Source organism: Brienomyrus brachyistius, chromosome 18, assembly GCF_023856365.1.
Source record: "Brienomyrus brachyistius isolate T26 chromosome 18, BBRACH_0.4, whole genome shotgun sequence".
Taxonomy (NCBI): domain Eukaryota; kingdom Metazoa; phylum Chordata; class Actinopteri; order Osteoglossiformes; family Mormyridae; genus Brienomyrus; species Brienomyrus brachyistius.
The window spans coordinates 907,765-1,046,847 of NC_064550.1; the positions used below are offsets into that span (position 1 = coordinate 907,765).

The window sequence follows — 139,083 nt, forward strand, 5'->3', positions numbered from 1 at the left end:
CCATCTCTCCGCAGATACCATCTCACCGCAGATACCATCTCACCGCAGGCAATGCTGCACATATGCAAAACAGAGCTGCTTTACATACATCCTTAAAGCAGACAGTGACCGTAAGATCCCTGCACATGCAGATCGCATGTCTTGCTCCCGAGTAAATGTACATGCGTGCCTGCTCTCCATTCTCCAGTCTAGCGGGGAGACACTCTGTAGACAATGGCTTTGTGTGGCAGAGGACAGGAAGGGTAGATAATCCCTGAAAATGATCTAGCTTCTGTTTTAGGTATAGAAGGTACAGAAGCCGAACGAAAATCCCATCAAAATGGCCGACATCCATTCTGAACGGCTACGTACGGCCAAATGTAACTTGGTGGCGGCCAGGAGATCTCCTGCTCAAAGCTCAAAGCAAGGCACACACGGGATGAGAGATTCCCAGGGTCAGCCTGGTCACGTTAGCGCGCATGAGAAAAGACACCAAAACAAACAGACGGTCATTAAGCTCAGTAATGATTAACAGGGTAACAGGCTTGGTCGCGGTGTGTGAGCAAGAGGTCAGTGAGCGACCCCAGATCCTGCCCCACCTTGCTTCTCTTCTCGTTGCTTGTCACGGTGGAGACGCTGTTTCCGCCGTCAGGAGAGTCCGGAAGCCTCGGAGGATGGGTATTGACCAGAACTGTGCGTGATGCTGGTCCTAACCCAACTCCCAGATGACCAACATGAACCCTGTGGTAATAAATATATTGCAGTGTTCAGGGTTAAAGAGTTATGGTCACCTTTGAAGAATCAGAGGACGGGCAGGTAAATTAAGGCTTTCTGAAAATGTCACCTGAGCCAAGTGAATAATAACAGATAAGCAGAAGCGGCACAAAGCAGATCTTTTCAAGAATGGAAATCGCATAAGGATGCTTTACTCTGGCTAAAAACACTAAACAAATTTACCCACCGTTAGGGAAGAAAAATGAACATATTTCAGTGTAATTGCTCATAGTGCTGTTTTGCAATGTAAATGATGGGGTGGCGGGGGGGGGGGGGGGGGGTGTCACGCCGTTGACGCACTGTGTACATCTGACATTGTTCCAATGAAACCCAGGGCAGGAGGTCAGAGGCCATCCTGGATACACCAGGAATAGCCTTCCTGTCATGCCTGCGGGCCATAATTCCCAGGAAAATGCTAGACAGATCAACGTGTGACAGCGCCTCCTGTAGACAGTTGTTCTGTCAAGATCACGCTGATCTCAAGTCAGTTATGGGGAGCTTAGGGTGTAATTAGAAGTAGCATCAGCACAGTGTAATGGCAGCACTCCCAGAAAGGCAGTATGTATGCACCTTGTGGATCAGCCTCATGAGAAAACCATACCCATCTGCATCATAAAATGGATGTTGGTGGCTGCGTCTGAATTCAGGGGCTGCATCCTTCTGAGGCTGCATTCGAAGGCCAAATGCATCACAGCGGTGCAGCAAGACCTCTTCAAATGCAGCCTAGAAATGCCTCCTTCATTTGCCATGTTCTGAAGGATCCGCCCATTGGATCCTTTGCAGCCCAACGTATCTCAAGATTCATTGTGCGGACCTTCCCAGAGGAGAGCCGAGACACTCCCAGAGGACAGAAAGGGACGTCCCGAGACGAGAGCCGAGACACTCCCAGAGGACAGAAAGGGACGTACCCAGAGGAGAGCCGAGACACTCCCAGAGGACAGAAAGGGACGTACCCAGACGAGAGCCGAGACACTCCAAGAGGACAGAAAGGGACGTCCCCAGAGGAGAGCCGAGACACTCCCCGAGGACAGAAAGGGACGTCCCCAGACGAGAGCCGAGACACTCCCAGAGGACAGAAAGGGACGTCCCCAGACGAGAGCCGAGACACTCCAAGAGGAAAGAAAGGGACGTCCCCAGACGAGAGCCGAGACACTCCCAGAGGACAGAAAGGGACGTACCCAGAGGAGAGCCGAGACACTCCCAGAGGACAGAAAGGGACGTCCCCAGAGGAGAGCCGAGACACTCCCAGAGGACAGAAAGGGACGTACCCAGACAAGAGCCGAGACACTCCCAGAGGACAGAAAGGGACGTCCCCAGACGAGAGCCGAGACACTCCCAGAGGACAGAAAGGGATGTACCCAGAGGAGAGCCGAGACACTCCCAGAGGACAGAAAGGGACGTCCCCAGAGGAGAGCCGAGACACTCCCAGAGGACAGAAAGGGACGTCCCCAGAGGAGAGCCGAGACACTCCCAGAGGACAGAAAGGGACGTACCCAGGAGAGCCGAGACACTCCCAGAGGACAGAAAGGGACGTCCCCAGGCGAGAGCCGAGACACTCCCAGAGGACAGAAAGGGACGTCCCCAGGCGAGAGCCGAGACACTCCCAGAGGACAGAAAGGGACGTCCCCAGAGGAGAGCCGAGACACTCCCAGAGGACAGAAAGGGACGTACCCAGGAGAGCCGAGACACTCCCAGAGGACAGAAAGGGACGTCCCCAGGCGAGAGCCGAGACACTCCCAGAGGACAGAAAGGGACGTCCCCAGGCGAGAGCCGAGACACTCCCAGAGGAAAGAAAGGGACGTCCCCAAAGGAGAGCCGAGACACTCCCAGAGGACAGAAAGGGACGTCCCCAGACGAGAGCAGAGACACTCCCAGAGGACAGAAAGGGACGTCCCCAGAGGAGAGCCGAGACACTCCCAGAGGACAGAAAGGGACGTCCCCAGACGAGAGCCGAGACACTCCCAGAGGACAGAAAGGGACGTCCCCAGAGGAGAGCCGAGACACTCCCAGAGGACAGAAAAGGACGTCCCCAGAGGAAAGCCGAGACACTCCCAGAGGACAGAAAGGGACGTACCCAGAGGAGAGCCGAGACACTCCAAGAGGACAGAAAGGGACGTCCCCAGACGAGAGCCGAGACACTCCCCGAGGACAGAAAGGGACGTACCCAGAGGAGAGCCGAGACACTCCCAGAGGACAGAAAGGGACGTCCCCAGAGGAGAGCCGAGACACTCCCAGAGGACAGAAAGGGACGTCCCGAGACGAGAGCCGAGACACTCCCAGAGGACAGAAAGGGACGTCCCCAGAGGAGAGCCGAGACACTCCCAGAGGACAGAAAGGGACGTCCCGAGACGAGAGCTGAGACACTCCCAGAGGACAGAAAGGGACGTCCCCAGAGGAGAGCCGAGACACTCCCAGAGGACAGAAAGGGACGTCCCGAGACGAGAGCCGAGACACTCCCCGAGGACAGAAAGGGACGTACCCAGAGGAGAGCCGAGACACTCCCAGAGGACAGAAAGGGACGTCCCCAGAGGAGAGCCGAGACACTCCCAGAGGACAGAAAGGGACGTCCCGAGACGAGAGCCGAGACACTCCCCGAGGACAGAAAGGGACGTACCCAGAGGAGAGCCGAGACACTCCCAGAGGACAGAAAGGGACGTCCCCAGAGGAGAGCCGAGACACTCCCAGAGGACAGAAAGGGACGTCCCGAGACGAGAGCCGAGACACTCCCAGAGGACAGAAAGGGACGTCCCCAGAGAAGAGCCGAGACACTCCCAGAGGACAGAAAGCCCCAGCACGCCGTAAACAGAGAACAAGCCTCTCTACACACTGCATGTTTTGGTAACATCATCACACAACCACTTTCCCTGCAACTGTCACCAGAAGACCCCAGCTCTCCCATACCCAGCGGTGCAGCACATATTCCAGGCCAAAGATGAGAGAAGCTTTACCAAGCCCATGGAGAAATTCCATTCTCCACACTACAAAACTCAAACCCACAACCACGGAGGTATTAAGCCCCGTGCTCTAACCAAATGAGCTAATCAGTCATGTCATTCATACAGTACGAGCAGGCGTGGAATAACATTGCCCTCGAAGCTTGCAGACATGGCCTTGGACGTCCTGCTGCCACTAAGGGATTCCTATCAGGGGTAAAGGACAAAAAAAGCGTGAAGGAATTTGTGATGTGATGAAGGAGCATGCGTCAGACATGACGCTACGCTGTCATATTTGTGTGATAACAGCCCAGGGACGAGTGACAACAGATCCCATCTACGATGTCCACCACAGCACTGTGTGGGCTGGCAAAACAAAAGCGACAGCCACACTATACAGTGAGCTGCACACGTGCGAAAACTGAAACACGAGAGCCTCGTTTACCACGACCCGCCGACACGCCCCCCTGATGTCAACCGTGTCACTTTGGACAGCATATCTGATGAGACCTGTCAGTGACCCAGCAGTTCCCGAGGTGAGGGAACAGGATACTGACAGCAGTGAACAAGTGTGACGTGTGGAAATTCACTCAGCACAGCAAAAACAGCAAATATGCAGAATCGGGCTAGAATTACTCAAACCACAATATAAGGACATTCCGGACTGCATTCATTTTTCAGATGTTCATACCTAGCATACGTCTACTGTAGTCTTCTCACTGCGTCCCAATTCAGGTGCTGCATCCTTTAAAGGACGTGATCTAGGTCGGCTTTGTAGTCTGTGTCCTTTCGAAGGTTTGTGCATTGAATCTTGGGATCTCAGCAAAGGAATAACATATTTCTAGAATGCATTTGAAGCAGTGCCGCAAAATGTTTTAAAACTTCTTGTGCTTTTAACTCATGACTATGCTCTAAATATGCTGTTTGAAATATTAAAGAAACGTGAGGCCTGACCACTGGCAGTAGATGTTTTGACCAGCGATGTTGCTGTGACGGGCACCATCTCCTTTACTTTCCTCAGTGCTGCTTGTTCACCCCAGTGGAGGGAAGGGGGGAAGGGGGGGGGGGGGGGCGCTGCTGACCGTCTATTTAGTAGTAGCCAGAGTGGTAGTAGCCTGTTGCTGAGTGGTGGGGCATCTATTTGCGGCAGGATGGAGGGAGCAAAAATGTTATCAGGTGCTCAAGGCAGAAAAAAAGAAAATGAGATGGCGTGCGAGGGGATGCGGCAAAAAATGCCGATGTGGGTGAAAGAGAGCAACAGGTATGAACTGTGATGGACACAAACGTCACTCATGTGCAAGCTTGTGCCCAGCGTCAGGGATTAGGCTATGAACTTCACAGATAACTAGGCTAGATGGTGCTGCTGCTGGCTGGCTTTCTTGAGTTAGGCAAGCTGAAATTGCATAGCGATTTCCTGCTGATGCACACAGGCTATAGGCAAGGATTTAGAAGCCGTTAGTTAAATTTGTGCACGTGCGTGCATCGTGAATGAAACGTATCGTTAACGTCGGTCGGACTGGCACCTGATCACATAATCCCCGTTCATGGATAGCTAGCCAACACATTAGCTTAAAAGGATGCAGCCCCTGAACTGGAACACAGACCTAGTAATAGATAGGACGTGCTGCAGTGCAGCATACCTGCTTGTGCGGGGAGCAGTTGAGTAGAGGTCAAGGTCTCGTACCTCTGAGGTGCATAACTCCCGGATGCCATAGCAGGAGAGCAGCAGGAGAGCAGCAGGAGAGGAGCAGGAGCACGTGACCGTTGCCACCCAGCCCCCTTAATTGGTATACAGATGATCAGGTGTCCCTCTGACAGGAGAGACTTTGCAGGCGGTGTTTAACACCACTCAGTCCACTCATTTGTGTGTACATCACTGTAGCTGGAAATCCATCGCAGCTGTTATGCAGGCAGGTAGAAGCCACACGGTGATTTTAAGAAACAGTATGTGTATAAATATAACTACCAGACAGTAACATTGTTTTTGTTTTATTAATATTTTACGAAACAATTGTATTTTCTCGGTACTTCCAGCATTAGGGTCATACTGCTTGCATATTTAGTGCAAAAACCTACAGAGCTGGTTCATAGTCATACATTTCTGCACATATTGATATTGGAATTCACTGGACAGTCAACCCAGAAACTCTGGCATTTAAGCTGCAGTCCTGCCAGCAGGGGATGGCAAACCATCACACTGAATGGAGTTTCACTCGAAATAGAAGAACCTAAACTAACATCCCCACGCTCACAGGACTACATTAAGGGCTACGGGACAAAGCAATCAAAGTACATGTATTTTCATGCGAAAAAACAAACATTGAAAGGTATCTGCTGTTAATACAAAATTATTTATTTCACATCAAGAAAGACATGGAGTGTTCTGCTGACTGAGGCTAGGTAGTTGTAAGATGTATGCATGTTACATACAAGCACTGGAAAATCTTGAGAAAGCAGCAGGGAGATTTGCTGGCCACACATTACAGTGGATGTAAGGCAATATTCCAGAAGCCCCGCCCACCAGAGGCCACACCCACCAGAGCTCTCACCAATATGGCCGAGGTTTCTGCAGACAGAAGGAACCGTACTTAATGTAAAGGCAACTCTGCAAGCAAAGAATTAGTAACAATTAAACTGAACATTTTCACATTTGACAGTGTATGTAAGTGGTGAGTTAAAAGTCTCACAGATTAACAGACAGATGAATGGGTGCAACTGCAATCCTGCCCTGGGTGAGTGGTCAGCAGGAGGATGGATACATGAATCCCTAAGACAATATTACACAGTGGACGTCACACCCCAAGCAGCTCACCAGTGAACTCACCAAGACGCATTTGGGGATGATAGCGTTCCAGCTGCCACTTGGTAAGCAGCTGACCTTCTGCGCCCCCTGCAGGCTAAAGTTCTTTCTACATTTGATCGTTATGGTGTGGCCAACAGCTACGCGGTTGGAAGAGAGTGTACCATTTTCTACTTTAATTTGGGGGCATTTTATCTCTGGAAAAAAGCAGAAAAGGAGAAGTTGTGCTACAAAAAGAAGCTGACGATTAACTTTACAGCTACTGTGTTAGCAAAATAAGCGACAGGCCAGACTCCACCACTGCTGCCGTGTTGGAACAACAGGGGCACGCATACACGCACACACACATGATTGTAATTATTTCATTTTTATGGGGAAAACTAAACTAATCACAGGATGGCGACCTTAACCCCTAACCGGGCCCTAACCTTAACCATGAGTAACCAAACGAAATACAAGACTTGGTCTTATTTGATTGCATTCACAGATCTTTGTGGGGACCTGAAAAATGGTCTCCACAATGTCAAAAAAAAAAAAAAACAGGTCTTCAACACATTGTGGGGGACATCTGGTCCAAAAGCTCCAAAAATATTTAAACGCGTTCGCAGCCAACCTGCAAATAACCGAACCTGCGAGTGTCAAGTTCGCAAACGCGAAGGGGCCGCTGTACTGCCTAATTTCCAATTATCTTGGACGATGTTGCCGTTTTTCCACTGCAGATTCTTTGTCCCATGTTTTTTGAAATCACACCTACTTTGCAAAGAGCTCCCCTACTTGCATTAGTATTTCTGTGGGCAGTCTATCCGGTCCAGGATCCTGGGTGTTTTTGTAATGTCTAACTGCTGAAAAGGACCTCTGGAAACCCGGTTCATCAGTCTGGATAACAGTAGACTGGGGAGACCCTCAGGTTAAAATGTTCTACCCAACGTTCCATGACTTGTTCCTTATCCTTCAGTAGTAGGTGTCCATTGGTCGACGATCTGCTTTTGTGGACAGTAATTTTATTGGCAAATTAAATACTGTATTATCAGTGTTTGCATACGTTTCAATTTCAGTGCCTTTTTTAGCCACCAATAATTACCTACAAGTTTCAGTTGCCTGTGTCTGTGCTCCTGTACTTTTCCATAAAGAAAGGAGTTCCTGGGAGTGATGGTTGGACAGAAGAGCTGCATGGATTGTGTGCTTCTGATGAAGTTGCTACATGACAATCAAAGTGTTATTAAACCAGTCCTGGTGGCAGGTCTAAGTATGGTCCAGAACTTGAGGTGGCTTCATACAATTTTGAGCTCAAGTCCATGGTTATCATCCTCTGAGCCAGAGAGAAATTATTGGAGCTTCGTGGAATGTTTGGCATGCAGTCCCAGGATTCCAGAGAACGACAGCTGCGTCCTTCCCATGGCTGCTACTTTTTGTGTGGCGAACACGGCTTCATCTTAAGCTGAGATCTACTTAATTAATGTGACCACAAGCTAAACACACAGGCACACACACACACGCGCACTCAGATACCCACTTGTGCACTTGGGCTGGGCTGGCTTCCACTTCCCATTGACATTGCATGTCACACTGCTGCTCCCCTCCAGGACGAAGCCCTTGAGGCACCGGAACGACACAGAGTCTCCGTACTTATAAATCATTTGAAAGCCACTGGTCTTCTCACCATTGCGCACATTGGGACTCGAACAGGTGATGTCTGTCAGAGACATAAAATTGATTCAAATCCTTTATCCCCCGGGAGGGGGGGGGGGTGGCTGCGGGGCCCCATTTGCATCAGTCCCAGTCTCTGGAGGGGGGCCTACCTTGGCACATTGGTGCTTTGGAGCTCCACCTGCCCTTGTGGGTGCAGTGAATCTGACTGTTCCCTATAAGCTGCCCTCGTAGGCACTGGTAGGTGACCACTGTCCTGTAAGGGAACATGTCTTCGATCGGTCCGGACCACTCCGCATCGACCACACTGGGCGGCTCGTCACACTGCACGGCTGGGAACGCACACAGACACATTTAGCTCCCCCAGCCGGCAGTTCTACAGGATATCCCCTGCCCCTCTGCCCCTAGCAGGGTCGAGAATGCAGCTCAATGGGATTCACCTTCACAAACAGGATCCCTGCCATCCCAGCCCATCTCCAGGCAATGCCTGTAAGGACGACCAATGAGCTCGTATCTGGGGAGAGAAGGGGAGGAGCATCACCTGCACTGGATACTGTGAGGGCTAGGGGTCAGAGTTCACGGGTTTAGGGGTTAGAGGTTACAGTTCAAGGTTTAGGTCATAGAGGATATGAGTAGGGGTTTAGGGGTCAAGAGTTAGAGGTTAGGGGTACAGGTCAGGGTTCAGGCAAGTAGGAGCTTAGAGAATTCAGCACAAATTCACCTGCTACGTAAATCATCTCCCCAAGGAGACTTTGTGAAACGTGACCTTCAACTGCATCTTAGAAAGCATGTGAAGCTCCTCGCTACATCAGCTACAAGTGTCTCCCAAACACTCCGATTTCTGGATCCGTGTACGACACCAAATCCAGGTCGAGCTTCCAGGATGCCCAATACAAGATAAAGACGCTGTCCGCGCACGCAGAGGTGACCTCTCTCCAAGAGAGAGGAGGATGCTTACCCCTGATTGCACACAGCTGTAGCCTTATCGCCAAACTCGACCCCCTCATAATTGTAGCGGCCGTTAAGGATCTCCCCTGCAGAGCCACAAACCTTCCCTGCCAGGGAAGCAAAACACAGAACAGGAACGAGTCTGTTTTAAAACATAATGGCAGCATTCAATGCAACACCCCCCCCCCCATTCTGCATATTGCATCAATTCACATCAGTTGTAATTCTGCTCCAAAACTCTCGCACAAGCACTGTACCTTCCAAAACCAGTAGAGGATGCAGTGACATTTCTGCTGTTGAAAATGCAAAACATCTAGAAGTGTGAATGATTAAGACTATAACATCTGCAAAAGCACTGGCTGGTTATATAAGACTAATATCAGTGTCCTGCATCACTGTCGAAACACGCTAGCAGCTGCATACATCGCCACTGCAAATGCAACTATGCATGTATACAAAATACATACTGAAAAGGGCACATTTCTTAGCCTGAGCTACATGACAGCGACGCAGGATGACCATGGTAACGACGTAGTTACACTGTCAGGTTTTGTAGTCATTTGCACTCTGTCCACGCGACAGGGTTTCTTACGCTGGCATTTCATGTAAATCCGTGTCCAGTGGCCGTCTTTGCACTCGCTGATGCGTGTGCCCAGGGTCCTCATGTACCCTATGGCGCACTGATAGGCCACGCGGGATTTCGGCGGGAACAGCCGCTGTGCTAAATCTATGCCGATGGGGTGCATGTTGGGGTAGGAAGCAGGAGGGCCACAGCCTTTTGAGACACGAGAGAAGCGGAGTTGTCAGTTAAAAAGCACCCCCATGACCACCCTGACCAAACCCCACGTGCTGGAACACTGCAACTGAAACTGCACTGTGAAGAAATTGCAAAAGCAGTTGCACCCAGCTACATAGAAAGACACGCAGCATAAAAGTAAACTTTTAGCAACAGCGACCTCTATCTGTGGAGGGCAGGCACTGCGGAGGCTGGGGGTCCCATTGCCCGTCCGGACCGCAGGCGATCTCTTTAGGTCCGGTCAGGTCAAAGCCATCCCTGCAGGCGAATCTCACAGAGTCTGTGGGTCTGTAGGAGGTGCCGTTTCCGCTAATCATCATCCCGTTAGCCACAGACGGGCTCAAGCAGTTTATCGCGGGATGCTCACCTGAAACGATATACCAGCATAAACTCGACACTTTCCAGCTTCACACAAATGTTACTCCATCCTGATTTATTTCATAAATCTGCATTTAAGGGGCACCGAAGGAGAACAGAAAGAACAGAATCCCCCAGTGTGATCGAAGGAGCCATTTAAGAAGCACGGAGGCAGACTGGACGCCCCTGCACACTGTGGTTGAGCGGCGTCCACAGCCTGTCTAAGCACCTCACGAACAGCAAGCCTGCGGTAGTAGTGTAACCTAAGCCGCAGTTGTAGAAGATCCGCTCGCCAAAGAAGTAGGAGCTCCGTGGCCGAGTGGACTTCTTGAGTACCGTGAGGTAATCCGGCGGTGGATCTAGGCACGACTTCGACGCTAGAGTTGCGTAAGGGCAGCGGGAATTAGACATTTTCGCGGCGCGTCTATTCTAAAACCTACTTCACTGCTTGATTAATACTACTACTGGCCCACCCACTACTACTACTACTAATAATAATAGACCTCGTAAATTATTTTTCACGTGTATTCACATACACGTATACATACATATAGTACAATAGACTACAGTTATACGCAGGACACCTAGCTCATTTTAATAGTATAATTTAATTCCGAAACCCGTTATCAGAAAGGACTTAAGTACAGAGCTTACTTTCGGCATACGCTATTAAAAGAGGTAGCAGCAGCAGGAGAAGGTGGCCTCCCTGATCGCTCGCCATCGCTGTTTTCTTCACGATTCTCTCTGATCCTGCGCTTTATACAGCAGCCGAGTGCGACGGTGTCCGAAATCCCAACAGCTAGCGGAAACGCCCCCTACGTGCTACATATGAGGGGATCCTGTTGTTTTAGTCTTTTGCTCCCAGATTACGTAACAATCTTCCACTGGCGCTGAGGTCGATGGAATAAATTTGTTGAAGTGTAAGCTCAAGAAACATTTGTTTAGGATGGTCTTTGTATAGCTTTGTCACACGTCATTTAATTATACTGTTGTTTTTTTTTCCTTCTTGACACGCGGGTGACAGAATTAACTAAAGTTCATTAAATATTCTCCAAGAGCGTCCACAACAGGCAGGCGCAGCAATTATTGTGTAAAACCACAGTGTTTTGTTCACAAATAGCGTCATGCCATTTTGCAACCATCACGAAAGATTACCGGTAACAAACATGTAACGCAGCCAATGTGAGGAAACAGGTGAGTCAAACACCTACATTCACGGATTTCAACAAGTTACACTTTATTCAAGCTGTAAAATTACTTACATTTTTCTAAGATTTACGTTGAACACGACATTCCACATTTTTCCCAGTAAAAATAAATTTACTAATAAATTTCACATGTTACCTCCACACACACAAAGGTGAGATTAAAACCCTCCGCGGGCGAGGCGAAGGTCATCATTTAACTAGTAATTAATGATTTAGTAGATATTTCAATCGTTATTGCATTTGTTTGACTATACAGCCGCGGAAAAAATGAAGAGACCGTTCTATATTTTTAAACAAATCTGCATTTTTAAATCCTAGTTTAATCGTGGTTTTGCTGGCGGAAGGCTACGCTGAGCAGCAGGTTGTTTTCAGGTTCAAAATTTCTAAGACAGCAGTACACAAACATAAGGTGAAGCAGGAGACACTGGGAATGACCAGAAACCAGCCAGGTAAAAGGCGGAAGCAACATTCTAAGGCCAGAGATGACCGTTAACTTATTTGACAGTTTCTCATGAATCGAAGGATGACATGAAGATACCTTAAAATGGAACGGGAAACATTAAGTGCAGGTGTGAGGAGCACTGCAAGGACAGGTCATATCAGGCTCCTATAAGCTGGACTGAAGTCCCATAAAGAAAGGAAGAAGCCCTTCATTAATGAGAAGCAGGGAAGAACCAGGCTACAGTTTGCAGAAATATAGATTTTATTCACAGACGCATGGCCATAAATTGAGAAGTGAGTGAAACAAAAAATGATACACGAAAGATTAATGTCGCGCTGACAGCACTGTGTGAGACATTGACATATAGGCCTAATTTAAATGCTGCCCTTGAGTATCACCCATAAACCATTTATTGTGTAAGACGTTGACTGTATGATTGAGCAGCATGTAGGCCTAATCGATAACACGATCCTATACTTCACACCTCTTGTCTTACTTTGTCCAAAATATCCATCCATCCATTTTCCAAGCCGCTTGTCCTACTGGGCCGCGGGTCAAAATATCCATCCATCCATCTATTTTCCAAACCACTTATCCTACTGGGTCGCGGGGGGCTCAGAGCCTATCCCGGAAGCAATGGGCACGAGGCAGGGAACATCCCAGGATGGGGGGCCAGCCCATCGCAGGGCACACTCACACACCAGTCACTCACACACGCATTCCTACGGGAAATTTAGCAAGTCCAATTAGCCTCAGCATGTTTTTGGATTGTGGGGAACCGGAGTAAGTGCAAAATATGTCCATTAAATAAATAAAAAAACTTCCCTTCACAGTATATTCCGGTACAGCTTGTGCCAATTATACAAAACCAGCATTACACAGCTGCTAGACTGGAAATCCACAATAGTCTATTAATAGATTTACATAAATGGCAGTGTGCCTAAAACAATCCCATGTCGGTTTGTAGCACAGAAACCATGCAGTAGGCTACTGCACTAGTTGGATTCGACTGTTATTCTTGCATCCAATGGCAAATGAGTCTTAATAAATATAATCTTCATTCTGACTTGAATCAAATAACAGCACGCCATACAATTCTCCTCTCAATACTCTAATATTACTTTTGCGTTAAGAATGATGATTCTCTTTAGCACAATATCTTTACGCGTGTTTCAAACTTAAAAATAATGTGTAGACTCATTTAAGATGCTTGTTGGTGACAAATACACACAAATGAAAACATTTGTTGTATTTGGGATAAAGGAGGGTCCTGCGTGGCTTGTGAGAAATGCATCATAAATGCGTATCTCATTCCTGTCGGGGTGCCGGCTAGTTTAAGACAGGCCTGAATCTCGCTGGAAAGGAATAATGAGCGCAAATCATCACACCATGAAATGAAAAGCAAAGACCTATACAGAAATTCTTCGACGGCAGCCAGGTGCCACCCATACGATATCTGGAAACAGAACATTCTGTTTTTTATTTGTTATATTTGTTATCTGCCCCACTGATGGCTATTTATAATAATTATTATAATCTGTCCATGTTCAAGCATAACATCCGCCTACATTGTACAAGACAAAGACACTGCCTCTGATAGTGCACATGTAATCGCTGTTGTTTGTCGCGCTGATCCCACGCTGTCTGGTGGGTCATAGCCCGCAGCGTGCGGTTAAACCGGGTGGTACCCGAGGGCGAACCCTGCATTTACGGAGCACGGGCGTTTTGCCAGCCGCCTACTTTTTCCTCACGACTTTTGCGTAACACTGACCACAGGGCTCATACAACAATATCCATAATCCCACTTCCGCCAAACGGAAAAAAACTTAAAAACAACGAAACCCAGCAGACGCTGCCCAGCCCATAAGACAATGACTTAGCTTCAGAGACATAATAAAAAAAAAAACCAAAACCGTTTCCTGTGTGACCGGTTAGAAGCAGAAGACGCGATCCCGTAAAGAGGCAGCCTTTCTTGTCACCCCTTCTCGGGGACAGCTGGATGAGGTGCCGCTGGACACGCCGGCCTGCTTCGGGAACACCCTCCTTTCCAGACATGAGGCAGCGTCTCCCGTGCTGGCAGGCTCCTCCGGCTGTGCTCTGTAAATGGCGAGAGGGAGAGACAGGTCGTCAGCGGCATTTAATTGCCGAACAATCAGGCCTCTACATGCTCGCCAGAGCACTTAATGCCGATGGCCACGTGCAGCGCTGCACTGCTCCCATCTGTCTATGGCGATTTCACTGAATCCACATGGACACACTCAGGCTCACACTCTGGGTTTTCGGCCTCAGTTGCACCTGTGTCACCCTTGTGTGTCTCAGGGGGTTAGGATGCTGTGCCGACCATCAGGCTGTTGGTTCAGATCCCAGAAGCAGCAAAATGATCTCACCACTGAGCACTTCTGCGTTGCTTTAGATTAAAGTGTCTGGCAAGTAAATTGTACTGTAATACAAGCATTATTCTATACTAGGACTGACCAACAACAGAGGTGGTATTTTAATTAGGGGGTGCAAAGAGCAAGTGGAACAAAAAAAGAATCAAAAACATCTGTTGCTACATTCAATGAGAGCCATTTACACCAGATTTAATATTTACTTTTCTTGTAAAAGAGATGCCAGCTAGCTAGTTAGCAGCCAGATGGTCTGTGCTACTGAAGTGTTTTAATATAAAAACTGGCAAAATATGTTTTCTTCTGCCCTGGGGGTGGGGGGCCTCTCAGAAATCAAGTGGCCCAAGGGCCTCTGTCCACACCCACCCTGGGGTGATGTTCACCACCACTCATAGCACGCATTTGCACGGGGTCCCCTGTTGGCACAGATAGTCATTGCACTAAAAATTTTAGCAAAAAACATGTTCCAGAAGATCATTGCTAGCTAGCTGGTTAAAAACAGGGGAGCCATAAGTGGGCGGGGGGCAGGGGGAGTGGTAGGATGATTCCAAGGTCCCTGAATGTTCCAAAAAATTTGGAACACAATTGGATTGGCGTGGGCTGGGAGCCCAACATGATATTCTTTCAATGGGGGGGGGGACCAGAGTCCCACCCCCGGGAGTAGAAACTATCTTCCACGGAAATTTCATGCTCTCATGTAGAACTTCAGAGCTACTACCACTTGGAAAGCCCACTTTGTACCATTTAAAGACATTTCAAACAGACTTTAGTGGAGTAAATGCAGTCAGGATACTGAACCTAAAAAGAAAATCCAACCAATGTACACATCACATACATATCACAGATGTACAGTGTATGTACGTATATATACACATACACACACATTCTTATTTGTTTTGCTTGTACAAATTGGGTAGCTAAAATATCATTTTATGTTTACATGTACCAGAAATCTCAACAGGATCAGTCACTGCCTTGCCCCTTTCCGCTCTCCCATTTGGCCAGCAGGCATCACTGGTCATCCTGTTTGTTATTTTGTGTTTTGGCACCTTTCTTGGTTCCTATTGTTGTCCCATTGGGGGGGGGGGGGGTGAGAACTATTGCTTACCTTCAGTCCTGGACTCAATAATATTCAACATTTTGCTTGAGCCCCTTGTTATATTAACTTGTATTTGTGTTTCTGTGTCTTGGTTCTTAGTTATCCATACTCAGTTATGTGCCGTTCGCTTACATCAGTGGTTCTCAAAGTCGGTCCTCAGGCCCCACTGCTCTGCTTGTTTTCCTGCAATCCCTGCCCCACACACAAGTCCCAGCTGTCTTTCAGCTTCTGATTGACTGAACACACCCGATCCAGGTAAGCAGCAGTATGTAAGGCAGGGATAGCTGGAAAACAAGCAGGGCAATGGGTTCCAAGGACCGAGTTTGAAAACCACTGGCTTACATGCTTTGTACCTCCTAGTGTTTGATTTCTGAGTCCTTAGTGCCTGTTAACAACCATCACCTGTTCCCTGTAGTACCTAGTTGGTTGTATGTAATTGGTAATAGCCCACACCTGTTCCTTGCTGCAACCTCTTCATATTAAGTGCCTATGTCCTGTTCCTGTGTTGGTCACGCTGCTGTGTGTTTGTTCCCGTGTGTTATCCTGTGATTCCTTATGCTTTAGTTCTAGCCTTGGTTTAATTCTTTTTACCTTCCCACCTGTGATTAATCTCATCATGGACCCTTTTGTTTCTGGTTTACTTCTGAGTTTAATTTATAATAAATATCCCTTTACTGTCAGCAAGCTGCACTGGGATCATCATTCAGCATCATTTCAGATCTTTGTTTGCCAAATACATACCAAGGATGTACAAAGGATACACAAAGCGTGCTGCATTTAATTGTGTAACTTTTAACTCTAAATGACGTGTAGGAAGACAGGCTGCGTGCATATGGAACATCACTTTTGTGGCTGATACCCCGAACCATCCCAAACAGGATGGACAGCGATCAGCTGAAATGCCACCAATATGCTGTAACCACCAACAACACTTGGCGAGATCTTTGCCAAGTACCAGCTGTCTGTGGAGGGGCAGGGCTTCCGGTCGTGGCAGACATGTGACCAAGAAGTGAGGGTGAGTGAGGATTATGGCCTGGGGATTCTCCTCAGAATCTCCCCTGCCGCACACAGACACACGTGTACCAGAAACGCTTTAGCTGTGGCACACAGACTCACTCATACAGGAAATGCTATGAGCTGCGTCACACTGACACAGTGGAACATCTACGGCAGGATTGGGGAGGCAGGCCCAGGAGACCAGGTGGCGTCAGGAACGGAAGGGCGGATAAAACCACAGCCAGCATGGGAGATAAAGGCCCTGGGGACCTTATGCTGCACTGGGGCCTAGGTCCCCAGGCTGGGGGCACTGACGGGCGTCCAACGATGTGCCCGCTTGTAGTAAGGAGCAGGAGCCGCCTGTGTGCAAACACCGCAGCATTAAACGGATGCGTGTTTGGGAGGTGGCAGACAGCCATTCTGAGAGGCGGTACAGGCAGATTGCACAGTCTGCTGGTGTCTAGCAGAAGAGCAGTGTGGAAGAAGGAGTGGCGATGGACTCCGTGTCTATGGAATCCCTCAGAGACACGCTCAGACCACAGACATAGAAAGATGGGTGATTCCCGGCACTGAAAGGGGAAAAGGAGGGACAGGGAAGGAAGCAGAAAAAACAACACACAAAGCAGATAGCTCTAATGGACTGCCAGTAGCCAGGGGCCAAACCAGCTAAATCAAGTTCAGTAGTTTTATAACAGCACTTCAGATAAACAATGATCATCACAATGGTGTAATAACTGGAGATGACACGGATATGGAAGCCATGAGTAGTCAAAGCAAACCTGTTACCAAGATACTGAGGAGGCGACACAGATATTATAAAAAGAGCCAGTCTGACATTCCATTTCTGATGGATTTATAAGTGGGGCAGGGGTTGATGGTGGGGGGGACGTTAGGCATGTGGTGGGGAGACCAGCACTGCGTTACAGTTAGAGTGATCACAAGCCAGCGCTGTCCCCAGCAACACTAACTTGGCTTTCTGGAATTGCTGCCCCCTCTGGCGACTCGGACAACTGCAGGGCCCCCGGAGAGGGGGTGAGGGGCAGCCCCGACTGGCTGTCAGTGTTGCAGCGGGGGCGCTTGGCCTGCTCGTGACTGGACAGGGGGGTGAAACTAATCCGCCGGGGGAGGCCAGGTAGGCAGTTCCTCTGGGCCAAGTCCTGATTAAAGGAGAGAGACAAGGAACATTAAAAGAGATGGAACAGATGCAGGTGAGTGAGTCCATGCAAGCAAGCTGAGAGGCAGCTCTACCAGGAGAGGGCGCTGGACTTTCAGCCTGACTGACACAGCTGGATGCTTGCAGGTAAAGGATGCCAAAGGCACAGCAGCTCAGGTCAGGCAAGCGAGGAATAGGCTGGCAGAAACATCACAGGGGTCACAGGGGTCACAAGGGTCAAAAAGCATTACACAAAGTCACAGACTGGTTGGGATTCGTTAAGCTGGCACATTGTGAGATGGCCAAAGAGCGGGCACACTGCGGGACAGCGGGCACACTGCGGGACAGCGGGCACACTGCGGGACAGCGGGCACACTGCGGGACGGCCAAAGAGCCCAACATTGGCCCCTGAGAGAGACAGTACTCTGGTACATAACAGTACGTCTTGGACCACTTTGTATTGCCATGTTTCTGCCTTTATGGGACACTGTGTGTCTTGGAGTCACATGGCCAGGTGGACGTAGCAAAGACGACCGGCAGGCCTTACTGTCAGACGGTCCCGCTGGGTGCTCACAGCCTCCACCTTCAGGTCGAACCTGTCCACTTTGCAACCTGCATGATAGGGTAGGATGATGATGTCTGTGTCTGCCCCCCCCCCCAGAGGCCGGACACCTTCCTGGTCTCTTACCATAAGCCACTGGGGTGAGTTTGAGGACCTCATGGAGAGGGCAGTTCAGGTAAGGCAGCTCGTCTGTGGAGGCAGACGGTGAGGTCAGTGCCCCGCATGACTGACGGCGAAAGCTACGGCACCACAGACAGCTCAGAAACTGGAAAAAAGAGCTAAAGTAACATGACTGATGTTTGAACAAGAACATAAAAACAGGAAGCAATCTCCTTTTCCGCTAGCAGATGGATGTCTGCAGGGCACTAAAAGCAGCAGCCACACCCCCTCCCCCCCATCCAGACTGAAAACAAACTATGCTCATCCCTGAGAAACACAGCACTTATGTTTATTATCTGGGCCGCCAGCTCAAAAGGAGAGTGAGCAGGGAGTGAGAGGGCAGTGAAGAGTGAGAGGGGAATGAGGGGGGAATGAAGACTATAGTGAAAGGGGAGTGTCAGAGGAGAGCGAGGGGGTATCAATCAATCAGACTTTGATTAAATAGACTTTTCCTGCAAACTCAATGCAAAACAATATCAACCAACAGGAACTCACTCCAAGAGAGGAGTGAGAGGGGAGTGAGAGAGAAAGAGTAAAGAGAGAGAAGTGAGAAGGGAATGAAAGGAGTAGGAGATGAATGAATAGGGAGTGAGCGGAGAGTGAGGTAGGACTCATAGTCTGTGTATCTGAAAAGAGGAAATGGGAAGAGTCTGAGGGGCTCTCAGCAGCGCCCCTAAGGGTCGGGGGTGGTAACGGCCTCACGGTGCCCCCTGTGTCACCAGCGGACGTGTCCCCCAGCAAACCTGCACTTTTGTCCAGGAAGTAGGCCAGCAGGCAGCGCATGGCGGCCTGGTGGCAGATCACCAGCACGTTGCCCTGTCTCTCTAGCTCCATGATCACGGGTTCAAGCCTCTGCACCAGGTCCTGGTAGGACTGCAGACAAACAGCGGCTGTGTGTGAGGCCTCGCAGCACAGGCGGGGCACGATCAGGGCAGGCCAGCGTCAGGTCACCCACCTCTCCGCCTGGGTAACGGTAGTGGTACTTGTCCTGGTTCCTGAGCGCAAACTCTTCTGGGTAGGAATCCTCGATCATCTCATAGGTCATCTCCTCACAAACCCCCTGAGAGTATGAAACACAGGAGGGACTTTCTCAGTAAGGTGGGATTTTGTTTCAACCAACCAGCTGAACATAAAGTGTCACAGTCACATAGTGTTCAACTGGTTGGTTGAAACAAAATCCCGATCTGGACTTTTACTCCCTGGACCTGAATTACCCAACTCTGCCTGTGCTAGAGTTACCATACAGCCATGCTAGGTGCTACCATATATCCTTGCTAGGAGTTACAGTAACTGAGCACAGGTATACAGTAACCCCTGGCATAGATATGCAGTAACCCCTGGCATAGATATACAGTAACCCCTGGCATAGATATACAGTGACTTCTAGCATGGATATACAGTCACTGAAGCATTAAGCGCCTGCAGTCAGCCTTAGTGAAATGTCACACAGCGCGGGGACGGGGGAGGAGGGGGCTCTGACCGCGTCAATCTCGTTGAGGATCTTCCACTGCTCGTAGGGCACGCCCAGCTCCTCGGCCGTCTGGATGGTTCTCCTCAGTTGACTGGTCCAGACCTTCAGGTCTGGGAGGCTCTGCTCCTCAATGAAATCCCGCAGAGCATGGGAGAACTACGGGGGGAGGGGGCTGGTCAGCATTCTGGAAGATGGAGATGGAGAGGCGGCATGGGGGCAGCGGAGGAGGGGGCCGTACCTGCCTCCCGCGCGGGGAGAGCGCGGAGTCACCGCCGATGCGGCCCTGCACGTTGTGCTCGCTCTCGCCGTGCCGGCACAGGTAGATGGAGTGCGAATGCACGTGGATGTTCATGAGGTAGTAGACGATGCGACTCTGGATGTAGTCCTGCACTTGGTTGACGAGGAAGCGCTGGCCCACATTGATCACCTTGATGAAGGACTTGTCCCTGACACGGAGGGGGAGAAAGGGGGACAGTATGTCAGGCTGAATGGAGAGCGGAGCACAAGCTCAGTCCACAGCGATCCCTCCACTGAGCAGTTTGCTGCTGCTTCCTCTCATTTTCAAACCAGGACTTTCAGTTGACGTGATGATTTTCTCCATGTGATATTTTTCAGCCAAAGAATACGCTAAAAATGCTACAAATAGTGATTTTTCAGCATCTCAGTTCGTGACACATTGTATTACACAGCACTTTCCTCAGCACACTGAACAAATACAGTAAAACCTAATTACATTAAATTTTATTGAATAAAAATGTTCTTTGTTACATGTGTAACTGTTTTGTGTTGTTCTCAAGATGTTTGGGGAAAATCGCTTATTGTTTTTAGGTTTTCCTAATTAAAATAACAGAAAAAACGTTTTTGGTTTATGTTTTCCATAAACTAATTAGTAATGTAAATCAACAGAAGGCTGTACAGATGTGGCCAAAAGATATGAGAATGACAAGTATCGGTTTTTACAAAGTTTGCTGCTTCAGTGTTTGTAGATCTTTTGTCATATGTGTCTATAGTATAATTCCAAGCATTTAAAAAGTGTCAAAGGCTTTTATTGACGATTATATTAAGTTACATCCCACCAGGGTGTCAATTATATTAAGCAGCCTCTGCACTGGTGGTGCCCCGACCCTGCAGCTGAATCAACTTTAGGAGACAGTCCTGGCGCCTGCTGGACTTTCTTGGGAGCCTTGAAACCTTCTTCACAACAATTCAACACAACAATTCTCCTTGGAGTTCTTGATGATACGATAAATGGTTGATTTAGGTACAATCTAACTAGCAGCAATATCCTCGCCTGTGAAGCCCTTTTTGTGCAAAGCAATGATGACTGCATGCGTTTCCTTGCAGGTAACCATGGTTAACAGAGTAAGAACAATGATTTCAAGCATCACCCTCTTTTTAAAGCATCCAGTCTGCTATTCTAACTCAGTCAGTAAGACAGAGTGATCTCCAGCCTCGTCCTCATCAACACTGTCACCTGTGTTAACGAGAGAATCACTGAAACGATGTCGGCAGGCCCTTTTGTGGCAGGGCTGAAATGCAGTGGAAATGGGTTTTTTGGGATTAAGTTCACGTTCAGGGACATTGTAATTAATAGCAATTAATCTGATCACTCTTCATAACATTTTGGAATATATGCAAATTGCCATCGTAAAAACTGAGGCAGCAAACCATGAACTGATCAGTGCTCTCATGGTACATCACTGACTCCACCTAGTGTACTATTCATTGTATTGCATCAAAATAATTCCTTATTAGACCTGCTCCATCTTCCACGACCATCAATCCAAGACTGAGTCAAAATAATAATTAACTAATAATAAGCAACCAAACGAAATAGAAGACTTTTGACATTTTTCCTTTTTTGATTGTATTCACAGATTTTCATGAAATTGAGGTTTTCCAAATGGGGACCTGAAAAATGTCCCCAAAAGTAAAAATGTTTCAGGTTTTGTTCCCCAAATGTGATCTATGCAGACACCCACACATACAGACACCCACAAATTATCAGGCTATCCACAAAATAGAGACATTAATTCATCTAAACATGTTTTTGGACTGTGTAACGAATCCCAAGTGGACATGGGAACTTGCAGACAGAGCAGAGCAGGAATTGAACCCTACAGATGAAGCCAGAGCCTACAAGCAGCCATCTGCATCAAAGAAATAATGTTAAGATAAGCAAATAGATGATGCTTTAAGGGAACGATCAGCATATAAAAAAACATACCTATCGTATTCATCTGGATCCAGAGCTTGGTAGGTGACCTTGTAGCATTCGATCCTCTTGAGGAAGTCATCCATAACTCGCTCCCTGTCTCTCTCTGGGTAATCTGGGCTGGACACCTTCACATCCTGGGGAAAAAAGAGCCACCACAGCTAAAGTGACATGCTGACCTTTCATCTAAGAACCCAGAAGGACGTCAGGTCAGGTCCCATGGAACTTACCAAGATATTGGCTGCAATCACCTCTGGGTCATTACACACTGACTCCACGAAAAACACCTGGGGAGAAACATCAGGAATATCACACATCATGGCCCTCGTCTCCAGGTGGGACATTCAGCCCTTGAACAAATCTTTCGGCAAAGTCCCCCGCTTTTGTATAAGTCACAGGATTTATAAAAAGCTGGCTTTGGAAACCAACAAAAAATGATAACTAGTTAAAGCAGACAGACTTTAACAGAGAGGATCAGTAATGAGTGTGTTTCTGTGCGCTTGGTAGAGCTGGGCGACAGTATGAGAGAGAGAGAGAGAGAGAGAGAGAGCTGGGCGACAGTATGAGAGAGAGAGAGAGAGAGAGAGCGCGAGTCGGGCGACAGTATGAGAGAGAGAGAGAGAGCGCGAGTCGGGCGACAGTATGAGAGAGAGAGAGAGAGAGAGAGAGAGAGAGAGAGAGAGAGAGAGAGAGAGAGCTGGGCGACAGTATGAGAGAGAGAGAGAGAGCGAGAGAGAGAGAGAGAGAGAGAGCTGGGCGACAGTATGAGAGAGAGAGAGCGCGAGTCGGGCGACAGTATGAGAGAGAGAGAGAGAGAGCTGGGCGACAGTATGAGAGAGAGAGAGAGAGCTGGGCGACCGTATGAGAGAGAGAGAGAGAGCTGGGCGACCGTATGAGAGAGAGAGAGAGAGCTGGGCGACCGTATGAGAGAGAGAGAGAGAGAGAGAGAGAGAGAGAGAGAGAGAGAGAGAGAGCGCGAGTCGGGCGACAGTATGAGAGAGAGAGAGAGAGAGAGCGCGAGTCGGGCGACAGTATGAGAGAGAGAGAGAGAGAGAGCGCGAGTCGGGCGACAGTATGAGAGAGAGAGAGAGAGAGAGAGAGAGAGCTGGGCGACAGTATGAGAGAGAGAGAGAGAGCTGGGCGACCGTATGAGAGAGAGAGAGAGAGCTGGGCGACCGTATGAGAGAGAGAGAGAGAGAGAGAGAGAGAGAGAGCTGGGCGACAGTATGAGAGAGAGAGAGAGAGAGCGCGAGTCGGGCGACAGTATGAGAGAGAGAGAGAGAGAGAGAGAGCGCGAGTCGGGCGACAGTATGAGAGAGAGAGCCGGGTGACCATATGGGAGAGAGAGAGAGAGAGAGCGAGCCGGGCGACCATATGAGAGAGAGAGGGAAGGCTTAGTTTAGGGACCCAACAGATATATCATTTTGCTGATCCTGGGAATGGAATTAGGCACAATGTTCTAACCCACTGAGAGACACCCCAACCCACATGTTCACATTTAGTGTCTTCTCTGTGCACGTTTCCCTTAGGCATGTTTTCTATGTATTACCTTAAGTGCATTTTCAATGCGTGTGTTCTCAAAGTGGGTTTACCTTAAGTCTGTTCACCATAAGCATGCTTTCTATGCATGTTACCTTAAATGCATTCTCCTTTGCAAAATCCAGGATGAGGTCTCTTCTTTCCCTGGTGGTGTTAGTGGCATCAAATACCTGAAACATGCCCAGCATCACCAGACTGACTCATTAAACCCCCAGAGAAACGAATCAAGATTCAGGCATCTTCCACCAGACAGACTTAAAGTTAGGCGTGGATAGTTCAGGTCCAGAAAGTAAAAATCCAGGCCAGGATTTTGTTTCAGCCAGCGAATCGATTACTCTGTGATTGTTGCTCTTTATGCTCAGCTGCTTGGTTGAAAGACAATCTTGGTTCAGATTTTTACTTTCCGGACCAGAACTATCCACAACTGCTTAATGTAAATATGAGTACATTCCACCAGACTTCTTAATCTTAATCTGAATGCTAAAACTCTGGCACTAAAAGGCACTTAATCATAAACAGGAATAAACAGGATTACTTACAGCGATCTGACCTCCCTCCTCGCCCAGGTAAACCTTGACATCCTGTAGGGCCACCAAGGCACACTGTCTGTGGGAATAAGGGTCCGAACAGCAGCTGAGGGACAGTCTTACTTATTACCACAGCATAGCACAAATTACAGACTACCACAGCTGCAGTGTCAACACCTACCTACTGGACACAAAGGAAATATTTCAGTAAAAAGTGGGGGGACCTATGCACACTGAACAGAACGTCCAAGAGCTTAGTAACGATTGGGGCCGGACCCAGGTGGCCCCCAATGACCCAGCATGCTGCCGATCCCCCTTCAGAACCCTTCTTCTAGGACTTGGACAGGAATCCACCCGAATCAGCTTCAGTCCACACCGATTAGAATCTCCCAGAGACGCAGTCGAGGTGGGGGGGCAGACCATTATGCTTTTTACCTCCAGACACCGAGTCAATGCGTGCAGTGTGACAGCACAGACCTAGAACTGGAGTTTCAGCATTTTTGCCAAACCTCTGCATCTGACACCACTGACCGGCCAGACGTATGTAATCAAACTCCAGGTAAAGTGGGGATGTTCTGTTTGGGCCTGACCTCAGACACGGACTCAGCCTCCTCCCCTGCCTGGACACCGCCAGCACACAGGGGTCGCGACCAGACTGCACCCGAGCTTGCCGCGGTCGGTACCCGCCTGCTTGAGGTATCTGGTGCGTTTCTCTGTACAGACGCATTCGCCAAAGCACATGGTCAAGTCTCTGCAATGATGTCACGCTTCCAGCACATTCTCTGCATTCACCAGCAGCACAACTACCAACACCACCACAGGATGGCATGGAATTGGAAGTGTAATATGGCTTTTCTGACGACTGACTTGCCCAACGCTGGAGAGTCACAGGTGAGGTCACTCCTCCAATCATCACATTTCCCTCCAAAACACCAGATTTGCTCTGTGTAAATGGGGTGGAGCGACACACAAAATGTCTCCTCCTAGTGTGCGCCGGACACAACACCGACGAGTGCGAGAGAGAAGGAATAGTGAAAATGCTGGGCGGTGTGTGGCACTGTTAGGGCCCTGTGCCAATGCTCAGAAGGTCACTGGTTCAAATCCCGTGCTTGGCAGAGTGATGCTACTGTTGTGCCCTGGGGTAAGACCCTTAATCCCAGTTACTCCAGATGAATTCCCCATAAGCGTGAATAAAGTATCACTGTTCTATTCTAAATAAAAAGACAAAGCAATGTGCCTCAAAAATGCAACAGCAGTATACGTTAAGTATAATAAATCACAAGCCTATTTATTTCTGTCTGTGCCATTTGTTTTTGACCATGTAATCGCATATTTCTGCTATAAGCACTTTCATGTACCCTTAGGGATTAATAAAGTTTATCCAACCGTACATGCACCCAACTACCAAGATAGCTACATATCGTGGCTGCCACTGACATTGTGCATGTCACCATGGATACACTGCCACACTGGACAGGAAGTGTTTTTGGCTTCAGCACGCGCCCAACTCGCTGGGGCCATACCGAATCCTCGCACTCACTTGCGAATCTTCATGGCTTCCTCGTTGTCATGTCTGAAGAAATCATAGGACTTGTAGGACTTGACAGCCTCGCGCCGATACTGGCCCAGGTTAAACACTGTGGGGTTATAAACAGGATGGGCTGAAGCCTTCGGTTACGCATCATTTCCTGACATGCAATCCTGATGGCATCATCATGCCAGACAGGTTCAACTGCTGCTGACGTCAACACAGTGCTGTCCCAGACTAACCTTTACATCTTCAGATTGCTTACCCAAGACAGTCAGTGTGCCAAGGGTGGCAATCAGAATGACAGACGCATGTTTCTCTCACTATCATGTTGGACTCTTGCCAAATATGGATCTTTCATGTTAAAATAACATGCAGATGTCCTACCTCTCATTGGTATGTGATATGTGATCAAATCCCAGACTAGCTCGACATTTGGTTTGAGTGACCGGATCACAATGTGTCCTCATGGTCGTTTAGTACTGTCTACTTGCGATCTGTTCGCCCAAGACGCATTTTAAAACCAAGTGTAAACAGGGTCTGTGTTGTTGAAAGCGACTCGGTGGGATATTGGGTCAGGGCCCATCGGGACCTGTAACGTGTGCACTCCCCCCCTCCACCCCCTCACCTTTGGTGGGCACGCCGATCCAGTTAAGGTAGCGAGTGAGCTTCTTGGACATGTAGGTTTTGCCGCGTGCTGGTAGGCCGATCATCACGATCATGGTGGGCGAGTTGGTCATGTGGGAGGCCCATGCTACAGTACACACACACACACGATAGAGGATTTAATTCAATTCATTTTTATATAGCGCCATTCACAACAGAGTCGCTCCAAGGTGCATTAAATGAGTCATTAAGAGTAATACAGAACAGAGAAAAGGAAAGACAAAAAAAATATGAAGAAAGCCAGAACTCCCAAGTAAGGAGAGAAAAACTTCTGGGGGTATTAGGTCAACTGGCCCCCCTCCTGGGCATGCTAACATTATTGAAAACGGAAAAGAGTGGACTTGCTTGCTAAAAGCAAGGTGAAAAGGATGAAAGACATCATGAAAACACACGCACAGACGCTCCCGTGCCGGTTTACCAGAGGCTTCTGCTTTTACCCTGGTGCCACAGAGATAATTCAAAATGTCTGGTTTCTCTGATGTTACTTAAGTGGCTGCCTGCATCTGTGTCTTACACTTTATATCTGTAACACAGATAATTGACCCAGCAGAGCTACTCCTACAAATAGCCACTTCAACCGCTCAATAACATGGTTTTAAGTGCTAAATTCCCTCTCTTTACTGCTGTATTTGTCCATGTATCTGTTAATTAGTAGGTTCCAGCAGGTAACCCTCTCGCTCTGCCTCCAGTTTTAGGTGGTGCAAAGGCAACCATGAAGCTTGCCTGGACATCTCCACCCTTCAGCTGCAAGGTTGGAGCAGTACCGGACCTATATGTGCGATGCTGGCTAATGGGGAATGGACCAGGTTCTGGGTAATTCATGCTTCTGTACCCAGCTCCGGAGATCCATAATCCTTTCTCACACCATGTCACAAAGTCACCACCAAACTACACCTACGCACAGCGATCCCTGAAACCTCAAGACCACATCAAAGCTGGTGCCTGGTGCCTGGCTCATCAGCTCCCAAATGCTTATTAAAGTGACAGAAATAGCAAAAATAATCAGTGAGCATCTATTCTGAATTCAAATGCATCTGCAAATGACCAGCCAGGCAAAAATTCTCTTATGGTCCCTTTAATGTTAAGAGTGTCCTGGTTCCATAAAGACAGGAAGGTTCACAGGCCTCTGTAGAACACAACCTCTATATGGATACACACCTCAGAAAGCCATCCAAGCATGCTGGAACAGCAACACTCAGCCCACCAGTGAGAGGCAAGACACGGCACGCTGTTTACATACCGACTGCGGGCACAAAGGCGGGCACAAAGCGGGGGGGGGCTCACGTGTGTCTGTGGTGGGTCTGACACTTACAGCCTGTTTTCTCCTTCACTCTGGGCTCCGTTCTCTTGCTTTCTGCTGAGCTGACCAGCTCAGCACCTCTGTGCAGTGCAGTGGCCATTACACACATATACCGGGTCTCCACCAGGGTCCATCGGAGGGGGGGGTCCTATGTGGACGGGGCACCCATCTCTCTGATAAGAAGAGATCAGTATCACTAACAGATTTTGATACAGATCAAAAATTCATATACAGTCTCCATGCCTCAGTTTAATTACAACTGAAAAGTGTTTAAACTTAAACTTTACCGAATCAGTTACATAAATAAAGACAAACTTTTGTTCATAACACACTTTCCGTACACAGATCTTAACTTGAAATGCAGCCAATCAATGTATTATTAAATCTGATTAGGGCAGAAGACATGACTGTTACCGTCACTCGGGGCTTGCCAACTATCACGCATCTGGCCTGACACACACAAGCTTTCTGTTTCTCACGGTCACGCAAAAAATCTCACGACTTATCAATATCAGTCCATTACAAATTTAAAATTAGCTACACCAATAACGCTGGGGTACTTTGAAAACCCTACAGATTATTTACAAGGTGATAAAATTGAAATAGAAAGTCTCTCGCCAGCCAGCTGCTCAAAGTTGGCAACCTTGAATGTCACTAACAGACACGCAGAGGAAGTAGGGGGAAAGCACGCGGTAAAGTAAGAAATGCGGAAAAAAAGTGCATGGAAAGTACAACGCGACTATAAAGCATTATCTAGTCGGGGTATTATCTGAAAAGCAGACGGGTCCGGCAGGTAGATGCATGTAAGCAAGATTTAAATACACTTACATGTGCAGGTTTCTGTCTTACAGTCGGTGAATTGATTAATGCGCGCAAAATTAACCGCGATCAATATCCATAAAACGGCATGTAAACAGCACTAACCCACGGCTCACCTGATCCACACCCGCCGGGCACCTGATCCACACACCGGAATAGTCTGTACGCGCTCCCAGCCCACAGTCCCTCCTAATGAATCTGCTCTTCGGTATGTTCCCTCCCTCGGCTGCCGCCTCCTCGCCTCAGATGCGCTACACTGCCCTAAACCAGAAATGGAACTCCCATCTCTCCGGTCTGTCTCTCCTCGTGGCCCTGCCACACGGTGCCGGTAACGCGGGGCAGGTTGGGGGCGTCGGTCGCCGGCCGATGGCCAATAGGACGCAGCCGCCGTGCGCGAGCCGAGGAGTCGGTAGACGCAGCCTCAGTACCTAAACGTGCCCTTTCACTGAAGCAGTGAAACAAATAACATGCGTCTGTAACAGAACACTTACTTATACATCAGGATTTTAAAGGAATGGTAAAGCATCTGAAATAAATCATTTAATCTAAACACGTTTATGCTTTAAAACGTAAGTTATTCAGTCACAGCGGTTACACTCCCCATATTCGTAAGGACTTCCTCATACCCCCAAGAACACATTTGTGAAAGAATCGGTGAATGTATTCTCTATGATGGACTGGCATCCAGTGCAGTGTGTTCTCCCTTGCTGGAAACAGGCTCCTATCTCGATCTTTCCCTCAAATATACTTCTGTAATTATAAAATATGCCTCTTCCCCAAAACCACAGAGAAGTTCAGAAAGATTAAGACAATTCCCTACCACAAAATATACTTTCACATAAAACCACTAGCTGGTGGGGTTGAATCACTGGCATTTCAAACAGAAAAAAATGTGTAATTTATAAGTAAATTCTTGTTGGCTCTGCCACAATAGAGAAGGACATGGATTGCCAGGAAGGACAAACCACTGTAGACATTTTATCGCATTGAAATCAAACAGAGGTGGGTGTACATAGTGATTTACCTGCTTAGTTGAAGGACAGAATCTGCTGTGTCACTGCTTTTTAAACCACTGTATTTATACAAAATGATTAAAGTGATTACTTAAACTCCGCAGCTAACTCCTCATTGGTACTGTATAGTAATTAGTATCCCTATCAGTTATGTGGGGGTGATCAGAAGGTTGCTGGTACAAATCCCATTCTCAGTGTATCTCTATGTTTGAGCAGAGCCCTTAACCCCCACCCCAAACATGCTCTAGGGGTGCCCCCATCTCTGACCGCAGTCCACCTGTCCTGTCTGTGATCCACTGATAAATAAAATATAAAATTATAATGAGATATAAAGAGATTAACACTGTACCGTAACACTGTAGGATGCCTCCTGGACGCCTCCTTGGTGAGTTCTGGGCATGTCCCACTGGGAGGAGGCCCCAGGGAAGACCCAGGACACGCTGGAGAGACTATGTCTCCCGGTTGGCCTGGGAGCGCCTCAGGATTCACTCAGAGGAGCTGGACGAAGTGGCCAGGGAGAGGGAAGTCTGGGTTTCCCTGCTTAGACTGCTGCCCCCGCAACCTGACCTGAGATAAGCAGAGGATAATGGATGGATGTAACACTGTAAATCATTCATGCACCAGGATAAGTGATTGGAAGCTAAATGATTACTATATGATATTGTACATATACTCATAAAAACAGTATGCTATTAGGAACATGAGTAACTATAGTAGATGGAAAATGAAATTTACATTCATAGGGCAAGAGAGTATTTTAATCAAGCTTCTAAAAGCCAGTATATCGCCTATCAATGCCATGATCTTAAAGAATACAATTATATTCCATATATCCAAGTTTATTTGTGGAATGCACAGTAGTGCAGCATACAGCAGTAGATGTAGTCAATGAAGTGAGTTATATAAAAGCATTAAATTGTGTACATATCCATCCATCTTTCCACCAAATCCTGGACAGTGTTGCAGGAGTGGGGAGGAAACTGGGGCATAGTACAAGGCACAAGCCAGGGGAAGGCCCTGGACGGGAGGCCAGTCTATCACATCACATAACATACGTATACGACATACAGAGAAAAACTAAAAACCGATAACCTCCTGTGCGTTTTGCCATCTTATCTTTCCAGGTCTCGCGTTAACCAGATAGTACTAGAGAAATAATCTCTCCAATCAGTGGCTTCCTTATTGCGACGTCAGTGTCGCTTTTAATGCGATTGGTCGAGTCTGTCGGCGGCGTTTGATTCTTTCAAGATGGCCGAGGTTGTAGAACTCCATAAGCTGAAGGTAATGCAGTTCAAATAATATAAAAATGCAAAGCCTTAACTAGATGTGAAATGTACGATTGAATGTAAGCGCTGGTGTAGTGTTTTTGTTTGGTACTTGACGAAATATCTAAAGAGGGGAAGTTTAGCATAGCTAGCTAGCTGACTTGAATACTGGGTTAGCTTGTACACTAGCTAGTTAAACTGGATATGCGAGTCGGTTAATCCGGGATGTTATATGAAAAGGAACTGCTTCCCTTACGAAGAAATAACAGATCGAACATTTTGGGAAGTGTATGTAGTGATTAGGTTTTAAGTGGGGTGTTTCATTACTTGACGTAAATTGGCAAGGCATGGGTGACGGGGTCGTACTTTTAATTCGACTGATAGCGAGTATGTGGAGTTTCCTGGGAACTGAGATCTTGCTGCTCCTTCTCTGTGTGAAACTTTTTTTTGATCCTCCGAATTGTACCTTAAAATACCGAGTACGATGAATGATTTCCAGCTGGTTACCTTTATCGTTGTGTTTTGGTTGCAGCTGGCCGAGCTGAAGCAGGAATGTGCTGCCCGCGGTCTGGAGGTGAAGGGAAACAAGGGGGACCTGATCGCAAGGTTGCAGGCTTATCTGGAGGAGCATGGTACGACAGCGTTTAACAAGCATTAAGTATAAATCTTAAAATTACCTCTTTACACACATGCCTTGCACTCCATCACATTGCACTCAGTCTGTAAGAATGAATGAATATCTTAAAAGCCCTGGCTCTTTATGTTGGGATATTCATTTATCAACAGTGAAGACTAAGTGACACTTTTGTTTGAGAGCGAACTAAACATGGTTTTGTGGTGTTTGCCAGGAGATGATGAGGAGGTGAATGAGGAAGAGGTGCTTGCTGAAGAGCCTGAGGTAATCGTTTTATTCATCTGGGACATGGACATAGCCTTTAGGTTATTAGCATTCATATTAAGAGCACTGACTGGAAACATAAATCTGGAAATTACAGGAGTTGCCAAAAGAGGAAGAGCCCATCATTCCGAAACAACCAGTACAATCCCCGGCACCCCAACCTGCACCGTGAGTCCTTACCCTCTCCGCCTCCCCATGTCTAAATAGCCATTTTCCGGTCTTTTCTCCTTATATGTGCCTGCCCCTGGGATGATTCCCAGGTTTCTCACATAGCTACTCACTTCTGTTTGAAGCAAGTTGGATTTAGTTTGTAATTCAGCAAGTGGGGAATGCATTTGGTCGTAAGATGCTTTTCGAGGAGATGACTAAGGGCTGAATGTGCTTGCCTGCCAGCTGGGCCTCAGCGATGGAGACCTGCTCAGCTGTACATTTCTGCTTTGTGCTTATCGCTCTATAATTACATCTCTGTAGTGTGATACCATGTTGGGGGTTAACTATGACCATACTGCATAGTGTAGGCTATGCTGGGGTACTCTGTGGCCGGCTGCCCCCCCCCCCCCCCCAGAGCCCCCTCTTCACAGTGCTCATTTTCTCGTCTGTTTTTTTTTTACTTGTTTTGTTTATGCAATGTCTCTCTTAAACGATTGTTGCAAGTTTAAGAAATGATATCGACCTAAGAATAACTTTTTTATGGTTTCTGTGTCAGGGTGCCTGAGAAGAAGCTGGTCAAAATCACCCCACCGAGCTCTCTCAACGAGGTGTGTGTCCCCTGCTGTTCAGCGGTGTTCCCAGTGACCAGTTCTCCGACCAGACATGCGTACTCGGTTATGCATGTTGTTCATAATGTTCCTCCGTGGGTTACCCTCCCTCTCTCGTCTTTCCTAGCGGATGCAGAAGAGAGCTGAGCGTTTCAATATGCCCGCATCTACTGATGCTAAGAAGGTGATCCGTGCTGCCAGGTAAGGATGTGATGGAGTGCTCATCGTCTACAGGTGACACTCCAGGGCCTGGTCTGTGAAGTGGGCCCATTGTCTGAACTCCACCTGGCATTTTCTGTTGCAGGTTTGGCATACCGGTTTCTGAATCCAGTTCCACACAGGGTAAGCCCTGCCTATCACGTGTAAATGTTTCACAGCATTACTGCAGTTTTGTCTGGGCTTAATTTGATGCCTTTTTCCTTTTAAATCAGGTTCTTCTGCAAGTGGCAAACCAGGGGTGGGTATATATGTAAAGCTTTGCTGAGTATTGTTGTATAGAGCAAAGTTGCACTTGCATAATGTTTTACGTGGACTACTCAAAGGTATGGTAAGTAAACTTAAATTTTTCCTCTCTTCTCAAGGTCAGTGTGGAAATTTTGAAGAAGAGAGCTCAAAGGTTTGGCATGAACGTGTCGTCCGTTTCCAAGAAGGTGAGTGGACCATGCTGGCCTTCTGTCTGAAATATTTCAGCAGACAAAACACTTGTGTACAGCAAGGAAGTCCCATCAAACTAATCTGTGAGATGTGTGTGTTCATGTTTCATTCATTCAAGGTTGAAGAAGATGAGAAGCTGAAGAAGAGGAAGGAACGATTCGGAATTCTCACTGGAGCTGCTGCCGTTGGGGAAGACGCAGAGGTACCAAACTTCCCCAGATTCATCTAACGAATCTAATTCCTTGCAAACATCAATGGGCTCGGTGTGAAAAGTGCGCAGTCTTGCCAATGTGTTTTTTTTTTTTTCTTATCCGAGCGAGTGTCAAGTGTTTACCGTGTTCCTCAAAACACTCGTGATAATGATACTTGGAAGTCTTTTCCTTCGAAAGCACCTGACGGTCTGAGGATGTTTGTTTTTACATTGCAGGCAAAGAAGAGGAAGCGAGCGGAGCGCTTTGGGAATGTGTAGCGCTGCATCTCCTTGGTTTTTTTTATGCCCTTCGGCTTTGTTCTTAATGCTTTTGCTTTTGTACTGTAAACACATTCTCATGGAAGAACAATCCAGGGAGACTCAACGAGCGGAGTTTTACTCTGACAGTGAACCACATGTCACAATTTGTAAATTAAAGGAAGGTTTTCATAAATTGTGTGCGATGCTTTTCTTGGCTTCCCTTCGATGTGGTCACCTCGAATAAAAATACTTTTGGAGTATTTGGCACGTTGAATTGTGATCAGTTAAACTGAAGCTGATATTCCAGCATTCAGCTCAGAGTTTTCTCACTCATTCAGATGGCATGCAGATCTGTACATGGCCCCCACCCTGAGGATTCTACTGTCATTAAGAACCAGAGGTGGAGATTTCCGGTCTGGAGAATACAAATCCAGACCAGGATTTTGTTTCAACCAACCAGTTGAGTATAGAGTCACAGAGTACTCAACTGGATAGTTGAAAGAAAATCCTGGTCTGGATTTGTGTTCTCCAGACCTGAAATCTCCACCTCTGTTAAGAACGTGCCTATGATCAGGAGGTTGCTGGTTCGAGTCTGGACTTTGCAGAATTGTCACACATCCATGGGATCTTGAGCAAGGTCTTTAACCCTCCTTGGGCACTGAAAGGTGGCTGACTTTACACAGTGACCCAAAGCTTGTGGCAAAAGTGGAAAAAGAGAAATTCTCCATGGGGAATATGAAAGTACCACAAATAAAGAACTGCTTGGATCCAGTAACAAAAAGAGGCATAGTAATTGGAAGCCTTGACCTGATCTGTTTTCAGAACCTCACTATTGATGGGGGTGCCATCTCCCTGTCTCAAGTGATCCATGATCTCAGTGTGACATTTCATGTTTTTTAGATTTTCCCCATAAGGTCCTCAAGCTGATATATGCATTAATTTCATCACATATTGGTGATGGTAATGTGCTTTACCGTGGCTTCCCATCGTGAGCACCTGGGAAATCCCTACTGCTCCAGAAGTGCTGCCAGGCTGCTTATGAGAGGATGTTTAATCGGAGCCTCCTTCGTCTTGCTGAGGGAATGGGACGTATTACGCAGCCTGTTCAAGGCCACATGTGTGGAACGTGGAGGTGCATGAGATCACCACCTCTGAGCCCATCGCGCTTTTTATCTTAACCAACGGGGTAGAAGATTTCCTTTTATGGGAGTTACAGAAACATAAGAATTGCAGCTTTCTGTTATTCTGGAGTTTTATTCTTTGGAACGGGGATACTCTGTTTCTTTCCTGTCATTAATTTAATAATTATAAACAAATTTTAATTGAGTATAAAATGTGTATGAACATAGTGAAACAAAATCCTAAATGAATATAATATATAAGCAGTATGAAACAAGAGTTAAATCCATATTCAGTCGCCCTCTCTCAGCCAGGAGAGCTATAGTGCCATTCAAGGTCAGGTCATTTACCAAAACAAGAAGTGCAGTTTTCCTTATATCATAAATTGAAACTGTTTGTTTGGCCCACCACACAGCACAAATGAGACAATGACTGCAATCCCAGCATGCTCTCCTTCCTATTGATTGCAGAATTGCATTATATTTTAAATAACCTACACAGAACTTACATCATTTAATTTTTTTCATTTTCGCCCTCCACCCCTTCCGGGGTATGAGCCGCCAAAGGTAGATCTCCATAGGTTTCTGTCCTGGGCCATTCTTTCTAGTTGACTCCAGGTGTAGCCCATCCTTGTCATTTCTGCCTCGAGGTCTCGTCTCCAGGTGTTTCTTGGACGGCCTCTCTTCCGCTTGCCTTGGGGGTTCCATCTGAGAGCCTGTCTGATGATGTTGGTTTGTGGTTTGTGGAGGGTATACCCTATCCATCCCCATCTTCTCTTCCAGATTTCTGCTTCTACTGAAGGTTGGTAGGTCTTTTCCCATAGGTTGGTGTTACTGATGGTGTCTGGCCAGCGGATGTGGAGAATCTTTCTGAGACAGGTGTTGATGAACGTCTGGATTCTTTGGATGTTGGTTTTGGTTGTCCTCCAGGTTTCGGCCCCATACAACAATACTGACTTCACGTTGGAATTGAACAGACGGATCTTGGTGGTCAAGGTCAGTTCTCTGGAAGCCCAGATGTTCTTGAGCTGGATGAAGGCGGCTCTTGCTTTGCCGATCCTTGCCTTGACGTCTGTATCTGTTCCACCGTACTGGTCGATGATGCTGCCCAGGTAGGTGAAGGACTGTACCTCCTCCAGGGAACTTCCATTCACGGTGACTGGGTTGTTGCTGTTGGAGTTGGTCTTCAGAATCTTGGTCTTCTCCGTGTGGATGTTGAGTCCAACCTGACCTTCGGTCAAGATGCTGTACCCCCTTTTCAAAAAGATCTGGGAAAAGGAAGAGATACCGACCGACTGGAAGGAGGGTTACCTAGTCAAGCTTCCAAAAAAAGGGGACCTCAGTAACTGTAACAACTACAGAGGCATCACACTCCTGTCAGTGCCAGGCAAGGTCTTCAACCGGATCCTCCTAGAGCGGATGAAGGACATCGTCGACCCAAAACTACGAGACGAGCAAGCAGGTTTCTGACAGAACCGATCATGCACAGACCAAATCGCAACGCTGCGCATCATAGTAGAGCAATGCTTGGAGTGGAGCACACCATTGTACATCAACTTTGTCGACTATGAGAAGGCGTTCAACAGTGTGGATCGAGAGACTCTCTGGAAGCTCCTCCGGCACTATGGCATCCCAGCCAAGGTGGTCAACCTGATCAAGAGCTCATACGAGGGAACAACCTGCAGAGTGATCCACGGAGGGCAGCTCACCAACAGCTTCCAAGTGAAGACAGGAGTCCGACAGGGGTACTTGTTATCCCCGTTCCTCTTCCTCATCACTATCGACTGGATCATGAAGACATCCACCAGTGAATGCAGAAATGGAATCCAGTGGACCTTGTGGAGCCAATTGGAAGACCTAGACTTTGCAGACGATCTCGCTCTTCTCTCCCACAGTCAGCAGCAGATGCAAGAGAAGATCAATGTGCTGGCAACCACATCATCACAGGTTGGACTCAACAGAACTTACAGTACTAGACAAAAGTCTAGACACACTTGCTTTTAATGCATTTGTCTATTTTAGCCTTGTGATTCACCTTATAGTAAAAGGCCTTGAGTAAGACATGTCAGATGCTGTTACAACCAGGAGTCATGTTCCACATCTCAAGGTTTTCTCAAACTTTAGACACTTCAAAATAGCCTGTTTGTTTCAATGCCAGCACTGCAGACTCTTGGCATTCTCTCAACCAGCTTCCAGATGCGGCCACATATAATGCTCCTCCAACAGTCCTGAAGGAGCTGGCTACCTTGCTCTTATTCTTCACTCCAACTTTCCCCAAACCAGCTCTGTAGGGCTTAGGTCAAGGGATTGTATGGGGTCAGGCCATCTGTTTCATCACTCTCTCTCTCCTTGTTCACAATTTAATATTTATTACATAATGTTGAGGTGTGTCGTCGTCTTGTTGGAAAACAAATGATTTTCAGTAGGTGTGTCTTGACTTTTAAATGGCACTACATAACAGCCAAACACACTTGTGGTATTCTTTATGCGATGGAAATCAAATATTGTTCTGAAACTTCTTCCCCAACACGTAAACATGTTACTGTTGTAGGCTGCTTTTGTTTCACCCGACCTGCCTGATGGAGTTCAAGTCTGGAGACATAATTTGAAACCTACTGTCTTGTTTTTTTTTTTCTCTAAGATAATTCCGACAGCCTGGAGGTCATTTGGATCACTTTCTTGATGAAGGATCAACCCCTGACCAATTAAGCACAGACCAGAGGCCATTGCATGGTGCTGCAAAATGATGTGGTATCCATTTTGATTCAGGGTGCCAGGCATTCTGTGCATCAGAAACCACAACACTTCTTTCCAACAAGCCACTCCCCACCCCTAGCCACAACACATCAGGAAGCATCATATCTTGTTACAGTAAAAGTCAGACCCTTTTTGTTCTAATTGCACATACTTTATTTGCATAGAACTGCTGCTGACTCAGAAACCTGTCTTCTGATTCTGTTTGGGTCTGCCAGACCTCTTCCCCTCAGGCTCCTCCAGTGTCCAATAGTATTGAATTGATACCTTGCCTTTCTTTGCAATCTCCAAAGGAACTGCCTACACAATTAAGGATTAAAATGGTCTGTCTTCCTTTAATTGTCCTATTATTTCCATTATTACAGCATTATACTGCTTTCTGCAGCAGACTGTAACAGACTGTTCCAACACTGCTTTTACACACCAAAGGTCTGTAAGTAACCAACAAAAGTTGGGATACCGATAAGAATTGTTTGAGTCAACTTTGACAGGCTGCCTGTCTCCTCTTTCTACCCGTACTTATCATCTTTGTTTTCTTCACGCATTCTGTACACGTGTATATGCAAAGACTTATCTTCACTGTTTGTAGTGTATTATATAAGACTTTGAAAATACCTCGGCACCATACATCGCAAATACAAATACAGTTGATTCCGGAATAGTAAAATAACTTGTACGAAAGGACAAACTTGTCAAATTCGCAAGGTATACACTACTTATAGTTATTTATCGGTGAATTCTTCAAACGTACTGCCAAAATTAAAAGCAACAAGCATAACATATATTGTATAATAATGTATGTGCAAGTATGAAGAATTTTCATTATATTAACACGCAAATCCTAACTGACCGTACCCTATAATGACCGGCGGCGGAAGCTGCGCGAGGTCGGAAGATCGCGTCATTGCCTCGCGGTCGCTGACGCAAGTTCCTCTGACGCACTGGGTTTTTAAAATATTATTGTCCTCCTCAGTAATGGCGGCTTCGTTTCCTTCTCCTTCTGTAACAAGCAACAAATGGTATTTCACAAGGGAAGAAATCGAAAATAGCCCGTCTCGTCGTGCGGGACTTGATCCCGACAAAGAACTGTCTTACAGACAGCAAGCCGCAAACCTATTACAGGACATGGGACAACGGCTCAATGTGTATCTTTTTGCCGGAGGAGCGGGGTATAACGTGCACTTCACGGTTTTGCGGCTGCTGTGACGGCTCGAACATCCGCGACTCCATCGGTCGTTTTGGTTTTATTCTCATTCTAAGCTAGTCTCTGTCCTCGGCGAGCGGCAAAAGTGAATGACGGGAAAACACAAGCGGAACGCATACGATTTTCGCCTGGGAGGCGAAGCGCGCGTAAGCCGCGCGGCTCAGCGGTCTCCAAGAGCGGCCCGGGCTCGTTGCTAAGGATCGGGGTTTATGGGATGTGTAGGCCTCATCTGCGGCCTGCGGGGTTACCGGGAAACAAAAGCCGGGCGGCTGGTCAGCGAAGGGACGGCCTCGTAAAGGACCGATAAACGCAAAAATATGGCGTTTATATCGCCGCAAGGGCCCTCGCAGCGCCACATTTTAAGGTTAAGGCGTTTATCGAAAAAAGCGTTTCTCTGTGGTGGCACACCGACCTGCTGAGAAACTGAAAGTAGACTAGCTGGCTCCGTGGCTCGCTAACTGCTAAAGAAACCCACAAAAGAAAACCTTTAACAGAAATGAAAATACAAAACCATACAGCTACTGCTTGCTTAATAGCATTTTATTTGGTAATTCGACGCCGCCGAACCCCATGTCTTCCATATAAGCGACAATATATACGTTTGGGTTACGCGAAAACCGTCGACTAAGTATGAAACCTTGGAGAACCAATGTGTGCACAATATGAAAGCTCATATTTAACAATTTTGATACTATCCTGTTGTCTGCATCGACCGGTGCACCGAAACCGCAGCCAAAGCGGCTCAGGGTTACACAGCTACCGGCCGGCTGGCTTTCCGCACAGTCCCTTTGATCGATTTTTACAAGAAAGAGTGCAAGTAACAGGGAAACCAGCACACGTGATCTTTGGGGTCCCGGAGTATTAAAATATTAACAATTGAAAAGTGCATGTCGAGTGCAATGCAGTGTGCTTTAAAAGTAACTAAAACAGCCTTCTGTGAGTCCATATCCATGGCCAGGATAATGTTTTAAAAGCACCGGTTAAAGAAAAATAAAAATAATGTACACATTTCATGAATAGGAATGAAACTGTCACTACAGCTGATAAATTCATGTTTTGGTCCTGCTGATCCCAGGACCAAGTTGTATGTTTGAAAAATGAGCTTAATAAATTTATAACTGTGTGGTAATAAGTGCACAGCTGATAAGTCTCTTGAATACAGTATGGGGATAGATCGGTGTAGACTGGACCTTAATGATATCGGAGGCCGTCTCGCTAGGGGTGTCTATGGTGTGATGTTTCATTGGAGTCCCTTTTACTTGGGCTGCTGTGTCGTTCCTTAACCTCCACTCTACAGCTCCCAGCTGACTATCAACACTGCCATTGTGTATATGCACCGCTTCTACATGATCCAGTCCTTCACCCGCTTCCACAGAAACGTGAGTACCCCACTCACCTGACACACGTCCCCTTCATTTTTTATCCTTATGGTAATTAGTTTTACCCACAGCAGAAATACTTGTCATTGTATTGCTGTCCCCGGCTAGTTGTTCGTTTGTTCATTCTTTCATTCGTTCTTTCTATCTATCTGGTGCAGTATTTCACAAAATTCACAGTTTGGTACAAACTTCAATTTTCAAGTTCACGGTTTGCAATTTAAGTACAGTGGGGAAATTATTATTTTGTTTTGAAATTATTCATTATTATAACAATACAAACAATTAGGATCAGATATAAACTGAAAGGTATCGTCTGTCGACATTTCCGAATAAAAAAAACCGAAGAGATGCTTATTTGCATGTTGTAAAAATATATACGTAAAATAAAAAATGTGACGACATATGAACTGAATCCCACATTAATCCCGTTTTGTACTACTTAGTATGGTTGCATATATGCGTATGGAAACTGTCAATTATGACTCACTTTAACCTGCATTGGCCATAACCAGCTCAGCCACAAACAGATTGGCCTCCAGTGTGGGCAGTGGTGGCTTAATGGTTGGGGAAGCACACTTGTAATCAAACGATTGCAGATTGGAATCCCCGACCAGCAAGGCACCACTGAGGTACCCTGAGCAAGGTACTACCAAGCACTGCTCCCCAGGCACTGAATTAGCTGCCCCTTGCTATGTCACATTGTTACATATTTTCGTTGTTGTGCACTGTGTGCTGTGGTGTGTCAACAACGACGATTGATCACAAAATTCTGAAAAATAACTCTTCATTCGTTTCATTGTGTGTACCAAACTGAACGCTACATGGCAAATACGTGTACAATTACACAGTTAATATATGTAATCTGAATGCGGCCCTATGTGATGTGATGCCCTAGTTCAACTGTATCATGCAAGTCTGTTTGTTGCCGGGTGTGGGATTGAATATTCATGTGTTGGATGAATTTGGAGTGGTGAAGTGTAATTCTCTCTGAATGACAGGTTCACTCTGAAAAGTTGTTTTAATTACTTTGCGTCTTGGTAATTGTAATTGCCAGACATTCTTGATTCATTTTGGGTGATTAAAAGCTTTGTATTCGAGCTGGACCCCTTCTTACCTCCCTCCACACTGTCCTCAGGTGATAGCTCCAGCGGCCTTGTTCCTGGCTGCGAAGGTAGAGGAGCAGCCTCGCAAACTGGAGCATGTGATCAAGGTGGCCCACGCTTGCCTGCACCCTCAGGACCCTTCGCCAGATACTCGGAGTGATGTAAGTATTCTGGGCCGGAGCTGTTCGCTGCAGCTGCGTTCAGTCCTGGCTTGTGCTGTGTTGGTAGATCCTAGATTTTTTTTGCCAAATTTAGCATGTTTGTCTCTTATAAATACACATTTGTAAACATACTGGCCTAAATATTTAATTTCCTGTAGGTAGAAATTGACATTTTAGTTTTGTTTATCAGTACTAGGCTAGTAAATTTAGTAAAGACCTGTTCGAAATTAAAAAAAACGGCAGCAACATTTAACAACCTGTGGTTTTCTATTTCATGATTTTGCTGTTTCATTGCTCAGTGCTTGCCACAATATGTAAGGCCTAATAGTACTGTATGCAGTAGAATGATGCCCCTAATTATAAGACTTTGTAATGTTTTAATTACATTTCCAGTTGCATTGTCAAAATCACTTATTGGGTTAACAAATAAAAAGCATATTAGTCTTTAATGGAATATTTAATTTCATGCAAATTATTGTACAATAAACTTTGGAAAATAAAAAAATCAGCTGTGAATTCCTCCACATTGGTCCTGCATTCAGTCTTTTTCCCTCCCCCCTCAGCATTATCATAAAAAAAATTCAAATATTAAATGTGCACCTTGGTGGGCTTCTGAATAAAGAGACCTTCACTAAGGCTTTAAATGTTGATTTTAGGTGGTTTTTGCATGTTAAACTCAAATTAAACCTGGTTTCCAGGTGTCTGTGTATAGCTGCTTTCCCACACTGCTTGGCCCGTAATGTTGTCCTGTTTCCATGGCCTCGGTTTCCAGAAGCTGGCTGTGATGTCATGGGGCTCCTTGTCTTTTTGGCCTTTCCTGGGGGTGTTCAGCAGGTGTCACTGCTGGTCTTCAGCTGAAAGTAAAAATAGCTCTTTGGAAAGTTTCCTGGGGTGCTTCTTGTGCTTGGTTTCAGGGGGGGGGTTAAAGTGTAGGAGTGGTAAGGTGATGCGCCATGGCCGCAGAGCAAAGACCGGGGTGGCCATCTGAGGGAAATATTCCAGTAGGGGGAGTTACTGCCTCTTTCCGCCGTAAGTAACCCGCCTGTCCTCTCGACCTCAGGCTTACCTGCAGCAGGCCCAGGACTTGGTCATCCTGGAGAGCATTATCCTCCAGACCCTGGGTAAGTCGGAGGACTCGGGAGGTGTGAGTGTGAGGTGGTGGCAGGCTGGCATCCCTGTGGGCTCAGCTGATGTTTGCTGAAGAAAGAAACGTGAGAAATTCACATAGCAAGTTGGTTTTTGTGCTCATAAATACAGAGAGGAGTGTCAAATAAACTCTGAGCATGTCCTGCTGGCTGCTGTGGTTTATGGAGCAGGGCGGCTCTCCTGAGGGCTCCTCGGCTTTCCCCATGTGCCCCTGTGAGGCGATGCCCATCACCTGCTCCTCAGTGAGGAGAGCGTCATGCTTTCACGAGGCTCCTACTGAACGAACTGGCCAGTAGCTGTTGGTGTGGCCTGTCGTGTGTAGGGCATCCAGCTGAAATCTTTCTGTTGTGTGGGACATGGCCTAAACAGGTGTCTTTCTCTCTCCTTTTCTTGCGCTCTCTTCCTCCTCCCATGGATCGCAGCGTTCGAAATCACCATCGACCACCCGCACACACACGTTGTCAAGTGCACTCAGCTTGTCAGAGGTGAGTGTCTCCATCTCACACATACATAGGTTAGTGCCTCTAACGCATCTTAGTCAGAATCACCAGCGGCCGCCTTGCCGTCCATATTTAAGGTATCTGGATCGGTGAGGGGATAAGGCACCATTGTTCAGTGTTGCTTGAGGTAGACTGTCTCGGTCCGTGCTCCAGAATTCCCAGTAAGTTTAACAGGGCCTCTTGTGATGGCCAAAGCAGATGTAAAGCATGCTGGTGAATGCTCTGGAGTTGGTGTTGCTGGGGCCCAGCGGGCCCTGTTGGGGCCTGTGGTAATCTTCTGGGGGCCCCCTACTTCTGGCAGAGGGATGACCCATTTGAGTGCTTTGCTCGCAGAGCTGGCCTGTCCTGCATTTTCCTGCTTCCCCATTAAACCCTGCGGGGCAGGCTGCTCTCTTAACTCTATGTTGGCAGTTATTGGTATGTGGTATTGTGGTATTTGTTTAGTTGAAAGTGATCCAGCTTTTCTGGTTTTGACACTTTGTTCCCTTCTCTTCTAGCGAGCAAGGACTTGGCTCAGACGTCATACTTCATGGCCACCAACAGGTGTGTGTCAGCTGGGCGCGGGTGCTTGTGTGTTGACCTGTCGCGTGTGTCTGGCCACTGACGTGAGTCTCTATCTCTGGCCTGGCGGCTTCACGGTGGCTCACGGGCAGCCTGCACCTGACCACCTTCTGCCTGCAGTACAGCCCCCCTGTGGTGGCTTGCGTCTGCATCCACCTGGCCTGCAAGTGGTCCAACTGGGAGATCCCAGTGTCCACAGACAGCAAGCACTGGTGGGAGTACGTGGACCCCACAGTGACCCTTGAGCTGCTGGATGGTATGTGTGTGCCATCCTCTCTCAGCCTGGAATGAGGGGTCACGGTATAGAACGATGAGCGTCACCACACTAGTATATGTGCTGGCCTGTATCCCTGGTAACATGGTGATTAAAAATGAGCTAAAATCGACTTTTATAAAACCTGTGAATCTTTGAGCAAAAAAAAAAAAAAAAAAAGTCACATTTGGTGTTTCCGATTCGAAGAGCTGCTGGATTTCAGGAACTGCGCCATTGACAGTGTACTTGTAATTACGCTGTTTTGCTTCCTCACACTGCTCTGTACACTGCACTGCTGTACTATCGTATATACATGTGTGACTCCAGTGTGAAACATTCCCGCAGAGCTGACCCATGAGTTCCTGCAAATCCTGGAGAAGACCCCGAGCCGCCTGAAGCGCATCCGTAACTGGAAGGTGAGCGTGGGGGTGCAAGGTTTGTGGGGGTGGGGGGGGGGTGTCTTTGCATGGAGCAGGAGGGGTTGACAAGCAGTGTGTCCCTTTCAGGCAGCGGGACAGACTGTGAAGAAGACGAAGGTGCAGGAGGAGGGCGACCAGACGGAGGCCATGATGAGCATGATCTCCATGGTGTCCTCCGACACCACAATCGCCGGCCTCATGAGCCTCTCCGCCTCGTCCTGTTCCCTCAGCACCACCCCTCAGGAGGAAAAGGAGCGCAGCACTGGGTCCTCAGGGACTCAGCACTGGCAACCTGGCACCAAGGCACACGGCGGCATGGACCCGGGGCCGGCGACACAGGGCCCACCGGGTACCCACGTTCCCGCCAAGGTGTCGCTGAGCGAGTACCGCGCCAAGAACGCTGACGTGCTGGCGGCTCAGAAGCGCAAGCTGGAGAACATGGAGGCCAGCGTGAAGCGGGAGTATGCCTCAGCCGCCCAGGCCCTCATCAGCCAGCAGAGGAAGGAAAAGTACCAGGAGCCGCCCGGGGGCCATCCCGGAGCCACGGCCTCCGACGTGAGTAGCCCCTCGCCCATCATCCTCAAGATCCCCCTGGAGAAGGAGCGCCAAGACCGCAACTCCCTGAAGATGCGGCTCCCGCTGGCAGCCGGGGCAGGACACGGCGGCCACGGGGGACACGGGGGACATGGTGGCGGAGGACACGGAGGGCACAGTGGAGGGGGGCACGCGGGAGGAGGTGGGGGAGGCAGCCGGACTGCGGACGATTTCAAAGTGCGGATCCGTGTGCCGGATAGACGCGGGGGTCTGGTGGAAGACGGCAAGAGCAGGGAGAAGCACAGAGAGAGGTCCAACCACCACCACCATCACTACTACCACCACTCAGCCAGCAGTGCCGGCGCCGTTGCTTCTTCATCCTCCTCCTCACATAAACACTCGAGCAGTGGGGGCGGCTCATTAGGGAGCGGCAAAAAATCGGGTGACTCCTCCAGCAGGACAAGCTTGTCATCGTCTTCTTCACGGAAGCGGCCTCACTCCATGGAGCCGTCACCCGCCTCGCACCCCTCCAAACCCAGCAAGTCCTCCAGGACTTCCTACCAGCTGCCCCCAGCGCCAGCCACTGCGGGCCATGCCCTGGGCTTGGGCCCCGACGGCCTGCCCCCCACGGCTGTGTCCCACCATCAAGGCTCCTACTCTCACTCCAAGTCGGACAAGGCGGACACCAACGGGCACAGCGCTGCTGGGGGTGGCAGCCAGTCCAACGAGTACCAGGACACGTTTGAGATGCTCAACTCCCTGCTCAGTGCCCAGGGCGTCCAGCCCACTCAGCCCCCCGTGTTTGACTACCGCTCACAGTACGGCGAGTACCGCTTCTCTGGAAGCCAGCGAGGCAATAGCTCCCGCCCTCCTCCCCTCCCTGCAGAGCCGCCCCCCCCACTGCCACCCCTCCCCAAGTGAGAACAGCTGTCAGCTTCCAACACAAGGCTCTAGGCCTGCATGGCTCCGCTCTGTGTTTGGGGGTTTTTGACTTGACAGCAGAGTAATGTATTCATTCAGAGTCCTCAGATTTCATACCTATTTTTCAATGTTTTTTTCCACATTTTTTAAAGCAGTCTTACCCCATGTACAGGGCAATAACAATTAATGCATAAAACGGTGAAAACCTATAAGAGAATGCCAATCAGTCACTCGTTCGATCGTGTAAATACTATTTTTGATGTCATTCTGGTTGAGGTGCATCAGATATTTGTATTGAAGTCTTTAACCCAGTCATACGGAGCCAGTGTGTTGCTTGGTTGAAAGTCACAGGAAAAAAAAAACAAAAAAAAAAGTGATTAAATACATTGAATGCATGGGGAAGTTTTGCATTTGTGAGCTAAAGGACTTATTTGTACAATTTTGAAAGCCTTGTTTTAATAGGCGTCAGATGGATTCAATACGTCAAAAATATTTATTTTGTACTCCCATCTGTATGTAGCATTGTTGGTATAGCCCCTTTATTTCTCTTCGGTTTCCACGACGACCAGTCAACCGTAGTCAACATTTTAAACGCGATCCTGGTGCTCAGTCTATTCCTAATAGTCATATATAAAACAACAGAGGAATATTTAATTGATTTTACCGTTTTTATTTTGTAAATATTTAAGGGAAAAAAAGATACAATGTCAATGTTTTATATTATGTACATGTGAACTGAAAAAGTGAATATAAAATGTATTTTTACATTTTGTATAGAAAAAAGATCATTGTAAATTAACTTTTAGTTTTTAGATTTTCAATGTGATGCAGTCATTGTTTTAAATGGTTGTAAAAAGCTATAGTATGACAGATGATGATGTTATATAGCTACATTTTCTTCCCAAAATGCAGCCGTACCGTTATGGTGTTAAACAGTCTACATGGGCTGTGTCGTGCTGATTAGCCGCCGACACGCGGCGTGTCGCGCACAGGGAGGGCGCCCTGCGTAAAGGCTTCAGTGTGCCGAAAGGCATCAAAGCCACATGGCAACTGAGCAGGTCACCTGACCCTTCTGTCATCCGCACCCCGCGCCGTAGCTGCTCCGCCCAGCGCCCGGGCACACCCCCGAGCCACCTGCTGCCGCGTAAAAGGCTCCACGCTTCTTCACCACTTGAGAACGATCAGGAAATTGTGTGTGTATATCTCATATAACCATGATTGTGTCTATGGGTTCTTTTGGATTTAATCACAGGTTTGCATAAATGACCTATAAATATAAGTATTTGCTATATTTCTGCAGCTACTATGAGTGTATGGGCTAAGTGAATTGTACTGATTTAACACCAAAGGCTTTTGTCATAGTCTTCATTTTAAGCCCGTTCTTTAAAAGCGGTAGCTTCTGAAATTGACACATTTACAGCCAGTTTAATATAGTAAAACTGCTTTTTATCTTTTGACTTAGTTCCTTATTTTCAGTGCAGTTCGTTTCTGTAAAATATGGGAGAAAACAAGCTGTTACTGGATTTTTGGGTATCTGTTTCTTGTGATAAAACTGAAAGATATGATCCAACAAATTATAACCTGTCATTCCCCGCCCCCCATTATCGGAATGTATGGTCACTTAACGTAAACTGGAAAAACAGATACAGTTGAATCCTCTAAGCCCCAGTCATTGATTCTTGTGTCATGTGGATAAGCTGTGATGTCCATGCATTTAAAGTCTGCAGTAGTACCATTGAGGTGTAATTTGATGACATTTTAAATACTTTGCTGCACTAAGAATTGCTATAATGGACTTGGCATTTCCCACAGTTTTAGCAGTTTTTAGCTGCTGTTTGTTTGGTTTGGTGATTTAAAGCAATTAAAGATTACTTGAATTAATTCCTCATGGAAAACAAACATTGATTCAAATCAGACATTGCTTCTTGATGAGAGTATTGTGGCTGTGGTCATATCTGACGGACACAGCTCTGGAAAAAATTGAGAGACCACAGCACAATTTTTTGTTTCATTCATTTCTCAATTTATGGGTATGCGTTTCTGCAAAATATACGTGTTTTTTTGCAAACTGCAGCCTGTCTCTTTCCTGTTTCTCATTAACAAAGGGTTTCATACTTGCTTATGGCACTTCAGTCTTGCTTCTAGGAACCTGATCCGAACAGTCCTAACAGTGCATTTCAAACCTGCACTTAATGTTTCCTGTTCCCTTTCAAGGTCAGTCGATGTCATCCTCCAATTCAGGAGAAACTTGGATAAGTTGACGGTCATGTCTGCCATTAGGACGTTGCTTCCGTCCTCTACCTGGCTGGTCTTTGGTCGTTCCCAGTGTCTCCTGCTTCACATTGTTCTTGTGTACTGCTGTCTTAGGAACTTTGACCTGGAAGTAGCCTGCCTCACAGTGTACCCTTCTGCCAGCAGAACCAGGATTAAACAAGGATTTAACAAAGCGATTCTTAATAAATATGGAGTGGTCTCAATTTTTTCCAGAGCTGTATTTGTGACTGATAAATGCATGAAATGCTACTGATGGTTATTGATGCAGCGTGGTTTTCACTTCTGTGATGCCTTTCATGTGTACACACACCTGCCCTCTGCTGTGACTCATGCTTGAGGAATACCACTGCGTTCACTGGATCCCACAGTAGTTTTGACTAATATTTCTCTCTGTAATTTTGTCTCGCATATTTTTTTTTCTAAGGTTATTCATTTTGAGAGGAATATTTCTGAACTATACATACATTTTTGTATGTTGTACCAGATGAACTCAGGTTTAGAATTTGGGGGAAATTTTGTTGTGAACTTCAGGAAGTCCAAGGTCTACATTTATTAGTTTGTGTTTTGTGAGCAGTTTTTAATGGTGAATGGTTTTGCTCCCATAAATAAATGTTTTAAAGTAAAATCCAAGCACTATTTTTTTTTCATGTAGATATTAGTGACTGGTACAAAGTAGCGGTAAGATTCTAGAAAAGGTAAGCAATTTAATTCTATATGATCTTAGTTTCAGTTGAAATTGAGGACAACATCAAAGAAATGGTGTGATATCTTGTGTATGAGGAAGATTCCAGCTGAATCAACCAACAAAAACACAGAACTCATTACTTTATGAAATTGGCAAAGAACATTTGCCAAGTTTGGAAAATTAATGTGTATTGCGCATGTACACAAACTAAACCTTTGAAGTGTATTTACGTTGTTTATAAAGTCAACTTAATACTGAATGAGAAAATACCTAAATAAAACTATGTTGGCATCTCAATAATTAAAAAATTGACTATCATTTGGTGGTGTTTTTGACATGGCACACGAGGTGAGGGTCCTTAGACTATAGACAATACTAAGGAAATGTATGAAGGGTGGCCAATCCTCAGAAAGCGCTGTTGTGTATGTAGGTTTTTGGCTGCAACTCCCTAATTCGATTACTAATTGGCGGACTGATTGTCTAGAGTCCTCACTTCTGGGTTTGAACAGCTGACCTAAACGTTATGCCAAAAGCCTGCATACACACTGGCCATTTGCAGATAATACATTGCAGTTATTTGGTAATGCTTCCAATGAATGGGTTTTGTTAAAACCCCAAAGTCTCCCTCCACTAGCGTAGTATTTGGTCATCAGGTATCTCTAAGTGTGTCTTCTAACCACTTATGCTGGTCAGGTCACATTTTGGGGGGATTGGAGCCTGTCCCAGGCAGTTCAGTAGGAGAATGGGGTACATCCTGGACAGGATGGGGGGGCACTGCCCATCTGGATATAGAAGATTGCATACATTTCTCCAGGAATTATGCCGATCTGTTTCAAGCCCTATCTGGCGTGATGTGATGGATGTTAATGTATATCTTTGAGTGCTGTGTCATATATTCTCCCTCTATTTCTTGAAACTACACAGCCTCAATCGCATATCAAGGAAATTCTGCATTATATTTAGACAGTATTTTCTGTTAGCAGTAACAACGTGGGAAAATTGTATTTAAGTCATTAAACACATACAGGAACAAAGTATGCATAATTGGTAGCGTGGCGAAATGGTCTTTAATAAAGCCAGTGTTTCCATTTATTTGGCATGAATGTTCACAAACTAAGGTAAATGGTAAATGGACTGCATTTATATAGCGCTTTTCTACTCCTACGAGTACTCAAAGCGCTTTACATTTCATGCCTCACATTCACCCATCCACACACTCATTCACACACCGGTGGCGGAGGCTGCCATGCAATGTGCCAACCTGCTCACCGGGAGCAATTTGGGGTTAGGGTTAGGTCTTGCTCAAGGACACTTTGATGGGGTCAGGAGGAACCAGGGCTCGAACCTGCAACCCTCCAGTTGCCGAACGAAAGCACTACCTCCTATGCCACCATCTTCCCCGAACCAGGTTGGGCTGTTCGTTTGACAGACAGCCACATTAACATATGATTCACCAGCAAACTGTTGCTACGCACCTATAGCGGTGCGATGTGGGCGGGTCTTACGGCGATCTGTGTCTGGAGGAAGCATCGGAAAAATCGTTCAGTAGTTACGGGGAAAAGCGGGCAGAGGTAGGCTAAATTCCGGTCTGCCGTTACTGGTGTATCACAAACATTTACCATAAGCTTATCGAGTAGTCAGAAAATAAATAATATAACGGACGTTTAATAGTTGATTGTTCATCTGAGCAGCGATGACTGTCGTCTTTATACGGGTTTGCGCTAACGAGCAAGCTAAAAGATGGCGGCGACTCCAAATATGGCGCGCGGAGGCGTCCCTATCGGAAGGCTGTGTATCCACGGCCGTATGATGCTCATCTAATAAAAGTCGCGTCCTGACATAGTTTTATATTTAAAACCACGATATTTCAGAACTTAGTCTCCTGCGTTTAACATTGTTGGTATTGATTCGGTGCCTGTGTAATGGTAAACGATGGACGCTTTACCGATGTGATCGCCAGCTGAACGTTAACAGGAAAATGCTCAGCCCGACAATGAATACTGACGCGACTCTGTATTTGTCGTATTTATATGATCACTAACGGCTGCAAATTGTAATCGCCGAACGATGCATCTGGTCGCTCGCTGTGAATTTCCAGTGCGCTTCCAAAATGGCAGCTACTGGCCGCGTTAGGGCCACGCGCATGCGTGTCGCCACGGCACCCCTCGTGAACTGCGTTGCCTGGATACTGTATTACCGTATAACCGCTGTAAATAGTGAGCTTTCAGCTTTTACACTTCTTGTGGAAGTACTGAACCTAGATATCTACAGTAAATGTGTTAAGTGTATTTAGCCATCTTATGTCAGTATTAGTCATTCTCATTTTGTTACTAGATTGATTTTATTGCACGCAGTTTCTTGTAAAGAGTCACGTGTGTTTGCGTGGATGTATAACTTAAATTTCCTGTGCGAACCTGGGTGTTGCTTCAGGATTTAGGATGAACCGGATCCGGATCCACGTGTTGCCGTCCAGCCGAGGCCGGGTCACTCCTGCTTCTCGCACCCAGGAACAGCAGACCTGCTCGTTCACTCAGCGGCCCTGCTCACAGCCCCGGATCGAGGGCCTGGAGTTCTGCATTAAGCATGTCCTGGAGGACAAGAATGCCCCCTACAGGCAGTGCAGCTACGTCTCCAACAAGAACGGCAAGCGCTGCCCCAATGCAGCTCCAAAGCCAGAGAAAAAAGATGGGTGAGTTTTGCGGGTGACTGTTTTTAACATCCAGCTGAGGGCGCTGTGGGTTACTTTTCTACATTGTAGTTCTCTGCTGATTTGCTGATTAAACTGAACCTGGTGGCCTGTCTGCTATGGCCGTACCAACCTTCGCTGGTGCCTCATTCTGCTGCAAAGCCTTTGGCGATGGTGAGTGGAGTGAGACTGGCTGCCACTTTGTTCCAGAGTTACGTTCTGCGCCGAACACGCACACAGGAACGCTTTGGCCCTGCAGGCTCAGATGAGGAAGGCATGCTCTGGCCCTTCTCCCGAGCTCCTGCTGTCCCAGCTGAGTGGCTACAGCCGACCCGAGTCAGGGGCCCAGAGCCAGGATGGCGGTCGCAGCGAGGCCAGCCGTGTGCTAGGTGAGCTTCAAGAGTGGGATTCAGAAAGGCAGCCAGGCCCCGAGACCACACCGGAGTCCCGGAGCCCTCAGTGCCGTGATCTCTGAGGCTTACTTGGTGATGTGTCCCTTCAGATGAGGATAGCTGGAGCGAGGAGGATCAGGATCCAGTGGTCCTGGACCAGACGTGGAGGGGAGACCCTGACAGTGAGGCCGACAGCATCGACAGTGATCACGAGGACCCTCTGAAGTAAGAAAAGCAGCTGGTGGACTCATGGAAGCTTAGGGTTCCTCCATGATATGGAATGTCCCCTTTGGGAATTAAGCTTTGCCAGGAATGCTGGGAGATCCTGAAGTCTTTCAGGTCTGTGAGCCAACGGCTCGCCCCAGGTTTCGGGTCTGTGCACTGAGAGTTCACCCGTAGGACCTGACATGTGGTCCAGATCTGCTGAAATCAGAGGAACTCTTGTATTGAGACAGTAGATTTCAGCCTGAGTTGTGTGCTCTTTTCACAGAGCAGACCATAAAGGTGTCCCTGTTCTTATGTGTGTCGTAGGCATGCGGGGGTCTACACGGCAGAGGAGGTCGCCCTGATCACACGTGAGAAGCTCATCCGCCTGCAGTCGCTCTACATCGAACAGTTTAAACGCCTGCAGTACCTGCTGAAGGAGAAGAGGAGGCGCTATCTCCACAGTCGCAAGGTGGAGCACGAGACCATAGGTAAGTCACTGTCACGGTCGGCTCACCTCGCCACACTACATGGACCCATCACCCTGCAACGGTGATGACTGGGGACCTGTGCTGACAGGGAGCAGCCTGCTGACGGGGCCTGAGGGCCTTTCCATGAAGGAGCGCGACAACCTGAAGAAGCTCAAGGCCCTGCGCAGGTATCGCAGGCGCTACGGGGTCGAGGCCCTGCTGCACCGGCAGCTCCGCGAGCGCAGGCTGGCAGCCACTGAAGGAGTCTCCATGCAGGTCAGTGCCTCAGAGCCAACTGTCCGTGTGTGACAGGGTCAGCGGACAGCAGGGGCTGCACTGACCTTTATGGTCAGCAGGGGGCAGCAGCCCTGTATGCTTGTTAGTGTCGCGTAAAGGGTGGTATTTTATACTGGCCGGTATCACCATTTCCCATGTGTGTTATGTTTAGTTATGTAATACAGTGGGAACCGCTTATAGTGATCAGCCACTTATATGTATCAGAAAAGCTTGGGACAGAATCATTCCTGTACAAATACAGATGCTCCTCTACTTATGAACTTTGACACACAAACGAAGAGGACTGTAAGTCCAGATTGTGTTCCTTGGGCTCCCGTTTCCTTTCCGCAACATCATTTTTTTTTTCTGCGCGCCAATTCTGCCTAGTGCGACTTCTGGCCGCTACTCCCGCCACGCAGTAGAATAGGGTGCCTACTTCCAGCACCCTAGTTCTTTGTACTTGCGTATACCTTTAAAATAATGTTAAATAACAACTTACGAACATTTCAGGTTATGAACGGCCATTCGGAACATAACTCATTTATAAGTAGAGAAGCATCTGTACTGTTGAAATTTGCTTATAGTAATCAAATAGTCTGCTTACAGTGTTCATTTTGGGGTATTTTATACATGACAACATATGGAAAAATGCATTTTTTTTTTCCATTTTACTTTTATCAGCCTACTTTGCCTTGCGGTAGCCCATCTGCTTCTGTCTAGCTACATGAGGCTAATGCTGCATGAACAGAAAACATGACGGGAAAAATAGTCATTTTCTCCCATAGACAACTACAGACTCATCAAAGCTTATGATGAGCTGTCAAAAACGAGCCGACAAGATGCAGCAGCGAAACTACAATAAGCTGTATTTAATATACAGTACTGTATTATAGCATATTTAAGTTCTACAGTTTAGTGATTTCATTTGTACAGTACTGTAATTAGAAAAGCTGTACTGTATGTTGAAAGAGAAAAAAAAATCAGTAGTCATGCTGTCCATTTTATTACCATATATTCGTGTAATATACAAATCTCAATTAAATGGTAAAGACGACGTAAAGAAGAAAAAATGGTTATGATGATCATCTGCTTATAGTGATCATTTTCACCCAGACAGACGTGATCACTATAAGCGGTTTCCACTGTTGACTAGATAAAAGCCCATGACAGTCAGGGTGTCTGTGCAGGGTGGAATGGGGCTCAGTGGGTAGCATTGTTCCTCATGCTTCAGGGTTGGGGTTCGAATCTAGCTCCTGTTCTGGGTATGTAGACTTTCACTTGGCGTGAATGAACAGTACTAGTTATCCATGAACACTACAGATTAATCATGGACTACTGGTTAACCATGGACAGTACTCATAAACCATGAGCCCTGCAGATTAACCATGGATATTATCGTGGTGAGACCGCGAGCCACCTCAGTAACCCTGCCGGTTGTGTCTGGCCCAGGTTCACGCCGCTCGCTCCAGTCAGCGCTGCATTTCCTTCGTGGATAGTGCTCGCTGCCCAAACCAGTGCCTGCCCATGACTCGCCACTGCGTCTCCCGTATCCTTCATGCTATCACGTAACCACCTTGCCGTGGCCTGTCGGCTGCAACTCCTCTCCAGAGGGGCCCTTGGTATTTAGGTGGCTGCTTTCCCATCGTGGTGCTGACAGGTATAATGCTCTCCAGTTCCCCTCCTTGACCGTGTGCCGAGCAGACATCTACCAGGACAGCCACCAGGTGCTCTTTAAGATGTGTCCGGGACTTAAAGACGTGCCCTGCACCCGTCCCGTGCATATGGGCCAGTCCGAGGAGCCACGCTGCCCCCTGCACCTCTCCCTGCCACCCCCCCTGTACCAGCCTGAGCCGGAGCCCCTGGTGCCCGAACAGCTGGCCCCCGCGCCCTTGGACATGTACCTGAGTGCTGCTGAGCTTCAGCCCACTGAGAACCTGCCCCTGGAGTTCAGTGATGTAGGTGCAGCGCCCCCAATATCATGTGTTGGGATAGCGAGTCAGTCTGATCTAGGGCTGCAAAAAAGCCATTGTTCTGAAAATTGGTTAATCATTTGATCAGGTGATCAACTAATCTGTTAGTTGGTCTAAAACAGGGTTTAAACAATTGTGCAAACGTTTTATGTAAATAAACATCGAGGTATTTTTAAGTCGCAGTTGTAATAACTTTAAATAGTGTAGAGAATTAAAGTGACACATTGTCATTCTTAGCTTGAAAGCAACTGTACATTTTACTGTGGTATTCAGTGTTACAGCCATATTTTTCAAAGGCAATGCTATTCTGGTGTTTTGAACCTTGGCGATGAAATTCGCTGATGGGGGAGATTTTAGAAACACCATATTACTGAAATACTGCCGAAGCCTGGTAACAATTTTGAACTGTTCATGAAAGCTTTCCCATTTCACTACCCTGCTCGTGTTTGTTTGCTGCATTATGTCTGCCCACTCCTGGTCTGTATGCATGCACCGACCATGACCGTCTGTCCACGGACCAATGTAGTACATACAACCGTAACGGCATGTGGAAAAGCGCAATATGAAATCATCTTAACACACCATCGTTGACGCTGCTATGTGGTGATGCAAACTGCGTATAATGGCACGGCAAACCCCAAAAATCCAACCAATGGATGACAAAATTCAGTGTTCACTACTTTTCTTACCGATGTATTATCGATTAGCTATTGTGGCCCTAGTCCAATCGAGAGAAGATTAGTAGGGCTTGCTGGGCTATGGGTTCGAATGGGTCTTCCTGAAGCATCCGCGAGTCAAACAACAGTGTGCCATCAGCAGAGCCTGATCTCAGTAGGGTGACTTCCGTAAGCTTCCTATCACATGTGTCTGTGGGCAACAGGACCTGGATGTGGTCGGGGACAGCATGCAATGCCCCCCGTCCCCCTTGCTGTTTGACACCGCCCTCGCCCTAGAGGACCAGACCATCCGCGAGATTGCAGAGGCCCCCATGGATATTCTGACGGGTGAGGAGCAGCCTGAGCTGGAGCTCTCAGAAAGAGATGGGGAGAGCCCCGCGGCGCAGGTGAGAACATGGGGGGGGCACCAGGCTGGGTACAGGAATGCGTGCATAGATGGATGGATGGATATAATTTATTGACTGAGGAAATTTGTGGTATTTACATGCAAAGTGCACACGCACAGTGTGAAGACAATACATATAGTGCAAAATGTTGTGCAGAAATGAATATACAGGCAGTTCCCAGGTTAAGAACATCAAACTAACAAGCACCTTGTACTTACGAACCCACCGCCATAAACCCGACTATGTTAAAAACACTTTGTGATGCTCGTAAAAACATCGCGCGGCTTCAGCAGTCCATTGGCTTGACGTACAGTACAGTATAGTACCCTATGTAGTTACTGTTGTTGTTACTGTGCTTATGAACTGTGTTATTTTTGTTCTGACTTACCTACAAATTTGACACAGATAGATTTAAGGAACAGATCTCTTTGGTAACCTGGGACCTGCCTGTACTTTAATGAGGGATGTGCATATGCCTCACAGATCACTGTAATGTACAGGGGCTCCTTTTTAAATGCCTCCCTGGTGTGTTTTTAAAAACAGACAATGACATCATATGTAACGGCATATGGCCGTACGCCTTCACGTGTGCACCTTCATTTGCGGTTATTTATATATTCAAAATTAGTTCAAGGTGGTGGGATTTGCTCTCCAGAACTACTGTACTGGTGTCGTGCAGGTTTTCCAGGGCGCAGTCATGAGAAGGTGGCTCTTTCCCCCTCAGGATGTTTGCGAGCTCCCTGAAGAGGGTGTCGTGCTGGGGGTCCCGTCGGATGAGGTCAAGGGGCCGGCAGACGCCACCTGACCGGATGCTGCCTCCACCCACACCACCACCGCCACCGCGAGCTGTGCCAGAGATCGGCGTAAGCGTTCGGGAACACACAAGCCTGCTGGATGAAAGCCAAGCCCCTCTGAACTCTGGCTTCCATTAAGCTTAACGAACTTGCAGGATTACTCATCATTTTAATCTGTTCATCTTGCAGCAACACCGAATGTGTTTTGCTGTTCAGTCACATTTCCGGCAGACATTTCTGAAATTCACTTGACCACTTGTCAAATTAATTTCGGAATTAGACACAGACCTGCTTGAAACCTTCAGAGCTCCTCCCAGCTCCCGTGCCGAGTCGGACCCCGTAAGCCCGCTCTCACACTGACGATAATAAACTCTTGGTTACTCCCTGCCTTTTGGTTCCGCCTTTCTTGAAGCAGCTGCAATGGGACCGGGTTTGCTGGGTTTGCTGTTTCCAGTGTTTGGGGATCACAGCAGGTGTGTGGTTTGAGTGCTGGTACACGGTTCCTGTGAGTGGCATGTGCTTACTGACTGCTTCGGATTGTTCAGTAGGTGCGTGCTGCTACAGGGCTTCGCACACCAGAAAGAGGAGGCAGCCCTCACTGGCCATCCACCATGGTGTTATGGTTCTAGTCCAAAGCTCTGAGGTGATGCCGGCTGAGGTAGATACCGTTTCATGCCCTTAGGCCCTGTGTACTTGGGTGACACAGTGAGCAGGACAGCTGCATCCCTCCTCTGACCTTTATAATAATAAAAATGATGTGGGGGAAACTGAGGTTTGCCAAGCATTCTGATATGAGAGGCTGCTTCCATCCATCCATCGTGCCAGCTCACCCAGTACAGGATCTGAGGTGGGGACTCTGGGCAGGATGCCAGTCCATCACAGGGCACAGTCACTCATTTAGGGCCATTTAGATGTACCAATTCACTTAACCTGTGTGGTTTTTGCACGTAAGAATGAAATCCATTGAAACAGGCAAAAAGTACAAAATTCAGACAATTTGGGGGATTTGAACCTATACCCTGATGGTGTGAGGTTTCAGTGCTGCTATTTTCATTACTTATACATGACTTTGATAATAATGTGCTTAACACAACCAACTGATAACAATCCAAGTAATCCAGTTTCACCGTGTATATCCCTGTGATTAAGCAGAGCCCGGGCAGCCTACAGCAGCTACTGGCCTGTCACAGAGCACATCTTAAGCTATCAGGTCGCATCATGTATCTGCAGAAACGTTCAGGAACGTGTACGTGTGAGTTCCACACAAAGGAGGTGCCTGATGCGGGACCGGGCAGCGGTAACGTTACTTTCAAAGGCGGGTTTATAGCAACGTGTGAAGAACTAAAGCTGCAAATACTGTAAAATCTACTGTATGCCGGGGTGGCGAGCCCTGGCGGTGCAGCATTTACTCTACACGGCGTGATCAGTACTGACATTAGTCCTATATTTAGTAATAGTCACGTTTGCGAAGGCATCGCACGCCCGGTGTTATAAAGCAGTCGCTTGCAAGGCGGACCGGCCCCATGCTGCCCCGTGGAGGGAAGAGACGGGGCGGCGGATGCGGCTCCCAGCCATGACATCACCGTCCCTGACGAGGGGCTGAGATACGGGGGAAATGAGCGCAGTGCCCGGGGAGCAGGAAGCACGGCTCGTCGGCGCTAATCAAAGCCCCTTAACGCGCGTCCCGGCGTCGGGGTTGAGCCTCTTTTTGTCTCATTTTTCTGCAGTCCCCGGCGACTAATGAGGTAAGACGCTGAAAAGCATTTACAAAGCGCGTCGGTTCTGGTTCGGGTCGCCAGCCGCCCGTGCGTGATCTAAGGTGCATTTATAAATGCAGGTCGCCTCTGGTTCGGGTCGTCAGTTGCATGTCCGTGATCAAAGGTACCTTTTAAAATGCGGGTCGCCTGTGGTTCGGATCGTCAGCTGCATGTCCGTGATCTAAGGTGCCCCTTTAAATGCAGATTGTTATTTTATGATTATTTTTACTCGTTCACATTAAGCGGTGGCAAAGCAGGAGCCTCCGGTTCTTTTGTCGGGACCCGGCATGTTTACGGGATTTGTGGGAGGCCGGACCATGTTGGTGTCACCGGCACAGGCATGCATGCATGCGGGGCTGGCAGCGCCTTCAGCCCGCGGGGGATGCAGCGCTCCAGCCGTGACTGTCCGCCACTGACCGCTGACTTTTCTGGCTTTTATTCAGCGTTGGATGGGGGTCGTGCGGGGAAGACGCACCGCCCTGGTTGCAACGTCTCTTTACTGTGTACATTAATCATTTCCACCGTTAGTATGGGATTAACAGGATATGCGATGTCTGCGGGTTCTTCTTTTCATATTTGCCCGAATTCGGGTCTTTTTGTGAATTTTGTAATGAACCAGTTACAGAATTAAATCGTATTTCTAAATACTGAATTTTATTAGAAGTACTCAGATAGGATGTTTTCACGGTACTGATAAAATACGCTACGTAAGTTATAAAGGATGGTTCATCTTCCCTGTACCATTGGGGTGATGTTTGTGTGTTTCCTGGGTGGGTTATAATGTCCCTGTTGTGAGTTTATACCTGTAATTTCAACGCTGTTAGTCTAATTCCGAGCCCTACTTTATATCTGGGGAAAGTGTGTTGTACTACTAAATTTTAACGTTAAGGATGGCTTATTAATTATTGTTCAGTATAAATTATTAAGCTAGCGAAGAAATTAAAATGCTTATAAACCTAAAATGGCAGGCCTGGTTCGTTGGAATACTTAGGCAAATAATTTTGTCTTTCACGGAAATGCATCTTTGAAGCTGTTCATTTCTATTTCTTATAAGTGAAACTGGTGTGAAATTAAAAGCAGTTTGCATGCAGCTCACGGGCAATCTGATTAAAATCCGGGTGTGTTAGGCGTGACCAGGGCTATCCTCATCACTATCTGGTCACACAGATCACACGTGTGTGACACTGCGGTATTTCCCGTGATGCTGGGGGGGGGGGCGACCCTCAGGGATATAGGGCCTTCCCGTGCCAACCAGCCCGGCCGGATCCTGCTTCCCCTTCTTCCCCCAGTGTTCTCCCTGGTCATTCTTCACCAGGAGCGGTCAGCAGCAGCCCGAGGCGAGTTCCTCTCAGAAAAAGCCCCAAGCCTATATGTGGCCTAAATGCTGATGCTGTGAATAGTAGTGTAAGCGTGTACACGGCATGCTGTGGGTCATCCTTAACAGACCATCCCTGACATGTTTTTGTCATACATTGGGTTGACATCTCAACATGCCTTTTCAGGAACCACAGATTTGTGAGCAAACTGTCATGCGGCTAACATGACGGAGGATACTTCACACCTGCAGATAACCCTCTGGCTGAGGTATAATCAGCCCTACAGTCTGGGCACCTTGTCATGCAGACGTCCGAGCTGCTGCGTCCTCCTTTGTGACGGGGCACAGAAGGCGCCGGTCTTCCTGCTCACTGGGAGCGTTTATCAGGAACAGCGGTCTGAGAGGGCTGCAGGGATGCGGTTTTAACCTCGAACCCGGAACCGGTTCCCAGCTTCGAAACGGTGGGTAATTACAGGGTGACTGAGCTAAGAGCAGCACCCCCCCCCCCCAGCTGTGCCAGATACGTCCCTGCATTTTCCCACATGCTCTGGGCCACATTGCCTCGCCCCTATGCCTCTTACTTTCTCTGCCCCAGACGTACAGCTTGCAGTGAGCTGCTGGGTTATCTCACTGCGTTTGCCAGCTTTTGCCTGCCTCACGTAACTCGGTGGTTACAGCACAGCCGTCCCCCAGCCACTGCTCTGACTCTCCCTTCCCTCTGACACCACGTCTGGTTTTGAGATCTGCACACGTCACCCGGGGCACATGGCCAGCAGATGGAGGATGTTTAACGGGGTAGGATGTGACCCCCACACCCCCTGTGTGAGGTAACATTGCCTCTCCCATGCAGATGCGGCTGAGTTCCCCCCCCCCACGTTCCCTTCCTGTTCCGGCGCCTCTGTTTAGGCTGCTAACTTCAAGGCAGCTCTCTCAGACAGGAGCCCTTTGATCTCAGACTTGCTGTCAGTAGGGAGGATGTCAAATAGGGTTTGGGGTTTTCCTCGTCATTTTCACAGGAATTTATTCCAGCAGGGGGGTCTGAACACCTCCCCCTCCTCCCCAACTCTCCACGCCTTTCTAGCTCCTGATTTCACCGCCCTTTCTGTCTGACAGCAGACGTTTTTTTATTATTTTTTCACTGTGCAGCTCTCAGATGTCCGGCTGTGAATGAGTCTCGTCGTTCAGTGTAGTTTCGTTCAAGCTGAGCTTCACTGTTCCCACGTTGCCTGTCCACATTCTCTACCTCCCTAAGGCTACCCCGTTCCTCTAGATTCAGGTCCTACTACTGTGCGTATCGCTTTGGCTCCCGCTCATGCCAAAATGTGCAGCGTAACGCGTCACTGACGGGTGCGAGACGTGGACCACGGATTCCCAGGGTGTTGGAGCAGGACCAGACTGGCTGAGAGCCACTCCTGAAGCCAAACTGGTTGGTTGGCTGATAGTATTATTCAGAAGAGAGATTGACCTTCATTTAATAAGATATGAAAGGAGGATGAGCGGCCTTGTATCAGGGTGTTCCTGGGGTATTTGGACAAAAAAGCTGCCTGGTCTTCAGTATATACTATCAGACAGTAGGAGACCCCTTTCACAGTTTTGTGATCTCGACTCTACACTCGTTGAGCCTCGGTGCAGTGTGGACAGTGTGGAACGTTTATGGGACCCTTTATTTAAACAGAGACAGTTACTGACAAGAGTGTTCAAGAAAGAAATCAAATGAAGTACGGGAATGAAGAGCTTCCAGGAAATCTTTGCGAACAAAAGCCAAGCAGACGATGGAGTTTCTGCTTCATTACTGCAGTGTTTCCTAATCTGGTCCCGCAGACACTCCACAATTTTGCTCCCTCCTAACTTCCTGTCAAACAATCTACATTTTTGCTCCCCCCCCCACCACCAGCTCCCTACTGGGAGCTGGGAGGGAGCAAAAACAGGCCCCAGGGACCGGATTTGGAAATGCTGCTCTAGGGGGGCCAGAGGGTCGCACTGCAAATAGAGGTTTCTTCTGGAGGTTTTACAGCATGGGCTGAGCTCGTAAAATGCAGATCATTTGGAGGACTGCTGCAGGACACTGTCTCACTGCTTGTTCTGCTTCTGCCTTGATGTTGGGATGGTTCCTGATGTTGCGTGTAGTCGGACTGAGGAGAGCCTGAGGCTGCAGAAGACTGTGAAGAGCATGTGAGCTTTCTCATTCCTCCTCCGTACCTCTGTCTGTGCTGGGACTTTAAAAAGATCACTGACATCTGCCTGGACTTTGCTCTATAAGTAGATCTGCTCTACATCTCAGACCAACAGGCCCTTAAACCCAGCAAGATTCATATGTGTATGAAAGACACATGCTCTGCACACCATGTCTGTCTGTCTCTTTCTCAGCCTGTGTCTCTGTGCATCTCTCTCTCTGTTTGTGTCTCAGTCTGTGTCTCTCTGACTGTCTCTCTCTCTGTTTGTGTCTGTCTGTGTCTCTCTGACTGTCTCTCTTTCTGTTTGTGTCTCAGTCTGTGTCTCTGACTATGTCTCTCTTTCTGTTTGTGTCTCAGTCTGTGTCTCTTACTATGTCTCTCTCTGTGTCTCAGTCTGTGTCTCTCTGACTATGTCTCTCTCTCTGTTTGTGTCTCAGTCTGTGTCTCTCTGACTATGTCTCTCTCTCTCTGTCGGTGTCTCTGTATCTCTATGACTGTCTCTCTGTCTCTCTCACTCTCTATCTGTGTCTGTGTGAAATTGTCTGTATCAGTCTCTGTCTTGGTCTATGTCTCTCCCTGTTTCAGCAGGGGGTAGCGTGAGTCCTCAACTGAATGTTTTTGGGTTATGATTGACACACACACACTGTCATACACACATCCACACTGAAGCAGCCATCAGCAGCAGTCTGCGCTTCCACTCCTATCTTGTACCCCCCCCCTCTCTGGGAGGCGGTTACCATGGTTATGTGCTGAGGACCAGCTTTTGGAGCACATTAGGATGTAGAAATATTCACCAACGGCTCCCCCTAGCAGCAGCAGGGTGAAGGCAACACAGTGACCCTCTTCCTCCTCTGTGTCATTCTGCGTATTTATCCTGCTTTCCAGTCAGTCACATCAGCTCTGGATTGGGTTTCTTCATTTATTGACACATTTATTTGAAGTTAAGTCTTCTGTTGCAGGGTAAACTGTTAAACTGCACCGCACCTTAAAGGAACCCTGTAACGCACAGTGCGTCGTCCCATTAAGCGTGAGGCTGGTGGTGCACTCCCCCTGCGGACATGCCACTGTATCAGACCCCCTCAGACTTCCACAAGCAGCACTGTTTGACAAGAGCTTGGAGATGATATGTTAAGCTGTTTAAAAAAATCTGGTACAGTTAACAAATGGTTAAAATCCATAAATGACTAAAACAGACACCCGTGTGTGTGTGTTGTGGGGGGGGTGGTGCACGTAAATTTGTTGGGTCAGTGATGGAGAGTCGCAGCTGGGGCAGTTAGCCACCCTGATTAATATGATTGGTTGGCACAGTCAGGGGTGGGACTGCAAAGCCCCACCTCCCAATCCCAAACTGTGGACACTCTGATGTGCTCCTCTCATATCTCTGACCCTAAGATGGCTGCAGGCAGTTGGGTGGGGGCTGGGTGAGGCCCCCCCTCATTCAGGGCTAGCTGTACAGCGATGCTCACGTGTGGCTCTGGCTGTGGGATTAGCGCTGCACATTACCAGTATGAATGTGGCGCCATGGTAACAGCGCTGGCGTGAGCCAGAGGGGGTGGGTCTGAGGCGTGCTGAGGTGAGGGTAACCCTGCTTTGTCGCCATGGCGACCTGCACATGTGTGGGGCTGTCCACCTGACCGTGCGAATCTTGCCCGTTATATTTATTTGGCTAAGTTGCAGCTAGCCAGTGGCTAACTGATCCCTGTGATTAACCCTACAGAGGACTTGCGTACAGCACATTAGGACTCTCATCATTTTATATGCCAAGGCCCGCTTATCTTCTAAAGGTTTGGATGTTTGCGGAAATGTAACCCAGGCCTAGGCTATAGGCGGCGAGGGAAACACAGTCTCAGAGCATCTGTTTACATCACGGCTTGCTGCCTTCTGTCTGCGCCACGGTGAGGACACTCACACAGTCAGTTCCATGTGACAGTGTCCTCTTTCTACCTCTTCCCAGGGCGTTCCCGTCGGAGCTGAGGGTGGCACAGTGCAGGGGGGCTAATGCTGGCTGTACTACTTGGTTGCCCCCCTTGATGGTGAAGGGGATTAACTTCTGACGGTGTGCCCCGGGTGTCTGAGATCTGAGCCGCCCTGTAATTCGCAGCGGGTGTGGTATTTAGGGGTGTCACGAATGGGTGACATCTTTACACAGGATGGGGGTGGGGCCTGAGCTTGGCTGTGTCATTTGTTGATGCATTTTGCCGATTGACAGTGAAATAAAGGAACGCTTTCTGAACAGCATGAGATTCCCGTGAGTGGTCTGTTTCGGAAGAGCAGGTTGGAGTTGGGGGTTCTCTGGCCCGAGCCCTGTGTGAGTTGGGACTTTTCCGGCATTAAAAGGGCAGTAGTCCGGAGCTGGGAGAAGGAATTGGGGGGGGGGGTTATTGGCAGCTCCTACCCCGGTCACTTCCCTAGTGTGGCTGCACCCCTCCCCCGACGACTGCAGATATTTCCGGCACATCTGGTTTCGCTAGATGTGTTGTTATTTGGCTGTGATTTTGAGACGTGTATAGTGCCTTCACGTGTGGTGCCAGAAGAGATGGGCTCTGGGGGGGAGGGGGGGTGGATCTCCCAGGCTGGGGTGGGAGTATGGAAGCCCCTAGAGTCACATATTAGCTCACGGGTGACAGTGTGGAGCCATTGGTCAGCTGTCTGAACACTGCACATGCCCAGCCCCTTCTCCACCTCCAAGCCCAGGTCGCCCTCAGCTGGGCATCCCTCACTCATCACTGTAAGGATTATACTGTGTTTGGCTGGTTAACGAGGCCTGAGCCCTGGCTGCTTAATGTGGTTGAAGCACTGACTGCTCTGTATCATGCTGCCCTGCAGGGGGCAGTGTAGTGCCATCATCTCTCTATGTGAGGAGGGGCGTGTCACTATTTGACCCCTCTCTTTTGGGTTGAATAATGGGGTCGTCACAAAAACACTGTCTGCAGGAGGCCAGCATTAAAGTCACATGACTGTGGGGGCTGTCTGCACCCCCCCCCCTTTCCTGGGCTACTCTGGCAGCCCAGGGGTTAATGCTCATCCGGAACAGCGGCTGCAGTGGAGGAGGGGAGGGGGTGGAGGAATGGAACGCAGCTGCTCCTGCTCCTCCCTGGAACAATGGCAAGCACGGCAGCCCCCCACAGACGAAGGCGGTTCATGGCCGGGGCCAGGAGGGGCGGCTGGCAGTGAGCGGACGAGTGGCGAAGACCCCGTCTGCTTTTCTGTGGCCCCCCAAAGGGCCGGAAGGGCAGCGGCAGACGTCTGCGCAGACTCGGGGGTCCAGGGTAAGGGGACCAGGGAGCAGCACTTATCCTGGTCCAGGTTACAGGGAGCCTGGAGCTTGTCCTAGGCAGCTCAGGGCACGATGCCGGCCCAGTACAAGGTGACTAAACTGCAGACACACACTGACAAGTTACAGGCAGCTAGAAACAGCAGTCAGCCTGAGTGCACGTCCTTGGACTACAGGCAGGAACGGGGAGGACATGCCGGGCAGTATTTGTAGTAAGAGTTCTGCTCTTTATAGTATCATTGATTTTGTAATTTTTGTAGATGTAGTGGTGGCAGTATTCATAGCAATATGTGTAGTAATAGTGTAGTACTTGTAATAGTACTTGTACTGGTAAAAACACTTTGGAGTATAGTTGAACACAGAAAACTAGTTTGAAAATGGGCTGTTAGAATGATTCTGGATGCATGTTTACAGAAGTGGTACCGTGACATGAGCCATGAACACTGACAGCATTATTTAACAAAGACACTTTTAGTAACTGGAAATGTTCACACCTGGATAAGTCACTGAAACCACGAAAGGTTGTTGTTGTTTTTTTTTTTTACCTTTGCAACGTATTCAGTAATGTGCAATGTATGGACAGCTTTCCACACTGTGAGAGTATGCCATTCCTGTTTGTTCAGTGTAGGGGGGGAATACGCTGTTAAGGGACATCCACTCAGCAGTCGTCTTTGTTAAGGGACATCCACTCAGCAGTCGTCTTTGTTAAGGGACATCCACTCAGCAGCTGTCTTTGTTAAGGGACATCCGCTCAGCGGCCTTTGTTAAGGGACATCCGCTCAGCAGTCGCCTTTGTTAAGGGACATCCGCTCAGCAGTCGCCTTTGTTAAGGGACATCCGCTCAGCAGTCGCCTTTGTTAAGGGACATCCGCTCAGCAGTCGCCTTTGTTAAGGGACATCCACTCAGCGGCCTTTGTTAAGGGACATCCACTCAGCGGCCTTTGTTAAGGGACATCCACTCAGCAGTCGCCTTTGTTAAGGGACATCCACTCAGCGGCCTTTGTTAAGGGACATCCACTCAGCAGTCGCCTTTGTTAAGGGACATCCACTCAGCAGTCGCCTTTGTTAAGGGACATCCACTCAGCAGTCGTCTTTGTTAAGGGACATCCACTCAGCAGTCACCTTTGTTAAGGGACATCCACTCAGCCGCCGTCTTTGTTAAGGGACATCCACTCAGCAGTCGTCTTTGTTAAGGGACATCCACTCAGCCGCCGTCTTTCTTAAGGGACATCCACTCAGCAGTCACCTTTGTTAAGGGACATCCACTCAGCAGCCGCCTTTGTTAAGGGACATCCACTCAGCAGCCGCCTTTGTTAAGGGACATCCACTCAGCCGCCTTTGTTAAGGGACATCCACTCAGCGGCCTTTGTTAAGGGACATCCACTCAGCGGTCGCCTTTGTTAAGGGACATCCGCTCAGCGGTCGCCTTTGTTAAGGGACATCCGCTCAGCCGCCGTCTTTGTTAAGGGACATCCGCTCAGCAGTCGTCTTTGTTAAGGGACATCCACTCAGCAGTCGCCTTTGTTAAGGGACATCCACTCAGCAGTCGCCTTTGTTAAGGGACATCCACTCAGCAGTCGCCTTTGTTAAGGGACATCCACTCAGCAGTCGCCTTTGTTAAGGGACATCCACTCAGCAGTCGCCTTTGTTAAGGGACAGTCACTCAGCCGCCTTTGTTAAGGGACAGTCACTCAGCAGCCTTTGTTAAGGGACAGTCACTCAGCCGCCTTTGTTAAGGGGCATCCACTCAGCCGCCTTTGTTAAGGGACATCCACTCAGCAGCCTTTGTTAAGGGACATCCACTCAGCCGCCTTTGTTAAGGGACAGTCACTCAGCCGCCTTTGTTAAGGGACATCCACTCAGCCGCCTTTGTTAAGGGACATCCACTCAGCAGTCGCCTTTGTTAAGGGACATCCACTCAGCAGTCGCCTTTGTTAAGGGACATCCACTCAGCAGTCGCCTTTGTTAAGGGACATCCACTCAGCAGTCGCCTTTGTTAAGGGACAGTCACTCAGCCGCCTTTGTTAAGGGACATCCACTCAGCCGCCTTTGTTAAGGGACAGTCACTCAGCAGCCTTTGTTAAGGGACATCCACTCAGCAGTCGCCTTTGTTAAGGGACATCCACTCAGCAGTCGCCTTTGTTAAGGGACATCCACTCAGCAGTCGCCTTTGTTAAGGGACATCCACTCAGCAGCCTTTGTTAAGGGACATCCACTCAGCCGCCTTTGTTAAGGGACATCCACTCAGCCGCCTTTGTTAAGGGACAGTCACTCAGCAGCCTTTGTTAAGGGACATCCACTCAGCCGCCTTTGTTAAGGGACAGTCACTCAGCAGCCTTTGTTAAGGGACAGTCACTCAGCAGCCTTTGTTAAGAGACATCTTTCCACCGTGTTCTGTAAGATGTCAGCATGCATAAGGTCACATCCACAGACTGGGTGTGAGGTGAGTGTAGCAGCACATACACAAAGAGGGAGCCTTGGTATTCACAGGAGACTGAGGCGTAGAGCAGATCATCACAGTGTCAATAGGGTGACTGCGTCTCATTCGTTCAGAGAGCGATGCCTTTCTTTGTTCTGTCTGTAGTGGTATCATCCATTCATTTTCTCTATATTGTTATCCTGCTCATAAAGCTTATGGTGGATGACCTATTTTCAGATGGAAATCCTGCATTTCTGGTATGGTGGCCTGAATCCTGCCCAGGGTGTCGTCTGCCCTCTGCCACCGGGACGGGTTCCAGACCGCTGGGACCCTGTGCAGCATAAATGGCTGCAAGGTGGATGAATGGAACAAGAACTTTTTCAAAATGCTTCAATCCTCAGGATTTTTGTCTTTTTAAACCGAATAGCATAAGTAGCTCAGTGCATTTCAGTGCTTCTGTAAGTGTTGATTGTTAGTGTACAGTCACACATAATCACTCTGGTCATGTTGTGGTTATATTTTGGTTAATAGCTAAGTGTGAGTTTTGATATGCTGTATAAAATGTGTCCATGTGGCAGTGTAATGAGTCCACATTTCACTGCGGAATGATCCTGGTACTGCCTGCCCTCTTGTTATGCGCTAAATGGGCTATTTGACGCTGTATTTCTGAGACAGGGAGGCAAACTGGGGGCGGCATGGTGGTGCAGTGGTTTGCACTGTTGCCTCACACCTCTGGGACCCGGGTTCGAGTCTTCGCCTGGGTTACATGTGTGTGGAGTTTGCATGTTCTCTCTATGTTGTTGTGGGATTTCCTCCGATTACTCCGGTTTTCTCCCACAGTCCAAAAACATGCTGAGGCTAATTGGAGTTACTAAATTGCCCATAGGTGTGTATGTGTGAGTGAATGGTGTGTGAGTGTGCCCTGCGATGGGCTGGCCCCCCATCCTGGGTTGTTCCCTGCCTTGTGCCCATTGCTTCTGGGATAGGCTCCGGACCCTTCGCGCCCCAGTAGGATAAGCGGTTTGGAGGATGGATGGATGGATGGATGGATGGATGGATGGAGGCAAACTGCAGATTACAGGTGTTCTCCGGAGTGGGCGTTTCGGGCCGATGGTGGGTGGTGGAAGAGCCGCTGTAACGCGCCGCTCTGCTCTCTCGTCCCACAGGGCAACAGACACAAGCTGCCCCGGCTGGACACACCACCGGCTTCCTGACCTGAGGAGACCCAGCCCTGCAGGTGTGCTATAACATCTATGTTCTTCATTTTAATCGCTGTTTCTTCCTGCATTCATTCATTCATTCATCCCCCAACCCTCCTGTGTGACCCCAATGTGTCTCCTAACCCAAACCCTACTGTCATGTGAGATGGGGGTTGTCTGTTGTGTGTCTGAGTATATGGGTTTGTATTTATCGTGAGGGGGGTTTCGTCACGAGCCACAGAGGCCTAAAAGGGACAGGCGTGTGTGTGTATGTGTGTGTGCACGCGTGGTCCTCAAATACCTTACTTTGTCGGGACCAAATGTCCCCACAACGTGATGAATGCCACTTTTCTAAAAACCCGTGACTGCAATCAAAAAATTAAACATGCAAAAACGCTTAAATTCTGGTTGATTATTTATGGTTGTCATAGCATTAGCATTTTTCCCATAGAAAAACGTGTACGTGTGTGTACATACGTGTGTGTGTTCGTGCGTGTATGCATGTATGTGCATGTGTGTGTGTGCCTCCCCTCCTCGGCCTGGAGCCTCCGGGTAGGATGCTGTGCCGTTTCTGGTGCCTGCTGACCCGTGATAAAGGCCCTCGCTGGCTGAAAAGTGACATCGTTGCTGTCTGTGCAGAAAAGAGCCATTCAGGGGCTTCGAGACTTATCTGGGACGCAGTTTGGGAGCCAATCCCGGCCTGAGGCTTCAGACACGTGGCCTGTCCTGATTCTTCATGCTTCAAGTGGACAGGGAGCAGCCTGATAAAAGACGGGGTGACCTCTCCACTGTCCTCTGGCCCCCCCCCAGCCGTCCTCTCAGCCAGCCAACAAGGGATCTTCCTGTCCCCTGATGTCACCTTGCGAATACTGCTCTCTCCTTAGCTCGCAATGTCTGAAGAGACCAAAATGTGCGATGAGTCCTTTGGGTCAGAAGAGGGCGACGCTGAGCCACTTCTGGAGGAGGGGGAGAACACCAGGGAGCTGCTAGGGAGGCTCAGGGAGCTGGAGGTGAGCAGTAGCACATTCAGCTGGCACAGGCAGGGTCTGTGACCCCTTTTTAACCACATTGTTTTTAAAAAATATATATTCTTTCCCTATTGGCCATTCCATGTAATGGTCTGCTGTATCCTGGTTTACTTGTCTTTGACCTACAGGCAGAGAACTCCACTCTCACTCTCGCCAATGAGAGTCAGAGGGAGGCATATGAACGCTGTCTGGATGAGGTGAGTCTTATCGAAGAAAAGTGCCAAGGACTGGGTCGTTTTCAGAATGAGCCAATCGGCTAATCCTGTGTCATTTCCCAGGTGGCCAATCACGTGGTTCAAGCTCTGCTCAACCAAAAGGTAAGAGGATGGATGAATAGTGCGCTCATCACTGGACAAGGGAACCCCGCTGTTCACACTCACTCATAAATATACTGCGGTTTGTATTTCTGTGTCCATGGTGGAGTCTGGATCACAACCGTAGAATTAAACTGGGGGTCACATGATCTATTGATTTGACCCTGCTGTACAACCCCATTTCCAAAAGAGTTGGGACACTGTGTAAAATGTAAATAAAAATAAAATGCAGTGATTTATAAATCGTATAAACCTATATTTGACTGAAAATAGAAGAAAGACAACATATCAAATGTCGAAACTGAGAAATGTTATTGTTTTGGCATATGTTTTATGCCAGCAGCACGTCTCAAATACGTCGGGACAGGGGCGTGTTTACCGCCATGCACCAGCTCTGCTTTTAACAACACTGTAAATGTCTGGGAACTGAGGAGACCAGATGCTGGAGTTTTAAAAGTGAAATGTTGTCCCAATCTTGCCTGATACATGATTTCAACTGCTCAACAGTTCAGGGTCTCCTTTGTTGTATTTTTTGTTTCTTGATGCACCAAATGTTTTCAGTGGGTGACAGGTCTGGACTGCAGGCAGGCCAGTCTCACAACCGCACTTTTCTACTATGGAGCCATGTTGTTATAATATGTGTAGAATACGGTTTGACATTGTCTTACTGAAATATACATGGCCTTCACTGAAAAAGACATTGCTCCAGAACCTGTATATATCATTCAGCACTAATGGTGCATTCCCAGATGTGCAGGCTACCCAAGCCACGGGCACTAATGCACCCCCATACCATCATAGATTCTGGCTTCTTATAATAAGCTGGATGGTCCCTCTCCTCTTTAGTCCAGAGGACACGACATCCACAGTTTCCAAAAAGAATTTGAAAGTTTGATTCGTCAGACCACAGGGCAGGTTTCTATTGTGCCTCAGTCCATCTTCAGTGAGCTCAGGCCCAGAGAAGTCAGTGGCGTTTCTGGAACATGTTTAGATGCGGTTTCTTCTTTGCATGGTAGAGCTTCATCCTGCATTTGAGGATGTAGCGAACTGTATTCACAGACAGTGATTTTGAGAAGTGTTCCTGGGTCCATGCAGTGATTTCCACTGTGGACGCGTGCCTGTGCTGTCTGGGGACCCGAAGATCACAGCTATTCCATGCTGGTTGTCAGCCTTGTCTGTTGCGTAGAGAGATTTCCCCGGAATCTCTGAATCTTATGTGCCACAGATGATGAAATTTAGCGATATTACACTGAGGGACATTATTCTTAAATAGTTGCTCGCAGTCTTTCACAGAGTGGTGACTCCCTCCCCATCTTCACTACGCAGAGACCCCCCCTAGAAGGCTCTTTTTATACCCAATCATATTACTGACCTGTTGCCAATTAACCTAATTAGTTGTCAGATACTCAACCAGGTGTTTTGTTTTAGCATTAAAAGTCCTTTTCCAGTCTCTTGTTCCTGTCCAAACTTTTTAAAAACATATTGTTGCCATCAAATTCCGATTCAGCATATATTTGTCATAAAACAATAAAACAAAATTGTCCCTTTTTATTGATATGTTGCCACTGTTTTATTTTCAGTTAAATTTGGGTTTATATGATTTGGATGGATGGATGGATGGATGGATGGATGGCTTTGCAAATCATTGCATTCGGTTTTTACTCACGTTTTATACACCGTCCCTACTTCTTGGAATCGGGGTTGTAGAAAGAGGACCTCCTGACAGGTGTGTGTGTGTGTGTGTGGCTCATCCAGGACTTGCGGGAGGAGTGCATCAAGCTGAAGGTGAGGGTGTTCGACCTGGAGAGGCAGAACCGGGCCCTGAGTGAACTTCTGAACCAGAAGCTCCATAGCGAACTCAGCCCCCACCAGCAGGTCAGGTGGCACTAGGCTCTACTCCATGTCTTACCAAAGCATACGAAAAAAAACACACCCATCAGTGTCTTTTACCACCACTCAGACCATGCATACATCCATTTGTGTGGGGGCCCCTGCTGGTCACACACAGTCACTACACTAAATATTAAACAAACACCTCCCTTATCTATAAGATGCTGAAGCAGAGTGCTCTGCTAACCGGCTAGCTAACTGGCATCTTCTGACTCACTGGCTATTGATTTTGTTTTTGAAACCTCCGGGGGGGGGGGGGGGGGGGGGGGGGTCACCCATATACGCAGACCCATAAATGGAGTCACCTGTGGAACCTCATGCTCCTCACAGCAGAACCCGCTACATGTGTTTTCCTACCTGGCAATTTACTCACAGCTTCTGTGTTTTCCTTGTCGTAGGCATCTTCTGTACCTCAGCTGGAGCCTGGTCCTGACCCACTCCTGACTGGTACTAACAGGCAGCCAGAATCTCAACATGAAACAGCAAGCAAGGTAACAGAGCCTGCGTTTCTCATACGTCAAATTACATAGAAAATACGTATGGAAACCGGCTGAGGAGTTTGTGGGTTTCACTTTCTGTTTCGGCATGGGTTGAGGATGCATGCGGATGTGTTACTCAGGCGCCTTTAAACTTTTCACGACCTTGCAGTTTCGCTCATCTGAGGGTCTCTTATTGCAGAGTGATGGGGATCACACGAGGGGCAATACCCCAGGCACACAGGGACGGGCTGTTTCCATGGAGGCTCTGTCCCCTTTCTTCAAGAAGAAAGCCCACATTCTGGAAGTGCTGCGTCGGCTGGAGGAGACCGACCCTCTGAAATTCCACCCAGGCGGGGGTCTCCCATCCTGCTGCCATTTCACACCGGCTTTGGTACCAGCCGGGGCCGCCATCGCGTCACACTTGTGTCTGGACGCCAATGCGTCAGCTGTGATGAATGGCGAAGGCCACGGGACTCCACATGAGAGCTGCCAGTCCTGCTTGATGCTCGCCCAGAGGAATATGGACGTTGGATCTAAGGTCCACCGAGTTAGTGGTACTTCACAACCCAGAGCAGAGGAACGACTTGATGACCAAGGGGACTCGGGTTCCCAAGCCGCCGGCCCTCCTTCTGGCAGCACAACCAAACCATGCATGCACAGCACACCTGCGGAGGAATCCGGGTTATCCACGGACCCCTCACACACCATCAGTACCGATGCTTACCTCTATTCCATTATTAAAGACACTGCTCAGAAACAGCCTTCCAGTGAAAGACCAGAGGGAGGGGAGCCTCGTGAAGAGAGATACTGTGACAAGCACTCGGGTGTAGTCCTAAGCATGCCGTGTACATCACAAGCCAATGAACTGGACTCTCTGCCCCTGAAGCACATAGGCGCAGTAGCCATCCAGAGCTTGGCTACAGGACAGATCGCGGAAGGGTACTGCTTCAAACTGGCCAGTGAAGTAGCAAAGGTGAAGAACTACTTGTACACCTCTACCTCATACCAGCCAGTCCCTGGTGTGATAGACCACCAGGCCAGGATGCAAATCTGCAATAGACTGCACCTCGCATCCAATGAGGACCCAAGTCTTAAAAATCTGGCGGTGGCTGATTATGGCCCCGTCCCTGGCAACAGCACAGTGCAGCAACCGTCCCCTGGGAAGGTCAGCGTTGCACTCGGGCCCACATCCATTTCATGCCTTAGCGAGGCTAAGGCCTCCCCGATCTCCTCCCCCTCCAGGCTGCTCAGGTTCCTAAAAATCCCTTCAATGGGAGAGCGGGCGCAAGTGGCGAGTCCCCTACGACTGAGCCCCCAGCTCACCCGCAGCTCCAAAATACCCTGCCGGAACAACACCTATGAGATTTACCACTCTGCAGTTGGGTCCCGGCAAGCTACCAGCACAGAGAGGGAAACACAGTCGTCTTCCTCAAAGACTAATACGTACCCCGCTACGCATTCTGCACCCGCTTCCCCTCCCAAGGATGTCTGTCTGTCTGTGGCTAAGAATTATGTTTTCAACAGTCACTCCACACCAAAATCCAGCTGCAGTACCAAGCTGAAACCAGGACAGAGGAACATCCAGAAGGAGCCCCACTACGAGAACGTATCCGGCCTTTCAGCTGCAGGGGTACCGCAGCACCTTGAAAGGATGAACATTTCTCACTTCCCTCCCTACCCTGGCCCCTTGGATGCTCCGGACAGACAGCCGAGCTCCAGCACAGAATCGTCCTCGAGCCTCCAGTCATCGGGCCGAGACACTTATGCAGAGAGTGCGCTCTGGTGCCAGGCACAGAGCCACCACAGTCTGCCCAACTCCTTGGTTTTTCAGAAAGCCCAGAGTGGATGCGTTTTCTCCAGTGTGAGGGAGAAAACACCAGACAGATATGCTCCATGGGGCCCCGATGTCATCCAGGCTAGTGATAGCCCTAAGAGAGGGGATAGTCCTTCCGTTTCGAAGAAGCAAATGGTAGGGAAATCCGAGGGAGATTCCAGCCATCTTCCATTCAAGGAGCGCTTAGCCGCACTCGGCAAGCTAAGGAGCACTGACGACTTGCAGGTAAATCCACGTGCAGTGGACAGGAGGCATGCACGGTGCAGTAGCGGCAGAGTCTCTGGGGCGAGCATTAACGAGAAAAGCAGGACGGCTGAAAGGCAGGGTGACCGCACTCCATCGGAACACAAGCACACCAAGTACTCAGGTTCCCTAGATGGAAAGTCTTACCCTAAAGCCAATCTCAGTAGCTATGCTTTGAAGTCCCCAGGCTCCTGCCTGCCTTGTGAACCAGGAGCCAAGTCACTGCCATTGGGCTCTGTAACTACCAAGACTGAGATTGAGATGTCCTCCTCCAGAGTTCATGCAACTAAGATCAAGGCTGGCATGCCGTCATCCAGCACAGAACCCCCTCACGTTCTGCGTAACTATGTGAAGTGCGTACCTTCCCACAGTACCAGAACTACTCCTAGCCCTCAGAGCAGCCCTGCAAAGGTCTCAGCAAGGTCCCCCTCCAGACCTGGCCAGGCTTCCTCCTATCCTCGAGGGAGCAAGCCTGCCCATGATGATCGTGGCCCTTCACAAAGGCAGCCATCACGGCCAGAAGACAGAGGCAAGCTAACTGGTAGTAAGAAAAGGAGTGCCATCTACGCTGAAAGCCACCCGGCCTCACCTGCAAGGCCGTATGTTCCTGGACCTCGATCTGCCATTGAGCAGAAAGTCATGAAGGGGATTGAGGAGAACATGCTGAAGTTGCAGGAGCAGGACCGAGGGCAGGGCGCCGAGGCCAAGCAGAAGGCCTCCAATGGCATTGCCAGCTGGTTCGGCCTGAGGAAGAGCAAGTTGCCGGCGCTCAGCCGCAAACCTGACACATCCAAACCCAAGGAGGACAGGAAGGAGGGGAAGCTCAGTGCGTCCTCCTTGGGAAAGGATCCCAAAGCAGCCACCAAGAAGAAGCTGGAGGTGGAGAGCCTGAATATCTCCAAGCTGATGGAGAAGGCAGAGGACCTGCGGCGGGCCCTGGAGGAGGAGCGCGCTCTCATGAATGGGGTGGCCCTGGACCGTCCAGGGAGGGGCCACTCTTGTGAGGTAGTGATGGACCAGGCTCAGGGGCAGCTATCAGTCATGTATAGGGGGGTGACTTCTGACAACTTCATGCAGCAGTTGCTGAACAGGTAAGAATAGTAAAAGCATGTCCCAGTGATGTGAGAAAGCATAGGGTGTGAGTATGACCCAGTGATGTGGGAAAGCAGAGGGTGTGAGTATGACCCAGTGATGTGGGAAAGCAGAGGGTGTGAGTATGACCCAATGATGTGAGAAAGCAGAGGGTGTGAGTATGACCCAGTGATGTGAGAAAGCAGAGGGTGTGAGTATGACCCAGTGATGTGAGAAAGCAGAGGGTGTGAGTATGACCCAGTGATGTGGGAAAGCAGAGGGTGTGAGTATGACCCAGTGATGTGAGAAAGCAGAGGGTGTGAGTATGACCCAGTGGTGAGCCTGGTCTAGGAGCTGAATGTTGTTCTTATGCTCCCCCGCTGCAGGGTGGATGAGCGGGACACAAGCCACTTTGGTCTGGCACACCGCCGCCTCTCTTTTGACTCCAAGAAGTCCAGACCCCTTTTTATCCACCACAGAAGTGGCGGCATTCCTCACACCAAGAGTAATGAAGACATGGAGAAGGTGTGGGCCTTTCCTGACTCTTATGCTGCTTATTTGCCAAGTGATATTTTTTTTTTGTGCAAATGGCCTTTGAAAATGGAGATCATGTTTTGCTTTGTGTTCAGGGCTCGGGCATGGTGAGAAAGGGTGAAATTACATCAGAGGAGAGCCTGGCTGAATCTGTCACCTCCCAGCACTTTGCAGGTAAGGAAATGGAAGCCTTTAGCTTTGGAAAAGAACCGTTTTCAGTTAATTTCAATGGCCTGAGGCTTGAGATCATGCCAGTGTCTGTAGTGCCTGCACTTAGACCCTTCAGAGTCGCCACTGGGATGTAGGAAGTCAGTGCTTTAAGACCGAGTACAGATGTTGAATGACAGCTGCTGGAGTGTTGGATGCATTGTCACAGGGGCTGGCCTGTGCTGACTGGGCTTCTCATCCCTGTCCACAGGCTCCGCTGCCTCCACACACACGCTGGACAGCGGCATTGGCACCTTCCCTCTACCCAACTATACCGGCAGTGCGCTGGGCATCCCGAGGCTGAAGCCACATCAGGAACGAGACACATCCGCGTGCTGCGGGCGGCCAGGGACCAAGGCGTCCCGCCGGACCCGGACTCTGGAGAGAGAGCTGTCGGCTTTGGAGGAGGCACCCCCGAGGGATGCAGAACAGAACACACCCACGCTCTATGCTGCCGCCCTGGAGGAAAAGGCCACCGCTGCAGCCCTGTCCTGCACCATCTCAGGAGGTAAGGAGGAGCACAACATTCTGGGATCTCCATCCCAGCTAATGAATGACCAGACGTGTGACCCGTGTTCTTGGGGATGAATGAACTGGTCTGGATCTCCTGCAGATGACAGTACCGACGACGCCTTTGGGGCGCAGATGGCCTCTTTACCCTCTAAGAACTGGACCTTTCCCAGCGTGAAAGCACCTGCGGGCCAAGCAGAGGTGTACCTGGGTGTTGGGGAGGAGGTGCAGCTGGCCAGCCATGGGAGTCCCTTCAGACAGGTGTGAAAGGCGAGTCCTTTGTGGAAGCGTGAACAGGACACGGCCTGAACATGTCCAACATGGAGAGATGCACAGTGAAACTCCATTAAGAGTAAAGTGTAAAACCAAGCTGCGGCCTTGAGCCTGGAGAAGGTGCGGCTTGCTAGGGGTGTGGCCAATAGAGGGTATAGCATATCAGGGCGGGACCTGGAGAAGGTGTGGCTTGCTGGGGGTGTGGCCAATAGAGGGTATAGCATATCAGGGCGGGACCTGGAGAGGGTGTGACTACTGCAGCTGATGGATGCGATAATGGGATGTTTCCTTCAAAGAATGACAGCCTAGTTTATGACATTAAATACTTATACCTGCTTTAGTTATTATTTGTTTGCCTGCAGACAAAATGGCTCTCCCCCCCCGATGGTTGGGGTTACTGTAAAACTAACATCCCCACGCTCTCCTCAGATTCTGAAGCCCTCTGGCCCACCAGCCCCCACTGAAGCTGAGTCACAGAGCCTTTCACTACCTCCTCAGCAGGCACAGGGCCGCCGGGCCAAAGGTCGAGCTCCCAGCAGCCCTGAGGTGGCCAAGGAGGTGGGGCTGGAGTTGGCGAATGAGCGCCCAGACGGCGTGACGTCTGCAAGCCAGCCCCAGGTGCTGGAGACCCCGGAGTCGCTGAGCGACTCGCTGTACGACAGCCTTTCCTCCTGCGGCAGTCAGGGTTAAGGGGTTGAGTCACACATGTAATCCCGCCCTCAGAAGGGGGCGGAGCTGAGTCCACAGCCTCTCTCCAGTTTCTGCTGGACAGTGGACATGATCACCGTTCCTCAGGGTCCGACCAAACAGCAGATACCGCAGATATCTGAAGAGGACTGAGCAGATAAACAACCTGAACCCACTTCTGAAGCTCTTCCACAAAGATAGACCCAGAGACCGTTCAGTGGGGCCTCCAGTAAGCACCACACTGCTCAAGGTGGAACTCCTCAGAAAACTGGGAGGATTTCAGTCTTTGGAGACCAAGATCATGTCAAATTAAATAGTCCCAGCCATGAAAGCCACATTCTTATCCCCACTTAAGATTCCTTTTTTAGTTTAATTTTAATTGGTAGATAAACATTATTTAAATTGATGCTTCTCTTAAGTTTTATATTGGTTCTGATGTGAATATTGTTGGCATATCTGTTTCCTCATGATTGCTTTTTTTATTGTACCGGCAGAACTCGCGGCAGCGTCTGTGCGCGAGCCAGACATGACCCTCTGTGTTAGGGACAGAAAGTTATTTAAAATTGCAGTTCAAGTTGGCAATAAATTTGTGAGCCGAAACAGGTGGAGCTGAGAGCAGAACCTGGTGTCCTGTTTGCTTCAGAAGAGCCTGTGGTACCATGCAGTACTTCAGTTTAGCGGAAGAGTTTGTCCAAAGAGATAGAGAGCAGAGTCAGTCAGTCCCTGAAGCAACTGAGCTTAAGGGCCTTTTTCAAGGGCCCAACGGCGAAATCACTGGGTTGGCAATGGGGTTTGAACCTGTGACCTTCTGTTCACAGGTGCTAATCTGCAGAGCTGCACTCTGGCCCAGGGAAACGGCACCTATTCACATTCCCTATTTACACACCGGACCCATCTCCCTGCTTGCTCTCATTCACGTTGAAATCATGCATGTTGCACGCCATAGGCAAATCGGCGGACTGTGGCCAGTTCAGCTGGTATCTCTGTACTTCCCCCGAGCTTGAGTATGTGCCACCCCCGCCTCGGGGTGGCCCTTGTTTTATGCTGTTCATGCTGTCCATCAGCTGGAAAATCCCACAGGAAGATAGAGCCTGGACGCAAACCCACAATCATCTGGATATCAGGCTACAGAAACCTGCCCACACAGACGCCTCCAGGAATCCCTCAGCAAAATCATTAACGTTCAGGTCACCAGGTGCCCTGAGTGTGAGGCATGCCTTTGCGTTTTTAAGTGTGTAAATCTGCCATCCTGGGCACACAGATGCGGCGGGGAGGGGGGGGGGTAATATTTATGGGACCCCAGTAAAAAAAAAAGTCACCCCTCCTTGCATTTACTTTTCTCTGAGACTTTCATCCAAAAGCTACCTTTGCAAGGTTTCCAATTGATGTGTATTGGGATTTTAACCACCAACCTTTAATTTGTTAGGGCAGTGCACAGAGGAGAACAAAACTAAATGAATAGTGAGTGTGTAAAGTTAGAGTTAGAGTATTTTATCTAGCTATTTGGTCAGCAGAATATGCTGTTTCAGCATCTCCTACATAAGGAACATGGTAATTAATATTTAGTGTAATGACTGTCTGTGGCCAGCGGGGGAGCCCATGCAAATGTGTGGTTTGAAAGGCAAACACCGTGAGGGGGTAGTCGTGCCTGTGGCTGCTGGAATATTCCTCTTTGCGGAGTGAAACCCGGGACTACCCTTCATACAACGGCAATTGCTGTGTATGAATCATTGCCCTCAGGTGCATCCCGCTTTGTCCTGCAGAACAAACAGTGGAGTGTGGAGGCCACGGCGTGGGAGACAACCCCTGCCTCTCCGGTATCGCTGGAGAAACGCAGACACGCCTGAAAGTGTCAACATCGGCATGATTTCCATAAGCCACAGTGATGGCATACCTGACCTATATATTTATTTGTGTGGTGCCACACAAAGGTAGCAATACACAACAAATGACTCATCAAATGTCACAATAAAAATGGGTTCCTTTCAAACATACACTTTCTAAGTGTCAGGGTCACTAAAATACGGAATACGGTGATAAGGTTGGATTTCGCTTAGTCACTTAATGGACCTGCCCGCCCTAATATTGAAGTGACGCCCTTTGGTAATACCACTACCGACTGGATCCAAGGTTGCTATACGGAACCCGATATTCACAGTACCTTAGAAACCTTGCTGAGCTAGCGTTTGAGCACCTTCGTCTACCGACCCCCACCCTTATTGGAAGTAACAGTTCATTTCCTGCTTCGTATAATAATATGAACATTTATGTTGCCAGTTTTAAAAAAACTCTTATTTTCATATTAGAACCGTTTACGTTTAGGTTAAACGAATCAATATTTCAGTATCGATCTGCACTTCCTACAATAAACGGGATACTAGCCTATCCCCGTTAAACCATAACTCTGACACCGCAGTAGAGTTACCTTCATCATTAGTATTTCGGCTGTAATACCTTACAACAAAATGAAGCAACACCGACTAGTTTCCCAGATGTCTTTAGGAGCGAATTTCAATTGATTTTTCAATGTCTATAGTTGCACATCACGGTGAATAACTGTGTTGCTTTCCGTAATGATTAGACACAGTGTAATTATTAATAAATACGTATAAAATACATAATCTGGTAATTAAATGGCGTGTATTGTGATGTGTCTATTCAAAGTCCAAAGGGTAGGATTCACGAAATAATAACTATAAAACTAAATAGCTGTCACTCGCTTACAGTCATTGGAAGTGAATGGACACAGTGCTGTTATTAATAAAAATATCAGGTTTAGTCTCACTGGGTACCCGAAGTGATTACTAGAGTGTATTGGCCACGCAATTGTAATTGGTGTGCACGCAAAAGTATGATCGAGCATCTTATTTTTCTTGCACAGGCCACTTAATTCAAGAGTTCCGTAGTTACTACCTCAATGATTTTTGCGACAGGCAATACCTGGAGAATGGACAATTTCATGTACATCATGAACTTAACTGAAATCCATAGAAACTCTATTTTGAAAACGAAAGCATGGCGGTAGCCTTACATATATTTGGTCATTCACAGGAACATGAGAATCCTTAGCCATAAAAAAGAAATGTTGCAATTAAATACAGTGTTTGAAATTTGCGCAACTTATTAGGTATACGCTAAAATTACGTAATTTATAGTTCTGATTTAATGATTGCTCCACCATTTCACACAAATAGACACTACCATTGTAGTTTTAAGATCAAATAACATAAAACTTGATAAAATATTTATAAATCTTTCAACTTTACTACAAGTAACCCACAACAGACAATCAGTTAGTATAATAAGATGTACATTCATTTCTTCAAAATCGACATTTATCAACAATATATTTTAAGTACTTCTGTTGCCAAACTAAAAAAAAACGTTAGAGGAACCTGATATATTATGTTACGGTAATGAGTTCGTGAGAATGATCGAATACGTGAAAGCTTCCGCGTTTTCCCATTATTCAAATTCAAATTATTTTTTTCTGCTGTGCATTCAAAGCAAATCTGTAAACAAGAAATTTCGCCTAACTGGCAAATATGGTGTAAATCTTACAATTATTAGTAACGTGGACTGTATGTTTAGAATGCATAGCAGAAAAAAATAATGTAATGAACTGCATAACCATACGCCGCGATGTATTATTCCAAACCAATGTCTAGTCACTGTCACTAAAAACCCACACATCTACCCCATTTAACGTAGAATGGTTACCAATTACGAGTATCCCGGTCAGGTAGGTCCGTTGGGTGTATGTATGAAGCGTATGTATGTGTACCAATATACGGGACGAACATACACTGAACAAAAATATAAACGCAACACTTTTGTTTTTGCTCCCATTTTTCATGAGATGGACTTAAAGATCTACAATTCATTCCAGATACACAATATTACCATTTCTCTCAAACATTTCTCACAAATCAGTCTAAATGTGTGATAGTGAGCACTTCTGCTTTGCTGAGATAATCCATCCCACCTCACAGGTGTGCCACATCAAGATGCTGATCTGACATCATGGGTAGTGCACAGGTGTACCTTATACTGCCCACAATAAAAGGCCACCCTGGAATGTGCAGTTTTGTCTCACAGCAAAATGCCACAGATGCCACAAGCATTGAGGGAGCGTGCAATTGGCATGCTGACAGCAGGAATGTCAACCAGATCTGTTGCTCGTGCATTGAATGTTCATTTCTCAACCATAAGCCGTCTCCAAAGGCGTTTCAGAGAATATGGCAGTACATCCAACCGGCCTCACAACCGCAGACCACGTGTAACCACACCAGCCCAGGACCTCCACATCCAGCAGGTTCACCTCCAAGATCGTCTGAGACCAGCCACTCAGACAGATAATGCACGGCCCCATGTTGCAAGGATCTGTACCCAGTTCTTGGAAGCTGAAAATGTCCCAGTTCTTGCATGGCCAGCATACTCACCGGACATGTCACCCGTTGAGCATGTTTGGGATGTGCTTGACCAGCGTATACGACAGCGTGTACCAGTTCCCACTAATATCCAACAACTTCGCACAGCCATTGAAGAGGAGTGGACCAACATTCCACAGGCCACAATTGACAATCTGATAAACTCTATGCGAAGAAGATGTGTTGCATTGCATGAGGCAAATGGTGGTCACACCAGATACTGACCGGTTCTGAGTCCCCAGACCCCCAATAAAGCAAAAAACTGCACATTCCAGGGTGGCCTTTTATTGTGGGCAGTATAAGGTACACCTGTGCACTACCCATGATGTCAGATCAGCATCTTGATGTGGCACACCTGTGAGGTGGGATGGATTATCTCAGCAAAGCAGAAGTGCTCACTATCACACATTTAGACTGATTTGTGAGAAATGTTTGAGAGAAATGGTAATATTGTGTATCTGGAATGAATTGTAGGTCTTTAAGTCCATCTCATGAAAAATGGGAGCAGAAACAAGAGTGTTGCGTTTATATTTTTGTTCAGTATAAATAGCTCATTTAGTATTTGGACACAGTTCAGGGTCCATTGAAATGATTATATAAGAAATAGTTGTTTCAAGAAGAGAGTGCTGAAACCAGTGTGCTTGTTTTTGTTAGCAAACTTCGGGAACATTTCGGGAAGGAGGTTAAGTATCTGTTGCATTTTTTGTATTTGCAATTCCTAGGGTAAATTCCTCAGTCCAAGTTTTCCTTGTCTATCATTTCCTTTGTACTTCTGTACAGATTATAGTTAGGTAAATGTCATCACAAAACCTGATTCTTTTCCCTTTCCTTGCATGGAAGATTGTAGGAGGATGTACACTAGTGGCCAAAATTGTGGAAACACTTTAGAACTTAATTTGCTGTTGCTGCAGTTGCTCATTTAATAATGGGCAGAGTGGTGGTTTTGAGGCCGGGGATCTCTGCTGGCAACTGGAAGGTTGCTGCTTTAAATCCTTTGAATGCCAAGAGTGATTCTACTGTGTTGGTCCCTTAAGCAAAGCCCTGTAATGGCTTTGTGCTGGTTGTGATGTTAACCTACATCCAGCCCTCCAAGCTGGTCCTCTATAACTTTCAGGGAAAAATTTGGGGGTCGGTGGTAGACTTGGTTCTGCAGCTACGGGATAAACCTTCATGCTGTTCCATTCCACTCAAACTAGGGTGGTGCTGAGGTATCACTCACCGCACAGCTGCACTTGGGTTCACATCCCTGAGGTGGTTCGTCATGTGGTGGATGTGGGAATGTGCTGTATTAGTGCATGCTCCTTACCTCTCTCACTTCTATGGAAAGATCTCTGAGGGCCAGTTATGTTGGTTTTTATGAATGGATGAATATATACCAAGGTTTTCGTACATTTTTTTTTTTTTTTTTGCTGTTGCAACTCCATTAACTGACCTTTTACGTGGCAATAGGATTTCCAGTTGGTCAGACGATTGTCAAAATGTGTTTGAATTCGTGAAAGTCTTTTTCCACATGGCATATATCCATTTTGCCTGCCTTTGAGTTTTCTTGTCCGTTTAAGCTGGAAGTGGGTGCTAGTATTACTGGGGCAGGTGCAGTGTTATTACAGAAAGTCTCTGAAGGAATTGACCATCCCATTTGCTACTTCTACTCCTAGGGTGACCTACAGATAGATCCATGTCACAGAAGATATAGAGCTACATTCAAATCGGAAAGACTCCCATGCTTGGCTATATAGTTCAGATTTTCATGTGGTTTGAGTGGTTTCTTTTCTTGAATAATAATTTTTAAAAATTATTCAGCTGTTTCACAATAACTTTGGTGACACGTACATGCATGACAAGAGACTGACTAATTAACACAAGGAATAAACAAAGTGCTTAAGTGAAGTCCAGGGTAGTTATTCACGAAGCAGGATTGAGGGAAAATCTAATATATTTCGACAAGTGTGGCTCATTTAAGTGGGAATTCCGTTCCATCAACGTGTCTTAAATGAATCCCTGCAGAGCTACCATGGTAACTTAGGCGAGTGAACAAGTCTGCTAACCAGGTTAACTGTCTGGCTTAGTTAAGCGTTGTCTCAAAGAACGTCCGACGTGTAGGAACAGATTCCCACAAGATCGTTCTGTCGGACGAAATTCTGCGATCTCACTACTAATGTGTTGTAATAAATATAATAAAGCCTATTTAAAAAAATCACGTCTCAGCATTCTAATTAATTGCAAAATAATTCAAATAAAAGCGTACCCATATTAGAAAGGTCAAACATGATATGCAATGACTGAAATTGAAAATAGGTTAAAATAATATGAACAAAAAGATATTTTTATATTTTGTTTATACTCACTGTGTACTTTGAAAGTTTACTAGTAAAATAGCAAAGACAAGATACGCTTATATGTGCAGAACATTTCACAGGGATGGGATTGAAAGTATTTTACGGAGATCACATAATAGAGAATAATATTATACAGTAAGAATGACACACGAACTCACTCCAGAAGGTTCCCCGTTGGCTATGGGGATCGAACCAGGAACTTTCGCGGTGTAAGGCAATACCATAAACCACTGCATCACCATGCCACTATACTAAGCACTTGTAACATTTACGTAACTTACTCATTTAGTCTGTCTGCAATTCATTGCCAAGCCAACTCCCTGGCTGTATTTATGGCCACAGTATTGCCTTTTTAGCGATTATACCTTTGTATTTTTCATACAGCTCCATCAGCAGCGTTTGTTATGCGGCGGGAGAAAAAAAACACAACTCTCGTTTTACACACTTTCCGACTCATTTGATCGATCTATCGGTCATCCATTCATCCGGCTTCTTAAATATCTCGGATGTGCGCACTAAGTGAGACTATGCAAGTCTGTCTTGTATGAGCCATGATTAACTAAAGCTGAACTGCGTTAATGGAACGACATGAGGCTAAGTTCATGGCGCTAGTTTGAGTCTGACTTTTTCGGGAAATTCTGGCTTTTTTATAGCTACTTTCATGGAATACCCCCAGGTTGTTTTAATTGACATGGATTATCTGGTCCTCCTAACTACTCTAAGTTTAATAAACATCAGTTAAATTACTGTTCCATCGAGAAGGAAACCTTAGCTTTGCTACCGGTACTGCAATATTTTGAAGCTTACCTTGGATTCAGTTCTTTCCCCACAGTAATTTGCACTGACAGCAATTCATTAGTTTTCCTAAGTCAAATGAGTAACGGAAGCCAAAGGTTAATGAGGTGGTATGTGTTTGCTCAGTTGTTCCCTTTAAATATCAAACACAAGAAAGTGGTTGAAAATATTGTTGTAGATGCCTGGTCCCATGTCGATATGTGGCTTATTTTTGTGTATTTTTGGTGCTCAAACACTGGAGATGTTTGTTCTTCTGGGTGGGGGTGTCATGAGCGATGATACTTCATATTGTGCCTGCATCTTTTCCTTTTCTCTCCATCTTTTTTCCTTCTAATAATAATAATTGAAGGGGGGATTCATACTCCATGGTGAATTGTAAGAGGAAGATGCAAAGGATCACTACAATAGTGCTCTCCCACCTGAGGCTACCTGATCACTCTCTCTGCTGGTAGACAAAATTTCTGGTTGTGGATGCAGAAAAGTGTCTGCGTCTGTATGGTGATGTGTGATTGTATTCCCCTTTTATCATTTTGTGAGATTGTAGCAGGTATAGTTAGACAGTTCGTTGTTAGTGTCCGTTTCGCTTTTGTTTTGCTTGGAGAATTTTTCATTAGTGCCCTTTTTGTTTATTTTGGCTTCACTCAACCCTGAGCTCTTGGCTTCCCTTCATAAAAGTGGTTTTATTATTCATTATTAAACACTGTGCGGCTTGAAAGCTGGGAAGCAAGAGGGTGGGAAGCATCTTCTACAATATCCCTGTTATTGTTATGCTCTCTGATTAGTTGGGTCACAATTGCTTTGTCAGTCATTAACAGAAATCTTCTACTAACCGAGCCACACAGTGGACTGTAAGTCACACATTTTCTTGGTATATCACAATATATGCCCTGGTTCTTTTATTAATATGCCATAGTTTCTCATACTAGGTTGCCAGGGACCCAAATTAGATACACACATTATCTGGAAAAACACAATTCTTCCACAAGACTCTTTGTCAGCATAGAGGAATTTCTTGGCCAGGGACTTTTTTAAATATTAGTCATATTGCAATCTGGAGAAGAGGAGGAGATTATCTTTTTTTTATTTGTTTTACACAATGCATAGCACAGGGGCTAGTGTGTGGCTCAGTGTGTTTAGACCCCCCCCCGCCCCCACCATTGACCTTTGGATAACCCGGCCCTGTCTTATTAATTGTACATAGCACTCCCAAATATTTGTGTCACATGTCATGTTTTGTCAAAAGGCAGAAAATAAGAAAGTTGACTCTGGAGAGAGTAGTCAAAAGATAAAACTTTCCATGTGATGCTGCTCTTTTCCTTTTGCCAGCTTGACACTAGCACTAAGGACATACTCACACTTGGCCTTGTACTGTGCACGAGCACAATCGTTCCCTCTCTCCAGTCCCCTGCTGGTCTGCACTCGCATTGCACTTAACGTTCCGAGCCCAAGCATGGTTTTGCCATCACGCTGCAACTTCCTGTACTGAAGAGAAAACAGAAAGAAAAGCGCTACTGTACAGCACAGAGAAGTTCATGTTTAATGACCTTATTTTGTGGTTTATTTTGAGTTGTTTTGGGCACCATGACGCATTACTCTTTTGTAGATTTATTGAGTGACAAACAGTATGCAACAGAGTGATTTTTATTTAACCATGCTGCACGTCTGAAAAGATGAGAGGTCTCATATTGTACCAAATATCTTGGGGGTTTTGTGTGTTGCTCCTGGATACTCCCATCACCCAAAATTACCAGCAAACACCATACCTCTGCTGCAGACCATTTTTCATATTTGTTTAATGTTTGTTGCTACCCAATTTGGACAGCCTACCTGATCCGTTTCTTCCAGGTCCAGCTCATCATGCTGTGTATGTGTGCATGCGTGTGCCACTTACATGATTGATGTTATGTCTGTGTTCTGTGCTCAGGCACGGTTAGTGATCATGCTAAATGCGTACCGGGCCAAAATCCAGCTGAACTATGTCCATGCCCACCTTTGCAAGCAGACCCAGGCATGGTTCAGCATGCCGTGGCTCGGCACAGTACGGAGCAATTACACTAGTCAAAGAACCTGGACTTCAAACATGCTCGGGCATCACCTAGTGTGAGTACACCTTAAGACAGCCTGCTAAAATGTCCACGGAGACACTGCATTCATTACACCAGCGTGCAAATCGAATCTGAGTTCCTCCATTTCTACAGCTTCATTCCGTTCTGCATGCCGCGTCAGAAATATACACCATTTCAATCTGCAGCTCTGAGGCAGCTACTACTGCAAGAATATGCAACAATGAATCTTGACTGGTTCACTTTTAATAAAAATATTTTTCAATGCTAAGTAACGAATGACGGGGGCGCTACCATTTTAGCACTTAAATCCTGCAGAGAAGTCCCAGGAGAGCAAGCAATGGAAATGATTCATGGAACACGTGTTACTGAAATGCAAATCAAAGATGGATTCATGCAAAGCATCGCTGAGGTCATGACTGCTGAAAGCATATAAATGTTACTGAGGTGGGAAGCGGCAGTCAGACCAAACTGTCATCTTCCCTTTGGAGAAAAAGCTGGACAGAATATGAACGTCTTGGAGCCCCTGCTGGTGAGTGTCCTCTACTTGTTCAAGAAACTGTAGCAAGGGATTTGATTGGTTGGAACCAGTTAGGCTTGCATGAAACACCTTTCGCGATTCATCAGAAAAACTAAGAGGGAAAAGGTAACTTTTTACAGAAGCATCTTTATTCACTGAGATCTGAACGTTCCTGGTACATGTACTAGGAGGGTCTGGATGTATCCTAAACTGCTCAAATATAAATACAGTTAAAACTTAACTTTGGATGAGATAATCAGCTAAACTGTGAATCAAAGCATCTCATAGGAACAGTCATGACCTTACGGATTGGTACCCTAATTAAACAATCCCATCTGGCTCTAATTGATAAGGATATTCTTCTCCAGAATGCTATTAATGAGCACTGAATGAGATCAGGAGAAGCAGGAAGAAGCGTCTTCTGCCTGTGTGCTGTTGGGTATCTATCTACTGAGTTTGAGGTTTTTGGCTTTCTATCCCGCTCACAGGTAATGCTGCTGTGCATACCTCCATCTCTATTGCACAGTACAGACTGCCACCCAACAGGCAGACACTCGCCTGAATCGCTGGGGAAATGCATACCGTATGGAACCACACTCAGCCTGCACATAAACAGGAAGACTGCAAACAGATCGGTGGCCCCCTGGACATACATGTGAGTCCACGAATGACATGCCGCACAATGTAATGAGATGGGCCAGTGTTCAAACGTGGCCCCAGAATGTTTCGGTTCTCCTTTGTGAGATGGAGTATGGGCCAGGATGGGACAGCCATTTGTATTTAGCTGGTACTGTTGACATTCTATAAGAACTTAAGTTCCTGATGATGCCACACAATGATATAAGGACGAACTCCCTTCTTTCCTCAGATCAGACAAAGCTTCTGACAGGATCCCAGAGACCATCTTGATTGCCAAATGTGACAAAAAGACCTGCCTAAATGACCCCAGACTGGTGGTGACCCCAGTGAACATGACCATGCCAGTCTTCTACAGGCGGCACAACAGTAACACAACTCGCTACCATCTGGTCGTTGAGAAGTTCAGCTTTACGGTGGGCTGCACGTGCATCTGGCTGAACCGAAGGACTCGTTGAGGCTCGCCGGGCGCAAGGCTGTGTGGCGTCGGCTGTGACCACAGGGCTGCATCCACACAGGGAACATTCAATATCCATGATATTTTAAAGTGTACCTTCACCTAAGGAATTAAACATATCAATACAGAGTAATATAATGTTGAAATTAAGGTTAGCTTCAAATATGAATTTTGACTATGAATACTGTAATTTTCCTTCGGGTCAGCCTAGGACGCCATATAGTAGTGACATGTGTGAGATAGGGCATCACCCGAAAATTCATAATACAGAGGCTTTGTTCAGTGATTCAGTGACTTGCGCATGCATTGGCCACAGGAAAAATAGGGAGTCAAAAAGTCAGACCAAAGGTTTTATACAAAACATCTTTTCCACCCATGATAACCACAAAACAGCTAGCGGATGTCATAAATGGTTTACTGAGAGTCTGGAAGTACCGACATTTAATGATTCCTTGCTACAGGTTATGAAAACTCTGAGATGGTTACAAACTAAAATAAAATGTTCTTACTGCAATATCTACCTATGCTTGTGTGTGCATCATTTGGATTTTTTTTTCTTTTTTTTTAAGTTTTATTTTCATTTGAAACTAGTTAAGTTTTTAGTGCGGTTTCATGATTTTATTTCCGGATGTAAATCATCCATTACATATTTTACTTTAGGTTTTAGTAATTTTATTTTTAGGGATGGATGGAAAGTTCTAGGCTTCAGAGCACTGCAATTTAATGCTGCTGGGTTTTTCTATGAGTCAAGGGCATTGCACAGAACGATCAGAAACAAACAAATCAGTTTAGCGAAATAGTAAAAAAAAAAAAAAAAAAAAAAAAAAAACCTAACATTACTATGCTAATAGGAAGTATTGGACATTTGTTTTTATTTTGGTTTATTTGTATTATTTTGGAAGCAATATTTATAGTTCTTATATAGCTGCAGTTTTATTTTCATATTTTATTTCAGCTAGTAAAATTCGCATTTTCATAATCATTTTAAATGCGATTCAAAAGCAGCTTTGCTCTACAGCGCCACCCCAGGCTTGGCAAAGTACGTGTTTGCCCGTTGTGTTGTTGCTAGAAAAATATTCCAGATCATACAGTTCAGCTCTGCGACCACTAACGTTTAGGCACTGGCAGTACCAACTGCAACCTTTTAAGCAGCATCTTACATACGACATAATGCATTTTATTGTTCAAGCAACAAGCACAAAGCAATGACACCAGGTGCCACAGTCAAGAATAAACTTATGAAAAACTTACCTATGTCATACAAGTACAGAATGAACAAGCCAATGCATCATTTCTGAGTTTATTTAAACAATTTTCCATTACAGTCTGCAAAAGTACAACAATCCTTGGCAGAAAGAAAAGGGGGTAACCTGTCAGACAGCTGCACTCCGCATCAGCAGAGCACCCATGTGGGCTTTAAATCCCAGTGCAGCAAGCAGCTGGCTGAGCTGAGCTGTGGTCTACCATGAGCTGGGTGACAGTTGTGTTTACAGCTCAGCGACACATCAGTGCTGTGCTGGCCACATCTAGCTCTCTAGCATAGAAACAGACACGTATGGCACGTATGGGGACAGAAGGGTAGACCTCAGGGTCAATGTGCCCGAGAGAAAGAGGTCAAACCCAAGCTTCAACATCCTGCACGCAGAAAAAGGAGAGAAAAAAAGCTGAGCATAAGCACAGGCCCGCATTCGTCTTAAGACAGCAGACAGAAACGCAGGAAAAGCCAGCATATTAAAGGCATGTGATCAGCCTCTAGCTCCCCAGAGCGAGGTCTCTGGGACCATGCATCCAGGACCCTAATTTGCTGGCTTTGCCCCAGTTTCTTTTAACTTCTTTAAACTGGTACTGAATTTTAAACTTATCAAATGGGAGGGAAAAGAATTTGAGCAAGAAGTACCCAGATACACCTTTATCCATTGATTAATAGAAAGAATCACCACTTCATGTTATGGAAAATATGTTAAACAGTGCTGGCAAATCAGGGACAATGAAGGGCTCAGCTAGAATGGCACGCACAGAGGGGGGGTGGGGGGGGGACAGATACACGACCCCGTGGCCAGGAGAGTGACCCTCATTCCTCCACAGCCTGGTGCCCTTATAAAATAAGCAGCGTTCAAGAGTGAAATCCGAGCATAAAGCATTTTCATTACGTGTTCAGTTCAAATCACACTAAGTGCACCTTGCCAATGTACTGCGATGGAATAAGGGGCGAAAAAACGACAGCTTATGCACAGACATCTACGAACGCACATCACAGTATGAACAGTGCTGCCGGGCAATAGGCTCTGCACACCCTCAAAACAGGCTACAGCTCTCTAGATCCTGTTCTCCCAGTAGCTTACCTGCCCCAAGCCCCCCTTCCTCATGGCAATATATACAGTTCCACAACAGAGGTGAGAACACTTGCAAATTTCTGCCAATTTTCCCCAAATTAACAGGCATAGCTAACATTGTTGCAAAATATGGCCTCCATCTAATCGTCAAGTGAACCATTTTCCACTCTCATGTTCAAAGGATTTAAACAAATTGCCTGGAAAACAGCAGAAGCAAAAAAATTAACCAGCCTAAGTGTAAAGGAAGAAGCTGAGGTGCCCAGACACCAGATACTGCCAGCTACAGACATGCCCATTCCAAAACAGCGACTCCATCAGCTGGACAATACCGGTATTACAACACGAACACATCAGACTTTCTGCAAAGCCAAAGTCCTACACATCTGAAAATTAAGACACTAAATAATGAAAACACATCCAAATTATAATCCAGTAGTGGGGGTATATGCACCAGGAGCCTTTCACGCTCTATTCTTGGCCATTAACCTTATAATTTAGGAGACTCATCCGTCTACTTCTTCTCCTTCTTCTTATCCTTGAGGAAACAGAAAGGATTCAATGTCAGTCTCCATTTTCACCAGTGGTAGCACCGCTAAGAGTCTGGTATCTAGAAGTCCTGCATTTAACTTCATTCATTCCCTAATATCTTACAGATCACCCAATGCGTCGAAGCCTCCATTTTTAAACTGACACACATTTCCTGTTCTCCATTCTCAAAAGGGGACTTACCCTTTCATTCATGGACAGGATTATCATGAGTTTCTTGAAGATCGTCACAAAGTCAAGAAAGAGCTCTACACAGTGCCTAAAAAAGAACAGACCGCAAATAAAACTCATTTAGTGAAAGGGGGGCGTTTCTCATTTCCTATTGGTTACCCAACCACAACCAATGAGAGATTCATTCGTCACACCCTCCCCCCATGTACTAACCGTATATGAACCATTTCACTTTTTTTTTTTTTTTTTTAAACCACGGTATTTGTCTAGCATAGCATATTCAGATGAAGGCCTCAAATGACCCCCACAACAAGTTACTAGTAAATCATATAAGGGTAAATAGGATGGGACAGAACTAATTAAACTGGTAGACATGTGCCATTACAGAAACACTGGGTACTTCTCAGTAATGTAAGGAGGAGCTATGTACCAGATGTAGTCCTTGTCATTATTCTCGGCCTTCTCAATGATGAGCTGAGTGTCAAACAGCACAAACCCACACATGATGGCCAGCCCAAGGTACACGTGAGCCTGCATGTGGAGAAAGGGGTGGCGTTAGCCAGCACACCATGAGGGGTAGTGCCCCATGCTGACTGGTGAGCGACGCCAATGCAAAGGCACAGGCTCCGTATCTGACCTTAAAAAGCACCAGCGATCCAAAGAAGAGGTTGAACATGGACACCAGGAGCAGAACAGACAGGGAAGATGTTAAAATACCTGGGAGGGGGGGAGAGAGAAGGCACTTTCACCTGTTTAAGTCAGCTCTAGATTTAAAAGGTAACCTTGAAAACAGTGTCTGATTGCACTTTCCAGGGGCCACAGGCAGCCGTGGACGGTTCTCACCTCCCAGGAACAGATAGCTCCGGCGCTGGGCATAGAGGGCACTCAAGGTGAAGCACAGGAAGATGATAGATGTTCCAAGGAAGGCCGACACAATGATGCTGCATAAACACAGCATAGCAGTACTCAGTTCACACTGAAGCAGACATTTATGTCGATGGAAATGTGCATCTGTGTACAGAGGAGGGCTGGGCAGTATCACATCAATATTACTTTGTGCATGTGCAATAATCACCAGAGGTTCAGATGACAGGCAAAATGGCCGGACACCAGCTTTACAGTACTATATGGATGTTTATGTACTTCCACAAATTACCTTGGGGGGGGGGGGGGTCTTACCTCGGATTAACAACGATGGCAAAGTCAATAAGAGGCCCAAGACCAACACCTGGAGTTATGAAGAAAAGGAAACTGAGAAGCAGTCTCATTATCCTACTGCTACAGTGACAAAACCAGATATCAGACGTGTATCATCGCGAAGCGTCACCCGCAGACCACCTAAAAAGAGCCCAGCTCACCGGTAAAGAAAGCGAAGCCTGCAAGCATCGCGAGCCTCTTCTTCTCAGACTGCGGGCTGTGCGGCGTCAGCGCCAGGCAGGCCATCAAGGCCAAGGAGCCCAGCAGGGACAGAAACCCTCCCTGAAAACAAGGAGAGGGTGGCTTTGAAAGCACGACCCACGTGACAAAGCAACCTTTTTACTCCCAGTGCACCTTGGGAACACGGTGGAGCGAGCAGGTGCCTGTGGAGACGTACCTGGAGGAGCCGGGTAACGACGTGGACGTAGGCGCCGGCCGCAGCCACAAACATGCACATGGAGAGGGAGGAGTACACATTCTTCAGGTGTTGCCGGGTGGAGTGGGAACTGGAGAGGGATGCAGTAGGTAGGGGAAGGAGGAGGTGACGCATGGGGGAGGGCCAGTCACATGATAATCGCAGATAAGGCTGCCATTCAACAGTTTTTTTTTTTTTTCTATCTGCAGATATACAGGTGACCCTACTGGTTTATCAAGGTGAGTGCTATATTAGTAATGGGACAATCCCCAGTTCTCTCAAGCTGTGGTGAAACGGCCATGTTATGTGTAAATTTCCCGTGAGAGACCCTGTGTACATGTACACGCAGACAGACTGCGAGCTAAAAAAACCACAGGGTAACTCTCAGCTCCTCATCCCTGGGTTATGGGCAAGTCTCTCTGCTGCAACTTAATGTCCATTAAGTCTGCAGAGTATCCATTCCTTTGGATGGAAACAAACAAACACACACACGCACACGGTTCCTGGCCCCGTGACGCAAACGGAATGGGACTGAAGGACTCGCTAATGTTAGCTCAGTTCATACTGTGGACACGGAAAGAGCCGAGAATTTTAAGATAAGCAAACTTTCACTTTCACTACTGACATACAGATCAGGCCATTGCGCTCGCTCTAGTTGCTTTGACTCCTATTCAAGCAGAGCAAAAGCTTACATCTGGGAGAACTTAAACAGGGCGTCGAAATTGATGTTCCGGTCGAAGACGTTCATCTTGGCTTGTGCCGTAATTTCAGCTGGTTATCGGGGTGACACGGTACCTGCAAACAACCAAAAGAAAATATTAGTAGAGATCAAGCCACCCTTAAATCGGACACGCTGTCATTAAAACGGGTGACGAATGTTTCGTAACAAAATAAAACCCCGAAGAAGAGGAAATGGGCCTGCGAGAGAGAGCGAAGAGTGGCCGAAACACGGCTGGCAGCCGAATAGTAGTTAGTTAATGGTTAACCGCGGTGATACCTTCACACACACACACACACACACACACACACACACACACACACACAGAGAGATAAACAAAGCAGCCAAGTCAGCGAGCCTTGGGTATCCGTCACGTTTTCATACTTGGTCCGAACGCTAAGACAAGCCTATCAAGACACCCGGAACGTCTCGGTTCGGAACGCAGGCCGAAAAGTGGGCCGCCGTCGAACCGGAAAGGCTTCTAGTCGGCCGCGGAGACCCTGAGAGCAGGCCCAGGCTCAGGCTCCGCACCCCGTCAGGCGGACATCGGGAGAACCGACAAAAACGGACGGACCTCAGCATTGACCACAGACGACAGAGAGACGCCGCTCACCTTACCTTCAGCGCTGGGATTCGCAGTTTTATCGCTCTTTAGGGGCAGTTTTAGCGCAACACTCCACCAACGCCCGCTCGCGTCGCTCTATCTCGCGCGCTCTCGTGCTGTCCCGCGCCGCGTGCTCGCGCTCACGCTCCTACGTGCAGCTTCGCAGTCTTGTGTCACGTGGAGGACGCGTCATCGGTGACGCGTGAGCAGCGACTGATGAAACTCGGAGAAACATTGAAGATGATGCGTCTCTGTATGAATGATAAATGTAAGATAACAATCACATATTAAAATACCAAGTTAGCATGAAGTTAATGTGACTGAATGTTTAAACGCACGCATTTGTTGCTGAACGTCACGTTGTAGAATAACGGTTCGTTTTCGAGAGCTGACTAGACATGACAATAGTACTTATGCTTTTATTCAGTCACACTGTATTAATATGAAGAACTTACATTACATTGCTGAAAGTCTGGCCCAGATGTATCGCGACATGCATAGGAGAGGTTGGTGTACGTAGTAATCTACGGGTGCTGTATTCCAGCCACTGACTGAGAGCGTGATTCACTTAAATCAGCGGTGGCCGATCTTATCCAGAAAGGTCCGTTGTGTATGTAGGGTTTCGCTGCAACTTCTTACTTAGATTATTAATTAGAGGACTGATTGGAGTCCTCACACCAAAGTCTGAACAGCTGACCTAAAGGTTATCCCAAAAACCTGCAGATAAGACTGGCCACCTCTGACTTAAGTTCACCCATCATTATCTAGTACAGGAATGATTCCCGTGAATTAGTAATCCTTATCAGGGATATGCAGAGGAGATGGGCTAGCTGAGCAGCTGCCTCGTTTGCCCGAACGTCTGGAAGTGCCGCGTTCCCCTTTTGTATCCCTGAAACAAGTTACCCACCACCCGGCAAACTGTACCTGTTCGAGCAGCTGCCCCTTGAAATGTCTCTCCATGACGCTGGTCCTTATATTAATCTCACTATACAAATGCATTTTCTTGACCATAACAGACTATAGATGATAAATTGCATCCCAGCATATATATCAAATAAAAATCACAGAGTAATATTTTTAGAATCAGTTTTTTTCACCTTTTTTTGGAATTCCTATACAAGCTGAATTCTCAGTAGAAGTAAATAATAAATGTCACTGTTTATTTCTAATATGTCTCTTTAAGTCCCACCCTTCCGGTTTTGTATCTCCTGCAAATGGCAGTATGTCAAGTACAGGTAGGCTGTATTTACAACCTGAAGTGATAAAAATGACAAAAGCTTGTAGTATAATTACTGTAAGTAGAAAATGAGAAAACAGAAAAGGCTTTATTAGTATTTCTGGCAGCGGGGATGTATGCACCTGGCAATGGACTGGTATCTTATCCGGGGCGTATCCTAGCCTCATGCCCTGTTCTGGCAAACTTGACATGGATAAGTGATTGGGGATGTTGAAATAATGTCTTTTATTTTTCATTTAACTATCAGTGTCTCCATAAAGATCCAAGGTCACTGACATAGAGGCAGATAAGTGACATGAATAAGACTCGCACTGTAAATTACGTGTAGCGTGTCCCAGCTTACCGTGTAACTCCAGTGTCCTCATGGTGTGAAGAGTATACTGTGCTGTTGTTCATCTCAGCCAGTTGACCTTGGACCCCCCAAAGTTTTTTTTCTTCCTGCTTAGGAGTTTTTGGTTCCTCTCCTCCATTGTCATCTGGCTTTTCTTTCTTTCTTTCTTTTTCTTTCTTTCTTTGTCTTTTATTTTCCGTTTTTGTGTATTACTCTGTCTTAATGATGTTGTATTACAACACACCATATAAAATGCCTTGGGGTGACTCTGTTGTGAAAGGTGCTATATAGAAAATAAAGAACTGAACACCAGAACATCTATGAGGTAACCAATGTGAAGAGAACATGGTGGAAGTACTGGTAAAAAGGCCTAATTTTACCACCAGAACTGTAAAAAGTCACATTTTAAATAATAAACATCCCAAAAGATGAAAAACAAAACAAATGTGAACAGCACTTTAATTATAGGTCACCTTAATACATCACATTTTCCACAAAGTGGTTCTAGTGCAACTCACTGCAAACAGTTAAGTAAAAGCATCGCTGAACCCTAAACCCCATTTAAACATTGTGTTGAAGCCAAGCTGGTATCAAACGATTAGACAGGCCCTCCGGACCCATAATGGAGAAATCAGACTTTTTAGTCACCTTAAATCAGCTTCAGCCCAGATGTGTTGCATACAGCTGTGTTTTCCGCACATTAAAAAGCTGAGGAGATTCTGAAAAGGGCGCAGGGCTTCAGAGCCAGGCCACCTGCTACTGCAACGTTGCAGCTCTCCTTTTAGTCTAATTCACAAGATTCAAAATCATTCTGCTGCAGGGAGGTGGGAGATGTTAAGGTGGGACGATTTCCACAGAGCACATTACACAGCCCTGCTGGATGGGCCTCCCCTCAAAGACCTTAAGAAGACGGCTGGTATTAAAGCCAACAGCGTTTCGTGCTGAATGGCACCGCTCTGAAGTGCCGCGGTGCTCTGGTCCCCAGCGACAGGCAGCATGTCAAGCAGCTGGGTCAGGCCAGGTACTCTCAGGTCGGGGACCCGGGCCGCTGGGAGCACCTAGAGGGCAGAGGGCATGAGGGTCAGCTCACAGGGCAGTGCATGTGTGGGGGGGGGGGGCAGGTGTAGCCACAGTGGGCTCCCTGCTGGGCTAATGGTGTAAATCACAAACAAAAAGCCCCACATATGCTAAAGAAACTCACACAGAGCGCCCTCTGCAGGACATACCCTGGACAATCATCCAGGCATGAGGCTTCACATTCCGGTTTATCTACCAGCCAGTGACATAGCGCACATGTCCTACAACAAGAGGACACAGATGAGAGTGCTGTAAGACCCCCACACCCCCCCCCTGAAAGAAGCCCAAAGGCTTCTGGGCCGAACAGCTCCATCCGGTCAACACTCAGTCAGACGCAGGCAGCCGTGTCCTGGGACAAGTAATCGAGAATAGGCCGGGTCCATGCAAACAGCCTATCCTGGATTACTTGAACCAGGCAGTGGCCAGAGGCTGTAGATACAGGTGGTGGTGGTGGGGGGGGGGGTGGTTAAAACAGAGAATCCCCAGGGATGAATCACCATAAGACTGTCCTGTCCCCTCTTGTCATACAACAAAACTTTACAGGTCTCTAATAATATTTACAGCTGATTTCCCACGTTCATCATTGACACAGTAAATGTACAGTTTTAACATTAAATTACATTAAATAACAACAGCTTCCGTAATTTTCTTTCAATAAATAAAGGCAAATTAATTAATAAAGGTTCATACTGAAGCATGCGAATGCCAGCACAATATTTACGAGTGGAACACAAAGCAGGCTGCACATCATGCAACTTTAATGCACTTTACACCTCAGTTCTCAACTGACATTGTCCTGACAAACCGTCTTATGTAAATACAGAAAATAGTTAATGTCACTGCTTATTTTTATCTTTATTGTATTTACTTTTATTGAATTTGTTTTATTTTTCTTTCTGTGCACTGCATACTTCCTTTCACGCAAGTAAATAAGCATTTCACTGCACACACATAAATTGTATGTTTGTGTCAGTCACAAAACTGAAAAAGTGATTAGTAAACAAACCCGGGGTGCAAAACAGTATTTAGCCAGCAGAGGGCGCCCAGCACCGCATTGCTCCTAACTTGCTGAATGAACATTACAGTATCACACACATTACACTGCCGCCCCTCTCAGTTTCTCAGGCATCACAGACCTGGAGCTTTCACTCGATGTCACATGGTGTCACACGGTCCCTTCAGCTCCCACAGGCGCGATGAAACCTGCTCTGCTCACAACCTGAAAGACAGAATGTAACAAAGGGCTGGAGACGGTCTCCTCTCACACAAGGGCCTGATATCAGCAGTGGCATTCCCAGTCCTGCAGGGGGCACTGGTTTTTCACTCTTACAGCCATTTACTAACAGGTGACCTAACCTTCAGTCCTGGACCACGAGGACAGTGATGTCACAGGTCCACCATAATCTTGATGACCTGATCGCTTTGTGGCCGAATCTTATTCCGAACCCTATCAACCTCAAAGGCTTTTGCAGAGAGCGCAGCCTGCTGACACTTTTAAAGGGAGAACTGCAGAGAGCTGTGACCTGAAAGTTGTGCGTTCCGGTCATCCTTGACCGGCTCTGCATGCCATGGCTCTAAATCACACACGGGTGTGTGCTGCTGCTGCCGCTGAATGCTGTTTAAATAGCAGCCTGTGGCCGTCCTCGGGGTGCTTCGTGGGGCTTTAAGTTCCATTTGCAGGAATGACCCAGCCCCCCCCAGACAGTGTGCCTCACGCACTCAAAGAACCCGACAGCAGTAAGCCAAATAAATCCAGGGAAAGGGGGGTTCTTTCCCTTGTACCGCCCCCTTCCCTCCCTCCCACTTGCTCCCCCTCCCCGCCCTTCTTCCCTCCCTCTCCCTCTCTCTCTCATACACACACTGTTTACGGAGTTATTTACAGAGACTGCACGTCACCGAGACACCAACGGACAATTTTAACCTAGAGGGGAGGAAGGGAGACTGAGGTGTGAGCGGACAGCACCGCTGAGCACTGTTTTATATATATTTACCAGCAGGCGAGTTCGCCTGGTACCTGGTCTCTTAAAATGCAATGAAACCCAAAGAGGCTGCACACTAAGAAACAGCCGGCCAAAGCTGCCCTGAAATCACACTGTGCCTTTGCGAACATGAATGAAATTTAAGAGCCCGAGGAGGAGCAACAGTGTCACCTTGGTGACGACCCTATTCGCTTGGTTTGCCGCACAGTATCCGGGGTGGGGCGCGGGCTGGGGGCGCCCCGAGAAGAGCACCAGTCTGCTGGGGGGAGGAGACACCATACATACAAGTTGAGGAGGTGCTCACAGGAGGTGCTCAGAGGCCATGTCCAGTCTGATTCCAAAAGCCAGAGGAGACATACAAGCCAGGGGGGCCCAGTTTGGGAGAGGAGCACAATCCCAGGGGCCATCCTGCACACATAATCTGCTTTTAATGAGGTCGGCTGCCAGTGGTATGTAAGCGCTACACAAGGCGCGGAGGAAGGGAACACGCATGTGGCGTGTGAGAGTGCGGCCTCTCTGCGACTGAATCAGGGGGGTACCGCTGAGCACTGCTCCGTCTCCCAGACTCTGGACCTGAATCACATCAGAATGTAAATGTACTGACGTGTAATCAACGTAGCGCTTTTATACGCTCAAAAGCAAGATGGCCAGCAGGCAGCTCAATTGGTCGGACACCAGTGGCTGTGGGCAGAAGGTCACCGCTTTGAATCCCCTGGCTGGCAGAGTGAGTATTTCGCTGCTGGGCCCTTAACCCTGGAGAAGCAGTTGCCCAACCTCTCACCTGCGCGTCTCAGAGTGGGAGGCGCGCAAATGAAGGAAATGAACAAAACATGAAATATCTCTAATGATTGGACAGCACTGCCTAAAACAATAACATCAAACCAAGAACAATACTAAGACGAAAAATCCAACTACAGCTTGGCAGCTAATTAAATAAGAGCCTGGCACATTGTCACAACCCCCTCCCAGCCGGCTTATTACGCAATCTCCGCCAAGCACGGCTGCCAGGCAGGAACCGAGACCGTGTGGAGCGACCCTGCCGCCACCACAGTTTCTTATGTAACCCCTGGTGGGAAGAGCTGGAGCCCACAGGCTGCTGTGACTGTGGTGCTGTTTCGTACCAGTTTATGCAGTCGTAGGGAGGGAAGGCAGCCACTGTACACAAGGATCCTCTGGCGACAAAAACAAGAACGTGGCCCAAGTTTTACAATCCAGACCCAGAATGGCACTAAATTCAGTCACCTGGTGGACAGCGGGATTTCACAGCGGTGGCTGCGGTGAATCCTCACACCCCAGCGGGAGGGCCATCCAGCAGCGGCGTGTTGTGCTTAATCATCACTGGCCAGAGCGGACTAAAGCACCAGTGAACAGATCAAGATAAAATAATGATGAATGGGATTACAAATCATCTAAAGTGTGTGTCACAGGAAGCACGCAGAGCCCCATGTAACCTACCTGCCTGCACCGGGACAGGCGAGTCGCTTGTGCCAGACAGTCAGGGCGTCACTCAAACTGAACGGAGCCGGACGGGTGTGGTCTGCAAAAGGCAATCGCAGCGGCGTCAGCCCCTCCCTCTCACGTCACTGCATTCCTCTCACATGTAAACGCGCCAGACACAAGAGTTGAAAGTGTCATCGCCGCAAAGACCCAGTCACTGGGATCGGTGAGGCAAACCTCACATCCAGTCAATCCCGCTGGCGAGATCCGGGTAAGGTGGGATCACACTGTGAAGCCCACTTCAAGGGAACCGAAAATACGAAGCAACTGGATTCATTACTAAACCAGCAGAAGATCAACTGAAATCTCAGGCCAGCATTTCACTGCAGAGGTATTTTTATGATAATCGTATTCAGCAAAGCTGTGCGTCACAAGGACCTCCATAAAAACTCTGGAAACGAAAACAAGCGAACAGCTGGTAATGAGGAAAAAGGCGGCTTGCGGAGAGCTGTGTGAGAGCACATGAACCAAGTGACCTGGTACAGGCCACGCCCCAAACACTCGAATGACCCGGTGCTGGCCACGCCCCAAACACACAAATGACCATGTACAGGCCACTCCCCATTCGTGCATGGCCCCTCACACAAAATCTCAGCCCTGTCCCCAGCTCTGGGGACCCTACAGATCATTCTGTTCCATGTTTATAAGCAGGGCCATACATAATCATCGACCAATTATATGCCATTCTCAGGATGCTAAAAAAAAACTATTTCAGAATGCATAATGCATGCATACATTCAAACAAACTCAGAGGGGCCAGCCCTAAGACATGCACATGTGACGTACGACCACACTCTCAGGAGATAGAGGGCGCTCTCTCTCTCCCATTCTCTGCCAACCACCATGCCAGGCGCACTGCTTTCCTCCATGCTTTCTTTTGTTAATTCAGGGCTGCTCTCACAAGTTCAAAACACTCCTGTTGTCAAGCAGCACAACAGGCTGGTTTAATACTAGGTTTCCCATCACTGAACATTCAGAGGACACCTAAAGCACTTTTCATGGGCATTTTCTCCCCCATTAAACCTTCACACAAACTTTCTGAGAATATGATAATAATGAGCGAGCAAACTTCCCGTAAAGAAAACCATAAAATGTCCCTGGATTGCTGACACAATCAAATCATGTTCTCCTACAGCCATCGTTACAGTTACAGGCCTCTCTGAGTACAGGAAATCCCCACAGATGCCAGAAACATCTTCTCTATTTGGGTGGGACTTTAATTAGAATAACTAAGATCTCCAATCATCCTGGTGCTCTCAGGTGTGTTACAGCCACATATGACACATATGAATTAAAGTCACAGATTCCATTACTGGACAATGTACAGCTGTCCTTCTCATGTACAGGATGTATATACTTACTCACTTCCAATCTCCTGCCTGTGTTACACAGTGTCCGAAGCACACTATTCAATATTCACTTCACACTATACACCATATGAATTTGTGGATTTGAGTTCTTGCAGCAGGGAAGACCCGAAGGTTAGAAATCCAGTCCTTGCAAACCCACAGTGGTTGCACGAGGAACTAACCCTGAGCTCCACTGAGAAGAAAGGAGACAGAGAGTCAGGGCCAACCCTCATTTTCCTGCTCAACCTATTGGGTGGTGCTGGGTTACGTCACAAGTGTAACATAAACTGCTGTAACATGAAGCACTTGTAGAAATTGCACTTTGGGTGTACATGGTCATAATTTGTGCTGTATGTAATTAAATAATTGCTGTATACCAATAAAATAACAACTAGACATTAACAGCAGTTTATTTTTCCAATGAATAAACTGGGTCCCTATTAGGTAACAGGACAAACAGCATGGAATCTAAATTTACAGAAGTATTTACAAGCTAGTTTCACAGTTTTGCTGTGCAAATCCAGTAAATGCACATCAGCTTTTCCCTGCAGTCCTGCTTATATATTTTACTTTTGCATGTGGGAATAAAAAACAAAGAACACAGCTCCACAGTTGTTATACAGCTCGCTCATACCACTATACCTCAGTTTGTTATGTAAACTGTTCTTTCGGTTAAATTTAGGATTAAATTAAATGAAAATGATTAAATTCAACTCAGTGTAAATTGGCAGTTTAAAGAATGCATTTTGCAACATGAGCCATATTACAAAACAAAGACATTTAACAGCTAACAACCTAACTTTACTACGTGTCGATAAAGTTAATCAAGCAACAATTAATTTGTTGCCTCATTCAAGTCTCAGATTTCAACAGACAAATCTGTTCTGTAGTCTTGATGCTTGAGGTGACGTCGGTGTGACATTCCTCAAAATCACAAGTGACATAGCAAGGGATGACATCATGACAGGATGTAGGACCAGTGCAACCCAAGAAGCCACTTAACAGACAGAAACGCTACACCTACCCATTCAAATAGAAGACAAGAAAATGATGCATGAAGATATTTAAACTTGCCACAAAGCAGTTCTATATTCCTGGTAGGAAGTAGTTGTCAGGATGCATGCTTTCTGCAGTAAAATCTGGGAAACGCATGGTATATTCCCTGGAAATGAACACACAGGAGACAATCCAGACACTGCTTGGTTCATAAACCTCATATGGCGCACTAAGTTTAGAATTAAAACTGAACAAACCATGTCCCACCTATATGGAAATGGATGTTTCTCTCATCCTACCCTGGCGAGTTCGGCGGAAAGAATCGCACTGATTTAATAACCACGAAGCGAAGCAAAGCAAAAAAAACAACAACTAAATAATTATTAAAAAGTAACAACAGCCATCACCACCACCACAACAACACGAAGCAAAACAAAAACAACACCGACGTCAACGCCCATTTGAGGCTGAGACGGGCCAATCAGTGTGGCGCGCGCGCAATGACGCCACTCCCCGCGCTCTCAGCCGTTGGACCGTTAGCTAAGCAGCTAACATAGCAAAACACATCTATCGCAAACCGGCGGCCGAATAGAGACCCTGTGCCCGTACATCATCTCCCGTAGTTACGGCACCAGGTATCCGGATTATACTCCCGGTGTCTCTCGGCTGAGAGCGGGCGGGTCCTGCGATGTTACCGCGTTAAAACTGCCGACCGGGTGACGGCGGCGCTCCACAGGTCGAACTGAACGCGCTGCCCAGCTGGCCACGCAGCTTCCCCCGAGTCTCGGTTGTCAAACTGTCCCGGCAGCCGCTCAGGATCGACCTCTCACAGAGAAGGATGAGAGGCTGTTCACCTGCTGTGGGCGGTGGCGGAGCGTCCTCTCCCACTGCGCTTCCAGCCCGGGGGACCGCTCCAGCTGCTGCATACCCCATCTCTCTCCAACTCCTTTGCACTTCTCTTGCGGCAGGGGCGCCGTGTCTTGGGTCGCCTTGCACCGTCCAGCGTACCCCCGCCCCCAGTGAGCCCGCTGCCAGCCTGCTGCCGCTCCAACATGGAGAATCCGGGCGAAGGAGCGAAACACCCGAGGAAATGGGCGGGCCGGTTTCAAGTTCCCCTTACTACAGATAAACAACCCCACTGAACTGACACTTGGGACAAAGAAAACCCCGAACCATTCGCCCTAGTCAAAATCTCAGCCCGAACGAACAGATCTCGAACCGAATTCGGATCACGTTAACCAATATTTATTGTATCCCGCGCTTTGTTTTCGCCTTTCTGGGACCTGCGAGGGCGCCTTGAAACCGCCGGTCGTCTCCGATTGGATCTTCGGGAAGTGGGAGTAAGGGAAGCGCGCTCCCGCGCCCTGTTCGCTCGCCCGCTCCTCCGCTCCGCGGAGCTCACGGTGCTCGTTCGGTTATGGTGGGGATCCGTTTACTGGTGCTGTCACATCAACTCACATGCCGAAATCACAAGTGCGGTTGTTCCGTGTGCAAACTAAAACGCGTGACAGAAGCGCTAACTGACAGTGCAATGGTACTTGGTTGCTTGAAAATTATCCACTGAGCGCACTTCTGACTTCTGTATATACGCTACTTTTATTGCATTTTAATTAACTGGTGTTCTCATGAAGCAGAAGTACACTTCACAAAGTCAGTATGTCCCATTTTCTTTAGGAAACCTAAATACTATGACGTAATGTCAGGACTGTGTGTTGCCATACATACTGATCACCATTTTGTGTCTGCCGCAGAGAAGACAAAGACAAAATATTATATTGTGATTTTTTTGCGATTTAATGTATTTTGTAGTAAATACGATTTATATTAATATGGAATTGTATTATGTATAAGCTACATTTAGAAATATGTTGTCGGTTTATATGTCAGATTAATTCCATTCGTTTGTAGAATTTATGTTTTACAATGAAATACAGAAAATGCAAATACAATCTGGGTCAAAGTACGATGCCATTACAAGAATATATTATACATTATACAAGAATAAGGCTTATTTCGCTGTTTTGACAGCAGTTAGATATGTATTCTTTTGGTAGCTGTATATAACTTGATTTATTCAAAGCGGTTTGATTACTGTGACAGGTATAGGGTGACAGATATGCATTTTGAAGGATGAAAACATGTTTTTAATGTCGCCGCGGGGAGATTTTTACCGCTATTCGAGCTCAGTGCAGCTTTTCTGAGTTTTCATTCCGCGCGTGTATGTATGTGTGTGTGTGTGTGTGTGTGTGTGTTGGTGGGGGGGGGGGGGCTTTCAAGACCACCCTACCGATGTCTAGGACACAAAAAATACTAATTAGCCGTAACTGCCTTCTGTAAGACAGCTGGAAGCCACCTGGTTTGCTTATGACGTTTTCTCCTTTTGGAAAATGCACATCGCCAATTGATCTGCTCTGGCGCCAGTATTGGAGAGCTGCTAGCGTCCTAGTTAGAAAAATCCCAGTTTGCTACATGTGTGAACAAAATATGTTATTTATTCATTCGGGGCTTTCATGGGGTTTTTCAGGGGGCTTGCATGGATATTATCACCAGGCTATAATGACGTAATCTATGAAGAAAAATACAAATAAAAAATACTATAAGAAGAGATAAACATGTTTTCGTTCATACGCAGTTTACACTCATAACAGTGCCGTGTGGATGACCAAGGTCAGCACTCCGAAGAGTGAAAGAGAAGCTGGTTTTAGCTGTTAGACGCCGATCGCGGGGGCAATGTGTTTGGGTCACCTTGCTGGAGACGGGCTTTTGAACCTGTTCGTAATGAGCAGATGGGTTTGCAGTCACGTCTGTTTTGTGCATATGAGGTGAAGCTGCGCTTCTGTCCATGTCTGTATATGACTCCTTGCGGGGGAAAAGGAGCGAGGAACGAGCTGCGGGGATCCGCTTTCCACCCTGCCGGTCAGCAGTATCGACTGGCTGCCAGAGCGGAATTCACGGAAAGCTATATGACACTGACATGATTGACCCCGACGCCTGCTGAAATGGGAGGCTATAGTGGGAAGGCACAGGTTATAAGCACTTATATTTATTATGTGTGGGGGCACGATTTATCACATCATTCAGCCCCTTAGTTCTGTTTTCTATAGAACGTCTGACTAAGCCATAAACAGCGTATATCACAGCCTATGATATATATGCGTATATCACGTCACAGCCTTTATCCCGAATGGTCGCGTCTGCACTGCTTTGCTCGTGTTTTCCGGATCTCCTTCTCATTGGGGTGGCGGCGCCGCTGAGCCCTTCGGTTAGCTGCTATAACCCCAGTATATTACTAGGAACATGTATAAATTGTTTTTCAAAACGAACATGCATAGGTGCCCTCCTGCTCAGCCGAATCCACGTGATACGCATCCGAATAAGATACAAATAAGATACAATTACAATCTCAATCGATGCGATTAAACGTACTGAAGTAATATGACGACATATTTGAAATGTTTTGCAAATAAGTTTGTATTTACTTTGCACTGCAAAAAACACCAGAGATTGATAACTGAAGTTGATCGTAAAACCGTGACGTGGCAAATTATGACATACGGCAGTAGTGATGCGACTAGAGAAAAGATTTAACAATAAAGTCCCACAGCTTTATTGTTTTTCTGGGAGAATTCCTTCTACAGTTTGACCACTTTTGGGCGCGTCCTATCCTAAACACTTAGAGCGAATTTCCTATTCGGATTGCGTTTTCATTAAATCACGAGTCTTCAAAATGACAGTAAAATCTGTTGTTCCGTGTATCTAGATAAACACTGTGCATGTATTGATGCATTCCAAGGCTAAATATAAGGTTATTTTATATTTTTAAATGACATTTTTAGGAATAATGACTATTGATCTTTGACTATTTTACATCTAAGTAGACACAATTAAAAATGTGTACATTTTAATGTTAATTCAATGTAGATAATAAAATAATGATACTTTATTAATCTCCTGAGGAAATTCTCTTTCCATCTATCCCATCTTGCTCTCCATGCGACAGATATATAGGTGAGAGCAAGCTTGGGGGTCACAGCCCAGGGTCAGCCAGTGTGCAGTGCCCCTGGAGCTGGGGGTTAAGGGCCTCGCTCAGCGGCCCATGGATGTGTGACTATTCTGCCAAGGGTGGGGCTTGAGCTGGTGACCTCCTGATCACAGGTACAGAGGTTTAACTTGCTGAACCCTTTCCCAACCCACCTATATAATACAATAAAACTAATTGCATAGGTAAATGTAGGACATTTGTAATCATGTATAATCTTTACTTTAAAGTGCGTGAGAACTTCTCAGAGGCACATTTAAATCGTATAGTTATATATTTTAATATAATGATATTTTTCAATTAAAAACTGCAAATCATAAATATTCACAAGGCAAATGATGTGTTCTGTATTGCCTTTGAGGTATGTAGGGAAGATGTCTGGATGAGAAAGATTAAATTATACACACAGGAAAATCTTGGGTTTGTACAGTTTAAGTTTTAGCAGGATTTAAAAAAAAAAAATTAAACTCATTTTATTAGGATAAATTTGTGCATGAATACATTTGTATGCCTAGTTTATGGGAGCGTCCATGAGCCACCAGTTTCAGACTGATAGCAGACGAAATACTTTTGCACTTTGCATGAAGTTGTCTGCAGGGTCTGTTTTTCAGGCCTTTTAAAAGATCTTTGAAGAAAAAAACAAATCTCAGGCAGGGACAGAGAGGAATGTCTTTATCCCCGTGGTTTACGTAGGACAAGCCTACGGAACCTTGAGATCATGTGACTTTCAGGAAGGAGCGGCCCACCCTCTCGTGTTAAACCCCCTTTTGCAGACCGGCCCCACCGTGGCCTCTGCTCCGTTGCGCTTCCAGGAAAAGGCCCTGCTGGTCAGGCTGTGGGGCCGGCGCAGGGAGAGCCCTGCATTTGGGTAAAAGCACACCATCCCGTCCAGCTTTAATGCTCTCCTCGGAGGAGTCAAAAACAAAGTTGACTTTGAAAACCGGTATGTCCAGTCTGCCGTCACACACAGCACAGCGCAATGCAGACGGCGCAAGTTAACGAACGTGAGATCGTGACAATGTTAATAGAGGAAGCATAAACGTGAACAGTTCCTTAATTTATATTACATACGTACATTCCAGCACACTTGTAAGACTGGGGTGAAACTTTTATTAAGCAATTTCGTTGAGTCTGGGAAAATCTAGTGTTACTTCTGCTATTTTTGTTTTAATTTGATGTCAGTAGTTTCAGTTCCGATACCATTTTGCGCGAGTGCCATGCCGCACCTAAGTTTTAACGGCCGAGGACACCCCCTTGTGGCGAGAATTCCAAATGCTACAGCACCATCAGGCTAATGCTATTCATGCCAAAGGACCCCTTATTAAAGGAAGGTTTACTCACATCATCAGCAGGGTTAAAATATAACGAACTACACAGTCTGAAGCGGCGGTGTGACACTAATATTCACGATCCACTGGGCTTAAATATTCTGGAATAATTCTGTACAGACTCCGTGAAATGCGTTTTTCTAAATTAAATAATGAACTGACTGACTCCTTGATTATCCTTCAAGCCAAGTTTTAAGGATTACTTGGAAAAACAAATTTGCCCAAAACTTTTTGTTGTATGTCTCCATAACAATGAAATATATATATATAAAAACTAAAACTAAACTAAAACTAAAACTAACTATATTAAACTAACTAAAAACTAAAAAAACTAAAAGTCGCTCTGGCTAAGGGCGTCTGCCAAATCCTGTAAATGTAAATGTAAATGTAAAATGTACATTTGCGATACCCAGTGTTTGAAGTTGGCTGGTACTCATCGGTATATGGTACCAGCACCTCTTCAGAGTATTGGCACCTCTCCGTATTTCATTGGTACTGAGTAATAATGGGAGTAACTGCACCTGCTGCACCTGACAAGGGGAGTACTGACACCTGGTTCTGAATAACAAGGGGAGTACTGACACCTGGTTCTGAATAACAAGGGGAGTACTGGCACCTGGTACTGAGTAATAAAGGGAGTAACTGCACCTAGCACTGAATAACAAGGGGAGTACCGGTACCTGGCACTGAGTAATAATGGGAGTAACTGCACCTAGCACTGAATAACAAGGGGAGTACCGGCACCTGCTACTGAGTAATAATGGGAGTAACTGCACCTAGCACTGAATAACAAGGGGAGTGCCAGTACTTGGTACTGAATGATAAGGACAGTACCGGCACCTGATTTCCCTGCTTCAAGCACAAATTATACTTATAACATATTTTGAGTATCATGCAGAAAGTATAGTCCAAATGTGTATCAATCCTGCTAAAATCTGAAAGGTGTGCATATGATTTTGTGCTAGTTTCCAGCTACCTGAAACTACAGCTTGCCATTATTATAGTGATCTCCAATGCCAGTTTTATGAGTCTCAGACAAAAAAAAACCAGTCAGTTTGAGCACAGAGATCAGTGCCTGACATGTGAAATGGAGCCCTCTTTTCATACATTATATCCGTGTTCCTCCACCCAGTCCTCAGGGACCCCCAAATAGTCCACATTTTTGCTCCTTCCCAGCTCCCAGCACACCAAACAGGTACCACAAGGCTGCCCTTGATTGGATGGTAGCTGGGGGGGGAGCAAAAACATGGACTGCCTGGGGGTCTTTGAGGACTGCGTTGAGAAACACTGCATTACGTGACACGCATGTACAACCAGCAATCCTGAAATATTAATTTAATGTTCATGAATAATACTGTAAAATATTAATCCTACTTTCATTAATTTACAAAGATCTTTATATTAGAATAAATTAAACATTATAACCAACACGATTCTCAGGACCAGGGAAATGAAATTAAAACAGCCCATTAGACAGCAGAGGGCAGCACTGACACCCCCTGCCAAACCTCTTCAGACAGCAGAGGGCAGCATTAACACCCCCTGCCAAACCCCACCTCCACAGTATGTATTTACCTCCCATGAGTGAGCTGGAGCCTGTATCAAAAAGCTGGATTACCAAGATAGCCTGTAGGCTTTAAGGTAGTCTGGGAGAAATATAACGACCAATTAAACTGGGAACCTTAAATGCAACACATCATTTAACTAAACAATGAATCTCACTTCTTGCTACAGGCCCCAGGGTGCCTCAGAGCTGCCCATGGTGTGTGTTTGGCTTCATCGTGCCAGTCTGTTCATCTTAACTATCAATATTTCTGCAATACTATGAAATCATTTAAATTCAGTGTGAATGATTCTCTCGATGATTTGAACACATACTTGTTTGCTACACTTGGATAGACTTAATACAGGTACAATTCATAATCCTGAACAATTGTATATCGAAAGAATTTCTGAAAACTTCTCTCAAAATCAGTGGCAAAATGACCAATCAGCGTCATACATGCAGTTATTGCAACTGCAATTGGCCAGAATCAGAGGCAGGTGCCATATGCTCGGATCTCACCTGCGCCCTAGTGTCCTTACTGCTGCTCCAGGAAGGTGCTACCAGGTGTCTCAAAGTTCATAGGGAGAACATTCACAAAGAGCAGATGACAGGTGTCAATGAGTGCATGACTGGTCTTATGAAACATCTCTATCTGAGGATGCTGCTTTGCTGTTGGGAGAGGTCAGGTTGAAGCATTCTTCCCTGGGGAGGAACTTGCCTGGACTCCCCCCACACTTCCGTGTGAGTTACACTCATTCACTCAATTGACAGACACTTGTCCACTCATTTAAATGATTGAATGGACTCTTGGTAACGGTGCACCTACAGGGTCAAGCTGGACTGCAGTCCACTTACTGTTTAATAAAAGTATGCAATCAGGAATAGTGTTGGTTTGGTAATTTGCGAGGAGTGATTCATTACACACAGAATGACATCATCCCGCAGGGAAGGCTGCACTGCCAATGTGTTACACAGCCCAGTGTTAACGGCACCCGAGTCTTTCACACCTCAAGCAAAGGAATCACCTCAAATTAACACTCTATCCGGCTCTGTAAATACAATCATGATTTCATAAACCCTGCAAACCGTAAGGACCCACAATCCATCTGGATCCTGTAAGCTCCACAGTGAGCAGAGTTCTGATAACACAGGGCTATTCACTAAAAGAAAACAACGGTAAACTGGATTAACAGTAGCACTTTCCGATCATCTGCACAGCTAGACGGAAAAAAGCAGGAATAATGGCACTGAATGGACATGCTGCAGGCTGCCATCCCTGGAAGACATGAGGCCTGAAGATCAGTGAGGCTCCGCCCACAGCCGGAGGGCCAAACCGCACAGGAAGCGTGGAAAGAGCTTGCTGTCTAAAGCAGAGCCCGCTGCGCAATTCAGGATTCACCATGATGCACCTGACACTGCTGCCCGGTCAAACTGAAGGGGATTAGCGGACAGGCAGTCACTGAATATGGCACCTTCGTCGATGAAGTGTTGAGCCTGGAGGTGCTTCAGAGCAATGCCTGTGCAGCAGACATTCATAGAGAGTTATTGCTGTCGTTATGATCTTCTACAGATGTGTCCCCAAGTTCTCGGTTAATCGCATCAGAGGGCCAAGCCTGGCCCCTGAATGCAGGGGAACCTTCCTCGCCCCCTGCCCTGCAACAATTGGTAGCTGCCAGGAGCCAATCAGCTGTCAGTGTCCTGCTGGTCCTCTGTGAACATGGAGTGGCCTGTCCTTACTCTGCCCCGGACATCCAGACAGGGCACCCCCAGGGCAATCAGGCACTGCCAGACCTGTAGACACAAAGTAGACGTGTCTGGACTTTACTCAGTAGCTAATCTCTTAATTCCTCTTGGGAACTCATCTGGATCAGACCAACTGACAGTGGACACGGACAAACTGCAGTGTTTCCTTCCACTTCTGCTAAACCAGAGCTGCTTTTATAGGGCCTGAGTGGACACCTGTTGTTAACAGAGTTCTGAAGGTAACGGTGGACGTACATCTCCAGCTTGGGGTTCTCACTCACCAAGTAGGCCACGAAGGAGAGGTAGGCCAGAGACAACAGGCCAGCGAGAAGGTAGAGCCACACGCTGTGCAGACTGGTGACGTAGACTACCACAAAATACATGTTGATCCCGCAGACCACTAGGATGATGACGCCACCGGCAATCTTACACACCCTGTACAGGAAGGGCGCAGTTAACATTTGGGTGATGGGGGCTGGCCACCCTCTCCCATCACAAAAGGGGCGGGGCACTTACAGTCCATTAGCGAAGTCATTCATCAGAGAGGATAAGCTGGTGAAAGTAAGGATGGGGATCAGGGCAAAGGGCAGCTGAAAGGGACAGTAAAGTGGCACAGGTGAGACCGGTCGGATATGTGTGACCTCTGACCTGTGGCTGGGAGACACTGATTGGAGGAAGAGGCAGCCTGACCTGCATGCTCTGCAGCACGTTGAGGAAGTCGTTCATGCCCGTGAGGTGCTGCACATCCTGGAAGACGGCCACCAGCAGCGTGGGGATGATGGCCACTGAGCGCGTCAGCAGCACCCGCGCAAAGCGGGACCAGCGCAGGTTCAGGAAGCCCTGTGAGAAGCCAGAGGTGGCTCAGGAGCTGCGAGGGATGGGGGTTCCTTTGCACCCAGCTGGGGGGGTTCGCCCACACTCACCTCCATGACAAACTGCCCTGAGTACGTGCCCGTCATGGTGGAGCTCTGCCCCGCTGCCAGGATGCCCACGGCCCAGATGTAGAGCGCCGCAGGTCCAAAGAAGCAGCCCAACATGACCCCCTATGTACCAGGGAAGGAATGACAAGTGCAGCCCGTCAGCCGCCACAGCACCAAGCCTTCCCATTCCCAGCTTCCTCATGGTACTCCTGTCCTAGCCCGCCTGATGGAGGAGGGGGCACAGCCAGACCTACCCCTTTGTAGATATCCACCTGCAGCGTGTTGTTGTCCTGGGGGAAGAGGTCTGTGTGTGGACTGCCAGACTGATTACACACTGCATGCTGAAACAGACGACACCTGATGTCAGGGGTGGGCAGGCCGAGCAACGCGGTGGTGAAGGGTGTCCAGGCAGAAAGACGTACCACTTGGGAATTTGTGTGTCCATAGAAACCAGCTGCAAAGACAGCCACCACGAAGACGTTGATGAGGAAGGATATGAAGAGAGCAATGGAGGACTCAATGAAGAAGTACTTGTTGGCTTCCTTCACCTTCTTGGCATTGGCGCGGTCAACCTCACGAGACTGGAGGAAAAGAAGATTCCTCTCATGTAGACAGAACCCACACAAGGCTGCCCTCTTATGCACGCTCTTGGTACTGCAGCCCTCTGGTGGGGGCTGCTCCTAGTGGTCACATGTCCTGTCATATTGACATCTCATGGATTACTATCAAACATGAACCTCAGGGGTTTGAGTGACAGGACACATGACCCCCCCTCCCAAAGGACACCCCCACCCAGTCTGCCCTACCCCAGGAAATCATTTAAATCCATTTAGATGCAGGAACAGTGCCATCCAGAGCACAGGACAGGCAGTACCTTGACCAGCGCAGAGTGCAAGTAGATATTGTGGGGCATGATGACAGCACCCACAATGCCCACAGCCTGCTCCAGCTGAACAGGTCCGCAGCCCTGGCAGTAGGGTACAAACATGCCCTTCAAGAGCTGACCCTGGTCCGGACTCACCACCACGTACTGGGAACACAGAGGGGCAAGGGGTTGAGAGGGACAACAGCACACAAACACACAAACCAGCGAAACAGGAAATGACAAAGTCATATTACCTCATATCCAAAGGTGATGGCCATGACGGTGATGAGGAACCCAAAGAAAGCTTCAAGCTTCCTTAAACCTACAGGACAGTGCAGATTAGCTACGCTTTTTGGGTGCAGCTCAGCTGTGCTTCACTAGGTGATGGTGTCGTTACACCGCACGCACCATACTTATCCAGGAAGAGAAAGAGAAAGGTGTCGGCAATGGTGATGAGAACGCCTCCCCAAAGCGGGATCCTACAGGGACAGAGCAGAGGGTTTACAGAGCCCCCCTCCAGCCCCCTGACCCAAGACCCGGCCACGCAGGTGCCTGGCCAACCTGTTGACGGAGAGCAGGTTGAAGGCGATGGCACAGCCTATAACCTCCTGCATGTCTGAACCGATGATGGCCAACTCCACCATCAGCCACAAGATGATGCGGGGCACCTGGGAGGGGGGCAGCCAGGGGTACAGTGACAGCATGCAAGACCCTCCCGCACGTAAAGAGGATGTAAACGTAAGGACTTACAGTGGGGTAGTGGCGGTTGCAGATCTCCGCTAGATGCATGCCGGTGACGATGCCCAGACGTGCCGCGAGTCTCTGCAGCAGGAGGCCCACGATTGTGGCACATAGCAGGACCCAGAGCAGCTGAGGGGTCCGTCATGTTAGCATCGGGTGGGACAACAGCAGTGTCGATGTCGCTGTATCACCAACAGACACGTACCTTAAAGCCCGCTTTGGACCCAGATTGCAGGTCCGACTCGATGTTCCCGGGGTCCAGGTATGCGATGCTCATGAGGAACCCGGGTCCCGAGAAGGCCCAGAGTTTCCGGAAACTGAAACCCTACCAGGGAAAAGAAACTGAAGCTCCTTTGCACAACAGCACCATCTCTCCCAACGAAGGTGCAGGTGTGGTTCTTTTGGGGAAAACGGGCGTGGGTTTCATTGCTTTGGTAAACGTGCCAAAACACAAGCGAAATCATCCATTTTCAGAGCGAGGCGATAAGCGCAAGCTCCGCAGAAAATCTGCTCTGCAAAAGAAGTGGAAATCCTCCAGACTGAAAATAATCCCCCCCCCCCTCCAAATCTCATGCTTTTAGTACCTCGCCGGAATGTTCCGGAATGGGGACTTTCTCATCAAGGTAGGTGCTGTGAGCCTCACTGTCATCCTGGGGGGTAGAATAGCTATAATGGCAGTTTATAGTCTGGATCTCTCCACTGTCTTTAAGTCCTTCGCCTGCAGGTGGGAAAATCAGGCAGATGGACATTTTTGCCTTAAATGTGTTCAGCCTGATGACAGGCAACAGCAACGCAGACATTAAAAGATATAAGGGGACTTACCTTAATGCCGGGGCAAGTCAAGGCAACAACCCCCCCCCCCCCTTCCCAATCCTGCGTACTCACAAGACAAACAAACTGCATGTACAGCAAGTGGTGCTTCGGTCAAGTCAGCATAACCAGGTCAGAAGACCCAGAGCACAGCTGAAGCAATCTCAAGGTACGGTGCCAAAGTCAACAGATGAAGACCTGAGCACTGATAACACTCAGAGCTGCGCTGAGGCTCATAAATGGCAGCAACTCTCCGGGAGCACGAGCTCTACGACCCCCCCCCCCCCCGATACAAGATCTAATGTTTCTGCAGAGGGACCAGAGGAACGAGGAACCACAGCCTTTCAGGTGTCATGTGAACAGCCACCATCTCCCATGATGCAATGCAGGTTAGCGGCACAGAGCCGCCGTGTCAGGGCGGGCGGCCATTACCTTCGGGAAGGTCCGGCTGCTCGTCTGTTCCCATGATGCTTTGGGGCAGCGGGAGGACGTCTATCGTCACAGGGTAAGACCCCTCGCCTGGAAAACAGAACCACAACGGCGTTAACTTAGCTTCTGCTCCAGCAATGAACACATTATGTGGGTCGAACAGCACACTGAAAATAATACATTTTAGGAGGATGCTTCTCTTTCACATGAAGCTGCCACACAAACCATCCACAATCTTGACCTGCTTGATCCTGCTAAAACACCTGGGAAGAACTGAACCGGACAAACAAGAACAGAGTCACAAAATCTGACTTAAATGTCACACCTTGCATAGGTCCTTTTACGTTAGAGATTACCCGTTACGTTAGAGATTTACAGAGAGTCTATAAAAAAAATGTATGTAAAGTACAATATAAGCAAAGGGAATCGTGTGTAATTATGAGATCCATGGGCCTAATTGCAGGGTAGAACCGGCAAAGCGAGTGCAGCCTGCAGCATCATTTATTCAAGATTACAGTGTAGGAAGAATTCTCTGCTTAATCTGATCATAACATGCTGAAATAATTCCAGTCTCTCGCAGTATGTAATCAAAGTGTTCAGTCTGTTCCTTTCAGCAATCTAAGCTCAAATCTTACCCCGAGCAAAGATCACAGGTTCGCCTGCCTTCCAGCCGCAGGAAACGCATGAAAACAGCTTACAGCGGATGCGAAGCATGCAAACGTGCAGGAAAATCGTCCCAGAGCAGAAACGCGCCTCCTTTCCGACGGGCACACATCGATCTTTAAGTCAGAGCAGTGGTATGTGACAGCCGGATGAGCAGCATCAGCAGCGTGCGTAAGGCAGCCTATGATAAGCAGACGTAAGCGCTTCAGACTTAAGAAATAACAGAGTGCCCAGCTCAGGCTGTTTGGGAGGTCGACTCAGACACAAAATCCCCTACCTTTAGCACACCCACGAACCCCAGATGTGGCCAATCCACCAAAACAGAAGAAAAACGCACTTAAGCACCATAAGAAAGTCGGGTCTCACGGTACGCCTGCGTGCGGCTGTGTGGTTACGTGAAGCGTGGTTTCTCTCTCAGGACGGACAGCCAAAGTCCACGGTCATTCAAAGAGATGACGATTTTCAGAAAAACCTTTTCAGAAACTTCTCAGGAGTGATCGCCATAAAGAAGGGCATGCTGATTTCCAGTAATTAGCCAACACACAGTCCAAAGATCGCGGTGCCGTTACCGGCTGAGAGGGTCGGGGGTGAGATTAACACGCAGTGAACAGCAGCGTGCCGGGGAAATAATGGGCCACATCGGGAAGGGAAATTAGGAGACTCCACATCCGTGCCACCCTAACTGGTTAATCAGCTGCCTAACTGTGCTAAGACATCTCACCCGCCCCAGTCTCCACGTCCGATGTTCTTAGATGTAAGGGTAGCGAGCGTGAGAGGAGGGGCGGGGGACTTTACCAGGGTACTCATTCATGTAACCAGCCCGGAATGATTACTGGGTCGGTTTATCACAGTTACGGCTTTGGCACCCGCCAGTGTAACATTCAGGTACTGTAAATATTAAGCTTTTCCCCACTGATTACAGCCCCCCGTTATGACCTCGAAACACTGGAAGCTACTGAAAAACAGAGCAAAAAACGATTGGTGTAAAACACTATAAAAATCAGACTAGATAGGTTGTAAAGACCGCGATAACAGGATCTTGAGCACAAGAGAATTTATTTATTCATTTTTTCTACCGCTTGTCCTACACAAGGTTAGGAAACAAGGTGTATATAAGTAGCCTAAAACACTTTTAAACGTTCCTGCATTTTACTAAGTCTATACGACGTTTAAGCACTATGAAATTTATGTCCTGAGACATACCCAGAGAATATGAAGTTATATATAACAAGTGATCCTATTCTAAAGTCTGCGCGCTCACACAGCCACGACATAAAACGCGAGGTGGACTTTACCACTTACTCTTCTGTGGGTTATCTGTATGCCGTCGATTAGCCGGTTCAGTCCGCTGGTTGAGTTGAATAACAAGTAACTAGTAACCCGAGCAGGTTATTCAGTCGGTACCGTGTAGCGCGAGTGCAAAATCAGGAGGAGTCGGACTGAACAAGAAGGCAAGGAGACTAAGCATAAAAAGCCGCCTCCATCAGTGTGTGGTGTCGTGGTAAAGGGTGAAAGTGTGATGTGTCACTCCCGGCGGTGTGAGCGCACACCCCTGTGGAGGCAGCCCCGGGGGTTGCGCTGGCCGGCCGCCGGCGTGAGAAATCCACGGCTGTCGACTCTGCGGGCAGGGCATCCCCTGTCACTCATCTAACTGTCCGTCTGAATTACATGAGTTAAATTACCAGCAGTATAAATCTGTGTATAAACTTTACATCTCGGTCCCAAGTCGACACCCTTAACGATCAACATCCGTTGAAAATATAAAAATAAAGCTTAATTACTTCCTCTCCGGGTGATAAAATAACATTACAATGTTGTAAAAACAAAAGTTGTAAAACTTGCTGTAAGCAAATACGGTGGCAACGCGCACATTATTTGAACGATAATGAGATATCTGGCGAAAGTTAAAAGGTTAGTGGTCAGAATGGGCACTGCGGCACTGTTATAAGCCAAAAATAATATAAGAAAATGTGTCTCAAATTGTGCCTTAAACATGTGCTACAACACCAAGTCCCAGTACTTTAACCTTGCTATTGTGTTCGGGTCGGCACCGACCCGTTTGTAAGTTTTAAATACATAAAAGCACCACATACATTTGTGTACTGCATCACGGCTTTTTGACTCTGTCAGGAATCTCTATTCAAACAAGATAAATTAAAACATTTTTTTCCACTAGGCAAGATAAGACCAATTCAGTTTATGTATATTATTCTCCTGTGGTTTATTTTACCATAATGTTTTTTTTATTGAAAACGAGAGGTTTGCTGTCGAAGGTCCAGAAAGCCACACTAAAAATATTAAAACCAATCTTTTCATGTATAAAGAAGCCTAACAAGGTAACCAAGAGGTAAGAAACAAATAGGATGATAAATAATTGTTTTGAGGGCATTTTATGGCTGATTTAAGACACTGGTCGGCACCGACCCGTTTAACATAAGAGATGCGTACAGAAAGCTTGCACAGCTAGACTAAGGTTCATATTAGTCTGAATACATTCAGATACACTTAGAAGTGAATAAAACGGAAACTAAATCCTCAAATCCTCCAGGTGTCATAAAACGTGTTCCAGACTCGGTAATCCGAAGAGCTGACAGCGGTAATTAACTTGCTAATAAATAGTCAGTCACTGACTAATAAGCACGCAGGAGATATTAATTCATTAACGCATTAACCCGGCCCCCTTCCCCAGCGCCTCACCGGAGCCGTAGACGGAAAAGATCTTCGCCCTGAGTCGCTTCATGACGCTGGGTCCCTGCAGCCGCTTCTGTACACCTTGCCTGAGTTTTAAGGTCAAACAGCAGTTACGCGATCCTCTGTGGAGCCCCAGGAAAACGGCTCATATCGCACTGCACCCATTCACTTGTCCGGTTTCCTTTTTATTACGGAGTTTCGTTCACGTCACACAAGGAAGCAAATAGTAAACTGAGAAACCTGAGCAGTGAGGAATGTACTGTAGGTAGGACTCACAGCGTGGAAGAAACGGATTAAACGGTAGTTAATGAAATGTCCATGCAAACTTGCATCGATTTATGATTTTATATTTCCATTTTGTAACATGTTAATAATACACGTGTATATATTCTACACAAACAAAATGCTATCAAAACTAACATTATCTTTTCAGCAGGCAAATGACAGCTGATACCAAAAAAAAGAAAGGGGGGGGGGGAGACGTAACGATCATATCACAGGAAAATTACATACAACGACCATTTTCAGGAGAAACCAAAAAAGTCCGGCTGTTCAAAAAATGTCACCATGCTTAGGTTTTTTAGAATAACTTCGGTGAAGCGAAACATTTTAATGGGCTTAACACCTGTATGCAATTTGAGTACATAAGACAGTACTATTCATAAAAATTTAGTTAGATTTATTATTTATGTGAAATTTTTGTTTTATTTATTTTTTTGGTATATTTTATATCTTTCTCCGCCTGGGTCACATGTGTGTGGAGTCTGCATGTTCTCCCCATGTCGTCGTGGGGTTTCCTCCGGGTACTCCGGTTTCCCCCCACAGTCCAAAAACATGCTGAGGCTAATTGGAGTTGCTAAATTGCCCGTAGGTGTGTGTGTGTGTGAGTGCATGGTGTGTGAGTGTGCCCTGCGATGGGCTGGCCCCCCATCCTAGGTTGTTCCCTGCCTCGTGCCCATTGCTTCCGGGATAGGCTCCGGACCCCCCGTGACCCAGTAGGATAAGCGGTTTGGACAATGGATGGACAATGCACCACGGGGAACCTGTGTGGAACGACATTTTAAAACACTGTATACTGTGTATATTGTTGTATTGACAATAAACCAATCTTGAATCCCGAATCTGTACCATTCCGAAGTGACTTGAAAATGACCCCGAAAATCAAATTCCCGAAGTTGGCTGAAAACAAGGTGCAGAATCGCAACTCAAATTTGAATTAAAATGGAATTGATTTCGCATAAATTCATATACATTGTGTAGGTGGAGCTTTAAAATACAGCTTAATATATCAATATGAATTACCAAGCATGTTAACATAAACAGCATACACTGAATCCCGCCGACTTCCCCCACCACTCGATCACGAATATTTACAGCAGCAGAAAGTACCCATCGGCCATGTCCTCCTGTTCGAGCATCTGCCCGAAAAGTCTGTGCATGTCACTGTTATTCATAACGAATGCCACGTTTGAAGTGTGACATATAGAATCAATAATTTAACTGTGATTTTGTATATCATGGTGAAAGAGCATTTCACACAGTCATAAAAGTAATCTCACAAGCAACAGGAAGCTACTGCATGCAGACTGACATAAACCAAATGTACATTGTTAGAATAGGCTAAAACAATGACACAATTTTAATATTACAATCATGCAAATGTAATGTTCACTCACTAGTACATATATAAGGTCAATATATGAATCTACCATCTTGAAAGCAAATCTATTTTGTAATTATTTATGTTTTGCTAGATTAAATGACATCCCTGTGTGGTATGATTGCATTGAATTGCTTTGAAATGAAATGAATTAAATTCTTCTTACTGTCATTCCAATTCAGCATCTCAGCATCTGGGTGTGACCAATTCAGCTCAAATTCCAATTCATGAATGTGTCACACCCTGCATGCCCAGCTGATCCTTTTGTTTCCTTCCCTAGTGTGGTCTAACGAGTCACACCTGTTTCATATAACTCTTACCTCCGGTTCCTGCCATTTTGTGAATCACTCCAGCTGCCTCTATTATTAATATTGATTTTCCAGTTGGTCTTGTTATTAGTCTCAGTTTTGAACTCTCCTTGGTTTCCTGCATCTTGATTGGAATAAACCCATCTTGGCTTTTTTGCCCTGATTCCTGCTCCTGTGTCCAGGACCATCTTAACAGAATGGAATGGAACCCAATGCGTAAATTCTGAACAACCATGGTGGGCTACATAGTGAGCTAACCAATCACATTTGGAGGGCTACATAATAAGCTAACCAATCACACTTGGAGGGCTACATAATAAGCTAACCAATCACACTTGGAGGGCTACATAATGAGCTAACCAATCACACTTGGAGGGCTACATAATAAGCTAACCAATCACACTTGGAGGGCTACATAATAAGCTAACCAATCACACTTGGAGGGCTACATAATGAACTAACCAATCAAACTTGCTTTGTATTCAGTCACATTGTTTAAATCGGGAAGGTGAATCGCCCCTTATACCCAAAAGAAAATTGTGCAAGTCAATCAAAGACAGTGTTTCAGTGCTAAGTTTTTAAGCTAAGTTGCTGGTCTAAATGTTCTGTGGGTGGCCTTGGACCCCTTGGACCATCTTAGTAATGAACAATTTACAGAGAAATATAGGTTAGTCTGGGGTGAAATAATGAGCCTCCTTTGTCTGGTGCAGGATAAATTGAGAGAAGAAACACACCAGCATTTTGCGCTCAGTGCACCGTGCATCTTCTGACAGCTCTCTGCTTCTACACCACTGGTGGCTTCCTGCAGACCTACAGATGTTCATGGCCTCAGCAAGGCTGCTGTGTCCTGCATCTGTGTATTGATCACATTTCTGTTACACCATGTGCACAAATACATACAATGTCCAGCATGAGCCTTACGTGACACTAAAATGGATTTTCATGCCATTGCAGGCACAGCTGGCATTCTAGGTGCAGTGGATGGAGCCCTCAGCCCTGTTCATATTTACAGCCTCTAGAATCCCACTTGCCTGTCAAAAAGGTTTCTTGGCACTAGGCCTAAATGTCCAGGTCATGTGCAGCCATCAAGGACATTTTACAGACATTGCTACCAAGTGGCCTGGGAGTCCACATGATGTTTATATCTGCTCCAGCTTTGGAGTGTCAGATGGCAAAGGGTGGTGTGTTTGCTGGTGGCTGGTTATTGGGAGACGTCAGGCATCCTCTTAGCTGATACCTGCTGATTCCAGTGTTGAATCTCCAAACCATGACAGCACACCAAAGAACACACACTGCTGCAGAGGGTGCTTTGGGCATGTGGAAGATGCGATTCTGGTATTTGGGAGCTCTAAGGTTTCCCCCTGAATGTTGCAGTGCTGTTCTTGTTATGTGTAGCTATGCTGCACAACATTGCAGTAGTAATTTTATTAACATACACTTTTGACCTCCTCCTCAGTAAGATGTTTTAAAGCTTCTTTTGAGGAATGTTGTTTCCTTTTCCTATTACTGCTCCCCATCGTGCTTTTTTTTTTTTTTTTACAAGGAAGAAACATCACATTTTGAGTCCATTTTTTTAATTTTCAAAAAATAAGTTAATCCTTTTTGGTTCCTGCTTTGGTGTGTTTTTATTGATTTTTCTAATTAGTTATTTTTTTACATTTGCATATGCCTGGTGTGACAATTATAACATATTTAATTATTGAAATACATGGAATCGATGTTCCTGTTATCAACCGGCTGCGCTTTTCTCACGCAAAGCCTGGGGAGGGTCCGTCAAAGTACTAATTAGCTAATTCTGGAACAACGAAGGGTTTTCGGAAACAAGTAGACCTCACTTGTTCTTTGCCCATGTCGTTTGTTATCTCGTTTGTTATTTGCTAAGACTGGTCACTTTTGGGAAATTCACCCCAGAACATTAGTTCAGTAGTTCAGCCACCAGATCAGATAATCTTCCTTGTCGGCCAGTATCACTTGTTGGTTTGAGGATAAGGAATTGGCAGGTTTATACTCTAAGTGAAAGAGCTAAGCATTTGATTTGTAAATACGGTTCTTGTTGATAGTTGCTAGTCCCGTGTATATACTGTAAATAAGCATTCTCGTTTTTTTTTTTTGGGCAAAAGAAGCATATAAGTGCAGTCATGCAATTATGTAATTTTAAAAATGTGAGGATTAGTCAGGGCCAGTCAGTCCTATGGGTAACAGGGCAGGAACTTCTGAGGGGACGGCGACTTGCCAGCCAGTTTCACTTTGCCCCGGACAGGGGGGCCTGTAGTGATGCTCGCCATCGCACCACATCAGCCCAGGAGCAGTAGGCCTACTGATTAGAATTTGCACTCATTCTGTATATTACGCAGTCTGTCAAAATTAACGTTAATCGTGATTCATTGAAAATATTTAACCCATTAAAATAAACGCAACTGACTCAGCTGCGTGTTGTTTACTTCTTGCGTGGGGGCCGGCCTTGGGCACTGCAACCGACATCATCGCACAGTGCATACGGGATGGAACCACCGTATTGTGTAGCCATGAACCAAAATAAACCGGCAGACTCGTCCGAGTGCTTTTCATTGTGCTGCATGCTTAACGTTTGTCAGAAAGAAAAGGGATTGTACAACCAAAAGCCAAGAAATGCCATATTGAAAACCAAAATGATCAGAAGCTTGGATCCTTATGAAATCACAGAAAAGGAATAGATTTGTGACCCCGAGGCTTTAGCTCCCCTCACATTTCCTGGTGTTTTCATTTATCTTGTGTGTGGCATGAATGCCTAAACTGCTGCTCAATTTTGTAATTTTAAATCATCGGAAGGAAATGTCATTCTGAAAATATACTAAAGTGACTGCAAGCACAAGATAGTAGTCCTGGCATGTAGTGTGGATGATGTGGCACCGGAAAGACATAGCTACTGAGAGTAAGCACTGTTACACCATATTAAACAGCTTCTTCAAAAACTTCCACATGATTTTTTTCTTTCATTTTGCACTTCCTTGATTTATACTTGATTATACCTGATTGCAAGAGACACTTGTTTTGTGCTGTTGTCTTTTAAGACCTGCTACATTGTTATATATTTTCTTTCTGCAACTGCATAGCTCTGTGGTTAAACAGTGTTGCCTGAAATATACATTTAAATATGCATTTAGTCTTAAGAAAAAAAACTGCTTTTTAATTGTGACTAATTCATTCCAAAATATATGATTAATTTATTTACACGTGTGTGTGTATAAAATAATGTTGCATGTGTTTTTAACCATGACCACCTCATAGGTCCATGCCCCCTACCCCCCCTAGGTGGGGGCAGCCTCCCACGTTTCCTCAGATCGAAGGCGGCTGCCCTAATGAGGCCTGACACTTTGATCAGTACCTCCAGTTAGTCAAGCACACGGACATGGTGAGGAGAGATGACATTCCCAGAAGAATGTTTGCTGCAATTTTATTCTTGGCTCGACAGGAGGTGGCATTTAGGGGATGTGATCAGAGTGAGAACTGACAGCTATGGGAACTATAGATGTGCTTTCCTGCTCCGGTGATGCTCTGCCTTCTGTTGCTGTATGTGTTGCACATCTAATGTAGTGCAACACAATAATGTAAATATTTCTATAATGCCTATTTTAGGTTACACCCATTGAACACTGTTAAAAATACAATTGTTGTCAGCATCACTTTCTAACCATTAGCTCTCCAGGTTCGTAATTACACCACTGAAGGCTTGCTATACAGGTTCAATAGCACTACATCTGATAAATGTTTAGGTCGGCAGTGTAATGAATATTCAGGCCGGCCCCCGCAGAACCGTCACATGTCCACGGGCCCTCGAATGAGGCCCTGAAGCCCCAGCCCACCGGGCACCGCAAGATGGCTGCCTTGTCACTGTGACCCCAAGCTTGCTCTCTGCGTCGGGTAAAACGTAAAAGATAATTTTTTTAATAAGGATTAAGGAATTAATAAGGTATCACCTATTCTATTCTATTAATTAAATGAAAACATTTATCGGCGGTTCTGACAAAAGAGTCCGTTGTTCGATTACTTTGCCTCTGAGTGAACGATAATACTGTCCCCTATTGGTCAGTCTGTTAATGACAACAATTCATAAACAGACCTATGGTGCCAACAACAAAAACTATTATGGTCTATAATTCAATAAATGCATTTATGCGAATTTAATTGGCTCCCAGTTCATATAGCGCTAATTCAAGTATCGGAAAGCTATTTCCTTTAAGTCATATTTCTCATATGGTGAAAATTATAATTCATTCCTGGTCTCCAATAAGTTCAGTTTACATACAAGCCCAGCCGTGCGTCTGTGCTTCTACTATATGTGTTCTCATAAATACAACCATGTGCATTCACCAGGATGGCCGAGTGGTTAAGGCGTTGGACTTAAGATCCAATGGATGTATGTCTGCGTGGGTTCGAACCCCACTCCTGGTAAAGTTTTGTGGTCCTGGTCAAGCAGTGGTGACCTAATGGACATGCTATGTCACATCTGGGTCAAATGCAACAGGCACATTTTGTTGTTGTGGGGTGTCAACACTAATCCCCAAATTCTAAATATATAATATTATTGATGGGGGGAAGGGCGGGGCGGTTTCTTAACCTATAATGTATCATGTCTATCTATGTTTCATAGTAGCAGTAATGTATATTTCTATGAAAACAACATGAATTTTAGTACTGTAATGTTACTGTAAAGGAGAATTCCGACTTGTGCAAACTTCCAGTGTTTGACTGCTGTGGCAGACAGCAGATGTCGCTCGTTGTACCCAAAGGCATGACTTTGTATTTTATTGGCTGGTTTTGATTATTGAGGGGGTGGGGGGGGACTGGGTTACAATCCCCCATCCCCCCATTATTTAAACCAGTGGTCGTACCGGTCCACTAAGGGTATTAATATATACGGCTGGTTTAGTTGAAACCCGACTACTGTTGTACAAGTTGAAATAGAAATCTGTCCTTCCTCGCTGCTCCCACCCTGACGGTGAGACCCACATATTTCACCCTTTTCCTCACACAGCCTTTGCTGAGACTCCTGTCCTGACGTCTGTCCTGTTCAGCGCAATACAAACAGAAGGTCGATTTTACTACAGAATCAGCTGGATTAATTCAGGATCTGCACGACGTTCAGATCGTGTGCATCCTGCGTGTAAATTTGGGGCAGCAATCAGGCCGGTAGTTGTGTTGGTCACGGCTGTGTAGCGGGTGTCCTTTGCATGTGCTGTGTAGGTGTGTGTAGATATGCTGGACGTCCCCAAGCCCACCAGCGCCAGGTAGAGCTCCAGCTGGCTCATTCACCATGTGAGGCAGTACCGTAGGGATGCTCAGGGGTACGTGTCAGGGTCTGGGTGCAGCCAGCTGTCCTAGGGGGGAAGGAGGAGGTCATGTAGTGACAGACTGGCAAGAAACATTACATTACACTGCTAGACACAGCCCAACGTGTATAGAGACACATTTACCCAGTAGCTGTAATCATCCTCTTCCTCACGTCCCTGCAGGCGGAGGTTTGGTCAGACCTCTCTCTGTACCAAGCTATGGACCTTCCCAAGCCAGCTGGGAGGTTTGATCTGTCTGCCTTTCCTAGTCATTTTAGGGTTGATTCCATAGAGATCCTGTTTGGCCGTCCAACAGCACGAAACTAACTGACATGTGCACTAAGGATAGTAGACGATTATATATTGAGTTTGCATCATCTCCTGCATCTTTAAAGGTGTTATAAAAAGAAAAGGAAAGAAATCTGAAATGGAAAAGCTGCTTCCTGATTGCAGCTTGTCAGACCAGTATGCCCCCCTCCCCCCCCCCGCCCCGCTGCATGACTCACTGATGCTGTGACTCAGTACTGCTTTTGGTTTAGGCTGAGAGGATCCTAGCAGAGACTCCTTGGAAGGCGAGGCCCCTGCCTGCATTTCCTCTTTCAGCCACAAGGGGTCCTCGTTTCTTTGAGCGTACCGTCACGCTGGCCAGACAGCAGACATCGGAAAGCCTGCAATCGGAAAGTCGCTGGTACAATTCCGTTGGGCCCTTAGACCCCAGTTGCTCCAGGGACTGTCTGACCCTGCTTTCTCAAAGAAATATGTACGTTGGTACGGATGAAAGAATCTGCTAAATGAAATAAATGTCAATGCAAAAAATGTAGCTGACATCAGAGGTAGCCTGGCGCACTGAAGAGCCCTGACAGGACTCTGTGGGGATGGGGGAGGGGAGGCATATGACCCAAGGTGACATTTTTTCCGGGGGTCCCAAAATTCTATGCTGTGCCCCAGGTCTGAGGGGGTGCGGAGGAGGGGAGGAAGGGGTGCTGGACAGGGCGATGAAGGACAGGATGGGTCCCAAATCCCAGCTTTTGCATGAACACTCCCCAGAACCCTCAGCAAAGGCTCAGGAAGCAGAGGCTCATGATCGTTTCCATAGGGACACGCACGCCTCATACCCCATTCCGCTTATCTGCAAGCAGAGGATCAGGCCTCAAACCCAGAACCCACTCCACAGACACACCCATGCCTCATACCCCATTCCGCTTATCTGCAAGCAGAGGATCAGGCCTCAAACCCAGAACCCGCTCCACAGACACACCCATGCCTCATACCCACTCTGGTCACCCTCTGGTTTCCTGCATTCTTCACAGCACAAAGGCTATTATGTGAAGCAGGTCTGAAATGTCTCTTGTGAAAGGACACTCTCGCATGCACGGTACAAGCAGCATCAATGCTGCCATTGTTGTTTGATCTGATGCTGGTGCAGAGTCAGTAACTGGGTCATTCTTTAAAGGTCATTTTCCGGGTCCGTATCGAGTTCCCTTTGATAAAGAGAGAGAAGTCAGACTAATGCAGAGTAGCCACATCTCCAGTGAGCCCTTGATCGAGGCCCTTAGCCCACTGAAACACGCCCCAGGAGTGCTGCATGGATGGCTGGCCCTGTGTTCAGACCACAAGCTTCACTCTTACCTATATATGTGTGTGTAGCTCTTAAAAAGCAGAGCGTGATGTGCAAAAACGAACTCATTCCGATGTACAGATCAGATGGGAAATAAAGTTTCATTTTGTTTAATTTTATTTAATGCTGGAGCTGCAACCTGTCTGCAGGATAGATAGGCTCCCCTGTGGCACGTGTGGGAGGGGTGGAGTCAGGCTCCCCCGGTGTCCTTCTTCGGGCTGGGAGGGCCCTTCCTGCTATGGAGCACCTGTGGTTTGGTGCAGCCCCCTACCTGCATTAACGTCTTTGTCCCCAATCAAGACTGACTGACATCCAAGGTCTTCAGAAATGTCTTCTGTCGGTGGCAGAAAGTGCTTCTAAGAGCCGTGTGGCGTGTGAGGTTTGTGCGGGGCAGGGCTGGAGGAGACCCGACTGCGTGAGGGTGAACATAAGCTGAAGACGGCCTGGTCTTCCTCTCCGTACAGTACAGCCCACAAACAAACCCGCCAACTGCCTGATTTTCACGTCCCCCATTTCCTTTGCCTGCGCTATTATTTTATTTGATTTCATTTATAGATGTCTGTGCTTTGGCTTTTGGTATAAAACGTCCGCGTTGCAGGAATGAGGGCCACCAAATGTATTTACGCAGCTCCTTAGCGGATGGAGTTGCATTGCATGGAGTTTTAACTGTCTGGAAAAAGTCATGAATTATTTACCAAGTTATCAATCAGTGTCATGACCCGCTCGTCCGATCCTCCTGTGTGCCACGCCTCCCTCGTTAACCCCGTGTGGCTTCCCCGTCTTTACCAGCTGTTTGGAACTGTCTTCATTAGTTCTGTGTATTTATGTCCACGTCAGAGTATGTTTCCCTGGTTCTGTCATTGTGGTGTTATGTGTTGTTAGGCTGTTTGTTCCCTGTTTGTTCCCTATGCCCCTTCGTGTCCTTATTAAACCCCTTTATTTTTACCCCAGTCCTGCTCTCCTTTGCCTGCTTCCCCGGTCCGCGCCATGTAGCTCATAACAATTCGCCTGTGCTATGATTTCTTTGTTCATTTCCTCAGAGCGCTGCCGTGATTTTCAGCAGGAAACAAGAAAGTCTGTATGCTTACAGTGACACGTACTCTGTGTTTACTGTGTTTCAGTTACTGTTTACTGAGGGAAATGTGTCACTGATTATTAAGTATGTGGTATTTTGTGTGGTGAATTCTACAAATATATGCCATATATCAAATAGAAAAATAGGCAGATAATTACTGTAGGTGTTATGTTAGGTTATATATTGCAATTTTGGTGCTGGGGTGACACAGTGGTTTGCACTGTTACCTCACACCTCCAGGACTGGGGTTTGAGTCTCCGTCCTACTTCCATGTGTATGGAGTTTGCATGTTCTCCCCAACCCTGCATCCTGCATGGGTTATTCCCTGCTTTGTACCGGTAACTTTTGGGGTCATCTCCATAACCCTGCATAGGACAAGTGGGTATGGAAAATGGATTGATTTTTGGATAAATGTCAAACTAGTTCAGTTAAATGGTAATTCAGGACAGCTTAATTGCGTGTTCGGAGTTTGTGTGTTTCAGTATGTGAATATCAGCTGTACCCCCGAAGATCAATCAATGCGTTGACGTTTCTCTGCAAGGAAACAACACATTCTATAGAAACAAAACGATAGATTTTCAGTAATTGGAACGTTTTGCTTCCCTCTGATGGCCACAACAGTCACTGCATATTACCGAAGTTCAAACTTAAGGCATGTAATGAAAAATAAGGCGTGCTGTAAATGAACGCGGCTCTTCAAACCTGCTACAATACTCTGTTAGCGTTTTAAAACATCGGAGGCTTTGGGGACAGTGAGATTCTATTTTGATGATGATGGGTGAGGGAGCCATTCTCTGAAATAGACACCAGCACGACCTGCATCTGCGGTCGGTTTGTTAAGCTGCATTTAAAATGTATATGTCCTCCAGGAGCCGGTGCTCTGTTCTTAGAGATAACCTGGATTGGACACCAGTCTTCACACAGCACACGTGCCCGTGCGCACATGAAGGGTATACCTATCCTTATGGGGCCCGCTCATTCACTTCTATGCGAAAAATGCTAACACTAACTATGACAAACTTAACCCCCACCCTGCTCTAACCATAACCATAAGTAACCAAGCACTGTTTTTTATAAAATAGAGTTTTCCCTTATGGGGACCAGGATGCCGGAAAAAAACGGATATTTATCACGTTATGGGGACATTCTGACTCCATAAGGATAGGTATACCCGCACGCGCGCGCGCGCACACACACACACGCACGCACGTTTACCCATAACAGTGGTGACTTCACGTAGACTTTAATGTATGATTCCCGACTCAGTCCCAACAAACTTGAAAACATATTAAATATAATAACAAAATGGTCTCGATAAAAAAGGTTCATTTTTAAAATGACATTTGACTGCATTGGGGTGCTCCGCAAGGGATATCGGGGTGTAATCCCCTAAGGGAAACACGGCCACACGCTCACAGTCCAGCAGCAATTCAAAGTCGTTACTTCAGCAATGAACAGAATGAATGGATGAGTTAGGAGGGGCCAGTGCATTGGAATAACTCTGGATAGCTTTGCGCCAACATCACTTCACGGCCGCATAACATTCCTTTTAAACCGCACAATAAGTTGCACGTATAAAGCTGATGCAGCCTTGAACGGTTTTCGTTGTTCCGTAGTGACTCACAAACTCATGGCAAAAACATACCGTTTATTCAGACAAGCAGCCGGTATCTGCAGTGAGACAGGAATGCGGCGGGATTCCGCCTCCGACGCGGGACACAGTGAGAGCCAGAGCGTAACCCCGCGCAACGTGAGATGTACAGGAGCAGAGGCGCGCTGTCCCCCCGCTGCAGTGGTCACTGCGGGTCGCACATCCGCCCCCTGCTGGAGATCAGCGGACTCACCGCACTGTGCACCTGGAGTGTATGAGACCGTTATTTCCCCGAAAATGTTATAAAACCGAAACCCGTACAAACAACGTCATATAAAAGAAAAGCAAAGATTAAAACGCCAGTGATAAATACTATTCTGGTCCTTTGTCGTTTTTTTTATATATATATACAGTTTATACACCTTTCTGCACTCGATCTGTGCTTTTCGGAGTCAGAATCAGAAGAGTTTTATTATCCTGAAGAAAATGGTTCTGTCCTGTTTATCTGTTAACAGGAACGCTGTCCCAGCCCGCCCCACCCCCTACGCCGTCCTGGCCCCGCCTCCGTGCACCCGCTCCTCACACGGTGGTGACCCTCATGACCACCTCCCGGTTGGCAGCAGCGCTGACGCGGGGGTCCGTGGGCCGCAGCTGACTCAGGATGTGCATTATGGTGTAGCCGCAGTGGTCGTGCAGAATAGTCCTGACACGCTGGCCCCGGCCCACCTCTGTGCTCCCATTGGCCGAACCTTGGGGGTTCCGATGAGAGCCCCTCCCCCCAAACTTGCCCCCAGAGCTGGAGGGGTCCCCCAGGTCTTTAGACTTTTCATAGTTCAGTACTTTCCACTGCTGATTGACGGCTTGCCAGCGGTTGAATATTCGGTACACGGACGAGCCCTCGTGGATGATGAGGCCTGGGTACAGAAGGGAGAGAACATGGCAGGTTGAACACCGTGGTAAAGATGCTTTTACCCTCAGCCCTCCCTAGTGTAGTGACCGTCTGTGGCCTCATATGTGGCCGCTGAACACTGCTGCTGTTTACCGAGCAACTTTGGCTTCTTCTGCAATAGGACCCAGCAGGATGTGGAGTCAGTAAGGAAGCAGAAAGGTCTGCTGGGTAATACTGACTGCATGGTTGTGGCCCCGGTGGCCCCCACGGCGCATGCTCACCAATGCACACGATGTCCATGAAGCCGTACATGCCGTAGCAGATCTGGAACAGCAGGTCCTGCCGCTGCCACTTGGCAGAAGGACTGAGCGACGACCAGACGAGCCAGGAGATGCTGGCGATGAGGAACAGGGAGCCCAGCATGATGGCAGCAATCTGCACCTTCTCGATCACCGTCAGGGAGATGGCCTGCCACTGCCGAGGGGGGGCAGGGGTTGGTTTTAGCATTAGCTAAATGGCAGTGTGTGTGTATGTGTGGGTGGCTTGGCGGGCGGCAGCTAGGCGGTTACCTGTAGTGGATTCTTTATGCTAATGGCCAACACCTGGTACTTGAAGTAGCAGAGCTCGCAGCTCCAGGAGCCTCGCTCGCTGATCCAGCGGATGAGGCAGGGCTGGTGGGTGCAGCGCACCGAGCCGTCACAGCGGCATGGACTCAGGAGCTCCCCCTGCAGGAGTGGGGTGGAAGCACAGGGACACCAAGCATGGATAAGTAATTTAAGTAATTGCTCATTTATTATTTGCCATGCAGAGAAGGAGAGAATTGCCTTTATGACCTAGATTTTGTATGGCAGTAAAATCCAAGGACAGGTAAGCAGAGATGGGCAAAAATACATTAAAATGTATTTTCATACAAAATTCCCCATTTGTAGGTGAATCAAAACGAACTACAAAATACAGCAACCAAGCTAATTATCAAAATAAACTACAGAATTTTGTGTTTTAAAAATGCAAAAATACACGTCACACACTTCTGAGCCTTTTGCTGAGTCAAATGACCAAGCATACGAGCGACATTGTTTCACTGCTTAATGAGACGTGAATGTGAATCCAAACAAAAGATCAAATATTCTGAAATGTCTAAAATGGTCACGTGGATAATGGTAAGTCAACTGAATGAAAAAGTAACAAACTCAGATTTTCTTTGTAACTTAACTGACAAAACGGCTTCTTTTTTTGTACCACAGATGCAAGCAATTCGAACAACACAAATTTAAATGAAAAATGACAAACACCATTTAAGAGCTTCACTCAGCAACATCTTAAAAACTCTAAACACAAATAGGCCTGAATAGAAGTCATAAATCTTTTGGTTCAAGACAAGTGATCAATTATCGACTCTAATGACCATTCATTAAAATGTCAGAAAAAACGAACCTTCCTCAAACACATAGATGTTGTTTTTCTGAGGTAATATGATTTTTTTTTTTTTTCGGTGACACCCCCACAAGAGTACTACAGCAAATCTCCTTCCGGCACTTTCCGGCCCTGTAATGACGCACCTGCTGCTCTCTCCATTTGACTGTTTAACAGAGGAAGGAATTTAAGACCTGGATCTCGAGAGGCGAGTCCCCAGGGGATCGGATAACATGTGTTAGTTACCATTTGGTGACCAGTCAGCTTCTCTATAATTAAAACTCCAGTCCAGGTAGACGCAGGGAGGAGCCGTCACCCATGCAGGGCCCCTGTCATCCTGCACCCTCCACACTTCACTCACTATATCTTTGATCATGCTTCCCTGTCTCTCTCTGTCTTTATTTAAGCAATTTAGCAGGTAGTTTGGTCTGACGTGACACACAAGCGAGGAGCAGACTGCAGAGTCAGCCAGAATCTCGGTAGCACAGGGTCTTGCCTCTGCCGGTGCTGGGATTTGACCTCACAACCTTCCAGGCAGAGATTTCCGACCATAAAACCACCCACAAATATATAGAGATATGATTCCCTGTTGCTGGTAAGTTTACGTAAATCTTAGAGGTAGCAGTGGAAGGGAAGGGTATATTTATAAATATTTTGTAAGTCATTTTATTATTTAAAAATAAAATGATCTGTATGTAAGTAATTTGTGGTTTCAATAAATCCAGAAATGTTCGAAAGAAGTGGATTTCTATTCCAAGAAATATAATCTGCATAGAATATACATAATTCAGATGTAATTATGTAATTAATAGACTGAAAGTTGTTTTTAGTTACGAATACATTTCAAAATGGTGACAGTTTGTAATCATATGCTAAGGGAGAGAGTTACAGATGTTATAGAAAGACATTCATCACTGGATTGCCATGTGCTGTTATTCTGTGAGTAAATAGCTTATTTGCGCCTTAATGTGGTCTGTATGGGACTCTTCCTCCCCCAACCGCAACTGCCTCTGAAGGCCCTGAAGGGGGCGCTGAAGGAATAGCCTTAATTTAGAGGGAATTATCCTCACCCGCGGGTGGGTGGCAGATTTGCTTAGCACCGGAAAGCTCCGGAAGCACGACGCACACCGGGGAGCAACCGGCAGCAGAAGCGATTAGGAAAGCGAACGGCTGGAATCTCGTATCGATCCGAGGACGGTGAGCGGAGGACCAAAGGCCTGGCACAAGTCCGCAGGCCGTCATGCGCAAAAGGCCGGAAAAGAGCCGTACCTCAGATGGGTCACCAGCGGGGGGGGGGGGCGGTTACGCAAGACAGCGTCTGTTTCAGTCAATGAAACACACACACACAGTCACACACAAACAGTTTCACACACACACACCCATCACATGACAACACACAGTCACATACACAGTCACACACACAGTGCATACAAACAGTCTCTCTCACACACACACACACACACACACACACACACACACACACACACACACACACATACCCATCACACAACAATACACAGTCACATACACAGTGCATACAAGCTCTCTCTCACACACACACAGTTCGAGTAACAAACACAGTCAAACGGTTTCACACACACACACCTCACATACACAGACATACGCACAGGCCACACACACCACATAACAGACAGACATACACACACCTTTCAAACAGAAAGAACAATATTCTCAGATTGCATTTCAATTAAAATTCATTTGAAAAGATAGGAAAAAAATTAAGAGAAGCATCCGATTAGGATGCAAATGAAAAAGGGATCCTGCAGGAGCAAGGGAGCAGCGGAGAGAGTGGTGGAGCTGAGAGCCCCTCACCGCTGACCATTGCTCCCACCTGCTCCTGTCTGCTCTGGCCTGCTCCTGCGTTCTCCCGTTCCCTCCTCCTCGCTCCCATCTTCTTTCGTTCACTTCCACCTGATCCTATTTGCTCCTGCTCGCTCCCAATCGCTCCCACATGCTGCTGTTCGCTCCTGCTGCTATGCAGAATGTTTTATAAGCTCTCAAATTAAAACAGGAGAAGTGAGCATGACAATATGCACCGTGTGCTAATACAAACGCAGAGAAGAATCGAGGCATGAAACCGAACAGCCTCCTTCTGTAGACAGAAGCTGAGAGAAGCCGGTCTGCAGTTAGGACAATGTGACATCAAAAGGCCAGGAGTGACACACTAGGAGGAAGACCTCGGTTTCTCAGTGGAGGCTCGAAACCTCTGAGCTACAAACCACAGTGTTTCTTCTAAGGAATCGTCGCATCCCGATCTCACAAGCACCCAACACATTGAACTCAAAGGCCGCTTGCACCAATACCAGGTTAAGTTTGTTCAGTAACTCAATAACTTTAGGTGGCAGCGTGCGACACAGTGGGCTAAGCCTCTGTGCCTGTGAGTGGAAGGTCACCGGTTTGTGCCTGGCTTCATGCCCGTGGGCCCTTATCCCGCAGCTCCATGTTCACTGCTTCAGGTGGATTTTGCTTGCACTCTCACCTACACCTGCCATAATATCATCATTTCATTTCAACTCTAAAAGGACTTCAGGGAATGACAGTCATGTAGATGGTTCATCAGCCAAACACTTACACAAGCGGTCTACAACTCTGCTGAGTTACTATAGTTACTGGAGCTACTATCCAGTAGGTTTTCTATCCTACCTGGCTTCCGATGAACCACACCTGTTCTCAGGAAGAGAAAGGAAAACTTCAGGTCCATGAGAGAGATGAGAACGTTAACTTACACCTACTATTAGCCCTGTTGTTATAGTATAAACCCATTTTGGTATTAACAACCTTTTCCTGGTTATCACGTATGTCTTACTTTGTTTCCACTAATTTGTTGAGATTCAAGGCCTGTAATAAGTAAGATTAGCTTTTGGTGGAAGCGCTTGTAGGTAGATGTGGTGTAGATGCTTGGAGCCTGGGCTTCTGCCAGCTGTGTGGTGGAGCACATCCCTCCCCCAGAGCAGAAAGCCCAGACCATCTACAGTCTGACCTTTGTCTGCATTCTTTCTGTCAGCTGGGCTGCCGCAGATCTGCTTTATAAGTAGAGATGCAACGCACTGACTATTCAACCAATACAGCTATTGTGTGTGTCTTTTCACAAGAAAGTCTAGACATGTTCATGTGCCCCACTGAAGGTGCAAAGGAGAACAGTTTTATTATATGCTTTTTATTGTGGAAGTTGTTCAGGATTATTGAAAAGAACATTTTAGCACATTTGGTGGGAAAGATGGACAGTGAGATGCGGGGAGACATGGAGGGAGCAGAGTGTTCCATGCAGGCCAGAGAAATGGTCCACACTCGTTTTCAGGAGCACACTGGAATGCCTCTTTTCACATATCCTATAATGCTGTCCTTTGACACACACACACACACTCGCACGAATAGAGGTGAGCGTGAAGCTTGGGGTCTGAGCGCAGGGTCCGCTGTCCATCTAGAACCCCTGGGGCATTTTTCAGGGGTTTAAGGGCCCTGATCAAGGGCCCAATGGACATGTGACAAGTCCACAGAGGACAGAATTTGAACCAGCAACCTTCCAATCAGAGGCACAGCTGAGCCGCACACCCTCAAAACGAGGAGAATGCTCACGGGAAATGCTCTTTTAGAGCCGCATCACATCCCAGAGAAGCCCTACAGTATTAAACTACAGTAATACCAGTAATACTAGCAGGTACACATCCCATAACACAAAGTTTTGGCGTTGGGTCTACAGCAGAGCAGTTGCAGAGCAGGTACACATCCCATAACTCAGAGCTCAGGGTCTGCAGTAGAGCAGCTGCAGAGCAGGTACACATCCCATAACTCAGAGCTCAGGGTCTACAGCAGAGCAGCTGCAGAGCAGGTACACATCCCATAACTCAGAGCTCAGGGTCTGTAGCAGAGCAGCTGCAGAGCAGGTACACATCCCATAACTCAGAGCTCAGGGTCTGTAGCAGAGCAGCTGCAGAGCAGGTACACATCCCATAACTCAGAGCTCAGGGTCTGCAGCAGAGCAGCTGTAGGGCAGGAAGGGGCGAAGCACACAATTCATCCGATTTCTAGTAAGTGGTCTGTGAGCTACTCTTGGCTCCTCCCCCTGATCTCATAAAGGTGAGGTCTCTAAATATTTCTTCAGGAATAGTACTAGTAGCTGAAGTTTGAGGTGTCGACAAACGCCGATCCAAACGACAGCATACACATCATGCGGAATGACAATGAGAATAAATAAAGGGGTTGGACACATATCAAAAAAGCGCTTGAAAAGTTAGGAGCTTTTGAGTTAAGCGTATTTCCCCCTGTAGTGTGCGGACACGCCCATCGCAGTTAACCCAAAAATGAAGGTCTAGCTGTGCAAGATATATAATTAATTAATCAAACAAGAATAAGGGGTTACGACCTCCGTGATTCTGGCAACAAGCAAATCGTGGATAATGGACATTTACTTTATGAACCTAAATGAAATCCGTAGAAACTCTTTTTATTTTCACAAGGAAAACATGACAGTGTTTTGTCAAAATTGTTATTTATATCTCTGATTTAATGAGCCCTCAACTATTTTCCATCAGTTGGTATAAGACGCACGTTCGTTTTTTAATTGTTTATATATAATTGTTTTTCTATGCAATCAATTAAATGCAACGGAGGCAAGATCGACATTTCAGACAAAAATATAATTGGAGAATCGACCTCAAAGTATCTACAGCCCAGAGAAAGTTTGTCGGTAGAGACCCGACAAAGTAAGTGTATTTTCCGGCTGGTAACACAGGGTCCTCCTTCTTTTTGTATTAAGTTGGGAAGCCTTTCTTCTAAGCTGGTTTTCCTCCCCTCGAAAGTGTCTGGAAGTCATTTCCGCAAGGAGAGAATCAGAAATGCCTACAGAGCTGAGTAGGTATGCTAAGCGCCAACTTTCGAACGGTAGTGACATATAAGCGGCAGAGAAGTGCATTCAAAGCCTTTACATCAAACAAATTCAATAGCATCTACCAGCAGATTATTAATAGTAATTTAAGTATGATTTCTCTGAGCTGTAGTCGACTATTTTAATTTATATTGTTATTGGGGTTTTATAGCTCAGGGTGGCATGCAGCTCTGCCAGTTGGGATCTGTGCCCTTGTTTGGAAGGTTGTGGGTTTGAATACCATTGCTGGCAGAATAGTTGTATCACTTTTGGGCCCATGAACAAGACCCTTAACCCCAGGGACACTCGCCGACTGTGCTCTCTGCCCCTTGCATGTGCATTGGTGTTGATAAATATGCCACTGTAATAACTGTCTCCATATAGATGATATTCTGCCAGAATATCTGCCAGGAAGAAGTATAACCTGCAGTGGCACGGTGGCGCAGTGGTTAACACTGTAACCCCACCCTTCTGAGACTAAGCTTCGGGTCTCTGCTATGGTTCCCCCCCCCCCCCCCCACACACACACACACACACACAAAAACAGTCCAAAAACAGACTGAGGTTAATCGGAGTTACCAAATTGCCCATAGGTGTGCCTGTGTGAGTGAATGGTGTGTGAATGCGCCCTGAGATGGGTTGGTGTCCCATCCTGGGTTGTTCCCTGCCTTGCATCTGTAGCCTGTGGGATAGGCTCCGGACCCCCCCTGACCCTGAATAGGATAAGTGGTTATAGAAGATGGATGGAAGTTTCAATTGGTCATTTGTGAAAGTTCAAGCTTGATTTTATTAAGAACCAACGTGCATTTTTCCTCGTGGTCCACGGAATTGAGTTCATAACCTAAAAAAGGTGTTACATTGTGGTGGGTCCTCACCAGCCCCAAAGATCTAAGGCATCAGCACTTCTTCTGTCCAGCTTTTGCATCCACAAAGAGTCAGAGAATAAACCATATTCTGAACAATTCTGACCTATTCAATTTTAAAATCATTTTACGAAAGTTAAAATTTATCTGTGTTCAGTTCCCTAAGTAATAGAAAATAAATATATGTGACGCATCACCACGAAATGAGTCTTATGGGTGCAGTTCTACCAGTGCGACTTAAGACTCATTTCGTGGCGACAGGTCACATATAGAGGCGATCATTCTGCATCGTGACTTTCCGGAATTAAACGGGATTTTTTGTAGGAGTTTTCCGGAAGCCGCGGATGACACGCGAAGCAGGGGGCACACAAAAAATTTCGTGACTCATAAACACATAAAATATATGAACAGTGCTGGGCGGGAGGATGCCGATCGTGTTTATGGCTGCCTCTCACACGATATCTCGCAGTCAACTTTGTTTCTTGCATTCCTCGTATCTTTTCGCTTCGCTCCGCTTGAGAGAGCACAGAATTGAACGTGGTTTTTCCAGATCGCGAGAAGCCTGTGCCCCTAACCGCGGTGACGGGGATT

The 139,083-nt window shown here is 47.0% G+C and overlaps 10 protein-coding genes and 1 non-coding gene across 25 annotated transcripts in view; 6 read left to right on the plus strand and 5 right to left on the minus strand.

Annotated features, from left to right (window-relative positions):
- Positions 1-5,659: 5,659 nt before the first annotated feature.
- On the minus strand, positions 5,660-11,066 carry LOC125712854 (complement receptor type 2-like). Of its 2 annotated transcripts, none has more exons than XM_048983364.1 (9): positions 10,889-11,066; positions 10,038-10,244; positions 9,674-9,856; positions 9,092-9,188; positions 8,574-8,647; positions 8,286-8,465; positions 8,000-8,179; positions 6,499-6,683; positions 5,660-6,252 (listed from the first exon to the last, which is right to left on the minus strand). In XM_048983364.1, exons 1-9 carry the CDS (start codon positions 10,953-10,955, stop codon positions 6,232-6,234), a joined length of 1,194 nt encoding a protein of 397 aa, XP_048839321.1. In that variant the 5' UTR covers positions 10,956-11,066; the 3' UTR covers positions 5,660-6,231. The 2 variants fall into 2 exon arrangements, with proteins under 2 accessions (XP_048839321.1, XP_048839322.1); XM_048983365.1 differs by having other exon boundaries at positions 6,511-6,683; positions 10,889-11,061.
- Positions 11,067-11,531: 465 nt separating this feature from the next.
- On the minus strand, positions 11,532-28,665 carry LOC125712853 (6-phosphofructo-2-kinase/fructose-2,6-bisphosphatase 2-like). 5 transcript variants are annotated; one of them, XM_048983361.1, is made up of 16 exons: positions 28,411-28,665; positions 27,499-27,659; positions 26,149-26,274; positions 25,533-25,629; positions 24,005-24,071; positions 23,561-23,635; positions 22,157-22,213; positions 21,939-22,063; positions 19,950-20,157; positions 19,721-19,867; positions 19,196-19,300; positions 18,984-19,113; positions 18,208-18,270; positions 18,067-18,131; positions 17,335-17,523; positions 11,532-13,981 (listed from the first exon to the last, which is right to left on the minus strand). In XM_048983361.1, the coding sequence occupies exons 2-16, from the start codon at positions 27,593-27,595 to the stop codon at positions 13,664-13,666; spliced, it is 1,869 nt and encodes a 622-aa protein (XP_048839318.1). In that variant the 5' UTR covers positions 27,596-27,659; positions 28,411-28,665; the 3' UTR covers positions 11,532-13,663. The 5 variants fall into 5 exon arrangements, with proteins under 5 accessions (XP_048839318.1, XP_048839315.1, XP_048839316.1 ...); XM_048983358.1 differs by having other exon boundaries at positions 28,422-28,664; XM_048983359.1 differs by having other exon boundaries at positions 28,315-28,441.
- Positions 28,666-30,506: 1,841 nt separating this feature from the next.
- LOC125712855 (SAP domain containing ribonucleoprotein) lies at positions 30,507-33,537 on the plus strand. The gene is made up of 11 exons (XM_048983366.1): positions 30,507-30,599; positions 31,116-31,215; positions 31,432-31,481; positions 31,579-31,649; positions 32,188-32,239; positions 32,367-32,440; positions 32,544-32,581; positions 32,671-32,696; positions 32,821-32,889; positions 33,012-33,095; positions 33,321-33,537. Exons 1-11 carry the CDS (start codon positions 30,567-30,569, stop codon positions 33,360-33,362), a joined length of 639 nt encoding a protein of 212 aa, XP_048839323.1. The 5' UTR covers positions 30,507-30,566; the 3' UTR covers positions 33,363-33,537.
- A 4,614-nt stretch (positions 33,538-38,151) lies between these two features.
- LOC125712831 (cyclin-T1-like) lies at positions 38,152-43,911 on the plus strand. Of its 2 annotated transcripts, XM_048983326.1 has the most exons (7): positions 38,152-38,361; positions 39,718-39,799; positions 40,935-41,063; positions 42,124-42,184; positions 42,632-42,694; positions 43,207-43,252; positions 43,363-43,911. In XM_048983326.1, exons 1-7 carry the CDS (start codon positions 38,192-38,194, stop codon positions 43,559-43,561), a joined length of 750 nt encoding a protein of 249 aa, XP_048839283.1. In that variant the 5' UTR covers positions 38,152-38,191; the 3' UTR covers positions 43,562-43,911. The 2 variants fall into 2 exon arrangements, with proteins under 2 accessions (XP_048839283.1, XP_048839284.1); XM_048983327.1 differs by lacking the exon at positions 43,363-43,911 and having other exon boundaries at positions 43,207-43,341.
- Positions 43,320-48,296, plus strand: LOC125712830 (cyclin-T1-like). The gene is made up of 3 exons (XM_048983325.1): positions 43,320-43,526; positions 43,869-43,939; positions 44,030-48,296. Exon 3 carries the CDS (start codon positions 44,090-44,092, stop codon positions 45,395-45,397), a length of 1,308 nt encoding a protein of 435 aa, XP_048839282.1. The 5' UTR covers positions 43,320-43,526; positions 43,869-43,939; positions 44,030-44,089; the 3' UTR covers positions 45,398-48,296.
- Positions 48,297-49,838: 1,542 nt separating this feature from the next.
- Positions 49,839-56,598, plus strand: kansl2 (KAT8 regulatory NSL complex subunit 2). Of its 2 annotated transcripts, none has more exons than XM_048983323.1 (10): positions 49,839-49,927; positions 50,787-51,045; positions 51,253-51,431; positions 51,545-51,659; positions 51,966-52,129; positions 52,218-52,384; positions 53,834-53,930; positions 54,086-54,339; positions 55,235-55,417; positions 56,097-56,598. In XM_048983323.1, the coding sequence occupies exons 2-10, from the start codon at positions 50,795-50,797 to the stop codon at positions 56,220-56,222; spliced, it is 1,536 nt and encodes a 511-aa protein (XP_048839280.1). In that variant the 5' UTR covers positions 49,839-49,927; positions 50,787-50,794; the 3' UTR covers positions 56,223-56,598. The 2 variants fall into 2 exon arrangements, with proteins under 2 accessions (XP_048839280.1, XP_048839281.1); XM_048983324.1 differs by having other exon boundaries at positions 56,142-56,598.
- Positions 56,599-56,737: 139 nt separating this feature from the next.
- LOC125712828 (nck-associated protein 5-like) lies at positions 56,738-78,040 on the plus strand. Of its 3 annotated transcripts, none has more exons than XM_048983321.1 (13): positions 56,738-57,956; positions 68,317-68,387; positions 68,989-69,359; positions 69,506-69,574; positions 69,656-69,694; positions 71,447-71,566; positions 71,980-72,072; positions 72,260-75,228; positions 75,595-75,733; positions 75,838-75,916; positions 76,161-76,457; positions 76,563-76,720; positions 77,162-78,040. In XM_048983321.1, exons 3-13 carry the CDS (start codon positions 69,240-69,242, stop codon positions 77,420-77,422), a joined length of 4,344 nt encoding a protein of 1,447 aa, XP_048839278.1. In that variant the 5' UTR covers positions 56,738-57,956; positions 68,317-68,387; positions 68,989-69,239; the 3' UTR covers positions 77,423-78,040. The 3 variants fall into 3 exon arrangements, with proteins under 3 accessions (XP_048839278.1, XP_048839277.1, XP_048839279.1); XM_048983320.1 differs by having other exon boundaries at positions 69,234-69,359; XM_048983322.1 differs by having other exon boundaries at positions 69,234-69,359; positions 76,563-76,729; positions 77,162-77,294.
- Positions 78,041-89,940: 11,900 nt separating this feature from the next.
- On the minus strand, positions 89,941-94,811 carry LOC125712797 (probable Bax inhibitor 1). 2 transcript variants are annotated; one of them, XM_048983245.1, is made up of 10 exons: positions 94,655-94,811; positions 94,011-94,113; positions 93,301-93,409; positions 93,065-93,185; positions 92,886-92,934; positions 92,550-92,647; positions 92,344-92,423; positions 92,137-92,237; positions 91,719-91,794; positions 89,941-91,524 (listed from the first exon to the last, which is right to left on the minus strand). In XM_048983245.1, exons 2-10 carry the CDS (start codon positions 94,064-94,066, stop codon positions 91,501-91,503), a joined length of 714 nt encoding a protein of 237 aa, XP_048839202.1. In that variant the 5' UTR covers positions 94,067-94,113; positions 94,655-94,811; the 3' UTR covers positions 89,941-91,500. The 2 variants fall into 2 exon arrangements, with proteins under 2 accessions (XP_048839202.1, XP_048839203.1); XM_048983246.1 differs by having other exon boundaries at positions 94,650-94,795.
- Positions 94,812-110,830: 16,019 nt separating this feature from the next.
- On the minus strand, positions 110,831-119,046 carry LOC125713464 (natural resistance-associated macrophage protein 2-like). 5 transcript variants are annotated; one of them, XM_048984614.1, is made up of 16 exons: positions 118,888-119,046; positions 115,531-115,617; positions 114,873-115,006; positions 114,494-114,613; positions 114,298-114,417; positions 114,109-114,215; positions 113,956-114,026; positions 113,802-113,869; positions 113,557-113,712; positions 113,105-113,263; positions 112,937-113,023; positions 112,686-112,805; positions 112,453-112,602; positions 112,279-112,352; positions 112,044-112,197; positions 110,831-111,810 (listed from the first exon to the last, which is right to left on the minus strand). In XM_048984614.1, exons 1-16 carry the CDS (start codon positions 118,928-118,930, stop codon positions 111,703-111,705), a joined length of 1,758 nt encoding a protein of 585 aa, XP_048840571.1. In that variant the 5' UTR covers positions 118,931-119,046; the 3' UTR covers positions 110,831-111,702. The 5 variants fall into 5 exon arrangements, with proteins under 5 accessions (XP_048840571.1, XP_048840572.1, XP_048840574.1 ...); XM_048984615.1 differs by lacking the exon at positions 118,888-119,046 and adding an exon at positions 117,493-117,788; XM_048984617.1 differs by lacking the exon at positions 118,888-119,046 and adding an exon at positions 116,557-116,643.
- Positions 119,047-125,197: 6,151 nt separating this feature from the next.
- Positions 125,198-125,280, plus strand: trnal-uaa (transfer RNA leucine (anticodon UAA)). Its single transcript has one exon. It is a non-coding gene; the product is annotated as a tRNA-Leu (tRNA).
- Positions 125,281-130,074: 4,794 nt separating this feature from the next.
- LOC125713102 (E3 ubiquitin-protein ligase MARCHF9-like) overlaps positions 130,075-139,083 on the minus strand; it is an 18,134-nt gene continuing 9,125 nt past the window's right edge. Inside the window, exons 2-4 of the mRNA XM_048983939.1 lie at positions 131,901-132,056; positions 131,613-131,805; positions 130,075-131,356 (exon numbers count right to left, since the gene is read on the minus strand). Coding sequence (XP_048839896.1) covers positions 131,022-131,356; positions 131,613-131,805; positions 131,901-132,056 — 684 coding nt within the window. The 3' untranslated portion in view covers positions 130,075-131,021. The remainder of the gene's footprint in view (positions 131,357-131,612; positions 131,806-131,900; positions 132,057-139,083) is intronic.

Bases quoted from the DNA above. Each gene is read 5' to 3' on its own strand.
- LOC125712828 (XM_048983321.1), top strand. From the start codon at position 69,240: ATGTCTGAAGAGACCAAAATGTGCGATGAGTCCTTTGGGTCAGAAGAG. The intron at 71,567-71,979 runs GTCAGGTGGCAC...TCCTTGTCGTAG, and splicing joins AACTCAGCCCCCACCAGCAG to GCATCTTCTGTACCTCAGCT. The intron at 76,721-77,161 runs GTGTGAAAGGCG...CGCTCTCCTCAG, and splicing joins ATGGGAGTCCCTTCAGACAG to ATTCTGAAGCCCTCTGGCCC.
- LOC125712854 (XM_048983364.1), bottom strand. From the start codon at position 10,955: ATGGCGAGCGATCAGGGAGGCCACCTTCTCCTGCTGCTGCTACCTCTT. The intron at 9,857-10,037 runs GTCGCTGTTGCT...GTGTCTCAAAAG, and splicing joins CCTGCCCTCCACAGATAGAG to GCTGTGGCCCTCCTGCTTCC. The intron at 9,189-9,673 runs GTAAGAAACCCT...CTTCCCTGGCAG, and splicing joins GATTTACATGAAATGCCAGC to GGAAGGTTTGTGGCTCTGCA.
- LOC125712830 (XM_048983325.1), top strand. From the start codon at position 44,090: ATGATGAGCATGATCTCCATGGTGTCCTCCGACACCACAATCGCCGGC.
- LOC125712853 (XM_048983361.1), bottom strand. From the start codon at position 27,595: ATGTGTGTAATGGCCACTGCACTGCACAGAGGTGCTGAGCTGGTCAGC. The intron at 24,072-25,532 runs GTGAGTGCGAGG...TTATTCCCACAG, and splicing joins GAAGCCATGAAGATTCGCAA to ACAGTGTGCCTTGGTGGCCC. The intron at 20,158-21,938 runs GTATGTTTTTTT...CCTCCGTGTCAG, and splicing joins GATCCAGATGAATACGATAG to GGACAAGTCCTTCATCAAGG.
- LOC125712797 (XM_048983245.1), bottom strand. From the start codon at position 94,066: ATGAACGTCTTCGACCGGAACATCAATTTCGACGCCCTGTTTAAGTTC. The intron at 92,648-92,885 runs GTAAGACCCCCC...GTGTTTATGCAG, and splicing joins GCCATCGTTGTTAATCCGAG to CATCATTGTGTCGGCCTTCC. The intron at 91,525-91,718 runs GTAAGTCCCCTT...TGTTTCCTCAAG, and splicing joins TCCTGTCCATGAATGAAAGG to GATAAGAAGAAGGAGAAGAA.
- kansl2 (XM_048983323.1), top strand. From the start codon at position 50,795: ATGAACCGGATCCGGATCCACGTGTTGCCGTCCAGCCGAGGCCGGGTC. The intron at 51,432-51,544 runs GTGAGCTTCAAG...GTGTCCCTTCAG, and splicing joins CGAGGCCAGCCGTGTGCTAG to ATGAGGATAGCTGGAGCGAG. The intron at 54,340-55,234 runs GTAGGTGCAGCG...TGTGGGCAACAG, and splicing joins TGCCCCTGGAGTTCAGTGAT to GACCTGGATGTGGTCGGGGA.
- LOC125712831 (XM_048983326.1), top strand. From the start codon at position 38,192: ATGGCGGCTTCGTTTCCTTCTCCTTCTGTAACAAGCAACAAATGGTAT. The intron at 41,064-42,123 runs GTAAGTATTCTG...TCTCGACCTCAG, and splicing joins CGCCAGATACTCGGAGTGAT to GCTTACCTGCAGCAGGCCCA. The intron at 42,695-43,206 runs GTGAGTGTCTCC...CTTCTCTTCTAG, and splicing joins GTGCACTCAGCTTGTCAGAG to CGAGCAAGGACTTGGCTCAG.
- LOC125713464 (XM_048984613.1), bottom strand. From the start codon at position 116,241: ATGCTTCGCATCCGCTGTAAGCTGTTTTCATGCGTTTCCTGCGGCTGG. The intron at 115,618-116,162 runs GTAAGATTTGAG...TCTGTTTTCCAG, and splicing joins ACCTGTGATCTTTGCTCGGG to GCGAGGGGTCTTACCCTGTG. The intron at 115,007-115,530 runs GTAATGGCCGCC...TCCCACCTGCAG, and splicing joins GCAGCCGGACCTTCCCGAAG to GCGAAGGACTTAAAGACAGT.
- LOC125712855 (XM_048983366.1), top strand. From the start codon at position 30,567: ATGGCCGAGGTTGTAGAACTCCATAAGCTGAAG. The intron at 30,600-31,115 runs GTAATGCAGTTC...TTTTGGTTGCAG, and splicing joins TAGAACTCCATAAGCTGAAG to CTGGCCGAGCTGAAGCAGGA. The intron at 31,482-31,578 runs GTAATCGTTTTA...TGGAAATTACAG, and splicing joins TGCTTGCTGAAGAGCCTGAG to GAGTTGCCAAAAGAGGAAGA.